This window comes from Mytilus galloprovincialis, chromosome 4, assembly GCF_965363235.1.
Source record: "Mytilus galloprovincialis chromosome 4, xbMytGall1.hap1.1, whole genome shotgun sequence".
Classification (NCBI taxonomy): Eukaryota; Metazoa; Mollusca; class Bivalvia; order Mytilida; family Mytilidae; genus Mytilus; species Mytilus galloprovincialis.
This window is the reverse complement of record NC_134841.1, coordinates 11,217,262-11,351,790: the sequence shown is the minus strand read 5'-3', so window position 1 is coordinate 11,351,790 and position 134,529 is coordinate 11,217,262. Positions and strand designations below refer to the sequence as shown.

The following is a 134,529-nucleotide window of genomic DNA, read 5'->3' as shown; positions in this document are numbered from 1 at the left end:
TCAGAGAGTAGAAAAATTATAACTGCCAATAGAATTACAAAGACCACCAAAAGCATGTATTTTATCTAAACCCTCTAAGGAATTTTTAACACTCATAAATAATAAATACCATCATTATTTTTATAATCTTTATTACAAAAGTAAATAACAAATTCTTTGAAAGTAGTTAGAAATACTGATACATTAGTAGTAGAACAATTCCTGGATACTGAGATAAAACGGAATATATATATGTGTTTATATTACACTGAAAAACGCGAAATCAAAAGAAGAAAGAAATAGCAATTTTTTAAAAGAAGAAATGAAGGCTAAAAAACAAATTGTCCTGTCCTCAAGTACCTTTGATTTGCGACATGATATCATAACGTTTGTCATGCTTGGTAGTCTAAGCCATGATTAATTCTCGTCTCAATTAATTCATATTCTTTTTATCTTTAACAAAGAAATTGTAAAACTGGCAGATATATAAAATTTAAACAAGCACGATAATTTTGCTGGTCCAGTTTATATGCAAGATCTATGCAGATTGAAGGGGAAAATGGTTAAACATCGATCAAGGGCAGGCATAGAGTGATATAAGCTTTTATGCATATGTTGTTAATGTGCACATTCCATTTAAGGTTTTGCATATTATGTACAGGAAAAGACTTGGTCCAAGAACTGGCCCCTTTTGTGCCTTAACTTACTCAACTGTTTCATATTCAGATTTTTTCTACTCTAAAACCATTGCCCTGATTGCTATTAATTTTTGCAATTTTGTAACCAGAACTCCCCCTGTATTCAGTTATAATGAATTTTTTTAATGAGCTGCGAATGTGATACTTTAATTAATTTTTAGAAAATATCGGCTTGTCTCCCTTCTTCCATGTTGAGTGAAATATCATCAAATTCATTAATTTATTATAAGAACGTGATTGTGAAACTCTTTCTATCGCATATCAATGAATTGATAGAAAGTTTTGAACCTAATAATTTTTAAATCAGCCGATTAACAAATGAAAACCACCACAAACCAAATAGCTCCAAATAAGACGGATTTGAATCGGTAAACTGAGAGCGGACTTGTAGAGTCTGTAGGATCGGAAAACCAAAAAAATCTAGTTACATCACGGTCTTTCTCTTCTAATCCAACATTCAAAAACGCCTTTTCAATATCTGTTGAAACTGCCCATTGATTTAATCGAAATCTAAGTAAAATACCTGTTAACTCGTTTAGATCAGGTGGTGTATCCATTAAACAGTCGTTTAAGCTAGGAGTTTCTTGTCTTGCTCTACAGCTACAGTCAAACACTATCCTAATAGGTGTAGTCGACGATTCTTTTTTGACGGCATGATGCGGTATGTAGTGCACTGTGTTTCTAGTCACTGTGTCTTCGCCTATCTTCTCTATAAATCCTCTTCTTTCTTGTTCACCTATTATTTCTCCTTATTTCTGTAATAAATGCGGTTCCTTCTTCAGTCGTTTAATTACGTTTTCTGTTCTGCGATGGACTATCTCTTTGTTTATTGGTAATGGTGGATGCTCTCTTTCCAAGGTAATGTAGCAAAATATCTGTTGTCATGGAAACTGATACATGTCTTCTCATATACTTCTCTTAATTCCTTGTTCCCTGTTTCCTTCTCATCTATTTGCTCAATTGCAAGTGTTTCTAACTTCCAAAACTTCTCCAAGTCGCATTCTTCTGTCTTTCTTGATATCATTACATTCATTATAGATGTTGGCTGGTCATTGTAACTTGGTGTACCGTGAAGTGGTCCTGACAGTAAATAACCTATTTTTGATTTCACGGCAGTAGGTCCCTCACCCCATATGATATGGTTTTCTATAATTGACCAATAGTAGTCGGCTCCTACGAGTACTAAGACTTGAAAATTGTCGTTCGTGGTAACTGGATGTGCGAGTTTTATCTCGGATAAATATGACAATTTAGCAGCTTTGCGGATGTTTTGGAGTGGTGCGGCGATTTCCGGTACGATCAATACTCTGATCGGCAATTTTCCTTTGTCTGTGAGCAAATAAATAGTTGCAGTTTTTAAGTTTCTAATTTTCGTACTTTCTGCACTGTCCCCGAACCCCGATAAATTTAAACTTTCTGTGCCAGTTTTTGATAACTGCAATTTAGCGGCTAAGTCATCCGTGATGAACGACCTCTGTGCACCTTCATCAAAAAGAATGTTGGCTTCTAAAGATTGTAGTCCTGAACTTACAGGATTTATTGCGGTTTTGAGCATGACATTCGTGGTTGCCTGTGAATGTAAAATTGTGTCCGTTTCCTTCGCGTTGTGTTGAATGGTACTCACGTTCACACTATCTTCTTTATCTATTTGTGCATTATCCTTACATAAACTCGTGTGATGACGCTTATGACATTTTCTGCATGTTTTATTTGACTTACAATCAATCAAGTTATGATGTCCTAAACAGTTGAAGCATAGGCGGTTTCTTTTTATTATTGACATGAGGTCTTTATATTCAGTTTCTTTGGTACAATTTACCGTGGCGTGTGATTCGTGACAATAATCGCACTGTTTAGATTTGAAGTTAGTGTTTTGGTGATTCTTATTTTGGTGGCTGTGACTTGATTGTCGATTTCGCGGTTTTGTGTTCGTCAAAAATGCTGCAGTAGCGGTAGGATTTTCATGACTGTCTGTTGAGTTACCGGCTTCCATGATATTTATTTCATTAAATATGCCTTTTCGTAAGTCTGCTAAGCGTATGTTTGTGGACCCAAATTTTCTTGCTAGGTTTTTTCGAATTTCCCCTGGTAGTTTGTTCAATATTATTGGCTCTAACAGCGCTCCGTATGAATCATCAGTTTGTCCTAGTGATTCTAAACCTCTTATGTAAATTTCAATGTTGTCATAAAAATGTCGGCAGTTGAAAAGTGTGTACGTACCTAGGCGACGTAATATCAATAAGTTCCTGCATATACCTCTGTGTAATTTTATGTTGCTGACCATATCTTTCTTGTAATAGGGAAATTGCCTTTTCATAGTTTGCATTAGTGAGCGCAAAACCTGTCACTGATTTTAGAGCTTCATCGTGAAGTAACGTTTTCAAATAATTGAATTTTTGGACGTTGCTTAAGGTTGGGTTCGTATGCACGGCTGTCTCAAATGAGTCCCAAAATGACTGACATTGAAGTATATCTCCATCGAAAGTGGGGAGATTCAACTTGGGTTGTTTGTTGTAGTCACTAGTTGAGCTAAAGGATGGGCAAAAATCTGACAAACGGTAATTTGAGTTGTTCTGGTGTTCTGTATATGAAGAGTTTATAGTATGAACGGGTTGAGAAGTTTCTATGCGTGGAGTAAAACTTTCTGCGTATGTATTCAACGATGTAGTTTTGACTAAGATAAATTTGTTGACTTGACGAATTTTACCTTCTAAGTTAAATGCATACTCATCTGCTTCAACGATTTCTGTTTCAATGTCTCCGTCGTCCAGTTCCTGTACTATGTCCTCATCTAACTTGCGTAATATTTCTTGCTTCCGTTTCAGACTATCCAATATGTTTGACAAATCCTCCGTGTCCACTGTTCCATCTTCTTCCTGTTGAACGTCTTCAAATTTCTTTATCAGTCTGGAAACTGCACTTCTATGTCCTGCTCGTATTGAACGTAGCTTCAGATTCATCCTGGTCTCGGTACCAATATCGTAGAGTGGTTGTATCGGACATAAATTAAGGCTTAGTAAATAAGAACGTCTGATTGCAATGATACATGTATTGAACTCTGAAAAGCTAACGTCACAACCACGGTGACGTCGTGTACATGGAGAGCAGTAGCGGGAATACCTCATGTGCAATTCTTAACAGTTATGAATCACAGTTAATGGCCAAACTCAGTAAGACCTATCTAAATTTCATTTAATTGAGAATTTCAACGACACTTACCTTTATTCTGACGATATTTTGTACTTAAATAATTAAGTTTTGTGATATCATACTGCCAACATTAACCCAAAGAAACTTACTTTAAATAAATCAAATGTTAACGCTAATAACTCTCCTTTCCTAGATTTATATTTTTTTTGTTTTTAGAATGTACAAATACCAGTTATTTTTTGTTAGTTGTATTTCTATTTGTATCACTTTGATCAGTAAAACCTTTTTCAACTGATTTTTATAGTTCGTTCTTATGTTGTTCTGTCCCACCCCTGTCCCCGCTATCATGCTTAAACCCGACACACTCTGACGTTACGCACGGTATTCGGTCTATGTTTCATTTGACCATTTCTTGATGCATAAGTAGGACAGAAACAAATCAATTATGCGTATTATCAAATAATTACTTGTCTTGGTTCATCAGTTTAATCGATATTAAATAAAACCTAATTTTAAAATATTTAATTTTATGTATTATTACATAATTAAGCAATAAGTCCCGTGTTCATAATGCCATTTTTGCCGTGTAAGACGTAACAACAATAACTTACCATACAAATATAAACGGAAAAAAATCAAAAACTACTGAATGGATTACGATGAAAATCAAACAGGTCGGATATAATATGATCATATGCATGGTGTGAAACGGTTACGATAAAGCTGTAAGATTTGAAAATTCGAGTATACAAAAATGAAAGCAAGCACTTCGATATTACAATATTTTCACATAAGTCATAGAAAAGGTTCGACACCTCTACACGCAAATGTAATTTTATTGAATTTTACGAACACATATTTATTTCTAACATAGCTTCTCTCATTTTATTTTTTTTCAGTTTTTTCCGTGTCTCCCTTAAATGTTACCATAGAGCCATTGTTTAAGATTTTTCAGTACCATGCTAATTTAGGGTATTTTAAATTTGTGACAGACAAATGAACTATGAAAACAAATGTTACTACTGAAATGTAATTTTTGTAAAGATTTGTTTAAGCCTTCAATGTTAAGCAAACGCTAAATTTTTCATCAATTTCCATCAAGTTGTCCGTGTCTCCCCAAAATGTTACCACGTCCAAATTGAACGTTTTTTGCAAGGAACGTCAATGTAACGTATATATATTTAATTTTCCATAGACTAAAAGTTAAGCATTTTTGTGTCTTAAGTTCTGTTGAATGATATATTGTTTGGAGAGAGTTTTCAAATATTTATTCTAAAATGTAATAAACCAACAAGAAATTTGACTTCCATCAAAGTTTTGTAAACCATGTGCTGATCTTAAAGGCGTCGAAGTTTTTGATAAATGATAAGTTTTCTATAATACCGAACCTTTCGACTTTGGGACCTTTAGTAAAAGATATGTTTCTGCTAGTACGAATGTTTGTTGCATACACTAACAGTTATTTCCACGCATCCGACAAACTGACGCATGTGAAAAATACTGATCCTAATTCAAGGACTGTAGATCACTTTTTAATCTTAATAAAATGAGCAATTTCAAACTGCCGTTTTCTTTCCAAAAGCTGAGAATGAAATTGAAATTATAGATCAAGCAAACAGAGGATACATATAGTAGCTGTTGCTGCCATTGACCCGAACGAGAATTATTTTTCATTATAATCTTCTCCAAAGACTCATATTTGTAATGTAACTGTTGGTAGTACGGATAGAAAGACCCTAAAATTATTTCAATAAGTTAAGATTACGAGGAAATAAATAAAATCGAGAATGGAAAGATTATTCATCAAAAATGTATAATCAGTCATGTTCACAGTCTATAATTTTTTTAAATAAGTAGTCAAACATCAAAAAGCCATATGTATTAAAAATAGTGCAAAGCTTGAACGTTTTGTACAAAAGTCGGTTGAAATAAATGAAAATTACGTCGACTAACGTTACCATTATTGAACCGAACACTGTGCGTAACGTCTCTGTATATATGTAGCTGTCCCAAGTCAGAAGCCTATAATTGATTGCTTGTCAAATGTTGCTTTGTTACATATTTGTTTTCGTTGAATTTTTCGTTGGTATATAAATGAACCCATATTTTTCTCCTTTGAATTGTTTTACTTTTGACATTTCTGGGCCATTTACAGCTGACATTGCGGTATCGGCTTTGCTCATTATTGAATGTCGTACGGTGACCGATAGTTGTTAATTTTTGTGTCATTTTGTCTCTTGTTAATTGTTGTCTCATTGAAAATCACACCACATCTTCTATTTTATATAGTATGAAATGTTTTTCTTGACAGATTAAGTCTTGGGGAAAGTGGACCATGGCTAGCAAGATTATACTAAAAAGAAAAACATTTGCCCTAAATGTTTTAGGATTATGCATTGGAATATTTTTATCATCTGTTTATAGACATAAGATATTATCTTGTTTGCCATTGGCAGGTAAATGTTGTCGTACACTCCATGTAAACTATCAAGTCAATATTGGCGTTGATCATCTCAAATTTAACAATAACAATGCTGTACCAAAAGTTGCAGTTGAAGGCTTAGATTTGAACAGTTATATCAACAAAAATGACAAAAAATTCCTTCTTATTGGTGTGATGACAGCAAAGACATATCTTGATAACCGAGCTGTTGCTGTTTTTGATACTTGGGCCAATTCTTGTAGCAGATTCTGCAAAGTTATTTTTTTCTCCAGTGAAGGATCAACAACGGAAAAAAACAAATTCCACTGGTTAGTTTAGACGGTACTGATGATTCATATCCACCCCAGAGAAAGTCTCTTTTGATGTTGAAATACATGCATGATAACTATATCAACAACTTTGAGTGGTTCATGCGTGCTGATGACGATATTTTTGTAAGAGGAGACAAACTTGAAAAGTTTCTACGCTCTGTAAACAGCTCTGTTCCTCATTTCATTGGTCATGCTGGTATAGGAAAAAAAGGAAGACATAGGGGAACTTTTTTTGAACAGACATGAAAACTATTGCATGGGAGGGCCTGGAATTCTGCTCAGCCACACTACCTTGAGGCATGTTGGTCCACATGTACATAGTTGTATGGACAACTTGCTGACAACTCATGAAGATGTTGAAGTTGGAAGATGTGTACGCAGATATACTGGTTTATCCTGCACCTGGGCATTTGAGGTTCGTATATTTATTGTAAGCAAGGCCTATAATTTCGTTTAACCTGGTGTTAAGTATTTCCTACTTTAATATTTAATAACTTCATAGTAAAAGTGGTAAAGTTTTAGCCGTAAAAGGAGTTCCTATGGGAAATTGCATTGTCAATATTTACAGAAATGCAACCGATGAGTTAAGTCTTTTTCAACTGATTTTTATAGTTCGTTCTTATGTTGTACTGTTTTGGATTTTTTTTTTTTTTGTTTTTTTTTTTTACATCAATAAGGCCGTTAGTTTTCTCGTTTGAATTGTTTTACATTGTCTTATCGGGGCCTTTTATAGCTGACTATGCGGTATGGGCCTTGCTCATTGTTTAAGGCCGTACGGTGACCTATAGTTGTTAATTCTGTGTCATTTTGGTCTTTTGTGGATAGTTGTCTCATTGGCAATCATACCACATCTTCTTTTTTATACTATATAGGGTGAAAAAGGGGAACATTCAGAATTAACCAAATTTGCTTTATTTCACAGATTTTAAAGAAATTAACTCAAATATGAAGTTTTATAAATATTTAATGAAGATTGATAGAATCCTGGGCCTCAAATATGATGACTCAGCATAAATTCACAGTTTACAGTATGCATAGTTTACTTAAAGTCCTGGATACAAAATTAATTCATAATATTTGCATATTTGTAAGTTAAATTGTTAAGAAGTACTTATATTTACTCTTCGCAGTCATTGAAACTCATAGATCCTTCCTGAATATTATTTGAGGGGTGTTTTTGTCCTTTCGATAACCCAAAAGTAAGCCACAACACCTAAATCTGCTTTTTTGTCACCACGGCATAATAAATACAAGCTAGAAAAACAAAAATATCTCAAGAAAATTTACAATAGTGTCTTCTATCCTTGATATGTACTAAATATTCCAAATTGCTAGAAACAGCAGAATAATTCAGGAAATTTGAAGCCCCAGGTGCAAAAAACATAGAAAATTGCCTACCCCCTGGGTCATAAAACAAATAATTTGACTTGTAAATGCTATTACTTTATGATTTTAAAGCTCTTGATATAGAAAACAATAACTATGCTGGGAAGTTATGCAAAAATCAGATGTTAGCAGTCATCTCTATAACATTTTAAGTGAATTTATATCTCAGACTGGTATCTGCATACATACAACTATTGCAAATATGGCTTTGTTGGAACGTTTCTAGTACATATATTAGATAAATTGTGTCAGATATAGGATTACAGATGAAGATGATACTGTTATGACAAGAATTCTGAATTGACCATTTGAGGCAGAAAATGTGTACTTCAATTGACAAAAAGGCATACAGTAAGATGTGGACTGGATACAGAGGCTGGATTGGATCCTTTATATAATCTTGAATGTTGTAATTATTGACTGCCAAACATTACATTTATAGTATTCTGATATGCTTTCAATATGTTATCAAAACAGTTTTAAACAAGTTCTAGGCATTTTTAATCAGAAAATATGCAAATAGGGTAAGCTGGCAATAATTAAAGTCTTGTTTTCAAATTCTTTAAAAAAAATTAAACAGGGGAGGGGGTACAAAATGTACAGTAAAGAGAAACTTAGAGTATACGCAGTGATTTCTTTAAGGCTATAATTCTGATAAAAGAGTATTAATGTTAGAAAAAGTGATTTTAGAGAGTTTTCTATTTGAATAAATGTTTGTATAGATTGCACTTTGTAAATACAGCTGTTTCTCAAAACACGCCTCTTTTTAGGAGATCTTGAATATTCATAGAAAATTAATGTTGTTTACATACTGGTTCCAAGTTATGCTCTTTGTGTTCCATCTCACAGAGACATAACTTGGGAATGTAACCAGTAAATATACATGTGCATATTGTTTACATTGAAATCTGTGGTAACCTTTCATTCGAGGTAGGGGTAGCTAAGAAAATTAGTGTTAGTTTAAACTATGAGAAGTTCGGGGCATATAAACGTTGAAAATAAGCTGCACAGCCCTATATTTGGACCTTTGAAAAAAATTGAGGTGCATATAAACTTTCAATTCTAGGATAAGATTTTTTTCAAAACTTCACAGTAAAAGTGGTACAGTTTGAGCCGTAAAAGGAGTTCCTTTGGGAAATTGCATTGTCAATATTTACAGAAATGCAACCTTTAAACAATTGCCAACTTGCTGACAACTCATGAAGATGTTGAAGTTGGAAGATGCGTACGCAAATATACTAGTTTATCATGCACCTTGGCAGGTGAGGTTGGTACATATGCATTTTAACCACGGACTTTCGTTTCAATTTACACTGTGTTATTTATTCTGTTCTTTTATATCATTCACACAGGGTCACTATTTGGAATATTTTAGAGAAACTGAATTTCTCAAAGGCGTTATACTTTTTTTTTAAAGTTTTTAAATAACGGTACGTCTCAGTTGGTATACCATAAGTTAAGAACGTACTATACATTAAAGTTAAACCAAGAGTTCCAAATGGATAAGTTGAAATCATCCCTTCGTAAATTTTATGGACGCCATCACGAGTTTGTTGACCGTTATTGAATAACCGTTTCAATAATGATATCGGATATCAAATTAGACTATTTACTGGATTTGTTATCACATAAGCAACACGACGGGTGCCACATGTGGAGCAGGATCTGCTTACCCTTTCGGAGCACCTGAGATCACTACTGGTTTTTGGTGGGGTTCGTGTTGTTTATTCTTTAGTTTTCTGTGTTGTGTCATGTGTACTATTGTTTGTCTGTTTGTCTTTTTCATTTTTAGCCATGGCGTTGTCAGTTTATTTTCGATTTATGAGTTTAACTGTCCCTTTGGTATCTTTCGTCCCTTTTCTATACATAATACATACTATTTTAGGTTGATATAATTTGTTTTTATAAATGTCTACTACACGTTATTTATTTAATCCAACAAATAGCTTTCATGTTAAAAAAAGATTTAATGCAATATTTGATGTTTTTTTTTAACATTCAACCCTTTATATGAACTATCAATCTAGTATTTAATATAACAAATAAAATTAAGAATGAAAATGGGGAATGTGTCAAAGAGACAACAACCCGACCATAGAAAAAACAACAGCAGTAGGTCACCAACAGGTCTTCAATGTAGCGATAAATTCCAGCACCCGGAGGTATCCTTCATCTGGCCCCTAAACAAATATATACTAGTTCAGTAATAATGAACGCCATACTAATTTCCAAATTGTACACAAGAAGCTAAATTTAAAATAATACAAGACTAACAAAGGCAAGTGGCTCCTGACTTGGGACAGGCGCAAAAATGCGGCGGGGTTAAACATGCTTATGAGATCTCAACCCTCCCCCTATACCTCTAGCCAATGTAGAATAGTAAACGAAGACATCAAAAGAAACTGCAAATTATAGATTAACCCACCTCAGCACGATGAACAGCCGCAGGCAGCAACTTGTATTCAGAAAGGAACATCCAATATAAACACGTTGAAAATTTAATATTGGTATGAAATGACAATGTAAATATGATACATGTAACTTATTAATGTACTATGATTAGCCTAAACGTTACATATGTTAAGCAGGCATTGGGCGATTTACATTGCAATGTAATGCATTATATTACAATTACTTTGACAAATTCATGTATTAAATTACATTTACAAGTACATGCATTAATCAAAGTAATGCATTATATAACAATTATTTTTGCAAAGTAATGCATTGAACTACACAATGCATTTGTAAATGTTATTATTAGGTGAAAAAAATAAGTCAAACATTTTAAAACAACAACATGAAGTCACAAAATATCAAGCAAATGCAATAACTGTTCTGTATACATATTGAAATTTAGTATCAAGTAAAAAGTATATTCAATACAACATTTAACATCATAAGGGTTCTAGGGTATACATCTCTGTGTTTTCTCTAAAAAGAAATTACAAAGATCAAGATTGATAACTTTTTCAACTAATGTTAACTTCACTTTTATAAATATACGTTTGTTTTTTCTTACGTTTTAATTAAATTTATTTATTATCCTAGAATTTCTATCCTAATTAAATAACAAACATAGAGCTTAACTTATGACCAAGAGTAAACTAAACTTATTAGTGCTTCATGGCAATAGTAAATGTTCTATTATTTAATCATGACAAGGTATTCATTGATATTTTGAAAACATAAAATTACACAACTTTTTTCTCAAGTAATGCAAAAAATTACAATAACATGTCATGCAAAATTTGCTGTATGACACATTACATGCAATAACTTGAAAAATTGTAATGCATAACCATGCATTACAATTCCAAATTTGCATTACCCCATTAAGCCAAAATGTTACACTATTAGCACAATCGTGCATCTCCCTACTCGTTTTAGCATAGCAAGTCATATCATCACCCTGATCCTCGTCCTAATCCTGGTATTTTGTCTTCGTGGATATTTGTCTCCGTGGCAATCATACCACTTCTATATACTACTTATAGACTACTTTATTCTATATACAGATTCATTGATATTTTTTTTTCTAATTTAGATGCAGACTTTGTTTTACCAAAATTATGGAGTACAGAAAGGATCATTTAAAGCAATACTTATAAAGAAAAATCTATCTCGAAGGCAATAACTTTACACCCCATAAAGGATTCACAACAGCAGTACAGAATACAGAATTATCTTCTTTCCTCTCATATACAAGATCTGCATCAAAAACAGTTATATTTACAAAGGGAGATAACTCAAACGGAAAAAAATGCAGGCACTTTGAAACCAACAGATAGTATCACAAGACAAGGGATGATACCTTCATTGACTAAATATAAACCAAAAGTAAGAGATGAAGTGTTGGCATGGGACTACCTGTCGACATCTACTATGTCTCATCGGAATCTAAATCCTAAACGTGCTATAAATACACCATTAAAACATGCTTTGGAAGACAATATCAATCAGGCTTTACAAATCATGAACAGAAATGCACGACAGAAAGGGAGGACAATTTATTATAAAGACTTACGGTATGGATATCATAGAGTAAGTCCTCTTTATGGTGCTGACTATAAATTAAATCTGTTGATTACTTACGTGAGAGCCCCAATAAGAAGACATGTATATCTTCATCAGACATTTGGGGAAGTAAAATTTATTGAAGATCCTTTTACAGCTTCCCCAAACATTGAATACAAAGCTTCAAATTCACCATTTACATTTAGCAGTTTTGGTCAAGGTGAGTCATTGGAAATCATTCATTTTATTGTTCCACTTGCAGGCAAAGTTCCTGTATTTAAAAGATTTATGCAAAACTATGAGGAAGTATGTCTAAAAAACAAGGAAATGACACAGCTTCACATTGCTGTGTTCAATAGTGAGTCAGATTCATCTTCGATTAAATCACTAATGAATATTGTTGGTCAGTACCAAAAAAGGTACGGTGGTGCCGACATTGAAGTCATTTATGCAGATGGTACATTTAACAGGGCGAAGGCATTGGACATTGGAATGTCTGGGTTGAGTGAGGATTCTCTACTTTTCTTTGTAGTTGTAGACATTTTATTTGATAAATTTGCGTTGTTTAGAATACGTTATAATACAATCAAAAATATACAAGTGTATTATCCTATATTCTTTAGTCAGTATAACCCATTATTAGTTTGTACCATTTCTGACTCATGTGATATTAATTGGACTAATTTCACATCTGATCATGGATATTGGAGGAGCACCAGTACTGGTATGGTAAGTACCTACAAACGAGATCTTAAATCTGTCGGTGGGTTAAACACTTCTTTCAAGGGATGGGGGAAAGAAGACGGTGCCCTCTATAAAAAGTTTGTTGAAAGTAATTTAACAATATGTCGTAGCATAGATCCCGGGATGGTCCATGTTTTCCATCAAGTCATCTGTGATATTAATCTGAAGAAAGACCAGTATAATATGTGTAAAGGAACAGAAAAAAATACATTTGGATCGCAACAGCAGATTTCCAATATTGTATTTAGTATACCAGATATCTTTTACAGGATAGAAAAGGAGATAAGGTTAAATCCGTTTATTAGATTTTTTTCATTTAAAAAATAATTCATACAAGCTATAAATTAGTTGGAAATTCCACATGATCTGGGTTGTTTAATAGCACGCGCTAAGCGAGGGATCAAATAATGAGTATAACGACCAGACAAATACAGTAATTGGAAAACTTAAGCGAAGTCGAGATTGCCTACCTAATAGGTCTTTATGGCAGATCTATTTTCCCCCTGTAAGATAAAAGTACAAGTTCAGATAAATCCTCCCTTGCATGAATTGTTTCTTAAATAACCACTTGGAAAAATGAGTTCAATCCTGATAATTCTTCATCCAAATATTTGTTTTGTTTGACTGTTATTAAAATGTCTGTACCAAGTCAGGAACATGACAGTGCTTGTCCATTCGTTTTTGATGTGTTTTGTCATTTGATTTCGCCATGTGATTATGGACTTTCTGATTAGATTTTCCTCGGAGTTCAGTATTTTGTGATTTTTCTTTTTACTGTCTCATCCAAAGTTGACAAGTCGTAACTAACAATTGAGCCTGCAAAAGAATAGAAATGAAACAACACCAACCTCAAAACTACATTTTAAAACGATATTATTCGAATTTAGAGCGGAATATTTTTCAGCTTCATCGTTTTTCATTCGTTAATGTGAATAAATTATTTATGAAATTTTGCGGCATTATTTTTATTTTAATCTTTTTTTAAGATCTTATGCAAATAATTCATTACGGTTTGCCTTAAAAAACCAATAAAGTTTTCTTTACTTTTTCAATTTCAATTTAAGCACAACGAAATTCACGTAGTTTTTGCAGGTAGACTACGATAGAGGTAGATTTACGTGGAATGTTAATAGTAAAAGCAATTAATGTATACATATCCGAGTCTGCGCTAAGTATGGATATATCAAGAACTTATTACAAAATGTGTATAAAATGTGTGAAGTCAATACTTTTGTAAATCTATTTTTTTTTTTGCCGTGGTTGATATTTTTTGTATCATAGCCAAATTTTATAATATATTTGATGTACACAAAGCGGCCTATCACTTGTATAGCATTTTTTACATTGTTTTAGTCTCTTTTATAGTTTATCAATGGGAGTATGTGAGTTATGGCATTAAAATTCATTTATGATTCTGACACTGATGTTTTAAAGAAACTCTGTAATTTACGTTTAAAATTTACCACATCTGGGAAATTTATTCATGAATTAGTAAAGTGTTGTTGGTTCTTTTAATCTTTTTGGAATTCCAATCTTCATCTTCATGGATTAAAGACAAAGTCTATGGTCCTACTTGATTTTCTTACTTTACATGTTTTATAACTGTCTGTTTTACCTAAAATATACAAATAATAAGGAATACATAGGGTTTTAGAACAGTTTCCTTATTGTATGCTTGTCTTGCGTAATGTTTGTGCTTTCATTTGCGCATTCCATTCAAGTGTTAACTTTAGTAGGTGACAATTTTAATCATTTATCCTTTAGGAAAAGGGACATAGACATAAAGATGATTGACTTGTTTACCTTATTTAAGATGAAAACTCTAGAACAATATTCTTAATATGAAGTTTGTTACATAATAATCCCTTCTTTCGTGTTTGTTTTGTATTTTTCGGTCAGACATTAGAAAGAAATTTATAACACATAATTTATTTTTTATGAAAATTTCTATCAAGAAATGATGAAACATAACTTAGCAAATGTATAATGCCTTTCACTGTTTACCACAAAATGCCTTGTTGATTTACTGTGCATAATGTTTACTATTTTTCAGCCGTGTGAATCCTATGTTTGTCATATTCTGCTGAATAAAGGATTTATTTTAGCAATTCATGTTAGTTTTATTTTTAATATAAAAATAAAATATGGTACGATTTCCAATGAGACAACTTTCCACATGAGATGTAATGACATAGAAGTTTGTCTGCTCTATGGTCGGGTTGTTGTCGCTTTGACACATTCCCCATTTCCTTTTTCAATTTTATTTCCAAAGGTAGTAGCTATTGATCACATTACTGCCTTCATGCCAAGATGCCATATATTAAACAATTCAAAAGTGAAAACTAAAGGCCTGATGTATGTAAAACAAAGATAAACGAATATCATATATGATAAACAGCACTACTGATTTACAGGCTCCTTACTCTGGACAGGTACACACTGAACGTTGCGGGCTAAACATGCTAGGCCGCCAACCCTCTCCTAGAACTTAACATTCCCATTGGTATTATTGTCCTGCATTTACAGAGTGACAATATGAGACACAGAAATGCTGTTTCAGGTGGTCTCAATCTTCTATCAGATTGTGACTAGATCGTACTATGGGGAACAACTAGTGATTGGTCAAAAATACTTGGTATGTATAGATTATTAAGTTTCTACACATTGATATCGTAAAATATAAGCCGCGAGCCAAATTATGATTTTATTTTGGCAGGTGAGCGCAGCTAACGCGATAAAAAGCTCAACATTGTGTCGAGCGGCTGATATTTCACAATATATATGCGAAGAAAACTGGATAATCTGTTAATCGTTTATCTGTTCTTTTCTACTTTTCTTATACAGTTTTTCGCTTGACGAAAGTAAGCTTGAGTTATGTCCAACATAATTATGTTTAAATTTAGAGAGACATGACTTAGCAACGTTAAGTTTCATGAAATTTGATAAGCAGTTCTCAAGTTACGTTGCGACATGTGGACACCGGACAGACGGACATTTGTATACCATAATACGTCCCGTCAAAATTTTTGTCAGACAGGCGTATAAAAAATCTTTGAAACTACATGTACAGAGTCTGATAAGAAAAAAATATTCAAAGTTTTCATTTCATTACATACCTCTCATCACAAAATTATTCATTGACTGCTGCTCCGCATATGCACATAAATCAATATGACGATCTATGACTCCACTATCTATTCAATCTAGAAAGCAATGCCTAAAATGAATTCTTTTCTGTTGCTTAGCCATGTTAGCTTCTCCTACTTATTGAATGACTTGTACTTTCATTGAAACTGCTGAAAGAAATAATGTTTAATAAAATGAAGTAAAAATTTCTGCCAAAATTGCCTTAAAATATTTTGATATGGCAAGCAAATAATTCATAGATTGTTGGAAATTTACACATTGCCTGGGCCGTGATTTTCGAATTTTATTCTGTGTGCGGCTGCTCTGTTTTACTACCTGTTAGATAAAGCCCAAATATCTTAAAGGGATAGTAGCTACGATTTTGACAAAGTTATGAACAAGTTTTAAAGCTGCTAAAATCAAAGATATGTACTAAATATAAGCAATAAGATCGCTAAAATGTTTTCATAAACTACAGAAGTGTTAATAATTGATAATTCATATCGTGTTGTGTGCCTATTCATCTCATTAATTATGCATCGGGTTTACTTCCCGAACTTTGCCGACATAGCGAGTGAGCTAACCAAGATATATATAGATACGAACACGTGCTTTTTGTTTTCTTACATATTTGATAATTACTCTTTATTAAACGTACATATTTGACGCCATTTATCAAATTATGTAAATAAAAAATAAAACAAATACCGGCATATTATTCCAACCCAAGATTCTCCAACAATGGCGATATTATACACTTGTTATTACATTTGTATGACCAAACATTGCCGATAATGTATACACGTGTTTGTGTGTTAAATCGGGGCCTCCATGAAGGATACACTTGAAGAATAATACTTAAGTTTAGGAAGTTGATTTCTTATTTCTTCTAAGGTGGGAGATTACTGCCCGTAAATTTATAAACATATTTTTGACAATTATGAACACGTTGAGATTTTTTTTCATGTGATCTGGAAAATTTAAGAACTGTAAACATTACGCAAACCGTCGGCTACTTTTCTTTGACTTTGCCTGCGTCGCAGGTGTTTCGAGTGAATTAATGACCGATCTCATCGACGTTTTTGTATTTTCAATTTAAAATAATTAGTCTGCACCTCTTTTTTGTTTCTTTTCTCGCTGAAACTGCAAATTCGTGTACCATTTCCGCGATAACATTCCCCTGTTTGACCATTTTCCCTTCGAGGCACAATATGCGATTGCGCATTGGGAACTGACGAGTAAAGGTCATATGAATAAGGGTTGGGCTTAACATCGAATTATTATCTATAGATAATAAATAAATGTAGGTGTTAAACGTTAAAAAACTTCTAAATGCTTAATGGAACGTAACCAGTAATTGTTTTAATCATAATTATTTTACTTTTTGTACAAAATCCGGCATATAGATTAAAAAAGTAATTTTAACGAAAATCGTAGCTACTATCCGTTTAATAAATCCGTAGCTTGCATGGGTTATTTCGTGACTAACCGATAGAAACACTGTTTAATTCTTCTAATTCTCAAACCAAACATTTGCCATTTTCAATCGACATGATTTTCTTGTAAGCTTCCATCAAATCCAAAGTTGACATTTCGTAACTAAGGAGCCGCCATGTTGACTTGAAGAAATTAGTAAATATGCAAATAATGCAATAGAATAGAAAACAAAACAAAACCTACCTCAAAAATCAGTTTTAATACAATATCATACGAATTTCGATGGTTCACGTGACAGAAAACTTTCAACTTTACCGGTTTCATTTGTATGACGTCATGTTTAAAAATTACCTAAATGCGACAAAAAAAAATAATAGACTTTCGCGGAATTTTATTTTATTTTATTTGGTAATTTCTCCGAGCTCTTGTGCATTACTTATTTTTTATCATGCATCCGAATAAGAATAACAGTAATTTTGTCTTTTTTTAATTGCACTTTTTAAAACAATAAAATCGGCAAAGGGCCTGCAAATAGATCCAAAACATGTAGATTTACGTGGGGAGTATATTGTAACAGCCATTATTATGTATATCTCTGAGTCTGCGCTAAGTACAGATATATCGAGAATTGTATCACAGTGTTGTTTATAAAGCGGAAGAAGCACCTCATATTAGAATTGTACTTTTATGTAACATATTAAACAACTGAAATGCAACTAAACCAAAAATGTCAGATTTATCCTCCTCATCATGATGAACAGGAGATGACAGCAACTAGCAAACTGCAAGGTACATCCATAATAAACATGTTAAAAAAATGTCATTTATTATGAATTGAATATTGATATAAAACGAAAATATAGATGTGATACTGATAATTTATCTGTATATAGGATTAGGAATGTAGATTAGCTCAAATGCGTCTTTTTGTGTCGGGATGTATAAGTACCCGGCCACGTCCACATGTATTTTTGTCCATCTGATGAGTTAAGCCTTTTTCAACTGATTTTTATAGTTCGTTCTTATGTTGTACTGTTATACCACTGTCCCAGGTTAGGGGGAGGGTTGGGATCCCGCTAACATGTTTAACCCCGCCACATTATTTATGTATGTGCCTGTCCCAAGTCAGGAGCCTGTAATTCAGTGGTTGTCGTTTGTTTATGTGTTACATATTTGTTTTTCGTTCATTTTTTACATAAATAAGGCCGTTAGTTTTCTCGTTTGAATTGTTTTACATTGTCTTATCGGGGCCTATTATAGCTGACTATGCGGTGTGGGCTTTGCTCATTGTTGAAGGCCGTACGGTGACCTATAGTTGTTAATGTCTGTGTCATTTTGGTCTTTTGTTGATAGTTGTCTCATTGGCAATCATACCATATCTTCTTTTTTATATTGAAATTGAACCAAACTTAACTGATTTTTAGCCAAAATGTTACGTACATCAGTCAAAACGTGCATTTCCAAACCCAATTTATCATAGTTAGTAATGTTTATAAACGCTCAACGGTAATAGGTAGAGGTTAGAAATGTATCACGTCATATAATTGACCTCATCCTTATTCTCATGTCTCTTGTTAATATTCGTCGCCTAGGTAATCCTGTCACTTTTTCTTTATTTTATATACATATTACCTTGTTAACATTATGTTCTATTTTTGATGCAGAATTTGTTTTACCATAATTATAAAGAAGAGAAAGGATCAATTAAACCAACACTCAATGTAAAATCTGTCATGGTGGTACTAACTATACACCCCGTAAAGGATTCACAACATTAGTACAATTTATTGAAGATCCTTCGACAGTTTCCTCAAACATTGAGTACAAAGCATCAGATTCTCCGTTTACATTTATCAGTTTAGGTAAAGGTGGACAATCATTGGAAATCATTCATTTTATTGTTCCACTGGCTGGCAAAATTCCCGTATTTAAAAGATTTATGCAAAACTATGAGGAAGTATGTCTTAAAAACAAGGAAACGACACAGCTTCACATTGCTGTGTTCAATAGTGAGTCGGATTCATCTTCGATTAAATCACTAATGAATATTGTTGGTCAGTACCAAAAAAGATACGGTGGTGCCGACATTGAAGTCATTTATGCAGATGGTACATTTAACAGGGCGAAGGCATTGGATATTGGAATGTCTCGGTTGAGTGAGGATTCTCTACTTTTCTTTATAGATGTAGACATCTTTTTTGATAAATTTGCGTTGTTTAGAATACGTTATAATACAATCAAAAATATACAAGTGTATTATCCTATATTCTTTAGTCAGTATAACCCATTATTAGTTTGTACCATTTCTGACTCATGTGAGATTAATTGGACCAATTTCACATCTGATCATGGATATTGGAGGAACACCAGTACTGGTATGGTAAGTACCTACAAACGAGATCTTAAATCTGTTGGTGGGTTAAACACTTCTTTCAAGGGATGGGGGAAAGAAGACGGTGCCCTCTATAAAAAGTTTGTTGAAAGTAATTTAACAATATGTCGTAGCATAGATCCCGGGATGGTCCATGTTTTCCATCAAGTCATCTGTGATACTAATCTGGAGAAAGACCAGTACAATATGTGTAAAGGAACAGAAAAAAATACATTTGGATCGCAACGGCAGATTTCTAATATTGTATTCAGTATACCAGATATTTCAAACAAGAATGATAAGGAGATAATGTTACGTCAGTTTATTAGATATTTATTTTCTAAGAAATAGATCATGCAAGCTATAGATTTGTTTAAACTGTTCACTTGACATTTATTTGTGAAAATGTGGTGATGCATGCAGGCTGAATTTTTTTTTAATTAGGTTTAGTCAAATGATTATGATTTTGTACACAACTATCCAGTCTTATCAGTATTATTTCAATCAAAATGTGTATGAAATGTCTGAAGTCATTGGTTGATATTTTAGATCATAGCCGAAGTTTTAAAGTGTTGAGGATATATTTAATATGCACAAAGCTGCCAATCATTTTAGTGTATTAATTTAATTGTTGAAGTATTTTATAGTTAGTACATAAAAGAATACGAGTGAGGATTTCAAAATTACAGTTTACGACTTCTGGGGAGAATTATTTATGACTCAGTAAATTGTAGGCAAATATTGTGGATTCTTTTATTTTTTTTGTGGATTCCAATCTTCCTTGATTAAAGAGTTATTCCCCCAAAAGCAGTTCGATTTTCTTGATTTTAATGATGTACAAGCTAAGATCCTTGGAATAATTGGTAGATGTGTTACCCTGATTTCACAAAGGCAATAAAAGAAAGCCAGACTATGACTGTGATCATAGTTGTTCTAAACAAAATCAAAGATTGCATGTAACTCTGCTAATAGTTCAATAAATATAAGAAACCGTATTTTGTTACTGATAAGTCTTTTAAGACAGGTGTCTTTGACAATAAAGGAAAAAAAGACAAAGATGCCAATACATCAAACAGTAGTACAGGTTCTTTGGGGTTCTTATAGTATCCGGTCCAACCGACTCAGAGATACAAGAAATTCTATTTCCAAATCAAGACAAGATACCAGTGGGGGGTCGTCTCAATTTGTTTTTAGTTGCAAAAAAAAAAACAAAACCGGTCAATGGTTTTTGTTTGCAATAGATAAGGGTTACAAATTTAATTTCATAAAAGCACTAATTTAGAGGGGGTATAAAACAAACAATAGTATCTAAAAAAAAATTAGAAATTTTATCGGATATCTTAAACAAAACATTCTAAAGTGAATGCACTGAGCAACGTAAGGAATATAGTAGAAAAAAACAAAGAGTTGGGGAATAACGCTCCACATAAGAAAAGCGTATTCACATGTCGACGTTTCTAAGTCATTTCCAGCATCAAAGATTTAACCTTCATAATCAAGCATTTGAACTCAAAGCTCTGTGTTTCGGTTCACATCTGCCCTAAGAGTCTTTACAAAAATAGTGTCTTTCGTTGAACCCTACATGAAAATGAAAAATTTAAGATTAATAGTAAATCTAGACGATTGGCTCATAATAAAACAACAAACGGACAGCTATGTCTAGATCGAGCAGAATGTCTCGATCTCTTTTTTATCACTAGGGTTTGTAGTTTTGTAGTTAACAAAATAACTGGAACTAGTTCTGCATAAGGAATTATTAAGGAACGGTATTCAACCTGGAACAGGATAAATATCCCCAACAAAGGAACGAATAAACAATTTTAATCTAGCCATTCAAACTATAGTGAAAGAAACTCAAGCGACATCGTTAATTTTTTTTCATCTTCTGACTATAATGAACTAATGCCAAATGTTCATTTGCAAATGAGAAATATTGACCTCCATCACGTCAAGTGTTCAAAACACAAATCCCAGTTAATCAGCACCTCAAATATCATCCGATGTTCGGCTTAATTGAGCGAACACTCTGAAAGGCCGCTCTTTGCATCCTCAACAGACTCGTTTAACCTGAACTACAGATACTTCAAAAACCGAGGGAACATATCAATTATAACAGGAAACAGCATAAAACAGAAAATTTGAAGTGCAACAAAAAACAGTTCAGTAGGTCGTAATTCATATATTGACTTTGGTTTTTTTTTAATTTTAGACCGGCAACCACAAAAGTAATACCTGAATGTGATTTGCAGTTGCTTATTGGCCGTTTCAAAATCTAATGCATTCTGGGTAATATTTTCAAAAGCGTACACCAAAACGTTGTGATTGGTTTAAAACGTCCTAAACAATGATAATCCATCCAATGACGCGACGTTATTTTCGTTTTGGTGTACGAACAAATCAATATTCATGCAAAAACTGTTGTTCCTGCATTCACTACAATAATGAATAAGATCATGTTGCATGTTTGTTTTCAAAATTTGGAGAGAGCCAAGGCACTTAGAAGTAGTTTAGATAAAAAAAAAGAAGGGAAAACTAATTCTTTCTTTACTAGTATGTGAAGACATTAAACCTCTTTCTTCATAAATTATATATAATTGATTTTTTAAACTGATAAATGAGATTATATTTTTTCTTCTTTGCAAAATATCAAGACATATTCAACGAGAACAATTGAACCCTCATGGGAAGAACACAAAGGTGCGTCTATACATTCTTTTCTAGAAGACGCTGATCAGAGATCACAGTCAACATTTGGAAAAACCTTACTTTGTAAAGAATCACTCGGATTCAAACAAAAAATACTCTGAAACTGACATTATCAAGATGCTTGATTTCTTGATTGACATCATATTTGTTTCGTTTGAAGGACGTTTTTTTCAACAGACTGTCGGGATACAAATGGGAATCAAATGTGCCACTCTTCTTGCCGACTTGTTTCTTTATTATTATGAGACTGACTTCATAGAGGACCTTCTTAGGAAGAAAGATAACAAGTTAGCAATATCCTTTAGCTTTACCTTCCACTATATAGATGATGTTCTTCCAGTAAATTATACAAAATGTGTGACTATGTTGAACGAATTTATTAACTATCCCATCGAACTAGAGATAAAGGATACTACATATATAGTTAGGTCTGCCTCATGTCTTGACTTACATCTAGAAATTGACAATGAGGGTCGGTTGAAAACAAAACTTTACGACAAAAGAGATGATTTCAGCTTCCCAATTGTGAACATTTCTATTTCAGCAGCGCCTGCATACGGAGTATATATCTCCCAATTGATACGGTATTCCCTGACTCGTATTTCATATCATGATTTCCATGATATATGATTGCTACTCACAAGGAAGCTATTAAACCAAGAGTTCCAAGTAACGAAGTTGAAATCATCGCTTCGTAAATTTTACGGACGCCCTCATGAGTTTGTTGACCTTTATGAAATAACCGTTTTACAGATGATATCGAATATGTGCATGAGGTCGTAACTACAATATCCTTCTGTTTTCACGAATGTGACCTACCAAATTAGACTATTTATCGGATTTGTAATAACATAAGCTACACGACGGGTGCCACATGTGGAGCAGGATCTGCTTACCCTTCCGGAGCACCTGAGACCACCCTTAGTTTTTGGTGGGGTTCGTGTTGCTTAGTTGTGTTTTCTGTACTATAAATTGTCTGTTTGTCTTTTTATTTTTAGCCATGGCGCTGTCAGTTTATTTTCAATCTATGGGTTTGGCTCTCCCTCTGGTATCTTTCGTCCCTCTTTTGGAAAATTCTTTCTTCCATGTTTATCAGTCGACTCATTAGTCAATTAGTAAATGGATCAGATTTTTACGACGAGATGCATTCCAGAATTTGTTAAAGGTGGAAGTATCTTAAATATGATGATTATATTGTAAACATTATTATAGTGTTGAATTATTGATGTGTTATACATAGATATTTGTTCATATAGTTGAATAGACCATGTTCATATTCGATATTTGACACCGGAATTTTAATTTTTTTCGACAGGTTACCTTTTATTATTCAGATCGATTATCTTTTTTGAAAACATATATTGCACTTGTCCTTTCCCACTTGTATAGAAATAAAACCTGGTATCCCCCTCTCCTTCAAAATATATAATAAATTCAAAAGGTACAGACAGGGGCAATCAAGCTTTTCACTATAACCAGACTTCTGAATTTTGAATTTTGCTAATAGATTCAAAGCTTTAAAGTTACCTTCATTAGCACATAGGAGAAGTCGTGTCGACATGATACAAACATTCAAGAATTTGATAGTATTTGATGATTCACCATATGGAAGATGTTTTCCTGTTGTGACTTCCATTACTCGTGGACAAAGTCTTCTACTTATTAAGCCTCGATGTAAATCATCATTTCTTTTAAGGATTTTTTCTTATCGAATTATAAACTATTTTAACGGTTTACCTGAAAAAAGTAAAATCACAAAAATAGTGAACTCCGAAGAAAATTCAAAATGGAAAGTCCCTAATCAAATGATAAAGTCATAAGATAAAACACATCAAACGAATGGACAACAAATCCTGACTTGATACAGGCATTTTGAAAATGTGTCTGCAAAAAAGGCGACAGTAGTATACCGGTATTCAAAGGTCGTAAATCGATTGAGAGAAAATAAATCCGTGTTACAAACTAAACATGAGAGAACACATCAAGTATATTAAGATATAAAAACAAACGAACAACGGGAACACTGAGTGCAAAAAAACAAAGCCGCAAGCATATATAGAAATGAACTATTTGGTAACTACTGCTACATTCCTTACTTGGTACAGGACATTTGAAGAAAAAAAGTGAGTTGAATCTGGTTTGATGGCTATCAAAATTTTTCGATTAATGACAATATTAAAAAACAAACATGCTGGAATGACAACATTTCGTGACAGGAATACAGCACAAACACACGAAGTACATTCATCACAGAGATACGTACAGAAATAATATTATAGTCGACACAACATGCAAACTGCACAGAAACATCGAACATATTCCATGAATGACAAACACCACAGGATATAAAACACAGTGACGTGTTTGCGTTACTAACATGCAAACTCCAACTTTTTACAATTGATTTCACAATACTCGTCCACAGAATTTTGATCACAATAATGATATGGAAGCATTATTCGATATACAACTTGGTCATCATTGCAAAGATGGTATGTACCAGTTCTAGTGATAAATCATCTACATTTATACTGGTTTTTGAAGAGTGTTAATTTTTATGAATTACTGAGGGGGATACTGGAAGATAATCTATAAGGGAAAATTACAGCAGGTGAAAACAGTTTTGTATGTCCCTCATTTGAAGTATTGAAATATTGAAAACCTCAACTATCCATTCCCAAAACTTTTCGAGGCTCTCTTTTCAGGTTGCAAATGACAAGTCCCATTGGATAGACAGATTAATCCGGGTGTTCTACTTTTATTTGGTAAATCTGAATTCCGAAATAAACAAAACTTGATGGATCATCACCTGAATAGTATTCTATCAATAAAGGCAATAGTAGTACACCGCTGTTCAATAGTCATTAATTGATTTTACTGGCCACAAACAAAACTGACACATCAAATATAAGAGGAAAAATAAACAACAAAATAAACGAAACAACAGAAACACGTAACTGATTAAAAAACAAACACCAACATAGATAAAAATTGAATGTTTATAACAACTGCCATATTCCTGACTTGAAACAGAAAATGTTTAGAAAAATAAATAAACAAATAATATAACAGTACATTTCAACATGTAAACCACATAATAACAACGAACACATAAAATCAATTTACTACAGTACACAAATAGAGCACTTTAGAATTATGAACTGTACGTTACACGAATGTATCAACGCCACAAAAAGTGACGTCACAGGTAAATAAATAGAAAAAAATAGAATATAAAATTGGGAGAAAGTTTGTTAAGGTGTAATTTGGTGCATTTTCTAACAATTTCAAGAATATCAATGTTGAATTGTGTAAGTAATGGTGTTACTATTTTTATTTTCTAACAATGTCGTTTTTTTCTTCTAAATCAAACTGTGTAAACACAAATAAATCCTGTGCATATAGTTGCTTTAAACTAAAAAACATATAAATGAACTAGGTGATTAATTATTTTTACTTTAACATACATATAAAAAAATAAAATTCGAACTAAAATCATAAACGATATGACATAAAACAATATCAACCAGAATTTTAAATAAACATTATAACTAAATACACGAATGTTGAATGTATTAATACCGAGACACATCTGATAGCAATGCGAATTCACGTTCATCAATACAGTCATATTCGGAAATATGTCATATTCGGAAGACGTGGTAAAATTCCGTTAGTTACTAGTAGTTCAGACACAGACACATCGGATAGATCAACCAATTCGTGATAGCGTCCATAAAATTTCGGAACTTTATCTTTAATCTTTCTTCCTCATAAATCATATTAATTCCTTGATGATCGATTTGTGAAATCAATAATATTTTAGAAAAAAATAAAGGGTTGTAATAGAGTTTGTAAATTAACTCGAAACAAGTAGTCTTTGGTCATTTTGTACATGCATCCTTTCTTATTATTAGTTGTAAGGCTATAATGTCGTCTTTGATGTCTTTGTCTGCGGTTTTTGCCATCGACAGATGTTGACAGGTATTATAACAAATTCAATGCAATATAAATCCTTTTTTCCCTTAAATTTGTAAAGAAATCTATAGATTTCCCCTTTTTATTATAAGTTGATAGATTTGTTCGTCAGAAATTGAATATCCATTTATATTCTTAGATAGATATATGTAGGAAGATGTGGTATCAGTGCAAATGAGACAACTATCCATCCAAGTCATAATTTATAAAAGTAAATATATAGGTGTATAGGTGAAGGGACGGTCTTCAGTCCACATACGATCCGACAACAATAATTTTACAAATTATTTAAACAAATCAAGATTCTGCATTCATGTCTTTGAAATTGCAAAAGCCATCGGACCACTCGGGTAAACCGATGTATAATTTTAAAAAACCAGCCACATGTGTGTCTTAGATATGTAACATTTTCGGAAAGTTTTACACGTCTTTCATTTATTTTTGAAAACATTTTTAATATCGGTATATTTTACGTATTTCTATTTATAAAGTATAAGTTGATTGCGTCCAATTACAATTTTAAAGTAACAACATCCAGAAGTTTTAAAAACGTTTGTAAACATACAACTACCGCACCTAATATTCGTTCGTCGAAAATGTTTTTGTTATATTATTACAAATTTATTTCACTTATTTTGTACGTTGAATATACGTTTTAGAAAGTAATAAATTATATATGAGAATTTGAGTCATATCGTTGGACATGATTTTGACAGCTTACTGACGTGTTATTTGATTCACAGGGTCGTTAATATATGTACTTTCCGAAATTGTTACATGTTTTAAGATACAACATTGGACGAACAACTTGTATGTATGTGTTTTGACATCTTAACCAATAGTTAGAAGTTCCATGTTTTACCAAACTGTAAAATAACTTTCTCGATTCCATTGAAATGTAGGTGTTATACTGAAGAGATATTCATAAATCAGAGTTTTCAGTAGGTAAATTATAATAACTTTAATTACGTTTATCTAAAATCTTAAAATTTAAATACATGATTGTTTTTCTACTGCTCAAATTTCCAATATAATATTTTGTCGTTTTCAGTTGCAGAAACATTTTTAATCCTATGCACCTCTCTATCAATTTTAAAAATTTTGACGTTTTACATTTTTTGCATTTTAAATAACGGCAACAGAAAAAAATGGTGGATTGAACCTGGTTTTGTGGCATACCCAACCTTTAGCTTTTATGGCAATGTTATATATAACATAAAGATGACAACATTACATGACAGAACTACAATACAAATAAATCGGAGAACATACTGGACATAGAAATACACGAATAATAGCTAACAAAAGGTACCAGGTTTAAAATTTGATACGTCAGACGTGCGTTTAGTCCATACAAGACTAACCAGTGACGCTCAGATGAAAAAAGTTGGAAAGCCAAATCAAGAACAAAGTTGAAGAGCACTGAGGACCAAACGTTCCCAAAAGTTGTGCCAAATACGGCTAGGGTTTTCTGCTTGAGATAAGAACATCCTTATTATTAAGAATAATTCATACTTTTGCAAACAGTAAATTTTATAAAATGACTATATAATAGATATACATGATAAAACCGAAGTAATGACTAACTACAGAATAAAAACGGATACATTACATAAAACAAACTAATCCAGCATATAAAAATACATAGCCGAGTTAGCCAAAGCCTCAACGCACAAAGTGACGTCACATTTGAAATTCATAATTTACGTGTTGAGCTTGAAGCGATCGTTGACATGCATGTTTACACTCAGAAATCCTCAAAAAAATATTTGGGGGTAATTTGTATTAGTCCTGTTTAATTATTTACTTTACTCGTTGTTATCTTAGGTCATTAATATGAAATAAATAAAATTTCATTCTAACAAAAGCGTAACAAAATTATGGATCGACCTCCAGCTAAGTATCTTATTTCAATAGAATTAGCGATAATATTACACAGAAATCGCAAACATTATAGAAATAAAAAGAAAACAAGATAAAAACGAATTCGGTGAAAAATAGGCGTAGAACTAAAACAAATTATGTACATAATGTATTGAAGTGCAATAGTCTCAAGTACAATTAATGCTAGTTTCAGTTCAATCATATATAGGCGAGTGACTTTAACCATAAATTTAAATTTTAAATGCACCTACCTAACACACGGCTATATCATATATCATTTGAAAGCTACCCATCTGTACTATCTGTTTTGCCCGGTCGTAAAAAAATCGTACGGTGCAATTTCCGTCAAATCAAGATCAAAGGCCAAGGACGAATAAGTGCATATTTTCTAAGATTTCAGCCTGATTGCAGAATATGACTTTTATATACTAAATTCACATATGCAAACAATTTAAACTTTTAGCAGAGAGATTAATAGTCATTATTCAAATGCATTTTTTAATATTTAAAGCGTGTTTTTGACAGAGAGCACATGTTTCCCGAAATTCGAGTAAAGGTTAACAAAATGTGTGAAAACCCAAATTTTTCTTTCTGGTGCAAATGCTAATCAATTAAAACTAAGTAAAACCCTGCAATGACTATCAAAGAAGTTTTTGACATCATAAATTCCATAAAATTATGCTTACTTCTAATCAAACAGCAAATCATAACAATGCATACAGTTGCCCAAAATACCGCCATCTGCGAAAAAACAGCTTTTAAGCATTTCTTCCTATTTAAACATTGTATGTGGTCAATATAAGATTTAAGTAACAAATTCTTAAGAATCTGAAAAATTTAGAGTAAAAAAATATGTGCGCGAATCATCTTATTGCTTGAAATAAAGGGGGTGAAACTAAGAGATTGCAATCTGCATTGCAACTACCGGACTGAAATAAACATATTTCGACTTTTCTAATTGTTTGATTTGAAGCTTCATTATAAATATTGATGTAGTGAAAAGACATTTTATTTATTTAATGTGAATTGAAACTTTAGACCAAAATAAATAGAAAATAAATTGATGAAAATTGAAATTTCAAAGAATTTCAAAAACTAGTAAACACATTATAAAACTTGACTACTGGATTGCTTAAATTGCGTCGTTCATTGTTTACATGCATTAATTCATCAAATAAGAATAATTTTGAAGAAAAAATATCCATTAATACGCAACGATTCTAGTTACAACTAGACTTCCTGAATAGCTTGAATGACTAGTTCATTTTTCATACGAGAATGACTTCATGCAAGAGTTTCTGATGACGACTGAAAAGAACCTAGTATCATTATCTTGAAACTTCACTTTCCATTATATAGATGATGTCATCTCACTGAAAAGTGCAAAATTTGTGACAATGTTGGACTCGTATTTTCCATTGAAATTGAAAATAAAAGACTCAACAGATATAGTTTACTCTATCACGTATCTTGAAATCGATGATGAGGGTTAGTTGAGAACAAGTTTTACGACAAAAGAGATGAGCATAAAACAACCCATAAAAACACCCCTTACTACCAAATTATAAACTTTTCATTTCTATGTAACAACATTATATCAACGCCTGCATATCTATATATCTATACTACTAAAGGAGGAGACCGATTTCATTGAGCCTCAACTCCTCTGAAATAAAGGCAACTATAGTATACCGCTATTCAATAGTCATCAATCGATTTACTAGTAACTGAAATAAATCCGGGTCACAAAGCAAAAACTAGGAAAACGCATCAACTATAAGAGGAACACAACGATATAACAGAAACACAGAACTGCTACAAAAACAAACGCCAACATACAAAGAAACAGACTATTCGATACCAACTGCCATATGCCTGATTTGGTACAGGACATTTGAAGAAAAATGGTGGTTTAAACATGTTTTAAACCAGAGTTCAAATGCAAAGTTGAAATCATCCCTTTGAAAATTTCATGGACGCCACTACGAGTTGGTTGACAATTATGAGATATCTGTTTCGCCAGATGACGACTGATAAGTTCCATCGACGTAACCAAATTGTCGTCATTTCTGCCGTGAATGTCACCAACCGAATAAGGCTTGGCACCGAGTTTGGCAATACATGAGCCACAAGACGGGTAATTGAGGTGATTTTTTGGCCGATTTTCATTACTGCAAGTTAATGTCTTTAAAGTAAAATAATACCAAAGGGACAATCAACATCTCAAACCATGAATCAAATAAAGTTAATTAAAACCATGAACAAAATAAAATTAAAGTCCAAGAGACGAACAACAGTCCAAAAAACACAGCATACCATGAAAACGAACACTCCTAAAACAGCGAATGATCTTATGAGATCAGGAAGGGTATTTACCTTATTATTTTGTTATTTCACAACTGCTTATAGTATTTTACATACACAATGACATGCATTTGTATTTTTAAAGCTTATGTAGAAAATGCTCAAAGCATCTTTTATTCAAATAATTAAAGCGATTAAACTTCTAAACACATTTAATATGACTTACTATAACACGATTTTAAACTAAACAAAAAGCAGCCGCATTTTATTTAGTTCGTTTACATCCCGCTTTAGACAACCAAGTGTTTCTAAACAAGGTTACTTATTTCAATGTTGCCTACGATTTTGTCGCAAAGTAATGTTTGCATTCAAACATGATTACAAAAAGTAAAAAGTTTGACTTCGTAAAAAACATATTTTAACCTCAATTACCTCACATATATTCTTTTCTTACTTTAAATACCCCTTCTTTTATTATGGAAAATCATTCTTCTCCCTGATATTCACAATTAGCGATGTGCTATTTTAACATAGATTAACAAAATGATCGCTATTTGCAGATGGTTTTGGGCAACTGCAAACACTTCAATAGAAGGCTGTTCCATGAACATTAATTAATAATTGCATCTTAAAATTACAAAACAAATATTCCTTGACCTAAAACATATACCTTTATCTATTTTTTTAGCATACAAATATCGATTCCCCAAAATATATTTTGCTTTTTGGATAATTTTTCATTTTTTTAGGATTTGTGATAAATTTCAATTTTTGGGAAATTTTGCGCATCGAATCTCTTATTTTTTGTTTGATTTGGAAATTATGTATCATGTTCCATAAAGTTCATATGATCTTTTGGGAAATTTTATGGTACAAGAATAAGAAAATGGCGTTTTATTTAGTAATCGCAAAAATTAGAATGTTTTTTCATGACCTTTGACCTTGATTTTACAAAAATTGCACCGTACGATTTTTTTACGACCGGGCAAAACAGAAAGTACAGATTAACAGCTTTCGAATGATATATAATACAGCCGTGTGTTAGGTGGGTGCATTAAAGTCGTTAACTAAGCGTCTTTTTGAAATAAGTCACTCGCCTAATATATGGTGATGCTTTCCAATATTTTGTCATCGTTAGCATAGTAATTTTTTCATCTGAAAAATAAATAATGTTTTAAACAATCACAACTTTTTTGACTTGTCCATCTTATATGGAAGATCTGTCAAGATCTGTTTGTAATGTTTCCTTGAATAGTGAAACATCATCAAATTCATTAATTAACATGACTGTGCAAAGTTTTGCTATCTGCCGTCTGTGAACCTCTCATCATTTCAACCAGGCGATTAACATATGATAGCCTCAACACAAAAATAGGTTTTAGCTTTTTTATTTTTGTCTCATGGTTCATAAATATTTGTTGATTGACTGATAATATGAAGGTTAATAGTATAACAAAAAGATGATTCATTTTTTGATATTATCATACGATATAGGCCTAAACGGAAAATTTTTCTTGACAGACTTTGTCTTAGGAAAAGTGGATCATGACTAGAAAGATAAGACTTAAAAGAAAACCATTTGCCAAAATTGTGTTAGGTGTATGCATTGGAATACTTTTATCATCTTTGTATAGACATAAGATATTATCTTGTGTGCTATTGGCAGAGAAATGTTGTCGTACAGTCCATATAAACTATAAAGTCAATATGGCATTGATCATCTCAAATTTAATAATAACCATACTGTACCAAAAGTAGTTCAGACATCAAATGAAGGTTTAGATTTAAACAGTTACATCCACAAAAATGACAAAAGATTCCTTCTTATTGGTGTGATGACAACAAAGAAATATCTTGATACCCGGGCTGTTGCTGCTTTTAATACTTTGACCAATTCTTGCAGTGGAACCTGCAAAGTAATCTTTTTCTCCAGTGAAGGATCAACAACTGAAAAACAAATTCCACTGGTTAGTTTAGACGGTACAGATGATTCCTATCCACCCCAGAGAAAGTCTCTTTTGATGTTGAAATACATGCATGATAACTATATCAACAACTTTGAGTGGTTCATGCGTGTTGATGGCGATATTTTTTTTTAAGGGGAGACAAAATTGAAAAGTTTCTACGCTCTGTAAACAGCTCTGTTCCCCTTTTCATTGGTCAAGATGGTTTTGGAAAAAAGAAGAAAAAGGGAAACTGTTTTTGAACAGAAATGAAAACTATTGCATGGGAGGCCCTGAAGTTCTGTTCAGCTACAATACATTGAGGCATGTTGGTCCACATGTACACTGTTGTATTGACAACTTGATAACAACTCATGAAGACGTTGAAGTTGGAAGATGTGTACGCAGATATACTGGTTTATCATGCACCTGGGCATTCGAGGTTGGTATATATACATTGTAAGCAAGGCATGTGATTTCCTTTGACCTGGTGTAATGTTTTCCTTACTTTAATATCAATTACTTTTGGTCTCTATCTGAAATATATAAGAGAAACTGCATTCCCAAGCATGTTTAAAATGTTTTTAAAATTGTTTACAATTACTATACGTATCAGTTGGTCTACTCCTTGATATTGAAGTGCTATAAAAAAAATAAGCAAACTTTTAGTTATAAATATATACGACGTCTAGATAATAGTCGCCGATCTTTTTTACGAGGGCACTTGATCGTTATGAGTAACGATATATGTTCACAATACAAAAAAGTGTGCAAAGCAACACCAAAATAAAAAAAAAGAAAACATTAAATGTAATTATCTATAAATATTTCCGATGACAGATATCCTTCATCAGTATGATTATTATGTAAAATGAAACATATCAATCTTTTCTGATTTAGCTATAACAGACTTGAAATTTAAACAATTAAACAAATAAAAACCAAACAAAAAGACGCTTGTACAATTCGAAAATTCGAAATAAACGTAGGTTACATAGCTGTTTCCACAAAGACTGCATATATATGTTAAAAACAAAGTAGTTATATGCGATATGAACTGGTACACTTTTAAAGGTGTTTGCATGTCAGACATCGTTTGTTTCTACATCACTTTTAAAAATCCACTGACGAAGAGCCTGTTTTAGAGGATAAATCAGCTTTCGCAGACACGTTCAATTACTTAACCTTTCCTAAAATTTATTAGTATTATTTTTATCATTTTAAAACTTCTATTTATTTGGGAACACTTTACTGTTGTCAAATTGGCCTGATGTTCATATGATGAAATCATAATCTTTCAGTCAGTTTAATTGAAGTCTGGAGCTGGCATGTCAGTTAACTGCTAGTAGTCTGTTGTTATTTATGTATTATTGTCATTTTGTTTATTTTCTTTGGTTACATCTTCTGACATCAGACTCGGATTTCTCTTGAACTGAATTTTAATGTGCGTTTTGTTATGCGTTTACTTTACTACATTGGTTAGAGGTATAGGGGGAGGGTTGAGATCTCACAAACATGTTTAACCCCGCCGCATTTATGCGCCTGTCCCAAGTCAGGAGCCTCTGGCCTTTGTTAGTCTTGTATTATTTTAATTTTAGTTTCTTGTGTACAATTTGGAAATTAGTATGGCGTTCATTATCACTGGACTAGTATATATTTGTTTATGGGCCAGCTGAGGGACGCCTCCGGGTTCGGGAATTTCTCGCTACATTGAAGACCTGTTGGTGACCCTCTGCTGTTGTTTTTTATTTGGTCGAGTTGTTGTCTCTTTGACACATTCCCCATTTCCATTCTCAATTTTAATATTATACCAGCTTAGACCGGTCAGTGCTGTTCATTTTGATTTTTTTCCACGCAGTCTTTGTTTTAACATCTTAACTGTCACCCTTGAAATTGTACCAGTTTAGATTGCACATTATTGCGTTTGTTCTTGTATTTGATGCGGTCCTGTCATTCTTTGATGTGGTTATCACATTACTTAATAAGGTAAAGCCACATGGCCATTTAACAAATAAATAGTTCCATTTTCTGACTGATTTCCATATGGATGTTGTTGATGTGATTCGAATGAGCTTCGCTATCTATTGGGTACAAATTAAAGTTCGAGTTATTATTTAGAGTTATTTGGTTTGGAAAAGGGATTGACAGACAAAATATCTGAAACAAGTACACAAAAGATACAAAATATTTCAGACATACGGGGAATATATCACTTAGTACTGTCGTTTTCCCCCTTAGTTCTAAAATGGAAGTCGTTTTATAGTTATTCGCGAAGAATTCGACAGCCCTGTGTCTCGCCTGAGATTGCTGCTGTAACTCTAAAAGAGTAATGTTGACAGTAAAACGTCTATTAATTGGTATAACAACTAAATTGTTTTTCTCTCGATATAGAAGATTAACTCCAATACATTTGTTTTTAACAATTCATGGAGGTTCACAAATTTATCATGACAAAACAAATTGATTTGGTAATTATAAATAAGAAGATGTGGTATGATTGCCAACAAGACAACCCTTAATTACATACTAAATGGCGTAGCAGCTAACAAATATATGTCACTGTATGGTCTTCAACCATGAGCAAAGCCCAAACCGTATAGTAAGCTCTAACAGGTCCATGCAGATATGGCAATTGTCAAACAATGCAAACGAGCAACATAACGAACTTAATGATGAAGTCGCCGATGACGGAATATAACTTTGGTGTGTCTCACTTCCGAGACATTAATATCAAAGGCTTGACACACATCCCATTACTTATTCTCTATTGTCAACAAATGAGAGGGATCGGACTAAGCGACAAAGCCTCCGTTCTTTGAAAAAAGATATATGTTTTTTGGAATATCTGTTTCACAGTTGACGACAGATATGTTCCAGTGGTCGAAAACACGATTTCGTCCTATTTCCGCGTAGGTGAATTACCGAATTAAACCAATATCACTGGGTTTGTACTTTTACGAATACAAAGACGAGTGTCACACGTTGAGCAGGATCTGCCTACTCTTCCGGAGCACCTGAGATCACCCCCGAATTTTGATGGATTTATATAGCCTAGTGATACTGATCTATAGAGTTAAACCAATTACATCTGTTTTTTACTGTTTATTCTTGTGTTGCGTTGTTTAACTATTCACCCATGGTAAGGTTAGGTTTAGCTCAGGCAGACATGATTTTCTCTGCCAAGTGTACATTCTTTATGTGAATGTCCCAAGTAAGGAGCCTGTCATTCAACGGTTGTCGTTGTTTCATGTGTGTCATATTTGCTTTTCATAAGTTGTTTAGTTACTAGTAAAATTGTTTACATCTACTGCATTTAAACCTTGGTGGATAGTTGTCTCATTAGCAATAACAACACTTAATTTCGATTTCTATGTGGTGTCTTTTAAACTGTAACATTGTTTATCTTTTGAACGCATACACCTTAACCCTTTTTCGGATGCCCGAGCAAATGCCCTCAAATCGCGAAAGAATATTCAAGTACAAACTCATTTTAGATAACTACTCCAAATTCATCAATTTCGAAATCTTAATCTGAATACCACTCAAATCGTACTCGAACTCTACCTCAAACGGTAACTCAAAATCGAAGTTCAACGCAATGCTTACTCGAAGTTTAATTCTAATTATGAACTGAATCTAACTCGAAAAATTACTCTGAGTTCAATTCGAACAGTAACACGAACTTAAATTTGAACTCTTAATCGATGGATTGCCTTAAAGGGAAACTTCGCAAAAAAATCAAAAATTGATATTATGTTCATTCTGTATAAAAATGCTCAAATTCATAGATATTAAAGTTTTATTCCGATAGATAAGCGATCACCATCGATTTTAAATTTAGAGTATCAATTCTCTGCGTTCGACCATTTTGTCTTCTTTCCCGATTAATAACAACGATATGTCTATAAACCACAAAGTAACAAAACTACAGTAACCGATGTAGTCGTAATTGCGTGTCGATATCTTGTCAATCGTACGGTTGTTTTATCCGACTAACTAACTTGATACGGAAAATATTCTTATTTTTTCAAATTACCATGGTCTGTTGTTTTTAAATTGTTGATATTGGAATTAGGTAAAAAGTCAAAGTTGAAATCATAAATAAGTGTTCCGTCAAAATTGTTTTCGAAAATCTAATTTGTTCATAATTCTTTAAAGTAAAAACTTTTTTCAAATAAATTCTGATCTTCCCTCATCTGATCACCAGCATGGCTAAAGGTATTACTTCCAAAGGTATTGTGAGGGGTGTGAGGTGACACGTTCAGGTATTCAAGCAATTTCTTGTTGGGCTTGCAAGTTCATGCATCGTTTCACTTCTGCAGGTATTGATCAGTACATACTATAATATATAGTATAATATACAACTCTGTCTTACTTGTCATTACTAAACTCATACGCTTGTTTATAAATAACATTTCTGGTGTAAAGAATATTATTCATAAAAATATAAATAATACCCAAAAAATAAGATTTGATGAAATTAAACTCTATTTAAATATTTTTTCCAAGGGTGAATTTGGGAAAATGTAATATACTCATTGTCAATAGTGAAGGACAGATTGGAACATACCAGAAATATTGATTTAAAAAAATGTACGCACTTGTCGACGATTCGTTTATACGACTGGGTAGAAAGTTACGGAACTATAGCGCAATTTAAAATATATACATGTATACATTGAACATAAGAAAAAAACATATATTTTGAATAAATTGGGGTAAAAGATTTGTAAATAGACTAGTCCACGTATGCCAACAGTATGTAATCATCGAATGTCGATAGACTATTGTATACCAGAAGAAGAAGAAGAAGAAGAAGAAGAAGAAGAAGAAGAAGAAGAAGAAGAAGAAGAAGAAGAAGAGAACCAATTTGATTTAAATACAGGTCGATGTATAATTTGCTTTGGTTCATCGAAGTTGTGGACATAGTAAAATCACAGATTTATATTTCAATAAGATTGTTCACGAACAAAGGAAGGAATTCGTCATCACAATTGTTATATATGCCACTGGACGAACACTGATTATCCCCAAGGGATGTGAATATTTTGCTGGGAAACTATTGAGTATCAAAGTTTCAAATTAATTTCGGGATTTATTTTCTTTCTTGGTATTCAATAACAGAAAAAAGAATAAATTACTTGTCCGCTAAATAGGGGTATCCTTGTCAGATAAAAGACTTTTAGTTATATTTAAAAAATAGGGAAATATGACATTAAATTGGTTCTGTCTTTTTTTTAAAACATCGTTAAAAAGATGTGTGTCTAAGGTGAACGCCACAAGAACCCTGTAATACTAGTACGAGAGTATAGCATGTAAACATTCCTTCTCAATAATATGGTTGTATTGGAAAGCTTTTCATACAGATTGACAACTCATGGTCCGATATGCATGTAATATTTGCCACATGACGCCCATAGTTCTTTCTACCATCATCATCTTATTCTTTGATATTGCTGTAAACATCGATGGTTCACACCCAAACAAAATGGGAGTAATGTACCTTCAGAGCTTCTCCGTGTTATACACTTGTGAAACTAATATATAGACGAAATTTCTGTATTGAAATGAATCTACATCTCACAAACAGGATTTTCAAATAACGACTTTGAGTAATCACCTTACAAACCAATATAAACGTATGGCAAGATATAACCATGAAGGAATTTAGTTTTTGTCAGACGCAAGAACTCATCACTATCCTAAACGTATACGTATATATGCATGCAGTTTCAAATATCAAGAACAAGCGGTCGATGTCGAAAGTCCGTTTCTAACTGTTCAGAGTTATACATGTCACTTGTTCATTCTTGGAAGCCTTCATATTCCCCGTCCAACGATGGGAACTCTTTCTGGTTGTGTTGACTATAAATGCTTGTATGGTAATTCTGTCGTTTATCTGTACAAGTGGTTGCATTTCCTCTCCTTTCCCAACAAACAAACTAACGAAACGCTACTAGTCTGCTCTCTGGAGCTCATCCTCAATGGCGCTTATACGTCAGGAAACTTACATGTATACTAATAATGATTGTTTCAAGAACAACGATGTATGGACGAACTATTCTAAATTCGTCAATATCAGTTATGCCTGACTAAAATATAAGTTTTATTACAACTGATTTGGATTAATGACGGCTATCATGTTCAACATTGCACAAATATTATCATAGAATTTTTTTTTAAAATGTACAAAAATCCTCAAAAAAAATAATGCCTTAGCTTAGACAGAGACATATATGTGTATATATATATGTCTCTGGCTTAGATAACAATTATTGGTATTCTTTTCACAAAACGTTCGTGTAAATGATTGTCAAATAAATTTAATTATGTAAGAATGAAATGTGTTAAAAAGAAACTAAAAAAAAATCATGCATGTTGTATGTTGTATTTTTTTCAATTAAAAACTTTAAAATTGCGATAGTTTTATGAGCATTTAAACACAGCCAGATTTGAATACAAGTTAAGAAATTCCGGTAAAGTCAATGATATCAAACAGATGTGCAATGGTATATCAAATTGGGTAATATTGCATTTAGTTTTTATTAAAGATTAAAATTACTATTCTTTACTTCATATTTGAATCTTTACGCCAATTGCCGCTAAGAAAGTAATAAAAAATTGTTTCCTTTTATTTTTATACACTTTCGGAATTACGAATCTGAATTTTATTTTCAATTAATTTACACAATTTAATTATTGTATCTTTATTCTCATCGTGTATTAAATCTTAGTGTATTAAATACAGCATACTCTTTCTAATCCTTTCTGTCAAGTTATCCTTTCCAAATAACAACATTCATACCTGTGTACGCTTGAACTCACACCTGCGGCTAAATAGCTACAAGGTAAACGAATTGACCTCAAGCCGAGAAATATACAGTGACCTTTACAAAAAAATATACACACTCTGCTCACACATTAGTTACATTGAAATGATTATCAAAACAATAACGGTAAATAGAACTGAATTATTTTCAGTTCAATATCAGTAAAAATGTTCAATGAATATTTTATGAAAAAAATCTCAACAATAATTAATGAAATTTATTCGAAAACATTTACTAGAGATAATTTTATAGGAGTTTAATTCAATCAATACAAAACGGTATATGCATATTCATTTTCGTTCATTCTTATATTGTGGTTAATAACTACGACCATTCGTCAGCTGTGCGCTTTTAATTACGTATATTGTCGATAAGCTATAAGAGTTAAACAGATTTTATTTTTTCCCAGAATTCAACACATCGGGCTAAAACGTCACGACCCACTCGAGAATTCAACCAAAAAAGTTACAAATACTTGATTTTCTCCGTTATTAGAAGGAATATAAATTTAAAACTTTGCAAATGTGTTTTTTATGTTGAGATGAACATAATTAGATGATAAGTAAAAAATCGCGGAATTTCCCTTTAACTATTCTTTGCAAAAACTAGTTTTTCCCAAATCGTGGTTTCATCTCATCAAGTAATGTGATAACCACATAAAGAAGTGATAGGACCACACCACATACTGGAACGAACACATCATGTCGTGTAACAATTTGAAACATCATTATGTAGTTTTAAAGCCGTATTAGAAATTGGCAAATCATCATTACGAAATAACAAAATCACATCATGTAATGGACCAACTACCTAACGTTAAGCCACATACACATCAAGTAATGTTAAAACCACTTTAACTAATAAGACAGTCATATTCAATAATGATAAAAATCTATCGAAATCTCATTGAGTAATGACCATACCATATTGATTAATACCACAGCATCATTACGTAATGTCAAAACCATTAAAGTAACGACTCGAATAAAGACAATTTCACTTGTATATCAGGTAGAGGGAAATCCGTGGTGGATAATATGTGTGTTCCTCATGACGTTCTCGAACTGTGTTCCTCATTCCAGGTTATTACTACCAGATCTGTAATCGAGCATAACAATCTTTTCCAATTTTTAGTTGAAAGGAGTAAAATCCTAGATCATTCAATTCTATTGGCAGAATTTAAAACATTAACTAACATATCCGAATACAGTAGTTCGAAAATAGATAAGTTCAAACGCTTCAGGCTTAAATCGATTCCTAATGACCTTTTTGGATGTGATCTACGGAAAGCAGCTCTTCAAACTTTAATTCAACGTAATGAGACCACAAGAGAGACTGAAAGTCGCGTGGATAATATCTATTCGGATCTTTGTACTTTGATAGTCGATGAAATGAACTGCAAAATTCCAGTATATGATGCAAGTAGAAAGACAAGAAAACGACACAAAAGTTCTAACCCTTTCTGGAATGAAGAACTCGGACAACTATACAACGCAATGCGTCTTAAGGAAAACAGTTTCTCAGTTTTAAAGGAAGATCAACTACCAGAAGGAGATTTCGGGAGGAATTTCAACATGCGCAAAAATCATTTAATAGAACAGTAAAAAGTCTACTACACATATCTGATGTAATCAAACAAAGATTTAATGCAATTTTTTTTTATTTTTATATTCAGCCCTTTCTTTGAATTATTGATTTACAAATTGATGAACTTGTACTCTTTTATAACAAATGAAACAACTGAAATCCAAAACAACCAAAAATTTTAGATTAATCTACCTGAGCATGATGAACAGAAGCTGACACAAACTAGCAATCTGAAAGGTGCATCCATAATAAACATTTTAAAAAATGTCATTTATTACAAGTTGAATATTGATATGCAACGAAAATTTAGATGTGATACCTATTATGCATATGTATATATGACTAGAATTGAGAACCAGCCTAAATGTCGACTTGAAATTGAACCAAAGATATCATATTGTTAGCCAAATTGTTTCACAAATTAGCCCAAACGTGCATTTCCAAACCCATTTTTGCATAATTAGTTTATTAACTGTAATCGGTAGTCGGTAGAGGTAAGAAATGTATCACGTCATATAATTGTCCTCATGTTTATTCTTTTGTCTCTTGTGAATATTTGTCTCCTACCTCATGCCACGTCTTCTTAATTTTATAAAAAGATTACATAGCTAATGTTATGTTGTTCTATTTTAGATGCAGAGTTTGTTTTACCATAATTATAAAGAAGAGAAAGGATCATTTAAAACACTTACGGACAAAATTGTCAGGAAGGCATTAACTCTACACCCAATAAAGGATCAACGACATCTGTATAGCATACAGAATTATCTTCTTTCCTCTCATATACAAAATCTACACCAGAAAAAGCGTAATTTACAAAGGGAGATAACTCAAATTGAACATAATTTAGGCATTTTGAAACAAGCAGATAGTATCACAAGACAAATTATAATACCTTCATTGACTTTATTTAAACCAAGAGTAAGAGATGAAGTCTTTGCATGGAATTTCCTGTCTAAATCTTTTATTTCTGATCATGATTTATATTCTAAAAGTAATATAAATACACCATTAAAACATGCTTTAGCAGATAGTATCAATCACGTTTTACAAATCATGAACAAAAATGCGCGTCAGAAAGGGAAAACAATAGGTTTTAAAGATTTATCGTATGAATATCGTAGAGTCAGTCCTCTTCATGGTGCTGATTATAAATTAGATCTGTTATTCACGTTCAGCAAGGATAACGGGGAAGAAATGACAGCCCCAGTTAGAAGACATGTATATCTTCATCAGACATTTGGGGATGTAGAATTCTTTGAGGATCCTTCGACAGCTTCCGCAAACATTGAATACAAAGCATCAAATGCTCCGTTAACATTTAGCAGTTTAGGTCAAGGTCGACAATCATTGGAAAGCATTCATTTTATTGTTCCACTTGCTGGCAAAGTTCCTGTATTTAAAAAATTTATGCAAAACTATGAGGAAATATGTCTAAAAAACAAGGAAATGACACAGCTTCACATTGTTGTGTTCAATAGTGATTCAAACTCATCATCAGTCAAATCCCTAATCGGTATTGTTCGTCAATATCAAAAAAGGTACGCTGGTGTCGACATTGAAGTCATTTATGCTGATGGTCCATTTAACAGGGCGAGGGCTTTGGATCTTGGAATGTTTCAGTTAAGTGAGGACTCTCTACTTTTCTTTATAGATGTAGACATTGTATTTGATAGAGATGTGTTGTACCCACCATTTTTTCTTAAAATGTCCTGAACCAAGTCAGGAAAATGTCAATTGTTATCTTATAGTTCGTATATATGTGTGTTGCATTGTTGTTTGGGTTTTTGTTGGACTTATTGTTTCTGTTGTTTCTTTGTTTTCCTCTTATATTTATGTGTTTCCCTCAGATTTAGTTTGTTACCCGGAATTATTTGTCTCAATCGTTTTATGACTTTCGAACAGCGGTATACTACTGTTGCCTTTATTTACTTACAAAATGTCTTTTTTATTTACTGTGCATAATGTTAACAATGTTTCAGCAGTGAAAAAAAGAATTTATTTTTATCAATCCATGTTAGTTCAAGGAACTAAGAATTTGTTCCCTTAAAACTCTACTATTCTTCGTATTTTCTGAAAGATACCACCCTTTACAGCTCCAACTTGCAATTTCTAAATTCGACTTTGATGACTGTCAATTTTCCTATTTTTTAATGACCCTACCACAACGAATTTCTAGACTAGGAATAGTCTTTATAATTTTGCGAATGTTAGCTTCTTGCTTACGTTCATGTCTCGTTGTCAGGTTCGACGTAGACGGGACTGTACATAGGATTGTCTTTAAGTTTTCTTTTTTTCTTTAGAACGTTTACACGTTGAGTTTCATTATCAAAGTTAACAAGTACCGTTTTGTTCTGTTGATTGGTGTTAGATCCTACGCATTGTACGGTTGTCACATTAAAATCAAGTTCGAGATAGGTAATAATACCGTTAATATATGCCTTGAGGGAATCTTCACTATCACCCGTGTCGGTATTTGATACATTTTTAAACACTAGTTTAGAGTGAGTAATGTTTTGTGACCCTTGCGTATTGGTTGAGCGTTCACCTTTCTCTAGAGTATCTATTTTGTGTTTAAGATTTTGTATTTCGTTATCAAACTTAGCAAACTCTATGTTAATTTCGTCTTTCAACAATTTCATTTTACTTGAAATTTTTGTTTTAAAACTAACTTCTAAATTCGTGATTCGCTGCTCCGTGGATTGTCTAAGGGATTCTTGGTTATTACTAACTTTCGTCAATAAATCATAAATGTCATTTACTGACCTTGTACTAGCGGAATTGTCTTGTCCGGGTTCCTTTGCATTAGACAGGTGGGCTAACAGTTCTGAGTTAGCCATTTTGTTGGATCTTTTTGCTATTGGTAAAGTCTGTTCCACTTCTGTATCTGACGAAGTACGACGAGCTTTTCGTCATGGTTCTCTAGTATTCAACATCTAGATTGGACACTTGAACATTTTGCAATAGTTTTTGACACTTTTATAATCCAATGATCAATATAATCCTATTATGTCACACGATTTGGTAAGAACAATTTTTCATACGTCCATTCCATGTAACCTCGTTATGAAAGGACAGAACTCAATAACAGTAAAGGTGACGTTACCCTGTGTACTTGATTTGAGTTTTGTAGTAATAAGCACTGTGAATAAGTTTTATAACATTTGATTTTCATTTTGGCACAATGAAGTTTGAAACGGACACGAAAAATGCAACCGGTTTTCATTTGTAGGAGAGCCTAACTCTAGAACGGTAAAGGTGACGGCACCAAAATTCAAAATTGATCTGTGTTTTGTTTTAATAAGCATTCTGCAAACGGTGGAAACGGTTGAGGCAAACTTACGTTAGAGATTGGAAATTTGTTTTGGGACAAACCTACTTACATACTGACGAACAAGGGTAAAACTTAAAGCCCCTCCACTATGGCGGTGACACAAAAATGGATTACTGATACAATACCAGATGATTGACAACTGTCGTCATCAACAAGCTAAAACACACCAAGATGAAGTTTTAGTAAGAATAATGATTATGGTCTATCCTCTCTAATGTCAATCTTGATTTTATTAACTGTTTTGGCTTACCTTATTGAACAGTTTTACTATAAAACTCAATTTACAATTATTGACTTCATGAGCACATTAATATAGCGCATGTTGTTTGAAAGATAATGAAAATTAATGATTGGTTGTAATGCAAATGCTCACTGTTTTCTATTAAAATCCGTGGCACAAATGACACGTTCATCTTTACAATGACAATAAAGGTGCCTAAAAAATAATTATGATCGAACCCAAAATGGAACTTGAACTTTGGCATTATATGGGGAAGATTCTAAGAAAATTTCTTTATCAAAACTCTTATAAGAAGTTTTTAAGAGGGAAAGTGGATATAAATGCGTTCCGTAGAGTACTTGTGATTTACTGAAGGAAACTGCATATATGATTCTGATTTAAATACATGGAGAATGTATCCATGGGACACATAATGCCCCTGATGGTTTTTTCACAACTATAATGGAATATAACTCTAATACGATGAAAAAATTATGCCACAAAAATTCAAACTTGATATGTGTTTTGTGGTAATAAGCATTGTGCATAAGATTTATAATATTTGGTTGAAGCAAACTTGGAGAACAGAAACTAATTTCTGAATGTAAGGATGGATGGAAGTACAGACAGACAAGGGTAAAACTTAATGCCACCAGCTTCGGTAGGGAAATCAAAAACAAAACAAAAGGCAAACAACAGCATTACAGGGTAAGATCAGTGATGTAGCACTAGAGTAGCATTGTAATCATGCTATCTATGTACTTACAAATAATTGTATAAAACATTTTTTTTCATTAAGAATTTTACTTTTATCGTTCAGTTTAGAGGGATGCTGCCTCCCAAAGACCCACTAAATTTATCATCACTGATGATTGTGAGAAAGTGTCAATAAATTGTAATAAAGGGTTAAAGAGGAGTTACAGATTAAAACCAGGTGCTCCGCAGGGCGCAGCTTTATACGACCGCAGAGGTCGATCCCTGAACAGTTGGGGCAGGTATTGACAAAACATTTAAGCGTGATACAGCTCTGAATTTGGATTGTGATCAAATTTTTGACATTATATGGGTTTTTTACACAAAACAAATGTCAAGATTTTACAAATCAATTAAAGATTTCTTCTTCAAACTTATTTAAATCTAAAATTAAATAGTTGACCCAGCATAGGTTTCTGACACAGAATGAATGTGGTCTAATGAACTTAAATTTGTTTTTGCCTTTGAGCAATTCATTATGCTGTTGAATATTAATCCTGTCAAAAAAATGTTTGAAGAAATTTTCTTTTTATTTATAAAATCTGAAATGAGAACAAGTATGGACACAACTTTTAAGTTTGATACAGCTATAAATGTGGATTGTGATTAAATAGTTGACACAACATAGGTTTATGTCACATTATGAATTTGGTTTAAGAAATGAAAATTAGAATTTAAAGTTTTTAAATTTAATATTAAACTATTATGGTTCAATATCCAAAATGTAAATAGTCATGTCTGGCAAATGTCCAACATACATTATCTAAAAACATTTTAGATAAGATAAGGAAAAAAAGCTTCATCAGCAACATTTTATATTGGCAAATTTCCAATGAAGTTATTTACATAAAGTTATTGGCAAATAAAAATAGAAAATGACATCATAGTCATGTCTGGCAAATTTCCAACATATATAATCAACTACTATTCTATACAAAGAAAGATAACTCCAATTGAAAATTAATTGCTATTGCACAATATTGTGCAATTAGATATTTCTTGCTATTGTGCAATACTGTGCAATTGAAAATTTCTTGCTATTGCACAATGCTTGATATGGAATCCTGATTTGGACCAACTTGAAAACTGGGCCCATAATCAAAAATCAAAGTACATGTTTAGATAAAGCATATCAAATAAGCCCAAGAATTTAATTTTTGTTAAAATCAAACTTAGTTTAATTTTGGACCCTTTGGACCTTAATGTAGACCAATTTGAAAACTGGACCAAAAATTAAGAATCTACATACACAGTTAGATTTGGCATATCAAAGAACCCATTTATTCAATTTTTGATGAAATCAAACAAAGTTTAATTTTGGACCCCCATTTGGACCAACTTGAAAATTAGGCCAATAATTAAAAATCTAAGATTTGGCATATCAAAGAACCCATTTATTCAATTTTTGATGAAATCACACAAAGTTCAATTTTGGACCCTTTGGACCCCTTATTCCTAAACTGTTGGGACCAAAACTCCCAAAATCAAACCCAACCTTCCTTTTATGGTCATAAACCTTGTGTTTAAATTTCATAGATTTCTATTTACTTATACTAAAGTTATGATGCAAAAACCAAAAATAATGCTTATTTGGGCCCCTTTTTGGCCCCTAATTCATAAACTGTTGTTACCTCAACTCCAAAAATCAATCCCAACCTTCCTTTTGTGGTCATAAACCTTGTGTTTAAATTTCATTGATTTCTATTTACTTATACTAAAGTTATTGTGCGAAAACCAAGAATAATGCTTATTTGGGCCCTTTTTTGGCCCTTAATTCCTAAACTGTTGGAACCAAAACTCCCAAAATCAATCCCAACCGTCCTTTTGTGGTCATAAACCTTGTGTCAAAATTTCATAGATTTCTATTCACTTAAACTAAAGTTATAGTGCGAAAACCAAGAAAATGCTTATTTGGGCCCTTTTTGGCCCCTAATTCCTAAAATGTTGGGACCAAAACTCCCAAAATCAATCCCAACCTTCCTTTTGTGATCATAAACCTTGTGTTAAAATTTCATTGATTTCTATTCACTTTTACTAAAGTTAGAGTGCGAAAACTAAAAGTTTTTCGGACGACGACGACGACGCCAACGTGATAGCAATATACGACCAAAAAATTAAAATTTTTGCGGTCGTATAAAAACATGAGAACCCCCAAATGTGTATTTAGTGGTCAATTATGTCAAACGAAAGTGAACACCAAAAATCAACAAGAGTCCTCACACTGAAATGTCTCACCTGTTTTACTTCTGATTGAATTCATGTTGAAAGTATGTAATACAAGGTTTTACTACAAGTAATACATTAACTAAACATTATCAATGATTCGTGAAAATATGCAGTCACGGTCATTTAAAATTGGAAGAACCCTGCCTCACAGACATGAACACCTTACAATCAATCATTACACCAAATATAGTGCATTATTCGTTAATAGTACCTGAAAAACTGATCAAACCACTAAATCTCAACATTGACCAATGAACCAAAAATATGAGGTCAAGGTCATATGAACCATGCAAGACAAAGATGTACACCTAACAATCATTCTATACACCAAATATAGTCGACCTACTGTTTTTTAGTAACTAATAAACTGAAAAAGCCAAAAAAAACTATCATTGACCAATGAACCATGAAAATGAGGTCAAGGTCATATTAATCCTCTCAGAGACACATTAAAAACAATTATTCCATATACCAAATATACATGACCTATAACTTTAGTGTATCAGATATATAGATCAAACCATAAAAATAAACTCAATGTCATGGAAACTCAATTTTTTTCCAGCTTTTATTTTCAACAATTTTGGTGTTAAACTCATATCTATATTCAGTAGGTCTATAACTATATTTTGCAATTGGAATGATTGTAAGGTTTTTGTGTCTGTGCGGCAGGGTCCATCCAACCTTAATCTTATTTTCAAGCTTTATGGGTCAATGTTGGGTTTTCATGAATATGTTTTCTAAAAAAATTCAAAGCAAACGGTCAAATATAATCGGTGATTGAAATAACTGTTAGCTGTAAATGTCCTTCTGATAGGTTTCCACCGAGAAACCACCGGCTGATTGTTTAATGCAATCCCTAAAACCTGGCAAATCAAAGCGCTGTAAGCGCTAAAGGCAGTTAACCAAAAACCAAGGCAACCGTTATTATGAAAACTGTTGCAATGTTGCCTCAACATTAAACATTCATATATGAGTACATTCATGTTTATCTAATGATTTATTTATTAAGGCAAATAATTTATATGTTATCAAGGTTTCAAAAGCAATGCATATATCAATGTATATTTTTTATGGTGAGTCTGCAGTGGTACAAGTTCCCAATGATTGCAGTTGTTCTACTTGGTAGTTAACCTTGGTTTTATTTGACTGCTAGAAGTTCAATTTGACTTAGTATGAACATGTAATAGTATGAATGGACTGGTTTCCCTGGAAAGAAAACTGAGTTTGTGTTCTATAGTACAAAAGTTATGAGACACGAATCAGACAAATGTTCACTACAACAGGGATCAAAGGTGAGGTCTGACTGACCTGCCCATAGTAAATGTAAATGATTTGTTATTTTGTCCCATACATATGAGTATATATAATTTAGGGGCGGGGATCTCAACGGTTTTCAAGTTCTCAAACAGGTAAGGGTAGGCAGAGGATTTAGGGGGGCAGGGGGCCCGGCCCCCCTTTTTTGGGAAAAAAATTGGTTGCTTATATAGGGAATCACTGAAGCGTGACTGGAGCGGGCCCCTCTTAGGTCAGTCAGTGGGCCCCACTTATGAAAATTTCTGGATCCGCCACTGGGGGTAGAGTGACCCTAGGGACTACCCCTACATTTCATTTTATTTGTTATATTGTCCCATACATGAATATATATGGTTTAGGGGTGGGGATCTCATTGGTTTTCAAGTTCTCAAACAGGAGGGGTAGGGTAACCCCAGGGACTCCCCCTATATTTCATTTAATTAGTTATATTGTCCCATACATGAATATATATTGTTTTGGTTTGGGGATCTCGACCGTTTCCAAGTTTTCAAACAGGAGGGTTGGGATGACCACAGGGACTTCCCCTATATTTCATTTGATTTGTTATATTGTCCCATACATGAGTATATATGGTTTAGGGGTAAGGATCTTGACCATTTCCAAGTTCTCAAACAGGAGGGTGAACAGTGACCTCAGGGACTCCCCCTATCTTTCATTTGAATTGTTATATTGTCCCGTACATGAATATATATGGTTAAGGGGTGGCGATCTCAATGGGTTTCAAATTCTCAAACAGGAGGGGGTGGGGTGACCCAAGGGACTCCCCTATATATCATCTGATTTGTTATATTGTCATACATGAATATATATGGTTTAGGGATGGGGATCTCGACCATTTTTAAATTCTAAAACAGGAGGGGTGGGGTGACCCCTAGCGACTCTTCCTATATTTCATTTGATTTTTTATATTGTCAAAAACATGAATATATATGGTTAAGGGGTGTGGATCTCGACCGTTTCCAAGTTCTCAAACAGGAGGGGTGGGGTAACTCCAGGGACTCCCCCTATATTTCATTTTTTATTTATTATATTGTCCTATACTTGAATATATGCAGGGGCAGATTCAGACGGGGGAGGGTTGCAGGCTTGCACCCCCTTAAATTTGCAAAGCATGGGTTGTTCTCAGCTTGATAAAGAATATTCCGATAATTTTACCTAAATTTTTTTTAGCCTCGCTCTGCTCGTCGAAAATTTAAGTTTGCGCCCCTCTTAACCTAAAATCCTAGATCTGCCCCTCATATGGTTTAGGGGTGGGGAGCTGGACCGTTTCCAAGTTATCAAACAGGAGGGGGTAGAGTGGCCCAAAGAATGCCACCTATATATCATATGATTTACTTACATTAAGGTATATATAATATAGTTGCATTATTTGTGAAAATAAAGAAAGAAACTTTCAGCTACTTTAATTGACCCTTCAAAATTGAGAAAAAACAAATAACCCCTCAAAATTGCAGTAATATGTTTACACTTTAAAAGCATCTCACATGCATTATCATCATTTATCATTTATAAAGAAAATTTAGACTGTGACCATGACCATGTATATTGTTAGATATACTGTTCCATGCTGTCACGTTGTATTGGATTTTTAAATCAAAATTTGTCAAAAAGTAATTTTGAGTTTCTGAATAAAATATTTTTCTGCTTTTTCTTTCTTTTACATATATCTTTTGGTTTACAATACTAGTGTTTATATTCATTTACCATGCATAGATGTATTTTTTACACCTGCTTGGATTTATTTTGAAAATGATCGCCAAACCCGGAATTACCCTTATCCGCTTCCGGAATCAGATCCGATTTTGTAAAATTTTGTCTTCTCGGCCGCCATTGTTATGTGTTTACAATGTTGTTTACGATTTTACTCGAATTTATACAATATTTGTCGGCGATTTTCTATATAAAGCTAGCGGTTGAACAAAATGAACATCGCCGTCATGAATAATAATGATAAAAATAAGTTTTAGCTCGTTTAATTGGAGACTTTGGTGAACATGGTGAAAAGGTTTGCAAAGTAATTTCTTATTTTCTTTCAAATGGAAGGTGACTACGTACGTCGGTCGTAGCTAAATGTAGAAACCAACTATCCTAGTCGAAATTCCGCTTGCAAAAGTGGAAGGTCGCGGACCTCGGACCACCGCTAATTTGAACACCTGCCTCCAAATTGAAAAGCTACGAAAATGTCTTTTTCTAATTTGAAATTGCCGCCAACAGCATGAACAGTTGAACTTATTATATAATAGACTACTGACGTAGTTGTACTACGTATTGATGACAAACAATATTCCTACGACTTTTGTCATTTGGGAAATCTAAACTACTTGTCTTAAGAGATTTTCAGCGATTAAATATTTCATACAATTGTTCTTTGACATCTTAGCTAAAAGCACAAGTCCTAATGAACTACACAAGGATTCTTAAAAAACACTACTTCCTATGTGTAACTTTAAAACTTTTGGATAAATCGACGATCATTTAAGGTTTTTCTGGTAATTTTTTTTGTAATCCAGAATAAAAAGTATTAAAAAAGTGTTCAATTAGTTATATATAATATAGTAGCAAGCTAGATAATAACAATGGCAAATATTTCAGGATTTATTGGGTAGAACACAAATCTAGGGTGCTCGCATAATGCAGCTTAACTGCATTAAAATATTTGTCTCTAGCAATTTTATTTAAGACAACCATTGAAACCTCTGATTGCATTCAAATATATAACAAGGATATGTCAGTAAAAAATTAGAAATCTGCAAGATAATAAACTGTCAACATAAAACCTCTATAATCAGAAGTTTTTCCAACAATATAATAACCTAAATTTTAAAAGAATAGTTGTTAATAAAATTTTAATAAGTTACAAAATAAAAATTTAGTACATGAATTTCAAGATCTAAATATTAAATTGTTTGTAATAAGTGAGATCATTTTACAAGTGAGTCCTCTATTTTCTGTATATGTAAAGTCTTTTATTTAGCGTAGAGTATTTCAATCCTGTGTCATAGCCTGAAGTGTGAGAATGTTCACTTATTCTTAGTTAATGTCCGCTGTTTCTCAGCATGTTCCACAATTTTCTTGTCCAGCTTTAGTCCTTTCCTTTTACGTACAGTATTCATGTAGTGATGGGCTCTGTTTTCTGAGTCTGCTTTCTCTCCGTAATGAAGATATTCCTCCTCAGTTGTAGGTATCCAGAATGGATCAATATCTACCACCTGGAATAGATTGATAGATTAATTGATAGCTGTTTGACAACAAGCAGTGAATAACCTGTTAGTTAGATATTAATGTACATTGGTTTGTACTAGATTCATAACTTTGTAAACAAATTAAATAGAGAATAGAACATGTAGAAATGGGGAATGTGTCAAAGAGACAACAACCCGACCATAGAACAAACAACAGCAGGAGGTCACCAATAAGGCTTCAATGCAGTATGAATCAGTGCTTGTAAGCACTGAAAGGTAAAGATTGCTTTAATTTGTCAGTGGGAAGTCAAATCAAATATTGCATTATATAAAGCATTGGTTGTAGTTGATTCAACTACAATTCTGGACAAAGGAAGATAACTTCAATTCTTAAAGATGACTTTAAAAACGACATCATTGATACTTTTCAAACAGATATTAGATACCCGCACATTGCAAAAGCTATGTAATTTTCTTGACGAGTACAACAATAACACTTTGCTACTTGAATATCTGAGCATATACTTTAATGATAAATTTCTGAAAATGTTCATGGATAGGATGTATAGAATGTTATGATTAATACACTATATTTTGAGTATCTCAAAAGTGGTAAACCTTGGAAGATTGGGATATCAATCAGGTTTGATTGCATTTCATGCAATTTTTATCCAAAAAATAATCATTAAATGTACATATAAAGGCTGTTACAATTTAGGCCACAATTTATCCCCATGTAAATCCACATGTATCATGACACATGTACAAACACTATGTCAATTTCACTAGTTTAAAATTGAAATTCAAAAAAAAACATCTAAAGAACAGTTATTTCTATTCTAATGCATAGCAAAAAGAATGAATGCCTTATAGCTTGGAAAATGTATAAAATTAAGATAAATTACAATTCATGATTTCATACAATGAAAACTGAAAGTTTAACAATCTTATGTTGGCTCCAAACTTGCCATGAGTTAATTCTGTTCACTTGTAGTGGCACAACTTTTTGGTTCATCAATGTATTGAAAAACAATTACAGAGAACTTACCTTCCCCTGGAAAACAATCATTGTCAATTAATTTGACAGTCAAACAATAATGTCTCATTCAGGATTCAAACTTACATCCTCAGTGTTAACAGCCTAGGAACACCAAGGATAAACTACTTAGACCACTCAGCCCCTGAGGCCACACCAGCTGTGGACCGTGAACCAACTTTTATTATGGATCCTAGCAATGACTAAATACAACCTAGCTAACTCACTTCCATCGTAGGCCATACGTACCTCCCAGTGACTAAATACCACCTATGGACTAGCTTAACTTACATCATAGGTCATACATACCTCCCAGTGACTAAATACCACCTGTTGACTAGCTTAACTTCCATCGTAGGTCAAACATACCTCCCAGTGACTAAATACCAACTGTGGACTAGCTTAACTTCCATCGTAGGTCATACATACCTCCCAGTGACTAAATACCACCTATGGACTAGCTTAACTTCCATCGTAGGTCATACATACCTCCCAGTAACTAAATACAAACTGTGGACTAGCTTAATTTCAATCGTAGGTCAAACATACCTCCCAGTGACTAAATACCAACTGTGGACTAGCTTAACTTCCATTGTAGGTCATACATACCTCCCAGTGACTAAATATCAACTGCGGGCTAGCTTAACTTCCATCGTAGGTCATACATACCTCTCAGTGACTAAATACCACCTATGGACTAGCTTAACTTCCATTGTAGGTCATACATACCTCCAAGTGACTAAATACCAACTGCGGGCTAGCTTAACTTCCATCGTAGGTCATACATACCTCCCAGTGACTAAATACCAACTGCAGGCTAGCTTAACTTCCATCGTAGGTCATACATACCTCCCAGTGACTAAATACCAACTGCAGGCTAGCTTAACTTCCATCGTAGGTCATACATACCTCCCAGTGACTAAATACAAACTGCAGGCTAGCTTAATTTCCATCGTAGGTCATACATACCTCCCAGTGACTAAATACCAACTGCAGGCTAGCTTAATTTTCATCGTAGGTCATACATACCTCCTAGTGACTAAATACCAACTGCAGGCTAGCTTAACTTCCATCGTAGGTCATACATACCTCCCAGTGACTAAATACCACCTATGGACTAGCTTAACTTCCATTGTAGGTCATACATACCTCCCAGTGACTAAATACCAACTGTGGACTAGCTAACCCACTTGTTTTCTTCCTAATATCATCAGCAAATCCAAAACTTTCTACTACAGGTAGTGCAGCAATGATGTTAAATATTTGTGACCCTTCCCTCATTTCATCTTCAATGACTCGTCCATTTCTTTTACCCAGAACAGCAAACAGTTTACCTGTAAATATATGTGCACATAATTATAGTCAGAAAAACAGATTAACAATTACAAATATTACATTTTGTAAGAATAACTAAAGAAGTGTTGACAATACTAAAGTAAGATTTAGTTTAACTTAAAAATACATGTGAATGTTTTGCTATGGTTTTATTTGAAGATCAGTTAAAACCTTTGACAAGTCACATACAAGACACTTTTGATTTAAAATTTGAAGAAAAGGATCCTGCATTTATTTAACTTTCATGTTTGATTCCCAAGATTTTGTGTCTAACATCACTCCTTCTCAATATTCATTATTTTATTTCATAAAAGAAAGTCGTAAAATGTTTTGCAAAATTTTGGTGTGTAAAAAATAAATGTACACTTTCTTTTAGACAATAAAAAAATTCAAAATAATTATTTCAGTCCTCTGGCGAATCACAATAAGCATGATAAGGATATTTTGACAATTACAGTAAATGGCTGAAAATAGCTGTTTGACAACTAACAGTAAAGGGCATTCTTACCCTCATAAAGGGTATTACACAGATTTGACAATTATCCCAACTTATTATAAGAATCAAAGAGCTCAAAGCTCTGAGGAAAAATGACGCCACTGCTTCTAATATTGGGATATTTTTTATGCAAGTCTTGATTTTCACATACCGTAATAAGTTGAACATTGCAACATGTCTTGTAAGCATATAATTGATATTCGTATATGAGTGTGTGAAGTGAAGATGACAACTGACTGGTTTTTTTTTTAAACAAAGGAATAGGTCAAGAGTCAAGACTACCTAAATGATCTACAGTATCCAATGACTAATGGCTGTTTTTTTTTTGTACAAATAAATAGGTCTTGACTACCTGAATGATCTACAGTATCCAATGACTACTGTCTGTTTTTTTTTTTGTACAGATAAATAGGTCAAGAATACTGGAATGATATACAATATCCAATGATTACTAGCTGTTCTTTTGTACTAATAAATAGGTCAAGACTATTTATATGATCTACAATATCCAATGACTACTGGCTGTTCTTTTGTACATACTAAATAAAGACTACCTGAATGATCTAAAGTATTCTAAGTAATGTGTATTTTTTTTTCTTGCAATTACATTTTTCTAAATCAAGAATACAGACTACTAGTATCCTTTCAAACCAAATGATTATGAAGAGCCTGTTGTAATAAGCTCTTATACCCCACTAGTCCTATAACATATGACTTCGCATTCTTATTCAATTTTTAACGTTTTTATACTGATATTTTCATTTTTTTTTAATTTTTGAATGCAAAGTGTGACACATTGATAGTAAAAAAAATTATCAGAACAGTAAATAAAAATAGTAAATAATGCTCCTGAGGTCATATGATATACGGCTTATAACCCACATACTTATTAAATAAGTTACTAGTGACATACACAAATGTAGTTATTTTTGTTACTTGAAGCAAATTCTATTTCTGTAGATTTTCACAATATTGTTATACTTGTTTTATTTCACATTGAAGATTAGACAAATAGGGATACTCCTTTGATTTTTTTTATTTCATGTCAGTCAGGTTTCTTTATATGAAACTTGAAACCACTTCTCTGCCATCATTGATATTTTATAACAACTCTGCCCATGACTCATATAATTTGATATTCATTCTTTTACCATATATCATAGTAAGCTAGTTTTTATGCCCCACCTACGATAGTAGAGGGGCATTATGTTTTCTGGTCTGTGCCTCCGTTCGTCCGTCCGTCCGTCCGTCTGTGCGTCTGCTTCAGGTTAAAGTTTTTGGTCAAGGTAGTTTTTGAAGAAGTTGAAGTCCAATCAACTTGAAACTTAGTACACTTGTTCCCCATGATATGATCTTTCTAATTTTAATGCCAAATTATAGTTTTGACCCCAATTTCATGGTCCACTGAACATAGACAATGATAGTGCGAAGTTCAGGTTAAAGGTTTTGGTCAAGGTAGTTTTTGATGAAGTTAAAGTTACATCAACTTGAAACTTAGTACACATGTTCCCTATGATATGATCTTTCTAATTTTAATTCCAAATTAAAGTTTTGACCCCAATTTCACGGTCCACTGAACATAGAAAATGATAGTGCGAGTGGGGCATTCGTGTACTATGGACACATTCTTGTTTTATTTTACACTAATCCACAAACTTTCATGTCAAATTTTGTCTCCATTTAAGTTTATGCCATTGAACCATCATGGTATTAAACACAATTCCAAGTAATTATGCTGTTATAGAGGGTCACCATATATTCATCTTGGGTGGCATTCCAGTTATTGAAATTTGTGTCAGATTGGATAATGGACTAGACCTTTAGGAATTGATCTCATAATTTAATATGGAGCTATCGTATGCGACTCCTACTCGGTAACAAAAATAAACATGTCAAGCAGCAAAATTTATCACCAGAGATTACAAGTCAAAAGAGGATGGATAAGCCTCCAAAATGCTTGCCAAACTGGAACTACAACAAGATCTCCAGACAAGGAGAAACAAGGCGTTGAAGCCAAAGTTAGTATTTATGTACAAAGAAGTTGAGGGGCTGATTCACGCTATTGAACCAGACGAAGAAGTACCATAGGTTAATATTTCTGGCCAACACCTTCCTTATCTAACTCTTCTTGGGTAAATACTGTAAAATTTCTGGACAACCCATTCCTTAATTCTACTGTTTTTGCTTAAAATACTGTTAAAATATATATTAAACAAATCTAACACAGGTGCCGAATTGACTATATCAAGTGCAGATTTAACCAGGTGCCAATTTGACTAGATGCCGATTTGACTATACCAGGTGCCAAATTGACCATGTGCCGATTTAACCAAGTGCCGATTTGACTAGACTTCCATAAGACAGTGATCGCGCTGAATCAGCTAGACGACACTGTTGTGCACACATCAAACGTAGAGAGCTTCAAATCTGTTCTCCCGCCCGCCAATAAAACCGTTGTATTAAAGCCAGCATCGATATCGACAATTTATTCACGTCATACAGATACAGTCTGTTACTGACTCTACTGTTGTAACTTTGTAAACAATGATTGAGTCGGATTTCCGGTACTTCGATCTGTCTTATAACCAGTAAAAAGTGGACCAACTTGGACACATTATATTTTCTTATAAAAAAGGCATTTGTTTGTAAAAAGAAAAGACTATCAAGTTTTCCCCGATTAATAATATATCTTTAATGTTTTAACAATGTTTTAGTTTTACTTCACATAATGAATAAGTTATAAAAATAGATTTATGAGTATCTTAACAACATTGGTTGGTACACTTCGATCTTTTTGGTTATAAGAAGGACCGGAGGTATGTAAACTGGTTCCCGGTTGATTACTACACAAAATGATAATACAAGCAAATTCCAGTTTATATGTGAAATAGTAAAATACGAAACAAAGCGCGGTAGACGGAGAAATGTAATGGAAAGTAAATACGAACCAAGCGCGGTAGGCAGAGAAATGTAATGGAAGTTCAGTTCACCAGTATCGGAAACATGCCGCTGAAAGCGTCAATTTTCCAAAAATAAATAACTTCATTTAACCGATAAACTAAAAGCCATAGTCAGTTCAAGTTTTAGTCCTTGAAACTGGATTAGAATTTAACTAGAGGCTCTAAAGAGCCTGTGTCGCTCACCTTGGTCTTGTGCATATTAAACAATGGACACGGATAAATTTATGACATCATTGTGTTTTGGTGATAGTGATGTGTTTGTAGATCTTACTTTACTGAGCATTCTTGTTGCTACAATTATCTCTATCTATAATGAACTTGGCCCAGTAATTACAGTGGAAAATATTTTCTAAAAATTTACAAAATTTATGAAAAATGTTAAAAATTAACTATAAAGGGCAATAACTCCTTAAGGGGTCAATTGACTATTTTGGTCATGCAAACTTATTTGTAGATCTTATTTTGCTGAACGTTATTGCTGTATACAGTTTATCTCTATCTATAATAATATTCAAGATAATAACAAAAAACTGCAAAATTTCCTTAAAATTACCAATTCAGGACAGTAACCTAACAACGGGTTGTCCGATCCATGTGAAAACATCAGGGCAGATAAATCTTGACCTAATAAACAATTAAACCCTGTCAGATTTTCTCTTAATGCTTCGGTTTTTGAGTTATAAGCCAAAAACTGCATTTTACCCCTATGTTCTATTATTAGCCGTGGCAGCCATTTTGGTCGATTGGCCAGGTCACGCCACACATGTTTTAAACAAGTTACCCCAATGATGATTGTGGCCAAGTTTAGTTTAATTTGGCCCAGTAGTTTCAGTGAAGAAGACTTTTGTAAAAGATTACTAAGATTTATGAAAAAATGGTTAAAAATTGACTATAAAGGGCAATAACTCCTTCAGGGGTCAACTGACCATTTTGGTCATGCTGACTTATTTGTAAATCTTACTTTGCTGAACATAATTGCTGTTTACAGTTTATCTCTATCTATAATAATATTCAAGATAATAACCAAAAACAGCAAAATTTCCTTAAAATTACCAATCCAGGGGCAGCAACCCAACAACAGGTTGTCCAATTCATCTGAAAATTTCAGGACAGATAGATCTTGACCTGATAAACACTTTAACCACATGTCAGATTTGCTCTAAATGCTTTGGTTTTTGAGTTATAAGCCAAAAACTGCATTTTACCCCTATGTTCTATTTTTAGCCATGGCGGCCATCTTGGTTGGTTGGCCGGGTCACGCCACACATTTTTTAAACTAAATATCCCAAAGATGATTGTGGCCAAGTTTGGATTAATTTGGCCCAGTAGTTTCAGAGGAGAAGATTTTTGTAAAAGATAACTAAGATTTACGAAAAATAGTTAAAAATTGACTATAAAGGTCAATAACTCCTAAAGGGGTCAACTGACCATTTTGGTCATGTTGACTTATTTGTAAATCTTACTTTGCTGAACATTATTGCTGTTTACAGTTTATCTCTATCTATAATAATATTCAAGATAATAGCCAAAAACAGCAAAAATTCCCTAAAATTACCAGTTCAGGGGCAGCAACCCAATAACGGGTTGTCGGATTCATCTGAAAATTTGAGGGCAGATAGATCTTGACCTGATAAACAATTTTACCCCATGTCAGATTTGCTCTAAATGCTTTGGTTTTTGAGTAATAAGCCAAAAACTGCATTTTACCCCTATGTTCTATTTTTAGCCATGGCGGCCATCTTGGTTGGTTGGCCGGGTCACGCCACACATTTTTTAAACTAGATACCCCAATGATGATTGTGGCCAAGTTTGGTTTAATTTGGCCCAGTAGTTTCAGAGGAGAAGATTTTTGTAAAAGTTAACGACGACGGACGACGACGGACGACGACAACGGACGACGGACGCCAAGTGATGGGAAAAGCTCACTTGGCCCTTCGGGCCAGGTGAGCTAAAAACCAAAGAAAATGCATCAGGGACAAGTTGTAAATAACTGATAATCAATCAACCTATATACCATTATAAGACTATAATCATTCTCCAATCTCATAAAACATTTCTTATTTGGTTGTCAAGTGAAAATCAGTTCAAATTGTTATAGATCTACTTTTTGTTAACTTATACACTTTCCATTCTTTTGAGAGAGAAAAAATACACAAAGGAACTCTGTCAAACAATGAACTGTTAATTTTGACCATAACCTACCTAAAACTTCTGCTGTAGCCTGTATATTACATTTATACATTGCCACCACTAATCGTTGAGACTGGGTTTGGAATGCTTTACGGCAGCCATCTTTGATACAAGATATTAACTGTCCAGAGAATTGACCATATGTCTCGGTTTTCTTTCTAGATACAGAATCTTCTATTTTATCACAAGATACTTCATTTTCACTATTACATTTACTTCCAAAATCCATCTTAGATGTTAACTTTTGTATATTATCTATATCACAATCATTCACAGAAGTTTTAGAACATTCAGATCTACTTTCGTTTTGTAAATGACTTTCTTTTTCAATGCTATCTTTAGATTTGTCTGTGTCATTCATCATTTCCCATTTTTCAATAACAAAACAAACTCCTCTCATTGGTTCCTCACAAAGAGGTCCAGACAATGTTGCTATTTGAAATCCACTAACAAAACTATTATCAAGGTCCCACAATTCACCACTCCCTTCAGACTCATTATCTAAACATGTCCACACAGTCTGTCTTTTGTATTCTGGAATTCTATTTAATAATAAATTTGGTCCAACCCTCCTTGGACCAAAAGCCCATATCTGGTCAACAGCACCTCTCCAAAATTTTCCAGATTCATCAAATATTTTGCTAAGTTTAGATTTGAAATCTTTAATCCCTTCCTGTATTGATAGATTTAAACTAACAATGTCTGATGTTTTGTTTAGATGATCTAACACTTTCAGTAAGTCCATGCTGTCTTCCAACAGTTTGGTAATATCATCAGGAAGAGGCTGAGCTCTGATTACAACACAACATTTCTTATTAGCTGTATAAGTCTGAATAAGGCCTGGCTTTAAAACCTAAAGATTAAAAGAAGATTTCTCATAAGGTATCTGTAATAATTAACTTATTTTCACCAAAAAGGTGTCGAAATACATTTTTCATGACACATAACCCTCTATCAACCATTGTCAATAAAATACAAATATAATTAGAGGAAAAAATAACAAATGCATGCAAGAAAATTGTGGATGATTTTACCCCATCTGCTAAAGCATGCACTCAATATGTGCTTTCCTTTTCTATGTAACTTCCATTAAATTAAAGATTTTTCATGTTTATTTTTATGCCAGCTATATTTTTTTAATTTATTTAATTGGTTTAAATAAACTCTTGAGCATGAATCAAAACTTTCATAAAATTCTAGTGTAAAATAATGTTGAGAATGGAAATGGGGAATATGTCAAATAGACAACAACCCGATCAAAGAGCAAATAAACAGCTGTGCCATGAGCCCATGATACGCCCGACAACTTGTGTGGAAGTTTTATGCAATAATCATAAATAGTTTCTGAGAAAGTTTAAAGCAATAACCATATATTATTTTTGAGACAAGGCGGGACATGTGAAACCCCCCACCCTGTTTTTTTTTTTAAACTAAATATCATTAAAATACAATTTTGAATCAAAACCAAAAAGTATACAGATCTTTAGATTAATATAACAAAGAAGTGTGTAAAGTTTTAAGCAATAATCATAAACTATTTTTGAGATACGGCTTGACATGTAAAAAAACCCTCCCCTGTTATACAAATACTCAAGAACTTAAAAATAAAAATTTCGAATCATCACCAAAAAGTAAACAGATCTTTAGATTAATATAACAAAGACATGTGTAAAGTTTTAAGCAATAATCATAAATGGTTTTTGAGATATGGCGCGACATGTAAAAACCCCTCCCCCTTTTTTACAAAATACTCAATAACTCAAAAATGAAATTTTGAATCATCACCAAAAAGTATATATTAAGATATAATATAATATAATATAAGATTAATACAACTAATAAATGTTTAACGTTTTAAGCCATAATTAAGAATCGTTTTTAAGATACGGTGCGACATGTGAAAAAAACACACCCCTGTTTTAGTTACAAAGTGCCGTAACTCAAAAAGTTTTAATCTTATTTTCACCAAAAAGTATACAGATCATTTGACCATCATAAGAAACAACTATACTAAGTTTCATGAAATTTGGATGAGTCATTCTTAAGTTACGGTGCAACATGTTTACGCCAGACAGACAGACGGACATTTGTATACCATAATACGTCCTGTCAAAATTTTGACGGGCATATAAAAACAGCTAAAGGCCACCATTGGTCTTCAACGAAGACAAAAGTCAAACCTCATCATCATCTTCAAATTCCTTCATCCTGCTAGTCTTAATAACAACATTGGTATCCTGTATAACTTCATTAACCATGTCAACCTTTGGTGGAATTATAATTGTCTCTCGAAATGGTACAATAGCTTCTGATACATTCAACTCTATCTTGGCATACCTTTAAAAAATAAATATTTCTTATATTTATATAACTATATAAGGCTATTCTTAATACTCAAAAAAAAATTGTAACATGACGTAGTTACATTACTTGCATTCTTGATTTCTGAATTTTGAACATAAAAAAACATAGAGATTTGTAAAAAAAATCTCTTTTAAATAAGCTTAGCACTTTTCTTGATTTACTGTCCAGTTTTAAATTATCACTGGCAGACTGTGGAAAATGAGGAAATGTGATATCAGGAGACAAAAGAACACGACTTAAATAACTATGTCACTGTTCAGCCTTCAACAAGGAGCAACATTTAAAATGTATAGTTAACATTAAAGTCCCTTACATAACAACAAAAAAAGCGAACTGATTTATGACAAAACAATAAAACAAATGTGACTTGTTGGTATACTGGTACAATTACCTCTCTTTCAGGTCATCTACACATCTTTGTAAATGGACCTCTCCAGCTGTGACAATCACATGTTCTCCAGTTTCTTGTACCATCACTTGGACACAAGGGTCAGCCTGGTTTAATAATTTTAATCCTTGTACAAGTTTCTTCATATCAACTGTAATTATATGAATATCTATGATATGGGGTTGCAAAGGCTTATTTGTTTGTATGTGTTTGCAATTTTTATTTTAAATAATAAATACATCAGGTTAATTTTGTCATTTTCTCTAAGCCTTTCCAAAAATAACAGTATTTCTAAAGATTTTTTTTGTCTCTTTAACTTTTCAAAAATTGTGTGAACTTATAGAGGCTGTATAATCTCCTTTCTTGTAATAACTAAGATAATTACCAGCATGTTTTGGCTCTAAAGCCACTCTTACAATGGGTGAGGCATCAAAGTACAAGTCTGTAAAGGCAGGACAGGCTACAGTACTGGATACTGTACCAGACTTCAGGATGTGGTCCTCTAATCCACCTATACCTATAACATTATTCCAGACATATATAAAGTTCATTTGAAAATTTGTCATCAATTTGGGTATGTATATATATGAAAATTTCAAAATCAGATTCACAATCACATCTGAATTTATATGGTTTATTTTCTAAATGCAATAATCATTTATAGTTTACTTTTACATTTGTGTCTGTAAATCTTTCTATACTAGTTTCTTTAATAAGCATAAGGGATAAACAACAGTTGATTAAAAAATATGCATATATACATGTACATGCATAACTGTTATTGAGAAACCTATCAACTATACTGAAGAAATTTTGATAAATATGAATTAAAAGAGATACATCAAATACTGTTTGTTTAGTTGATGTTTAACACTAATTTCAGTGCCTTTTGCTATATCATGGCATTGGTTTTTACTTGTGCATGTTGTGGAGAAGCCTAAGTACAATGCTAGTGATTACTACTGCCTTTAGTAGAAAAAGGACAATCTTTGTTAATTAAGATCAATGTCAAAACACACCTCATCAAGAGCATGATTCAAACTCACAAAATCTTTCCGATATTGAGAAAAACCCTGTTTAATTCATATAATAAATTTCAAAATGCTAGTTTAAATTATTGCGCTTATAACCTTGTCGCATTTTTCGCAATAATAAAGACATCACAATAATTTCTGAATCTACAGTATAGTAAATTAAGTTCAAAATTTAACTTATGCAAATAAAAACTTGATTTATACCAAGTACATTCCCTGCAGGAACACTATCCGTGAGTTCTAGTTCTCTTCCCATGAAGAGATAAACATCTGTAACTGTGGCTACTGTTATATGTATGTCACTACTCAGATCTTTTATTGACAGGCTATCATCTATCTGATGACCTGAAGTTTCCTGCCAAAAATAAAACAAATTATTATCAGATGCTTTCATCATAACAAAAGTTATAAATCCTATCATCATTTTGAGTATCATACAATAAATCAACACAATTAAACTTATTTACATATAAAACTCAATTGTTTTTGTTTTTTTTAAATTGTTAACATTTTTTGGAAAAATATTGTATTTAGAACACCATAATAAAATTAAAAGAAAGCATGAAAAGTTAACATCATAATTGAGTTGTTCATTGATGACGTATATGACACATGGTTCGTAATGAATAATATACTTCTTGGGGAAAGTATAAATCAATTTAAGAATTAGAGAAATAAAGACATCAGATAATACATGGGATATTGTAAGTAGTGATCTGTATTAGCTAAGTCAGCACATATTGACCTAAGCTAAAGTCAGCACATATTGACCTAAGCTAAAGTCAGTACATATTGACCTAAGCTAAAGTCAGCACATATTGACCGAAGCTAAAGTCAGTACATATTGACCTAAGCTAAAGTCAGCACATATTGACCTAAGCTAAAGTCAGCACATATTGACCTAAGCTAAAGTCAGCACATATTGACCTAAGCTAAAGTCAGCACATATTGACCTAAGCTAAAGTCAGCACATATTGACCTTAGCTAAAGTCAGCACATATTGACCAAAACAAATCATTATTTCTTTTCCATTTAAATTCGCTTGGTTTTAAATAATTAAGAAATCTCCAGTTTACCAGTACACCAATTTTCAAAAGAAAAACTTTTGGAGAAATTTTCTTTAACATATATTGATTTTCTTACAAAGCATATTTTCCTTTTCACATCTTCTTTTTGATAGAATAAAAATACTGCATGACTTTGTATTTATTTCTTTTGTCCTGAATGTGCATTATTACTTGCTATTTGATATTAAACATCAATCAAGCAATCGGCCAATCTATTTATCAATCTTTTGAATGAGTAAACACTAGTACCATCAATCCTCAATAAATACCATTTGTTTATAAACCATACCTCTTTCAAAGCTACTTCAGGATCATGTTTAGGTCCCAGGACATATAACTTCTGACCTTTCTTCACAACACCACTCATCACTCTGGCAAAAGCTATAAATGTTTGGTCTGCTTCAGGCTCAGTGTCTGAACCAACCAGAGATTCTTTATCTAAAACAAAAAAAATTATACAAATAACAACCAAATTTTCTATTTGTTCTTAATTTATCTAAACAAAGAGGTTAAATACACGTGTAAAGAGATGATCTTAAAAAAATATAGATATGTTATGAATGAATGAAATTTGTTAAAGCAAATATATGTATCCTGACTGATTTCAGATTTGACCTTCATCCCAATGTATTTCTAAAGTGCCTGTCAATTTTGCATCTTTTAAAGTGTCTGGAAAATGTGATTATGCACTATGTATTAGAGGAGTTTCATTAAGTTTTTCTACTGATTTTACTGAATAACAATTATCCAGTACTGATGGAAGCACATGTGATACCAGAAAACTTTAATACATGTGTATTCATACTTCTCTAATTCTATGGAAATTTATCCCTTTCCAAACCCATTGTATAAAAAAATTTAATCAACATGTGGTTGATGGTGATCTCAAAAGATTATTGGATGATTTTAAGGGTCATAACCTTTTTATCTAACTCGATGAATCAAAATATGCTAACAGGTGTTAATGAAATTGACAACTTCGTGGAATATCAAAGGCACTCGAAGGGGATTTTCGTTTAACAAAACAAGAAAATTTATTTTTTAATCATTAGAGAAACAAATATGAGAGGGGATTTTCATTTAACAAAAAAAGAAAATTTATTTTTTAATCATTAGAGAAACAGATTCTTACATAATTACTTGTGGATTTCAGGATTTATCCAATCTCGATAGTTAAATTATAAATTTTAAAGTCCTCGCCAAGGCTCGGACTTTAAAATTGACAATTTAACTATTTTGATTGGATAAATCCGATAATTCACTGGTATCAATGTAAGAATCTATATTTATTTTCTCAGCATATTAATATTCATTTTTTTTTAGGGTGAGATATACTGTTTGTAAAATTAACAGAAGAAAAAACTAGAGGATCTTAAGAGCCTATGTTGCTCACCTTCGTCTATGTGCATATTAAACAAAGGACACAGATGGATTCATGACAAAATTGTGTTCTGGTGATGGTGATGTGTTTGTAGATCTTACTTTACTGAATATTCTTGCTACTTACAATTTTCTCTATCTATAATGAACCTGGCCAGGAAGTGACAGTGGGAAATATTTTGTAAAAATTTACCAAATTAATGAAAATTGTTAAAAATTGACTACAAAGGGCAACCAGGTGCTCCGCAGGGCGCAGCTTTATACGACCGCAGAGGTCGAACCCTGCACAGTTGGGGCATGTATGGACAAAACATTCAAGCGTGATACAGCTCTGAATTTGGATTGTGATCAAATTTTTGACATTATATGGGTTTTTTACACAAAACAAATGTCAAGATTTTACAAATCAATTAAAGATTTCTTCTTCAAACTTATTTAAATCTAAAATTAAATAGTTGACACAGCATAGGTTTCTGACACAGAATGAATGTGGTCTAATGAACTTAATTTTTTTTTTTTTGCCTTTGAGCAATTCACTATGCTGTTGAATATTAATCCTCTCAAAAAAATGTTTGAAGAAATTTTCTTTTTATTTATGAAATCTGAAATGAGAAAAAATTAACCCCCCCCCCCCCCCATTTTTTTTTTCACATCCCCCTTTCCCTTTTTCCAAAACTGATATCAATTCAAATTTCTAATGCAGTTTGCAACAATAACTACTCTTTTAAATACATCATAAAATATTAAAATGTAAAATAAAGTGCTTGTTATCACTGAATGGTAAAGATTGGTTGGTAGTAAAAGTGAATATACATTGTATATTGTATAAAACAATGATTTAAGTTGATTCAACTACTATTCTGAACATAGAAAGATAACTCCAATTGAAAATTTCTTGCTATTGCACAATATTGTGCAATTAGATATTTCTTGCTATTGCGCAATACTGAGCAATTGAAAATATTTGCTATTGCACAATACTGTGCAATTGAAAATTTCTTGCTATTGCACAATACTGTGCAATTGAAGATTTCTTGCTATTGCTGAATACTGTGCAATTGAAAATTTCTTGCTATTGCACAATACTTAATATAATAATTTGGATCCTGATTTGAACCAACTTGAAAACTGGGTCCATAATCAAAAATCTAAGTACATGTTTAGATTCAGCATATCAAAAAAGCCCAAGAATTCATTTTTTGTTAAAATCAAACTTAGTTTAATTTTGGACCCTTTGGACTTTAATGTAGACCAATTTGAAAACGGGACCAACAATTAAGAATCTACATACACAGTTAGATTTGGCATATCAAAGAACCCCAATTATTCAATTTTTGATGAAATCAAACAAAGTTTAATTTTGGACCCCGATTTGGACCAACTTGAAAACTGGACCAATAATCAAAAATCTAAGTACATTTTTATATTCAGCATATCAAAGAACCCCAAGGATTCATTTTTTGTTAAAATCAAACTAAGTTTAATTTTGGACCCTTTGGACCTTAATGTAGACCAATTTGAAAACGTGACCAAAACTTCAGAATCTACATACACAGTTAGATTCGGCATATCAAAAAGTAAAAACACAAAAATACTGAACTCCGAGGAAAATTCAAAAAGGAAAATCAAAAATCAAAAGGCAAAATCAAAAGTCCAAACACATCAAACGAATGGATAACAACTGTCATATTCCTGACTTGGTACAGGCACCTTCCAATGTAGAAAATGGTGGATTGAACCTGGTTTTATAGCTAGCTAAACCTCTCACTTGTATGACAGTCGCATCAAATTCCATTACATTGTCAACGATGCATGAACAAAACAAACATACTCAAAGAGTAAAAATGTCAAAAATAGGGGTACAACCCCAATTATTCAATTTTTGATGAAATCAAACAAAGTTCAATTTTGGACCCTTTGGGCCCCTTATTCCTAAACTGTTGGGACCAAAACTCCCAAAATCAAACCCAACCTTCCTTTTATGGTCATAAACCTTGTGTTAAAATTTCATAGATTTCTATTTACTTTTACTAAAGTTATGGTGCGAAAACCAAGAATAATGCTTATTAGGGCCCCTTTTTGGCCCCTAATTCCTAAACTGTTGGGACCTCAACTCCCAAAATCAATCCCAACCTTCCTTTTGTGGTCATAAACCTTGTGTTTACATTTCATTGATTTCTATTTACTTATACTAAAGTTATTGTGCGAAAACCAAGAATAATGCTTATTTGGGTCCTTTTTTGGCCCCTAATTCCTAAACTGTTGAAACCAAACATCCCAAAATCAATCCCAACCTTCCTTTTGTGGTCATATACCTTGTGTCAAAATTTCATAGATTTCTATTTACTTAAACTAAAGTTATAGTGCGAAAACCAAGAAAATGCTTATTTGGGCCCTTTTTGGCCCCTTATTCCTAAAATATTACGACCAAAACTCCCAAAATCAATCCCCAACCTTCCTTTTGTGGTCATAAACCTTGTGTTAAAATTTCATAGATTTCTATTCACTTTTACTAAAGTTAGAGTGTGAAAACTAAAAGTATTCGGACGACGACGCCGACAACGACGACAACGACGCAGACAACGACGCAGACAACGACGCCAAGATCATACCAATATACGACCAAAAAATTTTCAATTTTTGCGGTCGTATAACTCCTTAAGAGATCAACTGACCATTTCGGTCATGTTGACTTATTTGTAGATCTTACTTTGCTGAACATTCTTGCTGTTTACAGTTTATCTCTATCTATAATAATATTCAAGATAATAACCAAAAACTGCAAAATTTCCTTAAAATTACTAATTCGGGGGCAGCAACCCAACAATGGGTTGTCTGATTTGTCTAAAAATTTGAGGGCAGATAGATCTTGACCTAAAAAACAATTTTACCCCATGTCAGATTTGCTCTAAATGCTTTGGTTTCAGAGATATAAGCCAAAATCTACATTTTACCCCTATGTTCTATTTTTAGCCATGGTGGCCATCTTGGTTGGTTGGCCGGGTCACTGGACACATTTTTTAAACTAGATACCCTAGTGATGATTGTGGTCAAGTTTGGTTAAATTTGGCACAGCAGTTTCAGAGGAGAAGATTTTTGTAAAAGTAAACAACGACGGACGACGACTGACGACAGACACCAAGTGATGAGAAAAGCTCACTTGGGCAGGTGAGCTAAAAAGTAAAACCAGATGCTCCGCAGGGCGCAGCTTTATATGACCGCAGAGGTCGAATCCTAAACGGTTGGGGCAAGTATGGACACATCATTCAAGCTGGATACAGCTCTGAATTTGGATTGTGATTAAATAGTTGACACAGCATAGGTTTCTGACACAGAATGAATGTGGTCTAATGAACTTAAAATTTTTGTTTTGCTTTTGAGCAATTCACTATGCTGTTGAATATTAATCCTCTCAAAAAAAAATATCTTGAAGAAATTTTCTTTTTAAATTCTGAAATCTGACATGTCTGAAATGAACAAAAAAATTGAACACAATTCTTTTTTCACCTCCCCCATTCCCTTATTCCAAAAATGATCTCAATTCAAATTTCTAATGGAGTTTGCAACAATAACTACATCATAAAATATTAAAATATAAAATGTCATACAGTCATGGTTAAAATTAATATTAATTAATAGTAACTTCTAAAAAAATAAATGGGAATGTGTCCAAAGGGACACAGATGATGCCCCCGCTAGCATATAACTTTATAAAAGGACATAACTCAAGAACAGTAAAAGTGAAGCTGCCAAAAATTGAACTAAAACTGAGTTTAGTGGTAATAAGTATTATATACACATTTCATTAAATTTAGTTGAAACAAACTTAAATTAAGAGAACAGAAACTAAAAAATTCTTCAATTTTTCCACTTGTAAAGGGGCATAACCCTAGAATGGTAATCAAAGTGCTTGTAATCACTGAATGGTAAAGATTGGTATAATTTATCAGTTGGTAGTAAAGTGAATATTGCATTGTATATTGTATATAGCATTGATTTAAGTTGATTCAACTACTATTCTGGACAAAGAAAGATAACTCCAATTTTCAAAGAAGATTTCATAAAGCATTGGTTTTAGGTGATTCAACAGCCATTCTAGACAAAGAAAGATAACTCCAATTTATTGACTTGAAACTACAAAAATGCGTTTTTAGTCCCTTTTTTGGCCTCTATTCCTAGACTGTTTGCCCCATAGCCCTTAAAATATATCCCAAGCTTCTACTTATGGTATTAAACATTGTGGTACAATTTCAGAACAATTAAAATACTTATACACAACTTATTGTCCTGACACTAGATAAATGCTTGTTTTGGGCCCTTTGAGCCCCTAATTCCTAAACCTTAGGAACCATCACCAGCAAAATCAATCCCAAGCTTTCTTTTGTGGTTATAAACATTGTGTTCAAATTTTATTGATTTCTGTTTACTTATACTAAAGTTATTATCCGGAAACCATCCGTCTTTGGACGACGCTGACGAAGACGACGACACCGATGACAATGTGATACCAATATACGACTTCAAAAATTTTTGCGGTTGTATAAAAAGGGTATATGTTGATATTTAAAACAAGCTTGTATTAAATTTTGGCAGCTTTGTGTTCTTCACAAGAGTTTGTTAGTATGATCTATAGCCGCAATTAACCAATGACTTATAAAAATTTGATTTAAGTAGTAAGAACAAAACCTATACAGCTCTGATTCAAAATAATGTGAGACAAGTTTTCTTGCTTATTGTTATCTTCAACCTTTCACTTTAATTTATTAAACATGGCTTCCAAATTGGTCATTTATTCCAGACATGACCAATATTAATATGATATTTATATGCACTCAGCCTCAAACAATCAAATAGCGTAGGATTGCCACTTTTTGCTATGCAAGGCAGTTTCACAAAAGTCTTTTCTATTTTTACCAACTATTGATTAAGCATTATACTTTATAATTATGGCAATTTATAATAATTACCCGATACATCCTCCTCTTCAATGATCTTTGACCCAGTAGGTTGTTCTAACTTCTCTCCACTATCTGACAAGGTTGTTTGTCCCGTGTCAGATGTTGTAGCCATTCTCTGTGCATGTCTTAGTCTTGCTTGCTCTCTCCTTTTTTGTATGTCTTCATCTGTAAGGGGTCTAACATAAAAAACAAGAATGTGTCCTCAGTACACGAATGCCCCACTCGCACTATCATTTTCTATGTTCAGTGGACCGTGAAATTGGGGTAAAATCTCTAATTTGGCATTAAAATTAGAAAGATCATATCATAGGGAACATGTGTACCAAGTTTGAAGTCAATTGGACTTCAACTTCATCAAAAACTACCTCGACCAAAAACTTTAACCTGAAGCGGGACAGACGGACGAACGAACGAACGGACGGACGAACGAACGGACGCACAGACCAGAAAACATAATGCCCCTCTACTATCGTAGGTGGGGCATAAAAATCAAATTCAATTAAACTCCCTTCCTGAAATTATTTTTTGCCACCAGTAAATTATTGTTTCAACATAGTAATAAATGGGGAATGTGTCCATGGGACACAGATGATGTCCTCGCTTGCATATCATGTAAAGTTATAAAGGGACATAACTATAGAACATGGTTATTAAGTGTATGCGTTTCATAACATTTGGTAAAGGCAAATTTAAGGTAAAATACAGAAATTTTCTGAAACGCTGATTTTTTTCCATTTGTAAGGGGCATAACTCTAGAACAGTAAAAGGGACACCACTAAAATTTAAACTAGATCTGTATTTTGTGGTAATAAGCATTGTGTATAAGTTTCATAATATTTGAGGCTAACTTAAGTTAGACAAGGGAAACTACAATTTAGCAATTTTTCCAATTGTAAAGGGGCATAACTGTAGAACTGTTAAAGTGACACCCCCAAAAATTCAAATTTGATCAGTATTTTGTTGTAATAAATATTGTGTATAAGTTTAATAATATTTGGTTGAAACAAACTAAAGTTAGAGAAAGGAGCAGAAACAAAAAATTCAGCACTTTTTCCATTTCTAAAGGAGCATAACTATAGAACATTTTAATTGACATTACCAAAATTCAAACTTGATACAAATTATAAGATATTTTACACTTATGTGATATTTTAATTCCAACGTACAATATGTGCAGCTTTTTAAGGTCAATTATTTTCACTTATGTTATTGATTTCATAAATTGAAAAAGACATAACAAATTTTAAAGGAAAAATTATCATCTTTGAATTAAATTTTTTCTTCATATTCTACAATTTTTTTTAACCTAGGTGTTTTACATTTCTACTTTTCCTATTAGTTTATTATGATAATATGTAGAATTAGATTTAGATCTCTTATTAACTTTTTATGTTCATATCATGAAAAAAAAAAAAAGGGAATTGTCAACTGAATTATAAAATATTTTTGTATGCTATATGTACGGTTTTGTTTATACTACAATATATATAACCTTATTTCTTCTATGATAGAGATTTGATGTACATGAAATATACAAAACAGTAAATAAAGGACCTTACATGTGTTAACCAATATTCTTACAAATATTCTTTTCTAATTTTTTTACAGCTTCATATAATTGCTATATGTTGAAATGAAAATTGCTCTTCACAAATCTTAATTCATCCACTTGAGCAATATTGGTTTCATATTTTCAAACAGCTCTTTAAAAACAGAACTAACACTTTAAAGAGTTTTTAGTCAGCATACATAATTTTGGCTTTAACAAATATTAAAGAAAACATTCTGTTACACGAAAGTTTGGGGTAGATATTAAAATGTTCACCTCTGTTTGTTTTGTGGCAAATCTGTTCTTTCTACTGGAACCATTTTAGATACAAATACTATCACTGGGGCCTCCTCTGTGGCTATGCACTTCATAAAATCTGAAAACATAACACCTATGTTTATTACAAGAGTGCACACGTTGAAATGTCTCGCCTTCTTTACTAATTATTGATATTATGTTGATAGTCCTAAGTATAAAGCTTTTTTAAAAACTGTCACATAAACTTAGCATTAACCAAGATAACTAAGCAAAGACCAATGAACCATGAAACTGAGGTCAAGGTCAGATGAACCATGCCAGGCAGACATGTACAGCTAACAATGCTTCCATACAACAAATATAGTTGACCTATTACTTATAGTTTAAGAAAAATAGACCAAAACACAAAAACTTAACACTGAGCAATGAACCATGAAAATGAGGTCGAGGTCAAATAAAACCTGCTGGACTGACATAAAGATCATAAAATATTTCCATACACCAAATATAGTTGACCTATGGCATATAGTATTAGATAAAAAGACCAAAACTCAAAAACTTAACTTTGACCACTCAACCATGAAAATGAGGTCAAGGTCAGATGACATCTGCCCGCTAGACATGTACATCTTACAATCATTCCATACAACAAATATAGTAGATCTATTGCATAAAGTATGAGAAAAACAGACCAAAACACAAAAACTTAACTATAACCACTGAACGATGAAAATGAGGTCAAGGTCAGATGACACCTGCCAGTTGGACATGTACACCTTACAGTCCTTCCATACACCGAATATACTAGCCCTATTGCTTATAGTATCTGAGATATAGACTTGACCACCAAAACTTAACCTTGTTCACTGATCCATGAAATGAGGTCGAGGTCAAGTGAAAACTGTCTGACGGGCATGAGGACCTTGCAAGGTACGCACATACCAAATATAATTATCCTATTACTTATAATAAGAGAGAATTCAACATTACAAAAAATCTGAACTTTTTTTTCAAGTGGTCACTGAACCATGAAAATGAGGTCAAGGACATTTGACATGTGACTGACGGAAACTTCGTAACATGAGGCATCTATATACAAAGTATGAAGCATCCAGGTCTTCCACCCTCTAAAATATAAAGCTTTTAAAAAGTTAGCTAACGCCGCCGCCGTAGCCGCCGCCGCCGCCGGATCACTATCCCTATGTCGAGCTTTCTGCAACAAAAGTTGCAGGCTCGACAAAAACCAGAAACATTTTATACACAAGGAGATCAATTCTGATTCCAACATTTCTTACACATTGATTTGGTAATGGATGAATCTTTTTCAGATGCTATTTCTTAACTGTTGAGTTTCCTAAGGGTGTTAATCAAATATTTACCTCTCAGTATATATAAATACTTGCCTTCCTTTAGCTGTTGAGTTTTCTGAGGAAGTTTATCAAATCTTTTGCCATGAGGACACATTAATTTTTCTATCCTGTCTCCTGTTATCTGAAGAGGAGATGGTAGTTTTTCTACAACAGCTCCTATAATGGAAAATGTTTCATTACAATGCTAGCTTCACAGTTACATGAGTTCTGCAATAACAACAGTACTCAAAAGTAGCAAATTGTCACAGAAATCATTGTTATAATACATGTAAATACAGGTAAACATTAAACCTGAACTATACAGCTAATCATATGGTTGCATGAGGATGACAACTATTGAGGGGTTTTTATTCAGAGGTTCTCATTTTGATATTACATCATCATTGAAAATTTACCTTGATCATTTGTTTTCTGATTCATTTTAACTTGTTGAAATCTCATACATATACTCGACCCCCAGTTTTTGGTGGGTTTGTGTTGCTTAGTTTTTAGTTTTCTATGTTGTGTCTTGTGCACTATTATTTGTCTGTTTGTCTTTTTCTTTTTTAACCATGGCGTTGTCAGTTTATTTTCTATCTAAGAGTTTGAATGTGCCTCTGGTATTTTTCACCCTTCTCTTATAGTTCTATGCAACATCAATTTCAAAAATATTGACCATCAATGAATAGGAAAGAATCAAAGTATATTCATGCTAGGGGACATCTTGACCATGTAAAAAGGTATCCCTTCAGCTCCTGTCTGAAGTCCCTCCAACACTGTCAAGAGAAAGAACAACAATAAAAGAAATATGACTTTAATTTATTGGTTTTTCATTTTCTTTTCTAATTTTCATTATTTAACTGCTGAAGGTCCTTGGCCTTGATTAATATACCAACCTAAGACAGCTTCTGATAGAGGGAGCCACTGTGTAGTGATTGCTTTAATCTGTACTTTAGGATCATTGTGTTTTATGTCTCGTGGCGACACCTTCAAATCAAGAGAGTTAACTATCTTCTCTATCATGTCTTTATCTCTGTAAAACATAATAAAAATTCAACAACAGAATATTAACTAAAATTATTAAATACAATTTATACCCCTACATAAAACAGTCTTTGATAAATTAATTAACTATACTAATGTATGCTATGTTTCATGTTATCATGTCTTACTGTAACATTCGGTAAATTTATGTAAATGTACGGGTATATTAATTTTTCTTCGTTTAATTAAAACACAGGCAAACATGAAGTAAAATAATAATAACATTGTTGTTTCCTTACAAAACAAAATTCAAGAACTCTTGAAACCAAGATGATTTATTTTGATTCTGGAATATATCACTGTTTTGAAGACCTTGATTCAGCTTATGATTACAAAAGAATTTTAAATCTATTTTATCATAAATATTTCTCAAATACTTGCAAATACTTTCCAATACCACAGAATTTAACTTTATAAAATAAACCTACTTTCTGACATAAACAGCTTCGTACACAGACCAGATATTCTCCAAAACTACCTGTACAAACAATGGTTTCTTTCCTTTGGTCTACAAAAATATAAAAAGTTCAATATTTTCATTTTAAACAAAGAAATTTGTATGTGCTACATATACATATTTTTTTTATCATTAATTAATCAAGAAATTCTTGTCAATACCTGTAAGATACCTGTAAGATCGTTGTGGGGCTCATATGGAAGGATCCTATCCTTTTTAGCCCACCATATTTTGGTACACTTTCAAAACTGATACAATCATCAATCCTGCATGATTTGGTGCAATATTTCACACAATTAAAAAGTTATATAGAAAACTATTTGTGTCCTCATCAATTTCTTAACTGATACATGACTGACTCCCAATGATGGTCTATACTAATTTTAAAGGCTTCCACAGTTTTTGATGAAATAACTTCAACTGGTAGGTTATTCCAATCATTAATAATTCGTTGTGAGAAATGTCTTAATCGAAAAGAAGTGTTACATCTAGGTTTTGCTAATTTCCAATTATGCCCACGGGTATTTGTACTGATGACAGTAAAAAATCTTTCATAAGATATATCTTCGAATCCTTTTAATATTTTGAAAGCTTGTATCATATCACCTCTTCGCCTTCTGTGAGTTAGGGAAGGTAGTTTAAGTACTTTTAATCTGTCTTCATAGCTTAAATGTCGTATATCAGGAATTAATTTAGTTGCTCTCATCTGCACTTTTTCTACAGCATTAATATCTTTCTTTAAATGCGGATACCATATTGTATTTCCATATTCCATGTGTGGTCGTACCAACGCAACGTATAGTCTTAAAAATGTATATTGATCTTTAAAGATAAAAGTTCGGTTAATCAGCCCAAGTATACTATTGGCTTTATTTATTTTACTTGATATATGTTGAGAAAATTTAAGATCATTTTGAAAAATAATTCCAAGATCCTTTTCTTGTTCATCTTTAATGATATCAATATTGTTCATGGTATAAACATTTTCAGGATTATTTCTTCCATAATGGATTTGTTTACATTTGTTCACATTAAATTTCATGTCCCATAACTTGGACCAATCGTAGAGGGCATCTAGATCATTCTGTAAGACATCAGATTTAGAAGTAGGTGCATAAATTTTAGTATCGTCTGCGAAAATTTTTACTATAGACTCCACAACATCTGGTAAATCATTTATGAATATAATGAAAAGAACAGGTCCAAGTACACTGCCTTGGGGCACTCCACTAATTACATTTTGCCATTCAGATTTTCCCCCTTTCACCGCAACTTGTTGTTGACGTCCAGTTAAAAAGTCAGTTATCCATTCTAATATAGATCCACGAATACCGTATGAATACAGTTTCTTTAATAATCTTTTATGTGGCACTTTATCGAAAGCTTTGGCAAAATCGAGATATAATGTGTCCCAGGATATATTATTATCCATATATAATGACCAGTCTTCCATGACATCAAGTAATTGTAATATACATGATCTTCCAGAGCGAAAACCAAACTGTGAGTCTGATAACAAATTATTGGTTATTAAATGATCAATCATTTCCTTCCGTATAACCTTTTCCAAAGTTTTACAAACAATTGAAGTTAGACTGACCGGTCTGTAATTTCCCGCATCCAGTTTACTACCTTTATTCTTAAAAAGTGGGGTAACTCTAGCATCTTTCCATTCTTTTGGAATTTTTCCAGTGTCAATGGACTTTTGAAATATCAAAGTCAAAGGTTTTGAAAATGTATTTGCCATACTCTTTACTATTAACGGATGAATATTATCTGGACCCATAGACTTGCTTCCATTTAATAAAAGCAGATATTTTTCAACTGTATCTTGATTGATCACAAAGTGGTCTAAAGATGATTCAAAATTTCTCTCTTCAATATTAGGTATATTATTTGGATTTTCAGCAGTAAATACACTGGTAAAAAAGTCATTTAATACAGTCGCTTTTTCCTTGTCTGAAGTAGTTAAGTTCCCATTTGGTTTCATGAGGTTTGATACTGCTGATTTTGATTTCACTTTACTTTTGACATATGTCCAAAAATGTTTTGGCTCAGTTTTAGCTTTTGATGCCACTAACTTCTCATATTCCTTTTTTGCTTTTCGAACGTTCTCATTTGCCGTGTTTCTAGCAACTTTATAAAAATCAAAATCTACTGCTCGTCTAGTAGCCAAGTATCTTGACCAGGCCTTTTGTTTGCGTTTTATATTGCTCAGACAATCAAATGTTAGCCATAATGGTTTAGGTTGACAACCCGGTTTAGGATTAGTTTTCGGTACATACGTTTCTACACATTTTTTATATTTTTCAGAAAATATTTTCCACATCTCGCTTATGTCTTTATCTTCATAAGAACTATCCCAATCAAAATTGCTAAAGTCTTCAGAAAATTTTTCGAAGTCACATTTTGAATATTTATATTTCGATTTACCAGTTTCATATTCATTGAAAGAGTACAAAAAGTCAAATGTAATGGTAGCATGATCACTAAGTCCCAGTGGAGCATCAATATTAATATTGTCAATATTGCTTTCATCTTTTGTAATAACTAAATCTAGAGTTCTACACATCTGATTTTCCCTAAATCTGTAGGTTTATCTATATGTTGATATAGAAAATTGTCGCGTAAAGCTTCAATAAAAGTATGTTCGTAATGGTCCTCAGAGTGAGGTGTAGTCCAAAAGTTCCAATCATATCACGCATATTAAAGTCTCCCGTTATTAAAATATTGTTATACAATCGAGCTGCTTCATTCAAAAGTCCAATAATATTTAAACATGAGTTTTGATTTGATGGGCTTCTGTATATTGAGCCAAACTGCATATTGGTATTACATTTGTGAATATGTATGTTAATACTCCTACAAGCACCTTTCCTGTGCAAATATATTGTGTTGTAGCATTTTGATTTTTTTTAATTGTCAGTAATTTGTCTTCAATTAAAGTAGGCATTATATACAAATAATAAAAGTAAAAGAGAAAATTGACAGGTCTCTAAACACAATAGGTCGAATTAATCTTTTGTAAAGGGATGACATATTTTAAATTATGTGTATCAGTGGGGAAAAAATTATGACAGATAAAAAGATAGAAGTTGCAAAAATAAATCATTAAGGTGGTATGGGAGTCTAAAATAAAAATGATAGAATTTGTTCATACTTTGCCAAAACGTTGTATCTATTGATACATGTTGAAAAATATAATAAAAATGATAGGTCACCACGCATTTTCTCCAGCTACAGGACGGGACAAAATGACACATTTTGTATGGATTATACAGGAAAAAACACAATTTTGTGATTAGAAACTAAACAAAATGATAGAATTGTTAAATACTTCAGGAAAAGATAGCTTTCAGACACTGCTTTGAGAATATCAAAAGAAAAGATAGGGTCACCGTACGTTTTTTCTGGCTAAAATACAAAATAGGAAAATTCCATACAGAATCCTTCAGAAAATGCACTTTTTTTAGAGTTACCTCCCCTTAAAATGCCAATTTTAAAAAAAAAATAAAAACAACCAAAAATAATTAACATTTGCAAAAATATCAATATTTAGAAGTTATATTCTTATAAATTGGTACTTTTAAATGAAAATGTACATTAAACATCTGCATTCCTGCATCAAATTTTGCTAACTTGATGGAAAATCTGGACCTTTGATTCTCTGTTTTTTACAATCCAAGATGGAGGAAGACACCCATACCACCTTAATATAGCCTGGTGATGATTCAGTTCTTCATGGACCTTTGCAGAGGCAAAATGATGGATTAATGTGAGCACACTATCTATAAAGTGTATGAAAGTTATCTGCTACCAGATGCAGGGTCAACATATTTGAAGTCACAAAGCTGTGATATGCAATTTTATTGTATAGCAATATAATATTTCCCACAGAAAGTAACCAAAAGTTAGAGTGCAATAAATTCCAATATTGCACTAGTGCAATAAATCTTCAAATTCATGACGTCATCAACGTCAAAATCTTAGTATAAAAACAATTTTTTACTTGCAAATATTATATTGCTATACAATAAAAGGGTTATTGCATGAATATTGGGGAATATTGTCCCTCGTAGAACATATATTGCACTCGCAAGCTCGTGCACTATAAAATTCTACTCGGGACAATATTCCCCAATATTCATGCAATAACCCTATATTATTAGGAGCTGAGCAGAATGATATAGATAGTGGGACCACCAATAATTATCTGTTACAGTAACACCACATCTTCGTAAGCCAATGATGACTAAACACGTTGAAAACAAACCTATGGTGTTTGAACAACACTTAAATGACAATTTTGTCTGCAGATAGATATGTACCTGTGCTCCTTTCATGATTCTTTTAGTTTTTGAATTCAGGAAGTAATCTCCCCAAAGCGTCTTTAACAGGACATCCTTATTGATACCAGTTTTCTTGGAAAATAACTTGGCAAACTGTCCACATCTGTCAATATAACAAGACAAAAATATGATATCAACCTCTTTATATATGTTCTCATGTTTCTGAAATATATGTTTATTTCAAATTTAAAGTGTTTTTTCATATACGGTTGAGGATTTAAGAGGTTTGATGCAAAACAAGGGAGTTCAATTTTGCTTTGTACAGGCTGCACGTTATCTCAATCGAAATTAACTTTCCTATAAAGGGATTTAAAGCTATCAAAAAATATTTAGCTCTAAATCTGAAATAACTGAAAAGTAAAAAAAGATAGCCTTTATATTATAATCAATAATAAAAGAGAGCTAACTATTTTTGTCCAATGTTTAGTATGTATGAAGGAAGCTTATTTGATCACTAGGTGTTGTATTTTGAACAATATACCATTGTTTGAATTGTATTTCTTGAAATCGGTCGTCTCAGAAAATTACATGATTTAGCATATTATATTAAATGGCAGTAACTTCCTAGGTTAAGAAGTAGTATGTCAGAGTATAACAGTCTTACGTGAATCCCCAACCATCTACTGCACTGGCAAAGATTACATTTCCTTGGTCTGGTGAGAAGAAAATGTTTCTTTCTTTCTCTGTGTCTTCAAATGTACTTGTAGTGTCATGTGACTAAAATAGTAAAACAGAACAGAATATCAAAACTTCATAAAAGTCAGTATGATGTGATATTGAGATCTGATTGGGCAAACTCTTTAATTTTCATTTTTTCTCTTGAGTATTAAAGAGGTACATTCATTCAAGTGTAAGAGTAAATGATTTTTATGTATTATTCATTCTAATCTTTTTATTTACTATACATATAAATTTATATCAATAAATATTCTAGATCATTTTGATTTTTAAGATTTTGAATTATATCATGTATATTTCATGTTATAAGGTTTTCTTTTTGTTTGGAATGCTAACCATTTATGATCATAAGGTTTTCTTTTTGTTTGGAATGCTAACCATTTATGATCATAAGGTTTTCTTTTTGTTTGGAATGCTAACCATTTATGATCATAAGCTTTTCTTTTTGTTTGGAATGCTAACCATTTATAATCATAAGGTTTTCTTTTTGTTTGGAATGCTAACCGTTTATGATCATAAGGTTTTCTTTTTGTTTGGAATGCTAACCATTTATGATCATAAGGTTTTCTTTTTGTTTGGAATGCTAACCATTTATGATCATAAGGTTTTCTTTTTGTTTGGAATGCTAACCATTTATAATCATAAGGTTTTCTTTTTGTTTGGAATGCTAACCGTTTATGATCATAAGGTTTTCTTTTTGTTTGGAATGCTAACCATTTATGATCATAAGGTTTTCTTTTTGTTTGGAATGCTAACCATTTATGATCATAAGGTTTTCTTTTTGTTTGGAATGCTAACCAATTTATGATCATAAGGTTTTCTTTTTGTTTGGAATGCTAACCAATTTATGATCATAAGGTTTTCTTTTTGTTTGGAATGCTAACCAATTTATGATCATAAGGTTTTCTTTTTGTTTGGAATGCTAACCATTTATATTCATAAGGTTTTCTTTTTGTTTGGAATGCTAACCATTTATGATTTTGTTTGGAATGCTAACCATTTATGATCATAAGGTTTTCTTTTTGTTTGGAATGCTAACCATTTATAATCATAAGGTTTTCTTTTTGTTTGGAATGATAACCGTTTATAATCATAAGGTTTTTTTTTTGTTTGGAATGCTAACCATTTATGATCATAAGGTTTTCTTTTTGTTTGGAATGCTAACCATTTATGATCATAAGGTTTTCTTTTTGTTTGGAATGCTAACCAATTTATGATCATAAGGTTTTCTTTTTGTTTGGAATGCTAACCATTTATGATCGTAAGGTTTTCTTTTTCTTTGGAATGCTAACCATTTATGATCGTAAGGTTTTCTTTTTGTTTGGAATGCTAACCATTTATGATCGTAAGGTTTTCTTTTTGTTTGGAATGCTAACCATTTATGATCGTAAGGTTTTCTTTTTGTTTGGAATGCTAACCGTTTATGATCGTAAGGTTTTCTTTTTGTTTGGAATGCTAACCGTTTATGATCGTAAGGTTTTCTTTTTGTTTGGAATGCTAACCGTTTATGATCGTAAGGTTTTCTTTTTGTTTGGAATGCTAACCGTTTATGATCGTAAGGTTTTCTTTTTGTTTGGAATGCTAACCGTTTATGATCGTAAGGTTTTCTTTTTGTTTGGAATGCTAACCGTTTATGATCGTAAGGTTTTCTTTTTGTTTGGAATGCTAACCATTTATGATCATCAGGTTTTCTTTTTGTTTGGAATGCTAACCGTTTATGATCTTAAGGTTTTCTTTTTGTTTGGAATGCTAACCATTTATGATCATAAGGTTTTCTTTTTGTTTGGAATGCTAACCATTTATGATCATAAGGTTTTCTTTTTGTTTGGAATGCTAACCATTTATGATCATAAGGTTTTCTTTTTGTTTGGAATGCTAACCATTTATATTCATAAGGTTTTCTTTTTGTTTGGAATGCTAACCATTTATGATCATAAGGTTTTCTTTTTGTTTGGAATGCTAACCGTTTATGATCATAAGGTTTTCTTTATGGACATAATCTTGAGCAGCAAAGTTTTTTTTATAAGGATGTACTTTCCTTAAGTTCTGTTTGAACTATCATTTGTCCTCAAAATTTAAGGATGTTCGCTACTCTGTTTCAAAGCAACAAGCTTGTTTAAAGACAGTTATAAAATGAAAGAATATGAATAATGGAACTAACAAAGCAGAAATAAATGATGGGTGCGTGCAAGGGCCGGAAACGGTCATATTTGCCAGTCTTGTCCTAAACTGAAAGTATTATGTCCTAAACATGTAATTGGGATTTAGGTCAAATTTTATATTTCAACAGAAATAATTTCCGTCATTTCGTTGAGATCGAGTTTCAAAAACGCCATTTTGCACATATTTTTGTTTTGTTATTGATTTTATGTATTTAAACTGCCACTCCAGTAAAGTGTTATAATCCTGAGGGCCCTCCTAATAACGGGCGCACTAAGTTTGCATGCATTTGGGGATTAAAATGTTTTACGTTTGCGTGCAGCTTTCAATTACATTTGCACACATTCATTTTACAGGTAAACTTAGGTAAAAATATAAATAAAAATTAACTCAAATTGTAATTGACTATATATTTTTTTTTTATTTTCATAATAATATCTGACTATCAATTATTAATTATGAAAATATTCCTTAATTCAGATTATATATTGTTCGCACAGAATTCCGAGTAAACCAATTATAAAGCGATCATTATAAAGTAGTATAGCTTAAGGCATACATGTAACTTCATTGTGAATATTTCAGGATGAAAAGTGTTTCAACTAATAGTGTTTGTTTTTAAAATTAGTAACTAATTTAAGTTAGTTTGTAAAGTTACACCAAGGCACAAACATGGAGTTTCGGCACGTACCGAAATGTAATATAAAGATTAAAGTAATGAATTTATCTATACTTTTACCTTTATTAAAGATTAGCTGTTTTAAGATTTTAACAGTTACATCTGTATATATATTTATTTCTAGGAATTAGTGCTTGTGCTTAATAAAATGGACTTATCTTGCTCGAAATCCAACTAACGGACTAACAGAATGAGTACTTATACTTGTAAATAATTGAACATAAATAAATAAGTATTATAACCTGTATTTTACCTGAGTTTACCTGTCAAAAAAATGTGCGCAATTGTAATCACAAGAGTGCACACGCTGAAATGTCTCGCCTTCTATATTAATCATTGATATTATGTTGATAGTCCTAAGTATAAAGCTTGATTACAACTGTCTCATTAACTTAACATTAACCAAAATAACTAAACAAAGACCAATGAACCATGAAAATGAGGTCAAGGTCAGATGAACCATGCCAGGCAGACATGTACAGCTAACAATGCTTCTATACAACATATATAGTTGACCTATTACTTATAGTTTAAGAAAAATTGACCAAAACACAAAAAATTAACACTGTGCAATGAACCGTGAAAATGAGGTCATGGTCAAAAGAAACCTGCCCTATTGACATAAAGATCATAAAATATTTCCATACACCAAATATAGTTGACCTATGGCATATAGTATTAGATAAATAGACCAAAACTCAAAAACTTAACTTTGACCACTGAACCATGAAAATGAGGTCAAGGTCACATGACATCTGCCCGCTAGACATGTACACCTTACAATAATTCCATACAACAAATATAGTAGACCTATTGCATATAGTATGAAAAAAACAGACCAAAACACAAAAATTTAACTATAACCACTGAACCATGAAAATGAGGTCAAGGTCACATGACATCTGCCCGCTAGACATGTACACCTTACAATCATTCCATACAACAAATACAGTAGACCTATTGCATATAGTATGAAAAAAACAGACCAAAACACAAAAATTTAACTATAACCACTGAACCATAAAAATGAGGTCAAGGTCAGATGACACCTGCCAGTTGGACATGTACACCTTACAGTCCTTCCATACACCAAATATACAAGCCCTATTGCTTATAGTATCTGAGATACGGACTTGACCACCAAAACTTAACCTTGTTCACTAATCCATGAAATTAGGTCGAGGTCAAGTGAAAACTGTCTGACAGACATGAGGACCTTGCAAGGTACGCACATATCAAATATAGTTATCCTATTACTTATAATAAGAGAGAATTCAACATTACAAAAAATCTGAACTTTTTTTCCAAGTGGTCACTGAACCATGAAAATGAGGTCAAGGACATTGGACATGTGACTGACGGAAACTTCGTAACATGAGGCATCTATATACAAAGTATGAAGCATCCAGGTCTTCCACCTTCTAAAATATAAAGCTTTTAAGAAGTTAGCTAACACCGCCGCCGTAGCCGCCGCCGCCGCCGCCGGATCACTATCCCTATGTCGAGCTTTCTGCAACAAAAGTTGCAGGCTCGACAAAAAACTGTGCGCAAATGTAATGGCAATGTGCGCAAACGTAATGGTAATGCGTGCAAACGTAATGGTAATGCGCGCAAACGTAATGCACCGCTAATAACTATATATTAATGCCTCAAGGAGCTATTGGCTAATGATCGCTTATCTCTTTACCTGTGTTTTTAATTCACACCTGGCTATTAATCACAAGCTGCGAACTAATATTATTAAGAAATTAAAATTCCATGCCAACTGTCTTATTATTTAATCACTTTTCAGCTAAGACAATTGCCAATTATGATTTAAAATTAAATTAAAACTTGATTTAATTTTCGTAGAAAAAAGTATTTTTTTCACTACTAACACATGTGCTAGCTTTGCTTACTATGTAATATGCATGCTTGAAATTCTCTTCCGCAGATTAGACACTAAATCGTAAATTTAAAATGATTTCATGCTAAATAAAGCAAGTGCAACTATTTTCATTAATATTCTTACACTATTAAAGGTAAAATATTAAAAACTCGATGATTTCCTTAGAAAATTTGACAAACAAAACTAATCCCGGAAATGAGTCAGGAATTGTTCGTTTTAGTATTTTCACATTACATCCGGTTTAATTTCGACTTCAGACTCGAAAGAAACATAAGCAATGACTGAGAAAATTATCGTTTTGAGTCATTAAAATAATTTTTTTTTAAACTGTTGCCTTCCCTTAATTGCTCTTGATCGATTTTAGGAAAATGGTAGGATAAATCATGAAGTAAATGCGATGCAACAGTGAAACAAGGTTGTTGATGCTACGAGTATGAGCATACTCATGCAGTAATGAGATTTTGACAATCTTTTTTTGAAAAGGGGGACCAACTTTCAAGTTATATGAAAATGACCGAAATTGGGTGAAAAAATGTCCGGATCCTTAGGTGCGTGTGTTTGTTTCAGAGATATAAGCCATTGAAAATTAGGTGGGAAATGATTGGCATCTTATAAAATCTTTGAAAAAATAGCAAGATTTTTTAAGGTTTTTAAATATGGCTTTTGAAACTATAGGTAATAAGATTATGAAAAGAAACGTAGGGAATAGTCAAGATAGTGGCAAAAACTGTTAAATGGCAATACATGGATAAAACCAGAGGATTCCAAATATCTGACAAAAAATCCAAAACAAGAGGATCAATCATCTGTTAGTACAAATTCTCTTTTTTTTAACTATAACAAAGAATCATTTTAGACTTACCTGAAATTCTTCAATGTTAACATTACCATTGCTTTGCTAAAATAGAAAAAAAATGCATGATTATTGCTGTTTGGTCCACAACAAACTATTTTGTAATGGAGACATACTTAGATTAAGATTTAAATGATGATGATATAAAATTGAATCATGCTTAATACTAGAACATGCTGAATCATAGTTAAACAAGCTAGTTCACCATCCAGGCCAAAGTTCAAAGTTCATTCATAGTTCTAAATGCCAAATGTTGTGTTCTTAGCAAAGAAACAACAAATTCCAAATTTTGAAGTCTTTTGCTTGACCAAGCCTGGGATGGAAACTCTGCACTTACTGTAAATCTAATCACTCTGATACATTTCCATTATAGGCTTTTTTATCTTTATATCATTGTAAATATGCTGCAATTATTCCATGAGGAATAGTTGAATTTACATTATTTGTAAATCCTTTACTACAGATAGAAAAGCTGTGATATGTCATGTAAATATATAATAAAGTTTCAATATATTTTTAAACAAATATTTGCTTTACTTACATTTGAAGATTTCTCCATTATTTCAGATGTAAACAACTCACTAGTCACTAGGTTAACCTGTTGAAAATAAAAATAACATACGTGTGAATAATATTTTACTATATATATATATATATATATATATATATATATATAAATGTCTAAGAATATAACTAAAACACACTAATTAATACATTAAAAAGTTCTATTAGATGTTAAATAGAAATACGCAATATTTCGCTAAACAAATTAGCTTCATCAGGCGTGTGCATCTCTCAAGGTGAAATCGGATGCATGACAAAAAAAATATTTTTGTAGCTTAATCTATACAAGAGTTGAGGGACAGTGTAACATATTGATTGGGGCATAAAATATGTTTGTAGCTACAACTACATATATATATATATATATATATATATATAAAATGCATCAGTCACATTTAAATAAACTTTCCTTGTGTTATTTATCTCAATATAAGAACCATTGATAAAGTTCTTTGTCTCTTCGTTTTTCATGTTGTTAAGTTGTTGTCTCATTTTCATATACCACACATCTCCTTTATTTATATTCAAATAAATAATTAAATTAAAATTCATTTTCAAAAATATTTTATCTTTCACAATGGAATCTGTTTCAACTGATCACTAAAATTTGGACAAATTGGCAATCATACCACATCTCATTCATGAAATGTTCGGATACTTTATGATCAAGAAATATCATCTGAAAAAGTTTCATACAATAGTCTCATCGACTATATATATATCCATTTTTTAGTTGTCTCCCTTAGGAGGGATATTTTTTTTTTTATTGACAATGAAGAGTTAGTAGAAAGAGCAAAATGAAAGAAACCTTTAAGCTTTTTAAATCTTTTAATTACATCTAATTTGTTGTTATGCTAAATGCTATAATACCATGAGTTATTTTTCACAAAAAAATGGTTAAAACACTGATAAATCACTCTCAACTCATCATGCTTTGCATGCCCAGAAGCCAATTTTGACTGGTGTAAATCCAGTCTATGATTTACAAAGGGAAGCTATTTGTTTAAAAGTGTGTAAAAAGACTATTATTTTCAGGTATTTTACGGATAAATAATTCAATTTTTTGGCATGACTGACTGAGGGACTGACTTATTGTAACTCTTTTTAGAATTTGTTTCTTCCATTATATCTATAGACTGGTATCAACAAACTTGTCAGGTTTTACCAAGTTTTAATTTATAGTGAATTTACCTGTTCTAATGTTTGTTGTAATTGATAAAACGCTTCAAGTGGGTCCATCTTTAATTCAGCTATTAATCTGTCTATCTTATTCAATACAAGAATAGGTTTGATGTTTTCCAACCAAGCCTGTCTTAGTACTGCATGTGTCTGAAAACCAAAAGATTTCTCAATAAAATTAGTAGATAGGGTATTAAAACTAGAGGCTCTAAAGAGCATGTGTCACTCACCTTGGTCTATGTGCATATTAAACAAAGGACACAGATGGATTCATGACAAAATTGTGTTTAGGTGATGGTGATGTGTTTGTAGATCTTGTTTTGCTGTACATTATTGCTGTTTACAGTTTATCTCTATCTATAATAATATTCAAGATAATAACCAAAAACGACAAAATTTCCTTAAAATTACCAATTCTGGGCCAGAAACCTAACAACAGGTTGTCTGATTCATCTGAAAATTTCATGCCAGATAAATCTTGACCTGATAACAATGCTACCCAATGTCAGATTTGCTCTAAATTCTTTGTTTCAGAGTTATAAGCCCAAATCTAAATTTTAACCCTATGTTCTATTTTTAGCCATGGCGGCCATCTCGGTTGGTTGGCCGGGTCACTGGACACATTTTTTAAACTACATACCCTTATAATGATTGTGGCTAAGTTTGGTCAAATTTGGCCCAGTAGTTTCAGAGGAGAAGATTTTTATAAAAGATTATGGACGACGGACAACTAGTGATGAGAAAAGCTCACTTGCTCCTTTGGGCCAGGTGAGCTAAAAATGCTTGTAACAGTCAGACATGCAAAAATATAAAGTATCCCTTAGAAATAAAATATATACATACATATATAAGAATTTCAAATCTGTGACTTCATTGATCATGCCTTTATTGAAAGCATTTTTCAAGGTTTCAGTTTTTCCTATTTTTTTTATACATCAAATTAAGTGAGGAAAAGTTAGTTAAATAGATAAAGACATGCTCTTAGCAATGATCTGATGAGGCTAGCCTTTCTCAACCAATATTTAAAGCATAATCTTATGTTGTGTGCGACACTGTCCAAGGTAAGGAGAGGTGGAGCACACCTAAAGATGTTAATTCCTGCCAGATTCTTGACAAGTCAGGAGCCTGTGATTCAGTGGTTGTCGTTTGTTCCTGTATATCATATTTTTTTTTTCTTTTTTAGTTTTGTACATACACATAAGTTTTATCATTTGAATTGTTCACAATTGTCTTTCCTGTGTTTTATAAGGTGCTATATTATATGAATTTTGCTCATAATTAAAGGCCTTACAGCGACCTTTAGTTTCTTACTTCTACTTCATTTGGTCATCATTCCACATTTTCTTATCTTCATTATAAAAAAATACTTACTTGAGGACACACCCCTTCCACAACATCAACTACAACAATAGCTCCATCACAGAGTCTGACAGCTGTGGAAACTTCACTGGAGAAATCTACATGTCCAGGTGAGTCAATTAGATTAATGAGATAATCATTTTCACCTGTAATCATAAATACCACAGGTTTCCATTTACATGTATGAAAATGAAAGTATTAAAAACAAATGTGATGCAATTGCTTAAAAAAGTCTCAACGGTTTAGTTATTCGATTAAGGATGACAGATACTTATCATTTCATGTACCAATTATGAAATTACCCATAGTCCTTTAGATTTAGAAACGGTTAATTGCCATATACTAATATCAATCCCCTAAGAATAATTGGTATTAAAGAAGGAACCTATATCATTATGCCTTCAAATCATTTCAAGTAATGTCTTCGTGTAGATATCTTATCAGTAACATATAATTAAAACAATATTGACCATTTTATTTTGACTCCACCAGTTCCAATGGTATATTTCATACTCACTGTGTTTATACATCAGAGATATTGCACTTGATTTCATTGTAATTCCTCGTATCTGTTCATCCTCTCTACTGTCCATGTATCGGAGCTGAAATCATCATAGTTAATATATAAAATTGTTAGATCATAGAAATCATTTCGTGATTAATGAACTCTAACATATCATTTTAAATATACAAAACTTAAAAGTTACCTCTTAATGATATAAATGAGAAAACAAGTGAAATTGCAAGCTACTGCTCACTGATGATACCCCCGCCACCAATGTTAGTTTTCAATAAGCAGGAAGTTGTTGAGTGATGAATCTGAAAACACATCACATAGTATAGATGACTTCTAAAAACCCTGAAACTAAATATTAGAAATCCTTATGATGTAGTTCATGAGAAAAATGTGACAAAAATATTCATGGGACAGAATGATGAATTACTTTTCTGGTTAATGCTTCAATATTACAGTAATTTTCCAAATGGTTCTGGATACTGACAAAATGAAGTTAAAACTAATCATTAAATGCAATACTAATCATTTTTTCCCCAATTCAACACATCAGTTGATATATTTCAATTTTTTCAATGATCAAAACAAGATTCCTATAGGTGTAATAGGCTGACGTGTTTTCTACAGGGAGATTTCAACTAAATAATGAGTTAAGTCTTGATACTAATGTTCATGAACCTATAACATGTATGTAAATATCACCAATATGCACCTTTCCAGCCATTCTTTGAGAGATAATTCCATTACTAGCAACCAAACTGTCTGCAAGTGTTGTTTTCCCTGAAATAAAATGTTGTTCATATGTATGTTTATTCTGGTATCAAGCATTGTGCAAAATAAAATATATGTATAGGTTCGTCTGTGTTAATTCTTACCCCAAAGCTACTTGAAATTTAAAAAAACCTTCTTTATCTGATGGTTAGTGAAAGTAATTAACATTTAAAACATAAGTATAAAATGATGTTTCATAACCAACATTTGTATTTATAGTTGATCTTAATATCTGTTATCAAATAATGAACAAAGGGACTTAATAAAAAAAAATATATTAAATAATTATCTCCCCTATCAATATTTTCCCTTCCATGTGCATGTACTGACTATTCATTATTCTATATTGTTGTAATTTTTTCTCTATTTATAATCATTGAAATATTGTATGAAATTTCAGGCATACATGCAAGTGTCCATGATTGGTAAAATAAATATTAAAAGAAATTTATGTTTCTATTAATCATACATGCACATGTATCTAAAATAAATTATATATATTACAACAGTGTTCTTTTGGTTTGGTAATATAGTAATTTCACTTTTATCTTACCATGATCAACATGTGCTAAAATGCAAATGTTTCTTATACAGGAAGGCTTCTTCTGTAAGGCAGACAGGGCTTTAGTATCCAAGGTCTTCATCTTTTATTCTGAGTAAGTAAACAACTAAAGATTAACATTTAAAATACATTTCATTGTGTAACAATAATTGTGGGTCACACTGACAATAGAATTAAAATCCAACTAGCAAGTCTTGCAAGATTGCTGTGGAAAAAAACCTTTAGAATGCTGCCAACTGACATTAACACTATCAAGTTCTCTCCCTTTACTACACTTATTATCCAATCAAAAATTTCAAAAACAAGTGTTCAATTTATTCTTTCAATTCACATATCAACATGATAATAGGTAAATTCTTTTTTATAAATCTAAAAATATAAAAGTAAGTTCAGTATTCCAGCTAGGATTTCAAAAGGGCAGGGTGCCAATCCTGAAAAAGGGCATTTAACGTGTGATATGATAATATGAAAGGGGCATGTTTTAATAAAGATATTATTCAAATATTGTGTTTATTCGTTGAAATCACTGGTTATACAAGAACTACATCCTTAGCCCATATAGAACTTTATCTTTCTCCTTTTTAGGCTAAAAAAACTTGTCAAGCAAATTGTCACACAAGTTTTTAAATCATTGCTTGGCACAGTTAAGCTTTATATAAATACAGTATGCAGCATGTTTTGAAAGGTGTCCTGCTTCATTCTGTTTCTATGGTCACACTTTACCAGTTTCACCTTTCTACCTCTGCTGTACTTAATGGCATTACAGCACAAAACAGCTGTGCTCAGTAAATGCACAATGTTAAGATATAGCAACAGTGAAAATTTGTATTAATCAAAGAGCTGAAAGATCTGAGGAAAAATGACGCCACTGCTTCTAATATTGGGATATTTTTTATGCAAGTCTTGATTTTCACATACCTTAATATTAAAGTTGAACATTGCAACATGTCTCGTAAGCATATAATTGATATTTGTATATGAGTGTGTGAAGTGAAGATGACAACTGACTGGTTTTTTTTAAACAAAGGAATAGGTCAAGAGTCAAGACTACCTAAATGATCTACAGTATCCAATGACTACTGGCTGTTTTTTTTTTTTGTACAAATAAATAGGTCTTGACTACCTGAATGATCTACAGTATCCAATGACTACTGTCTGTTTTTTTTTGTACAGATAAATAGGTCAAGAATACTGGAATGATATACAATATCCAATGATTACTAGCTGTTCTTTTGTACTAATAAATAGGTCAAGACTATTTATATGATCTACAATATCCAATGACTACTGGCTGTTCATTTGTACGTACTAAATAAAGACTACCTGAATGATCTAAAGTATTCTAAGTAATGTGTATTTTTTTTTCTTGCAATTACATTTTTCTAAATCAAGAATACAGACTACTAGTATCCTTTCAAACCAAATGATTATGAAGAGCCTGTTGTAATAAGCTCTTATACCCCACTAGTCCTATAACATATGACCGCATTCTTATTCAATTTTTAACGATTTTATACTGATATTTTCATTTTTTTTAAATTTTTGAATGCAAAGTATGACACATTGATAGTAAAAAAAATTATCAGAACAGTAAATAGAAATAGTAAATAATGCTTCTGCGGTCATGTTATACGGCTAATAACCCACATACTTATTAACTAAGTTACTAGTGACATACACAAATGTAGTTATTTTTGTTACTTGAAGCAAATTCTGTTTCTGTAGATTTTCACAATATTGTTATACTTGTTTTATTTCACATTGAAGATTAGACAAATAGGGATACTCCTTTGATTTTTTTATTTCATGTCAGTCAGGTTTCTTTATATGAAACTTGAAACCACTTCTCTGCCATCATTGATATTTTATAACAACTCTGCCTATGACCCATATAATTTGATATTCATTCTTTTACCATATATCATAGTAAGCTAGTTTTTTTATTTTACACTAATCCACAATCTTTCATGTTAAATTTTGTCTCCATTTAAGTTTATGCCATTGAACCATCATGGTATTAAACACAATTCCAAGTAATTATGCTGTTATAGAGGGTCACCATATATTCATCTTGGGTGGCATTCCAGTTATTGAAATTTGTGTCAGATTTGATAATGAACTAGACCTTTAGGAATTGATCTCATAATTTAATATGGAGCTATCGTATGCAACTCCTACTCGGTAACAAAAATAAACATTTCAAGCAGCAAAATTTATTACCAGAGATTACAAGTCAAAAGAGGATGGGTAAGCCTCCAAAATGCTCCCAAACTGGAACTACAACAAGATCTCCAGACAAGGAGAAACAAGGCGTTGAAGCCAAAGTTAGTATTTATGTACAAAGAAGTTGAGGGGCTGATTCACGCTATTGAACCAGACGAAGAAGTACCATAGGTTAATATTTCTGGCCAACACCTTCCTTATCTAACTCTTCTTGGGTAAATACTGTAAAATTTCTGGACAACCCATTCCTTAATTCTACTGTGTTTGCTTAAAATACTGTTAAAATATATATTAAACAAATCTAACATGGGTGCCGAATTGACTATATCAAGTGCCGATTTAACCAGGTGCCAATTTGACTAGATGCCGATGTGACTATACCGGGTGCCGAATTGACCATGATTTAACCAACTGCCGATTTGACTAGACTTCCGTAAGACAGTGATCGCGCCGAATCAGCTTGACGACACTGTTGTGCACACATCAAACGTAGAGAGCTTCAAATCTGTTCTCCCGCCCCGCCAATAAAACCGTTGTATTAAAGCCAGCATCGATATCGACAATTTATTCACATGTCATACAGACACAGTCTGTTACTGACTCTACTGTTGTAATTTTGTAAACAAAGATTGAGTCGGATTTCCGGATTTCCGGTACTTTGATCTGTCTTATAACCAGTAAAAAGTGGACCAACACGGACACATTATATTTTCTTATAAAAAAGGCATTTGTTTGTAAAAAGAAAAGACTATCAAGTTTTCCCGATTAATAATATATTTTTAATGTTTTAACAATGTTTTAGTTTTACTTCACATAATGAATAAAGTTATAAAAATAGATTTATGAGTATCTTAACAACATTGGTTGGTACACTTCGATCTTTTTGGTAATAAGAAGGACCAGAGGTATGTAAACTGGTTCATGGTTGATTACTACACAAAATAATACAAGCAAATTCCAGTTTATATGTGAAATAGTAAAATACGAAACCAAGCGCGGTAGACGGAGAAATGTAATGGAAAGTAAATATGAACCAAGCGCGGTAGGCAGAGAAATGTAATGGAAGTTCAGTTCACCAGTATCGGGAACATGCCGCTGAAAGCGTCAATTTTCCAAAAATAAAGAAAACAGAAAAAGATGACCAAGGCACCCTACCAACACTGCTACTAAGACCCTCCTTAACTTTTCCCATAACTCAAAATACCTTAACATATATATTCTTAAGCAAGAAGTATGTAGACATATTTTAGAATATGTTAAGTGCTAGGAAAAAATTGGATTGAGTTATCTTTCTTTATTCGTGTGTGCTTCTTCTTTGGAGGATTATAAACAGTACATAGAAGATGTAAATATGATCAACAAAATAGTGGACGATTTTGTTATTTTCGTATCAAAAATGAGGGTTAGTCAATGCAATGACAAATACGTCTGAATTTGATATTTGTTTCACAGAGAACAAGTAAAACGATATCTTCCACAAGTTGTTTGTGGTTTTCAACTTTCTGTCATTACGTTTTCTCTATGAAACTTTGGTTAACAAATGGTTAACATTGCAAATTGTGCACTAGTTGTGATATGTACATTTCCTTAAAGATAATTGCCGACTGACTCATTCTATTTGAATGAATTGATGTTGATGATCATTACTGGCCCATCCGATAAATGGATAACCTACATGTACAACAACAGATTATGACACCAGCTGTAACCATTGATTAGTTTGGGGTTGTAAACAAAGTCATAAGCTTTTCGCCAGGTAAAATTTAGTAATTAGCAGATCATATCAATACAAACAAAATAATAACATACAATCGATCTTCAAAAAAGGCAGGAAACTGTAAAAAGAGCACAGGGCGGTATTCAGGAAGGGGCGGGCACCACGCCCTCTGAAAACGACCTAGCTGGAACACTGAAGTTGAACATCAAATTACAAACACTGTAGCAGCTACAGCATGTAGTGTTTGTATACAGTTTAATTTGCTTAAAATTATAATGTAAACAAAATAATACATATGTGCATCACAGGTTGGAGTAATCATAAGAAAAAAACAACACTTTTCTAAGAGTACTGAAAAAATTCCTGAATTTGACTAAAAATAGATTGTGATACACTTAACTTACCGTATAAGATAGTTGCACTGATTTACTGTGATGTGGAGCTGTAATGAGATACAATGTATAAATAAATAATACCTTATTCGTTATTAAAACACTGATAAAAATCGACAATAAAAAATATTAGCAGATTAAGGTGATTAAAGCAAAGCTGTAAAGATGAAGTTCAATACAATGTATTGGACGGGGTTAAAATTATATCAGACTTATAAATATTAGTAGATATACTTCGACTAATATAATATGTTCAATGTCATATTCAATAGTTATTTTTCATTACTACAACATTATTTGAGTAATCATTAAGTAGTGCTAAAAAAATGCAAAATTTCTTAATAACTGAGTCTTTTTTCTTCAAAGGACACATATTCATGAAAATTTCAGCAAATTTTCTGAAAAGAAAAACAGCCTATCTAATTGACTGAGAAATTACAAGCCTATGAAAACTTTAAAATGATGTAGTTGGCAAAACAAATTAGGAATAGAGTTATTGTAAGGGTTTGCTAAGAAATTCTGTGGCGAGCCAAATCAGAATATCATATTGGACACAGAAACCATAGGGATTGATTCATATCATCTCATGATTTGTTGTGTTAATTTAGTATGGTTAGGTGCCATATGAAACTTTTTACCATCCTCGCTTACATAGAAATCAATTACAGTGTATCCCAAACTCTGTCTGTCCAAAGAAATGTCAGACAAAAAAATCATTCGGTCAGACAGAATTTTTTTGATTTTTCTGTTGAACATATAGTAGAAATTGTCAAAATTCTTTTTCGGTCAGACAAATCATAAACAGTTTGGCACAGACTGCAATTATCCCATTCTCCTGAAAAGAATGTGACCGGTACCTCAATAAACCAAGAGTCTAACTCAGACTGCCTAACTATCTAGTAGTCATAAATCTACAGATGTAATTGTGCAGAATTTATAAGATATGTTCGACTGTTGGTACTAGGATTTATATTATTTTAATGTATGTACTGAGATTCCGCCAATTAAGACGCACCCCTTGATTGACTGCAAGGGTACAGCGGATCCATGTACACTCCCTAAGGATTAATGGAGATGTGTCCTTTACAATATTATCCCACCACCAGAACAATCCCCACCCAACACCGCCCAAGGGAGCGTGTAGGACACCGGGAAGTCTGTTATTATGGTGGAGGAAGCCGAAGTACTCGGAGAGAACCACCGGGCCACTCGGTGGAAACAGACAAACCAGAGAGATATCAGAAGATTGATCTCCAGGTCAAAGTAGGGGACAACTTTGACCAACCGAGGCCCCCAAAGTACCCATCCTAGTTTAAACTCCGGTTTGGGTACCAGAGATGTGTGTGAGAGGGTGAAAATTACCCTTCTGATGTACTGATATTTTTAGCACCCCGAGTGAGAACCGAACTCGGGACCTTCAGCACTATAGCCATCGGTCTTAACCACTAGACCACGAACTCACACAAAGTTGAGTTTGTAAAATAAAATGAATAAACTGCTTTTTCTAGTCATCGCTTGTGTGTATGTTTGGGTATAAGTCGCAAAATTACACTTACAAAGATAATCTACATTTCAATATGTTAAAATGTTTACACAAAACGTGGAGAAAGCGGTTGCGAAATCCTAATTTTTTTAGATTCAATGTAAACCAGAAGCATTAAAATGAGAACGATGTTACCTCCGTATAAACGCATTAATGATTTAATAACAGGTAAAACAAAGTACCAAATAAGAAATTTCTACAGCAACACACAACAATTTATGCGATTACAAGATAAGACTGATGGCACTGATACTGAAGAGGGATAGAAACAAATTAATATATACAGAGACAAATCAATTCATTAATCTAAATCTAACATACACATGTAAAGACCGCTTTCAAAAAAATAAAAATTATCACTATGTCACAGAAAGATAACTAACAACAGACCGTGTGTATGATAGACTAGAGGCCACCGGAATGAAAAAAAAAATTGTGTTGTTCCAGTCTGAGACTACTGTGTTATAGTAGTCTCAGTTCCAGTTAACCTACCTACCCTTCTTTTGAGTCTCATAATAACCTACCAAAAATATTTTATTGTCATTTTTCATTAAGCACTGTTAAAGTCAGAATGTTGCTCCATGGACTCAATGTAAAAAAAAACTGAAACATAAACTAAAAAATCCATACCGAACTATCCTAACTTTTTTTTTTAAATATACTGGAACCACACATACTATCTTATTTTGGCCAGATTAATTTTATACAAAAGTTAAAAGAAAACAGATAAAAAATAATATAAAAGATAGTGTACATGATAGGTTTAATGTGACTAGCTGAATTTAATATTGACACGGTCTGATTTTGTGATGAATGATTTGAAAGGTTCAATTTAAGATTTTGTGATGTCAGATATTTTGTTCCTGTCAGTAATATGGTAGTTTAGTTTAAACATATTTTATTGTCCAAAAAACATTGACAATAGGATTAGACACAAGTTTTGCAACTTAGAACGTCTTCTCTATTACATACAAATAATAAATAACCCAACAAAATAAAATACATAATAATAACATCATAAACAATATCAATATGGAGACATGAAATTCATTTTTTTTTTCAATTGTATCGGGAAACAAATAGATTCTTTTCTGTACTGTGTTTTGCATTTACTATGGAAACTTTGTTTTTTTCGTGTGTGGTGGTCCGTTGATGAGATTAAATTTTATTTCTACATGCATATGGTTAGATGTGAAAATTCGACTTCAATTTTCGAACGTTTATCAGTCATAAATTCATATATTTGTTTCAATAAAAATCAATGAACTGACAAATTGCGCACTATTTAAAATTGATTTATTATTACATATATATATATATATATATATATAGCAACTTAGTAAAAACTGTCGAGGTAACAAACATGAAACAAATAAAATTAGTGTCTATGATTTAAAATAATTTGTGTCCATAAACTGATACCAAGTGCTTGAGTATGCATACTCCCCTTTTTCCCAAGTGGAAATCTAAGAGAAGAGTGACAGTAAAAATAGACAATTGTTAATAAAGCAAAAGAGCATTTCTCGGTTTTTTTTTTGTTTTTTTTTAAATAGATTACAACGTTGGTTTTCCTGGTTGAATTGTTTTACTCTTCTATAGCTTTCTTTTTTTTAGTTCTTTTCAGCTTGCTGTTCGGTGTGAGGTAAATAGTTATCAAAGGTACCAGGATTATAATTGAGTACGCCAGACGCGCGTTTCGTCTACAGAAGACTCATCAGTGACACTCATATCAAAATCTTTATAAAGCCAAACAAGTACAAAGTTGAAGAGCACTGAGGATCCAAAATTCCAAAAAGTTATACCAAATACGGCTAAGGTAATCTATGCAAAAGGGATAAGAAAATCCTTAGTTTTTCGAAAAAATCAAAGTTTTGTAAACAGGAAATTTATAAACATGACCACATTATTGAAATTCATGTCAACACCGAAGTGTTGACTACTGGGCTGGTGATACCCTCGGGGACGAAACGTCCACCAGCAGTGGCATCGACCCAGTGGTGTAAATAGTTAACAAAGGTACCAGGATTATAATTTAGTACGCCAGACGCGCGTTTCGTCTACATAAGACTCATCAGTGACGCTCATATCAAAATATTTATAAAGCCAAACAAGTACAAAGTTGAAGAGCACTGAATTCCAAAATTCCAAAAAGTTATGCCATATACGGCTAAGGTAAAGCTCCGTGCGAATACTGTTCTTGACCAATACTTGATGACGTTTTACACATGGAAAGATGTCTCATTGGCATGTGTGGTATAAATCTTATTTCTAAATAAAATAAGGGTAAAAAAGGTGGAAAAATTTGGTATAACATCTTTAAAAACCCCAAAAGGGGTTATGTTCCAAGCGTCTGTGTATAAAATAATGTAATTGTGCATGGGCTTGGATTCAAGTAAGACTAGGAAACTTGTCAAACTGTTCATTTCATGTTGCTCAAACTTTTAATTTAAAAATAATACTTTATATGACGACCAAAAATTAATTTTGAAATCTTTACTCTTAGATGATAAAGATAAAGAGAGTGCCACATACTCAATATAGATTAACCGACCAATCTATAACTGGACGTTAAGCAACCAATAATCAATCAATCAATATAAATCAAATCATGAATATGCCACGCTCTTTGAACATTAAGAACCCTTGCAACAACTCTTTGAGAGGTCCGTATATATAACTTTTTATGTAGTATTGTTTTACAATTTATAAATATCGATTTTTTTTGGTTTAGAGATGAGATTTTCACAAAACATCGAATTGAATTGAATTAAATTTGATTGAATTGTAATAGTAATTAACCACGAAGGTAATCGAGATAGGATTTTAAAAGCGAAATAGTTGCCAAGGGCACTATTCTATTCAGTCAACTTACCATGGGAAATGACTGAATCAAGGAATTATATCATTTTTATTTTCTTTTATTAAATAGTATTAAATAATGGATGTTGAACATCATCTAGGGGGATACTCTTTCAAGTATCTTCGGGAAGAGAATATCTCGAAAGGTCAAGGAACCATACATAGGATATCTTTGTTAGATTTGGCATTGATTCGAGTCGATCTTGTTAGTATCTAATGCCTCACTTACATTTAATGCAGCGGAATCGAATTTGCTATTCGCGTTCACACACTCTTCTTTTTTGATTGGATTTCGCTAAATCGCATTATCCAACTCGCATTAGAAACGAGTTTTTTTTTTAATACGAATTAAAAGTTAACGTCGTTCGGGAAGTAAAGCTACTTTGACACGCAGTGCAATTCGAATTAGAATTTTACATTTAGACGTAAAACGTTTCAAATGTGAATTAAACTTATTCGAACTAGTTAATGCGAATCGAATTCGAATTACGCGTGAACGCAGCATCACCAAAAATCCTGTTTATTTGCTTATTCAAAATTTAAGAATTCCTTAGACAAATTCGCGTAAATTTTGGAAATTTCTGTTTTTACTTCATGCTCTTCAACCTCGATCTCGTATTTGATTTTGCCTTCAACTCAGTCTTATATACAGTCAGTGTGTCAATATCAAAAAGCATTTAATGAATGGCTATTATCTATTTTGAATTTATTGAACCATAAAACTAATCAGTTTAGTTCTATGGTTCAATAAAATCAAAATAAATCATTGCCATTCATTATAAATAAATTTCGATCAAGAATAAGGCTCAAAAGAACTTTTTTAATTTTTTAAATTACCAATAACAACGTACACACATGTTTGCGTATAATACACAACGTCAGAGTGGGCGTGTCGCCATCAAAACTGACAACATTGAAAATAAAACTAATAATTTTAACCAATCAGAAGTCAGTAAAAACACCAAATTTTATTTATTTCTAAGTAAAGTAAAGCAGGATTAACTGCCTAATCTGTCATCCTTATAAATATACCCACTCAATTCTCCAAGGCATTGCAATTCGCGTCTGAAATAGAATTATAAGCCTTTAACCAGGATCAGGATTGTACTTACTTAGTTTTAAGTGACTAATTTCTGTGCCTATTCGTCCTGTTTAAAAATAATAAACTAGGGATACAAACTAAACAGATATAATAATATAGTGAGTATACATGTGTTGAGCATTTGGACGGAGAGCATGCATTAGGGAGCTACCATTTGATTTTTATGGGGGGGGTGGGGGGGGCTAGGATGAAAAATTTTGTCCTGCATTTTTTTAGCTGTAATCTCTGTCCTGCCTTTTTATTTTTCACTCTGTTTGGTCCTGCTTTTTTTTTTAGTTTATCCTCACTTTTTTTTACCTAAATTGTCGTCCTGGCTTTTTTTTTTTGGCATTTGTCTCATCCTGCCTTTTTTTTTACTCAAAACCCCTGTCCTGCCTATTTTTTTCAAATTTCATCCTAGCCCCCCCATAAAAATCAAATGGTAGCTCCCTTAGTCACTATGGTGTAACGTCACTGTAGTTGAACTAGAAACGTCGTCGTTACATGAAGATGGCTGGACGCTTTAGGTAAGAACGAAGCTGAACATTTATTCTTTCTCCACTTTTAATGTACGCAGTTGCTGCCTCACGCCCGATAAATTTGACTCAACTCCAAATACTCGCCTGATCCCGTCTTTCCAGTTGTTTTCTCTCACTCCTTAATCTCTTTAACAAATCTCTTTTTCGTCTTATCAATTTCTCTAGGATGTCAGATTGTCTATAAGTGTCTTATTCTATTAATGCAATTCATTTGATTCATTTGCATTGTCCACATGCTTTCAATCTGTTGGTGTATGAAGTACATTTCTTTTTGCCGAAAAAATATAAACCTTTATTTTATATATATCCTCATTCCATAATGATTATTAACGATCCAATTGCATTAGTTTACTTAGTGTCAAGATGATAGTTGTGCTTTGCTATGGCCCTTTTAAATCGTTTAAGTTCCCATGGTGCAGGTTCTGAAAAGTTCGTCGACCGAAATAACATGCAGGTTGAATATATAGAAGGATTCTCAATACGTACAGCAATCAAGGCACCCGAGTTTGAGTTTCGATGGATATTAAGGGTCATTATTAGTCCATTGATTCTACAATGCACCTATTCTAAAGATATGTTAAAAAAACAACTATATAGGGAAAATCTGTATTGATCTGTATCAATTGTAGAATATTATTAGTATAAAAAATAACCGAGCTGGCAAAGCAATACGACAAATGCATGCAAAATAACCATCCTAGAAACACCAGTCTATTCCCTCTACCACTGGAACTGTCATCAAAAACAAAAATCACCAGAACAATATTTGGACAAGGACAAAGTACTAGCAGACCAAATCATCAAACTTAACTTAAAAGTCAAAGAATTCATTGACAGCATAATCTTAAATTCTAAAATGACCTTCACATAAAATCAAAATATAAAAAAGGAGACAACCGAACATCAGGTACAAAAAACACTACAACTAGACAAAATATACGCAGTCGCCATCCGCCCAAATAATTTGTTGGCTAAAACCTGGTTAATGAAAATCACTGTAGCCAACAAATTATCTGGGCGGATGGCGACTGCGTATATTTTGTATAGTTGTAGTGTTTTTTTGTATCTGATGTTCGGTTGTCTCCTTTTTTATATTTTGATTTCATGTCGTACAGACGATGATTCATGTAAAGCTACAATAGATGAAAACTTAAAGAAAGCAAGAAGGACACTATATAGTTTAATGGGGGTTGGACTTTATGGCGAAAATGGACTAGATCCACAAACCTCAATGTCAATTATGAATACTTATATTATACCAATAATGTTATATGGATTGGAAATAGTAATCCCTAGAGGAAGATGTTTAGAAACTTTAAATATCTAATTTTAAAAATTCTTGAAACAATTGTTATCTTTACCAGAGAGTAAAGATAGTTTACAAAAAGCTCTTGATGTATTTCAGTCTTATTGTCCATTGTGGAAACTACAAGTAAATGTAAATAAAACCAAGGTTATCATCTTTTCTAAAAGAAAAGTAAACCACAATTTCAGTTTTACATTACAAGGTCAAATTCTTGATATTGTAAATACATATCCTTACCTGGGTGTTATATTTAAATATAATGGTACATTTATTGAGACTAAAAAAAAAACTTGTAGAACAAGCAGAAAAGGCAATGTTTTGTGTTTATAAACTTATCAGAAATGAGTCTATACCTGTTGATATCCAATTAAAACTATTTGACTCGATGATAGAACCAATATTTTATTGTATGGTTCCGAAATCTGGGGATACGAAAACCTCAAAACTATTGAGCAAATCCATTTGAAGTTTTGTAAAAGAGTACTTAAAGTAAGGAACACTACGCCAAATTTTATGGTTTTAGGTGATCTTGGGAGATTTCCACTCGAAATTAAAGTTAAACTTAGAATGGTGGCATTCTGGACAAGACTTGTACAAAATGGTACTAAACTAAGTAGTATTCTATATCAACTGATCATTTCTGATGTTATCCTTACAAAGTAAAACTAAATATACCTTCAAATGGATTAAATATATAGAAACTATTTTTGATGAAATTGGGATGAGTTACATTTTTAAAAACCAGTATGCATTTTGTGATAAAATTGTTGTGAAGCAAATTTTATGTGACCAGTTTATACAAAAGTGGTATAGTGATATACATAACTCCTCCCGTGGCCACTTTTATTCGATATTTAAAAAACAGTTTTGTTTGGAAAATTCCTTATTGAGACTTAGTGAGTTTAATCGAATGTGGTTAACCAAACTGCGTACATCTAATTTACATTTACCTATAGAAACTGGTCGTTGGTTCAATATCCCAAGGGAGGAAAGAACATGTAACTTATGTACAAATGGTATTGGAGATGAATTCCATATTTTGTTTATATGTAAAAATGGAAATATTGTTTTATTAAGAAACAAGTACATACCTATGTACTACACAGCTCACCCGAGCATTATCAAGTTTGAAGGTTTACTCTCTTATTGTAATACTGAACTATACAAAAAGCTATCATTGTTCATCAGAAAAGTTAATGTATTTCTTTGATTTATGTCATATCGATCCATATATGTTGTATATCTTTTTTTATAATCATTCACACTGTTTGGTTCTAATGAGCTGTATATATTGATTTAAATATGTTTAATCGTTCTTCTGTCATGTTGTTTGCATATATTGTATTATACATTTGACCTCATGTTACACGTTTATATGTGTCTGAGTGTTTTCTAATAAATCGTTAAACAAAAACAGTAGCCAATCCTGCTATATATATGATTTCTGGGATGTTACCTGTAGAAGCTCAAATAGATGTAAACATTTTTTAACTTTTTATGGAAATATTACTAGACAAGGAAAAAATTCTATTGAATGGCAACTAGCGGAAAGGCAATTAAATGTAAAATCTATTAATAGTAATAGTTGGTTTAGTTTACTGAGGAAAATATTTTTGAAATATGAACTTAATGATCCTGCACAATATTTTTCAACCCAATTTGTAAATACCAATGGAAAAGGGAAATAATTTCCAAAGTTCAAAAATTCTGGGCTCAGAAGATACTGAATCAAGCAAAATTTTAAGTTTAAAATATTTATCATTGATATATAAAACAGGTCAATGTCATCCTATTGCAAATACAAGTCATATACTATGAATTCAAAGGAAATTATTAGAATTCCTAAAAAATTGAAAATAGCTACTGGGAGTTACATTCTGCAAACAGCTAGAGCCAAGTTTATTAATAATACAGAACTGTCTATATGCAAACTGTGTAATAAAACAGAAGAAACTTTACCACATTTTTTATTAACGTGTAAAAGTCTAGAAGATATCAGAAAACCAATTTTGAAAGATTTAATGAATTCCTTTAGTGAAGAGTTAGCTGTTTTTAATATGAAAGATGAACATTTTGACATTTTTTACAAATGATTATAGATCCCTTTACTTACATGGCAATGTTAAGAAATGTAAAAGCTTTTAAAGTGATACAGAACATTATAGATCCAAAATGTAGACGATTATGTTACAATCTCCTTGTGAAAGGTATAGACTGTTGCAATTAGATGATAAACAGAAAAAGAAGAGAAAGTAGATAATGACATTATATGAATCTTCTAGTGACGATTGGTTGTCTACTCTTAAACAGTGATATCTTTAGATAAATATTTTAGATTTTAAAGTATTTGATGAGTTAATGCTGCCTATATTGACATTAAGCCCAATTTTATCGTCAAGAATATGATGTACAATGTAAATAGTGTATAGTGATATTGGTGGAGGATATTTTTATTCATGTTGTGAACTCCAATACTCGAAAGAGGTGTGCCTACATTGGCAGAATATATACTCAGTGGCGGATCCAAAAAGGGGGGGGGGGTCCGGGGGTTGGCCGATCAATGCATTTGAATGGGAGCTAATAGTTGGAACCCCCCTTTACTCTGGGTTGGGAACCCCCCTTTTTAAAATGACTGGATCCGCCACTGATACTACAGATTACAGATTACAGATTACTGACCAGACACAAACTTATTGAAAAATTATTGAAACAAAGATCAACAGTGAACTAATAACTGTCGTTGTTTTAAGTCAGCCCCAGCAGTCAGCACGGGCTCATCCGAGTGAGTTAAAACCAACAAATAAGCAGCTTGATATTTATATGATGAAGACATAACCTTTCAATCAGTATAACTGAGCTCTTGAACTGGCATGACAGTAACTGCTAGTAGTCTGTTAATTTATGAATCATGGTCATTTTGTTATTTTCTTTTGTTACCTATTCTGACATCAGAATCGGGCTTCCCTGAAACTGAGTTTTACTGTGCGTATTGCAGTGTGTTTGGTTTTTCTACATTGGCTAGAGGTAAAGTGGAAGGGTAGATATCTCGAGTTAACCCAGCATTTCAATAACGGCCGGGGCCCAGACTATCCGCGCTACCGCTCTCTTTGTATACGACGTCACTGACGTTACCTACTTTTCACTGAGTTCCAATACAAGTAACATATTGCAGTCAGACATCTTTCTTACTTCGTCTTGATATGTGTCAGATACTACCAATCTACGTTTATTGTGTTTAATAACGGGAACAGCAAATGTAACGGTAAAGTTTTCAAGATTTTTTTCAACAGATACAGTGTAAGAAGTGGCCATTAATTTACATCTTTAAAAGGGGAGGGTATGGTTATTTTCTAAAAGATAAGACTACTAGATGTGCGATACATGTATGTACATTTTGGGAGCCACTGTCGTGAATTGTCTGATCAAGATAATTGTTTCAAGGTTTTTAACAATGGCTGAGCCATAAGAGTAAATATGTTTGGGCTAATCATCATTGTCATATATATATTGTATAAACTCGAACAACTTCGTAGAAGTGGAATTTGAACAAGCGATCCTAACGAGTACAGTTTAATAATTTTATTAAGTTCAAAATATGTCACTTTTAATATTCTGCAGTGTATTTTTCAGACGGTCATATGTGACAAATTTATTAAATACAAGTGCGTATTAGTTTTACCTTTTCTAGGCAATCTATGTTTTAATTCTGCTATCATTGCTTTGCTTGGCATGTGTATATTTGTGAATGTTGAACCGTATGTGTTCTTGCATGTTTGTACGGTGTAAGTCAGGGTAAAGTAACAAATACCTGCCGCAGTAAGAGGGTTAACTACCTTTTGTTATATTTGTACTTTTATTGTGTCGGGATTTTTGTTAACTCGAAAGAGATTATCTTTAATTAAGTAAGGGTTTGACCGAGACCACAATAGAAAATGAAGGGCAAAACATATGAAAGAATAGGGGAAAAACGGAAGGAAAAACGGAAGGAAAAACAAAGAACAGAGGTGCTAATATATATAAACTGATAAAGAATAGAGAATAGTAGGTAAAACTGAGTATAAAAATTAGAGAACTTCTTTACTCTAATGGTCCCTATACTTTAGAGTTCATTCATGGTCCATTCGTGGTTATGGTTAGGTTAGGGGGTGTTTTATGTTAGGGTCATGTTTTAGGGTTAGGGCTAGTGTTAGGCATGGGTTAGAGTAAGATTTGGGGTTAAGAATAGTTTAGTGTAGCCCTTTATGGGTTGGGACCCCTAAAGTAAAAGAAGCCTTTTGGCATATAAAATAAATGAATAAAGAAATGAAAGAATCTCCATCCATGATCCAGACCCTTTTGTATCCTTTTTACAGATTTTTGAATAGACACTAATTTGAATTTAAATTTAATATTTGAATTTGAATTTGAATTCAATACTTCAATCTTTCCACTTTAAAATGTCTTGTTTTACAATCATTGTGTATTGTAATTAGTATTAATCATTTATTTATTGGTTTTCTAACAAAGACGTATTTTTTTGCCCTTTTCTACGGCCTGGTTTTCTCAAATAAAATGTTCATTATTGTATTTAGTTATCTTTTATTAGAAATCCTTGGTTGATCTTGGTTTATGCTATTCAGCAACTTTTTTTTGGGAACCTTGGTTGGATTGAAATTACTCAGTGTGGACAGAAAAAATCTTTTTCAAAAATGAGATTTTAAAAATTCCCGCCAGTCTGTCTTTATATTATATCCCTTTAATATTTTTCCCCTTCCCGACAGGTTTGTCAACAGTTGCCATCCACCATTTTGATAAACACCTGTCAGGTACGCTTAACGACGTTTGATTGAGGAGGAATACAACTGTGAGGAAGAGAGTCATTCGAGTGCAATTCACAAGAAAAAAGTGATAAAAATGACGTCAAAATGTAACGAATGCATATGTGGGTAAGTCATCTGTCAAAAATAATCACCTGTAAATAATATAAACCGTACAGATCCATACACGTTAAAATTTACAGTTTTTTTATATTAGAAAATCACCATGGTTTGTCAATTGTTTATAATACGATAGAGTCCTTATGGCCTGCATGAATTCGTGTTTTGAATTATGCTTATATACACAGGAACCAATGAGATATATAAATATCTATATATATATTATAATATATATCCAAACTAGAACATGTAATTTTAAGCCAAATATACATGTGTACATGGTGGGCTAAATAGAATCCGTCCCTGCCAACCCAAAAATGATCCTACTGCTACATGCATCAATAAAAAATCTGACTCAGTCTGCAGTGGCGAACCTAGGGAGATCTAGGTGGTGGGTCGGTTAAGACCCCCCCTTTTTTTTTTACATCAATGGTTTTGAAAGGACATATGGTTGGGACCCCCATTTTGAACTTGAACCATGGTATAACTTTTTGTTGTCATTATAGAATTATTGCTGCGATCAAGTTTTGAAACATTTTAAAAGGCCTACTTCGATACGTCCAACTCGGGTTAGTAGAGTCTATCGAGTTTACTCGACTGACAACCGAACACCCCGAGTTTGACCTTTTGAACCTACCCGAGTTAACTCGACATCAACCCTGGGTCGGGGCAGGTTAAGTTGAGTTTCAGGATGGCGTCAAGTTGTTGCAACGTATAAAAGTGATACAAATAAACGGGTATTTGACAAAATACAACCGAAGAATAAGGCTGACGTGGCGAATTTATTATTTCAGGTATTTTGGAATCAACAAATATTGTTACTTTTGTTTATCAACTGTGGGTAATGTAATACATAAAACAGAAATTTTTTTTTTTCTGAACCATTTTTTTCTCGACCTTTTTTAACTCACTAAAAACTATTTTTCAAAAGCACACAGGATCAGGACTTTTTTTCTGAAACATAACGTTTTTTTTTGTTATTTTGATACTCAATTAAAAATCATTTTTCACATCCTTTACTCGATGGAAGAGTTTTGACTTCGATTCGGAAAGGTTGCGCACATGCACATTAGCACTGATCTTTTAACTCGAGTCAACCCGAGTTGGACGAATCGAAGTAGGCCTTAATAGGCTATTTTTTTTGCCAATTCCCATAATTGACCCTGTAATTAGAGATCCCTCTTTCAGTTGTCTCCCTTATGAGGGACATTAATTTTCATTTATAATGGAGAGCTAGCAGAATGAGCAAATTTACCTGTGCGTAATGTAAGTAATCTTTAAGGTTTTCAAATCTTTTTATTACATTAATTTGTTGTTAATATGACTTTTGATATCAGAAATTATTTTTTATGAAAAATTATTTAAACCGCTGATACATGTACATCACTTTCAATTCATCATACTTTGCATTGGCAAAAACCAATTTTGTCCGGTATGGAACCAGTCTACCATTGACAAAGGGAAGTAATTTGTTTAAAAAGTATGTAATAACAGAATCAATTCGATAATTGGCAAATGGACTATTGTGGGGGGCAAGACCTTTTTCAACACTTCAGGATCAGGTGTTTTTGAGCTCTGAATTTCGGGATGTCAGGATTTAAATTTCTTTAAAATCAGGACCTCGGGATTTCATATTTTAAAGCCAGGAATTTTGGGATCCAGACCCCTCCGACCCCCCCCCCCCCCATTAATGTACATGTGTTGAAAGTGACAATGCCTACATTTTGGTCATGTGGAAATACCTGTGATGGAAGTCACATGCCAGATTCAACTAACTACTGTATCCTGTAACTCGCATATTAATAGATGTCAATTGTATGTGACTTAGGCCATGCAAAACATGTTGGGTTTCAGGTTTATATGCTGAATGAGAAAAAATACACTTTCTTAATTTTTTTTTTTACTATCCCCAGAGACTCTGCATGAACATAGCTTGGATAAATGTGTCTTCTTTTTTGGTCAAAATAACTGTTTCTGATACTGTCAGTTCTGTCACTGACCATCATAACATGTTAGGGCAACTTGTCAGTAGATTGACAGAAAATCCCTTTTAATTAGCTTTGAGCTGGAGAAGTTTTTTGCAACGTCATGGTCAAACTAAAAACAGTTTTCACATCATTTGACTAGAGTTCAATTAATGAAGGTCTGTATGTAAAATGCCCTTCACCATTAGGCATCAAAGGGTCGTTTTTGGCTTAAGTAAGCGTCAAATTATTTATACAAGGTATAGTTTTGTTCATGATTAGTTTAAATCGTATCAAAGTAATAAAGGCAATATAAATAAGCAAAACTTTTTGCCAATGTAAAATAAGGTGTCATTATTTAAGCTAGGATTCATAATAACTTACTATTGTCTTTGATTTGTGTTATCTGAAGCATTTTTTAGCCTTGTTTAGGCTTTAAAGAAAATCAGACTTCAAGTGTAAGTTGAAACCAGTTTTACTTTTTAAAAACTCAAACAAATGAAAATTACATATTGAATGCTGTTTCTACTTTTTGTTTCACAGGAAACTGCAGTGAATTCAAGATTCATTAATTTCTTTTGTGCCTTACTGGCCTAGAGTTAGTCATAATAGACATACAGTTATATTAACTTTAACATGTCCAAACTAATGCCAATAGCACTGCAAAAAGGTGGCCTTGTTACTGCATAGTTTACAGCAACTCTATATAATCAGTGGCGTAGCCAGGGTTAAAATGATGTGGATGCGAAATGTTTTTTAGGACCTTTTATGCACTTTTTTTCAGACGTTTTTCCTGTATACATGTGTACTCCCTCTACAATCCGACAATGGCTAGATTTTTGTTTAATTTCAAAATACCCATCAATATATAAGTTTCTAACAGAATTTTGTTGTTTTCTCGTAACTACCATCATTAGATACAGAAATATGTGATGTTATATGAAATCTCAAAATGGACCCATTACAAAGGCCCTTTTGTATATGGAACTTCGAAATATAGGCTCTGAAGTGATACCCCCTTTTCCCGTAATTTGAGCCTCCACATGGAATTTTTTTATTACTTGTCTTAACGCGTTGCAGGGGACAGAAATGCCGGGCGTCCGTCATGTGTTGCCAGATTTTTGTGAAATTTATATCATCAGCAATGTCTTTGAAACTCGCGAAAATAAGTCCTGATCAAATAATTTAACCAACTATGCCCCCTTTGAAATATAAATCATAATTGATAAACCATTGCATTTGGCCTGAAGCTTTTATTTCTCTTTAGATATTAAATTAAAAAAAAAGTAAGAAAATGCTTTTTTTTAGTAACTGCCCTTGTATATTAGAATAGATAAATATGTGCACTAAAGGGACTTTTGAACTCTTTTTTTGAAAATAAAATTAATATTGTACCAAGTTTGAAACGGGTATTTATTGGGCACAGGACGTTTGCACTTTTTTACCTGTAAATCGATAGGACATTTGCGCTTCAAACACTGTGGACATTTGCGCTTTAAACAGTGGCGGATCCAGAAATTTTCATAAGTGGGGGCCCACTGACTGACCTATGAGGGGGCCCGCTCCAGTCACGCTTCAGTGATTCCCTATATAAGCAAACAATTTTTTTCCAAAGAAGGGGGGCCCGGGCCCCCTAGGCCCCCCCCCCCCCTAAATCCGCCTCTGTTAAATTTTGATTCACCTGTATTAAATTGACCGGACATTTGCGCTTTTTACCTATAGTCGTATACCTGTAATTCACAAACGGACGGAACAATTAATTGTTGCCCAAATTTTTTATACCAGACTGAGTCATGGATTTAAAAATGGGAACTATATTCCCCCTTGTATTTATTGTGTTGACTGGGAAGTCTGAGGAAATTACAATTCTGCCGGACCTAACCCCGGAAAAGAGGAGGGAAGTCATAACAACCACATACTGCAAAAGCGCAAATGTCCTTTTAAAAAAAGCGCAAATGTCCTATGTTTTGAAGCGCAAGTGTCCAAATAAAAAAGCGCAAATGTCCTATGAAAAAGCGCAAACATCCCGTGCCGTATTTATTAGCCCAGAAATGATCACACTCCATATTAAATTTAAGTCGTATTTATTGTCACAGGAAACGATATCAGACAATGATGTGTTTGTTGTTTACTAGTAACGTTGCTATGTCATCGCTCCGTTTGGTTCAATCTCAGACCAAACATGTCTGCAGGTCTACGTATTATCATCCTCTGCGCTTGCCGTTGCCGACGACGCGCTAAGACGTAGACGTTTTATCCATCTTGTTAACATAAACTATAAATGATCTTAAAGGAAAGGCCACGTATACTGCTTTAGAAATGATTGCACGATGTTCACATATCCTCACCCTTACTTTCAGACACAACATATGCAATTATATATATATGTATATATTTTTTTTAATTTTTTTTTTTTTGTCAAAATGATGTGGATGCTTGAGCATCTGAGCATACATGCAAGCTACGCCACTGATAATCACATACTGGTCAAGTTTCCCTAAAAAAAAATTTGTTATATATTAAAATGCGTTTATTTCGAATTGTGAGTGCCGTATGGAATTCTTGCCTTGTCGAATGCAAAATATATCAACAACCAATGTTTGATATCCTGGACCACTGGCATAAATTTCATAAACATTTATATATATACAAACATAATGTTTGGCACAAACCTGTTGTTGTCCTGTTTGGTCTTTATGGTAACTTTTATCTTAATTATTGACATTAAACACTTGAAGTAATCTAGTGGATGTTTTGATCACCATTTATTACCCAGTAGAGTTATGAAGCATCATTTAGATTTTTTTCTCATCACTTTGCCAATTATTTGGGTATGATTTACATTGTACTTTCTTATGGCTAGTTTTACTAGCTTTTATTCATATGTTATATTCAGGAAGCTGCTAACCTAAATAAAAGGTTATATATATATATATATCTCAGTCTTTCCTATAGAGTAATATAGGACTGAAGTCCCTGTTTGAAGATATGACATCTGACTAGTGGGTTAGCTCCCATTTCACAATTCTTTTAAAAAAATAAAGCTGACCAATTTTCATTACTTTATTTAATTTTGACTTTGCCTTTTGATAGGTGGTTATGATTGCAGAGTCCTGCTTAAATTTGACATGTCCTATTTCATATCCACTTGTTTAATTTATTGTTAGTTAAGTGGTTGAGACCTTGACATTGCTTTATACTTTGGCATTTGGCGACTTTGTGGCATGATTTAGAGTTCTATTTTATTTTTTGGTAAGCAATATATTAATGTAGACAGAATACCAGGCATTGTATGAATAACAATAATTTTAGAATTGTTCTTAAACAGGATGTCTTAGATGCTGGATATATATATACAGATGTAGGTTAACTTTGGTATCTTGACCACAATGATAAAATTAAACCTGACATATAATTTGCATAGTCCCTTTGGCCATATTAAAATTGTCTATATTTTATTGACATATTGTCTATCTAGGTAGAATTTAGATTTCACAGGGCCAAATAAAAATTCTGTAAATCTGGAAATTGAAACTTATTGTTTTAGTGAGCACTGATCTTGGCTGTGTCACACATGAATATTATTTTATTCAAATTATAGGTATCATCATCAGATTGATTTTTTGAATGAGTAAGTAGTTGTGTCCCATGTTTGCTTTGACAGCAAATGATCAACACACCTCTAACGAATTATTTTAACGTTTAATGTCATGTCAATATATTTGTTTATCCAATATATGATTTGTATATTTTAAACATGGAGCTCATGTTAAGAATCATACCCGTAGCCAGAGGGGGTTTGGGGGGGGACGAACCCCCCTTGAAAACAAATAAGGACTGTTAAAGTCAACGTTCTTCGAATAGTGAGTGTTAAAGTCGAGTTTTTGAGGCCAAATAACCCCCCTTTGGAAAGTCCTGAGCAACGGGCCTTAGAATGCTTGTCAGACATGTTGATATACATGTACATGTCACTGGCATTTTTTTCATCTACTTGTAACGTACACATTTGTGGCTCATCTGTTTTATTTATTTATTCATTATATTGTATATTTTAAAAGAGTTTAAGTCAGCATTATTCAAACAAGTTAAACAAATATCTTTCATAAAAATTATGCAAATATTTATTCATGTTGTTTCAGTTTCATTTTCTTCATCAAAGTAATTATAATTCTACTTGACTACTACAATGTACAAATGTACCAATTAAATTTAGGTACATGTAACTGAAATAAAACCAAATTTATAATGTTCACAAATATTTCAGAAAAAAATAAGGACATTAATGATCAGAAATGGACTTTTTGGTCTCCCTGACATAATTTTACTAGCTGCACTCATTAGCAAGTTGCCAATTCAGCTAATTCGGTCATAGAAGGGTTATTCTTAACTTGGCAAAAACTCCTAATAAAAAAAAAAAAATAAACAGAATAATACACACTGGAGTAGGTCTTCTTGCTTCGTTAACTGTAAAAAGTTGTATTTATTTTACGATTTGATTTGAATGTTCTGAGTAAACACTTTGTTTTAAAGTGTGGTCTAAATGACTCTTTTACACCTGATCTTGTAAAACCAATGATCCAAAGCCATGATTAACATTTAAGGATTTAAATATGTTCCATATATTTAAATAGATATTAACTAGTAGATTAACCTGAATAGAATTTGTTTTGGTTGTATAACTGGAGTTGTTATTAATAAGAGCTGTATGTGCAGTATTTATATATATGCTGTTTGATAAAACATTTTCATTTTTCAAAACTATTGCTGTATTTTAAAATTTGAATTATCTCCCTTTAGTAGGAATGTGAGATTTTTGATAATTCACTTTATTTTAAATATTATCATTCATAATTCATCAGAAATATTTTTACAATTAAAATTATTTGGTTATCAATATTTTTTTCATTACAATGTATTCCTCATTATCATTACAGGAAAAACTGATCATCAAAATAAATCATTACACACATTTTTAGGGTTCTGATCTTATTCCAGTTAATTATACTGTTGTACTTTAATGCGATTCTGAATTGAGGATATTTTTTGTTTTTAAGGAAGCATACCAAGCCCCATGTACACACAGATGTTATTGGTCGAGGAGACCCCTCCCAGAAATCAACAGAATACAATCAGACATACAAACAGCACCCCCTTACAATGAGGGAAAGCTTCAAACCAAATGCAGAGGCTATGCAGGGTGGAAGTTTTGAGGATAGAACCACAAATAGGTATGTATACCACATCTGGAAGACTTTATTTATTTTATACAGTTATATGTACAAAAATGTACATGATGTAGATAGAGACACTATATCTACTCAGCAACTTTCAATTAACTATTGAATTTATATAGTGTGAAACTTATAGTGTGTAGTGATACAAATGTACATGTAGTACTTTATAAGCTGTTAATGGTGCAGCTTGTAGGGACTATAACACTGCTGTCAATGCACTATAGTTTTTTTACTCATATTTTCCTGTATTTTCCCAAAATTTTCTAAAATATAAAAGTTCATGTTCATTGAGCTTGCGTACATGTAGCTTGAACAAAGGAATAAGATTACAGAAGTTTCAAATTAATTTTTCATTACTACAAAATGTTATTGATTTTTGTTTAGATTTTCATTTTCATTTCAAATATCAAAAATATTTATTCCCCACCTCTGCAAGTTTTTACAGGTAAATTTAAAAACTTATTTGCCAAGCATATCATAGGTCAATATTTTTATTCACACTTAATGTATACATATATAGACAAAGGCCTGACGGTCATTAGTTTGGACATGGTAAGATAATTAAATGTTAAACAATAGAATGATTTGTTGTTGTCTTTTGGATGTTTATCTAATGTGACTTTAAAGTTAGAAATAAGTAAATAAAAAAAGTTTCCATTTTTATGGAGTCTAAATGGCCTCAAACAAAACTTAAGAATTTTAAGATTTTAGATTGAGTAGTAAAATTTTAACAACTTTGTGGCTAAAACTCTTCTTTAACATTTACAATTTTCAAATTATTTAGATTTTTTCTACTTTTTCTTAAATTTAGTTTAATTGATATATAAAATATCTGGCATAACAAATTATAAACGAAAAGCTATAATATTACCTTTTTGTGGATAGTTATCTTATTTAAAACTAAGTTTGATTTCTAAACAAAATAAACACAAGTTAGTTATCTCAAAATGATTAAATTTTCAGACAAGATTACATCAAGCATCCAATGGAGAAACCATTTGTAAGGGTACCAGATCAGTACCAAAGACCTGATGGTGCAATGGATGGAATGACATCTTATAATAAAGATTACACAAGTAAGTTTTGGTTAAAATAATCATATATACAATACTGATTTTAGCATAAAGTTATATCAATTTATATTATTTCCTGACTTTTGTTAATTACAAAATGTAGGTATTAGGAGAAAAGACAATTACCCACAACTCTAAATACCGGTAAAACTGCCTAAAATAGCATAACATTAGATTTATTGTTGTTCCTTCACTGAATATTGATACCCATATACTAGAACCACTTTCTTACCCAGGGGTGTTTGGATTAATCTCTGTAAGCAAACAATAATACTGTAGACTTATATTTATTTCTATTATATTTTTATTTTTATTATACATTAGTCAAGATGCAAATTGAGGCTTGACTATAAATGTCAGAGCTTCATGAGCCAAAATCTGTTACTAGACATTCTAACTACTGGCCTGACAACCTTAAAATACAAACCAGATCCTGACATCATTGCTAAATGTCCTTTTGTTTTATTAATGTATTGTTTTGTGGAAATATGACAAAAAGCAGAACAGTTTTAAATTTTACATCAAGTAATAATTCTTGGCAATTACAGTTCATTATATTATAGGCTGGGAGATACCCCCTTTTAATTGTTTTACCACTTACTGTTTAGTAAACAACAACATTACTGTAGGAAACAGTCAAGATCTTGTAGTATAATGTATTATTATGATTTGGTATTGGTGGAAACAAGTTCAGTTATTATACCATGAAGATGATCATCAAAGACGTTCCTTTTCTGTGCTAACTTTTCTTGTGCACCATTTGCTCTGATTCAGTACATGTGTCATATCTACTTTGCTTTTATTTTGAACTATAAATTTAATTTTTACCAAGAATGTTAAACACAACTTGAAAGTTTCAAATTCACATCTTTTGATATCTTTTCACAGAGAAAATGGCACCGCCTGCAACACAGATTCGACATGATGGTCAGAAGATGCAAGGTGGAAAATTTGAAGGAGAACCTACATATAAATGTAAGTGTGGGATTGATTTAAGAAAAATGATCTGAAATAGCTAATACCAATCAAACGCCCTTTCTCATTGATGAGAGGGGGCAGGACCTTTTTTTCGGAACGTCTGGATCGTATGTTTTTAAGCTCAGGATTTCGGGATTGATCCCTAGGGATCTGGGAATTTTTTTTTCGAATGTCAGGATGTCAGGATTTAAATTTCTTCTCTGGATTTCATGTTTTTAAGCCCGGGATTTCTGGATCAGGACCCCTCCTACCCCTCATTAATGGATTTAAGCCTAAAAAAAATTATACCGATTGAAACTGCAATTAAATATAAAAGTATGTATTACATGTACAGTGTTCTCTTCAGAAAATTATGAAATATATACTTTCTTGTTTCTAGAAAATATAACCTGAAACATTGATAACACAATCATAAAAAATACTAATTTTAAATAGCATCACATTACCATGAACCTTAAGGAGGCTCGCAGGTACAAAAATTTCAGCAAAAAAATCAAACATTTGTTTTTTCAATACAAATTTTTATTTATTACACAAGTAGTTATTACTTTATGAGATGGTACAAAAATCACCCCAAAAAACCGATTCAGTTTGGACCCAGATGACTTTTAAAATGGAGATATCATTGAAAAAGCTCAAAATTATCTCCCTTTGCTGCAAAAATGCCATGTTTTGGCATTAAAATTGAAATATCTTTTTTAACTCATCAGTGACCTATATTTTTAATTATTGTTTTCAAATAAGCTGTACATAAACTAAATAATTGTAAAATTTAAGCAATTTCTTTAATTTAGAGCTTTTTTTATTTCGATATTATCTCTATTTCTCCTACTAGTTCAATAGAAAAAAAGGACATTAACAAAAATGTATGCTTCTTTCGGAGGCAGATTGTGAGCTTAAATGAATGGTGACCCCATTTTTTTAGTTCATTTTTCTATTAAGTATATGATAAAGTTCATTTAAAAAAAAATATAGCGAAATCCTATATTAGAAAAAAAATTTGATTTATACACTCGAGCCCCTTTAAAGGCCATTGAGAGAAAACTGATGTAGCGTAACATATGTCAAAATATCTTTTTAACTTTCATGTATCATTAGTAAATTGCAAAATTGTCTCCAAACAGTTAAAGCCAATTTGGAACATTTGCATTATAATATACATTTGTACTCTGCTTCTGGTTTCTCATAGTAATAGCTATCAATTTCTGTGTCATTTGGTAACTGGTGAAGAGTTATCTCACTGGCAATCATACCACATCTTCTTCTTTATATTTACATTGTGTTTTACATTATGTATGTCTGTTTATCCAATAAATTAAAAGAAAAAAAAACACATGTATTTATCTAATTTACTTTTCTGATTTTAGCTGATTATAAGAAATGGGATATGTCTGGTCGTCCAGGACCTTATGTTAGTAAAGATGCATGGGTACAACCAACCGCCAGATTTGAAGGGCAGACTACTATGAATCATGATTATCGTAAATATGCCCAGCCTCCTCGCCAATCAATGAAACCCCAAGAGGCATCAAAATTATCTGATGCACCATTTGCTGACAATACTGATTACAGGCAATCCTATCAACCACATGCTCTAGGGCCAAAGTTTGTACGGGAAAGAGAGCAGTACAAAGCACCAGGTGTACCCTTTGATGGTGTCACCACATTTAAAAGAGACTACAGGGGACCAGTCGGTGAACTTACAAAAAGTTTCAAGCCAGATAATCAAGCATTCTCATCAGGTCAGCCATTAGAAGATTTAACAACTAACCGTAAAGATTATATCAAATATCCAGCATCCAAGCCATATGTTCACGTTCAAGACGGTTACAAGAAACCAGAAGGTGATATGTTCATGCAAACTACCCATAATACAACATATAGAGAATTGCCATTGGCTAGAAATGCCTTAATGAGACCAACAGATGCTGGAAAAGTCTCCAATGCACCTTTCGATGGTACAACAAATTATGCACAGAACTACAAACAGTGGCAGGTGAGGAGAGTGGAACAGCCTGCTAGAGATGGTTACCATCCCAACAATGCCCCATTTGAAGGCATGTCTACACAGAAAGCCCACTACATTCCACATGGAATGGTACCAAATCGATCCTTCAAACCAGATAACACAGCCCTCCAAAGTGATGCTCCGTTTCAAGATAGTACCATGTACCGTCAAGATTATGTTCCCAAACCACGTCCATTATGCCCATGTTACGACTCCAGTGCTCCTAATGTAACATGCGCTAGACATAATGTAATTCAAACAGTTACTAAATTACCTCAAGGAATGGCTGTCAGAGTAGCATAGAATAACTTTATTGTACAATGTCTTCATGTTAAAAATAATAGTTGGTTCAGTTCAAGTAAAAGATGCTTTCTGCTTATATTTGAGATGTTTTTGGGGTACAAGTAGGGTACAAGAATGGATAATATATATATGATATGTGAACCTAACTCATATTTCATAGCTTTGTATTTTCATTAGAAAAAGAAGAATAAATATTTTTGTAGATGAAAAAGGTTTTCTGGGAAAAAAGTGATAATTTTTTGATAATTACTAACATTAAAAACATACGCATATCTTGGGATAGTACTTCAGTCAAAATACTCTTCCTCAAAATGACTGTGTTTTACTCTTAAATTACTTTATCACCAGTTTGCAATAAATAGTGCTGCAGTGTATATTAATTGTCATACACCCAAATCATATATTCACTGTCCAATCACAGCTCATAACTTTTTTTTATCTCATCAATTAAAATAATGTTATGATGTGAAGTACACCCATTATGTTTTTTTCTGGGGAAAAAAGAATCATAGAAAAAAATTGTTTGTGTTGAAATCCTTTAGAGTAGGTGTTGTATATATAGAGTAGAAAAATAAAGCTCTACAATGCTGAGTCTGTGATATAAATCTGATGAAACATTTTGTATTAAGTTAATACAAAGAGAAATGAGACATCGATTTTTGACTTTTTTTGTAAATAATATTAATGATTCATATTAAGAATTTTGTTGTACTTTGCAATTGTTTGTTATACACATAAGATCTATTTTTATTCTTTTAAATCAGAATTCCTGCCAACATTTCAGATTTTCATTTTATACATGTAAATCCAATTTGTTACAGAGAGCTTTAAGTGTTTTGTATTTGTTTTGTTTTGTTTTTGTTGAAGCATTATAAACAGATATAGTTTAGTACACACATAATGTGCCAAACTTGTTGTTGTGTTTGTAGATATATATTCTGGATATATATGAAATTTTGTTGTGATTTCTTATAAAAACAAAGAAATTTCAACCTCTACAACATTGGCAATAATTTCTTTTTCATTTTATATATATATATATATATAGAGAGAGAGAGAGAATGTTTGTTATACAAATGAATTAATTAAACTGATTAAAATTCAAATTATCTCCCTTAAATGTTTTTTGTTTTTGTCAAACTCCTCAGTTACCAGACTAAATGTGTAAATTGATGGACATAAACGTCCTCTGTAATTATTTTTTATGTGCTTATTTAATTCAAAGGATTTAGTAGTTGTGATATAATACAACAGGAAACAATCTTCTGCCATATTTTCTTACATATGTGTTTCTCTTCTTGTGAAGCGAAAATGTAATAGTTTTAAATGTATAAGTTATTTGGCCTTATTGTAGATATAATGATAAATATATATATTCAGGTAGTATAATTTTTGTTGATTTTTTTTTTGTTATTTATTTTAACATTCCATGTGTCTTATTTTTATTCATTAAATCCTTACTGTTCTGTTAGGAACAGTATTATATTTATTTGGTTCACCAATTTTTAATAATTCTACAAAATAGTACAATCACAGTTCAAATCTGCTGACCATGCTGACAGTATTCAATGCACAATGACAGTATTGATAGATTGTTAAGATAAGCTAATCATGAGAAAAAGCAATGAAATTATCTCAGAAATTTATCACTGGGATAATCATTTAACTATTTTTTTTACAAATAATTGATGCTGATAACTTGAATTGAAAATTAAAGAATATAAAATTTTCTATGAGTATAAAATGTCAGAATTTTATCACCAATTTCATTTAACAAGATTGTAATTAAAACTCATAAGTATTTAAGTGCTATGATATCTTTTCATTATAAGTTTTTTTTTTAAGAAACAAAAAGAGTTTAATCAGTCATTTAACATGATGCATTTAATACCACATCTTCACCTGCTAAGTTCTGCTGTGAGATAGTTTATTTTCGTGGTTTGTTGATCTTATAAACATTCCTCATGTTCAAGTTGTTGCATTTAGCAAAAAAGATGACATCAATTCGAGATAGTGATATATTTTAAGATTATTACAAAAACATTCCTGAATTTCAAAATGATTATTGCTGCATTTTTTTTACATACAATCTGCTTTTTCTAAGTCATTCACTATATTATTTTTAGATAATATTTATATATTATTTTTGTGATAATTTTACAAGATAAAGCATTTGTATATTTTTTTTATTAACAATCTGTCTAGATTAATTTTAACACCTATGTATTTTTACAACCTATTGATTTTATGATCCTTTACAAATAAAATGTCAGTATATATATCATATGTAGATATTAAACTCTTAAAAAATGCACTGCTGTTTTTGTTCCTTTAAGACCAATGAACTTTCAAGTTTTTACATAGAACATCTGTATATTCTAGGAAACTCCCATTTTGAAATGATATAATCACCCTTTAAACAGCTGCTTGGACACATTTTATGCCACAAAACCAGGTTCAATCATTATGCATACTCACCATTTTTTTTCTTTAAAAATGTCCTGTACCAAGTCAGGAAAATGGCCATTGTTATATCATAGTTCGTTTCTGTGTGTGTAACATTTTTACGTTGTGTTTCCGTTGTGTCGTTTGTTTTCTCCTATTTTTGAGTGTGAATTCACATTACTATAAGACGTGTCACGGTACTTTTCTATCCCAAATTCATGTATTTGGTTTTGATGTTATATTGGTTATTCTCATCGGATGTTGTCTAATTCTTAGTCCGTTGCTGTGTGTGTTACATTTTCAACTTGTGTCGTTGTTCTCCTCTAATATTTAATGCGTTTCCCTCAGTTTTAGTTTGTTATGAGTTTTGAACAGCGGTATACTACTGTTGCCTTTATTTATGTGGAATAACAAATGCTGAAAGTCAGTGACATTTATATCTAGACCTTAGCACTGCCTAGTTGATCCTAGTTGCTAGTGATTTTTGTCTCATCTCCACCACAAGACAAGGATATCAATTCATGAGCAGTTTATTGGGCAGTGTTTACTTTCTATAGCTTGGTCCGTTTCTCATATACTATTAACAATACGATGACCAATGGACTATGAAACCATGGCCATAATCAGATGAACCTTGTCAAACAGACATGTACTCATTCAATTTGTTCAGGGTTTCAGAAAATCAAGGGCTGAAGAGAGATGTCAACAATTCAGAAGATATTGCAATACTTTATATAGCTAACCTTTTGCTTATATTATCTGAACTAAACCATACACAATTATAAAAAAAAAACGTTGATCAATGGAGGTCAAGCCGTCAAGGTCAAATGAACCATGTCAGAAACAGACATTTACACTTTACAATCATTCGTCTTGCCCTAGCTAGCCTACTAATAACAGTATCTTAGAAACGGACATTATGATGAAACCCTTCTTAGTACAAACCTACCATGCACATTAGGTCAATTTCAACGAATTGAGGCAAACCAACATGTACATGTTAAAATCATTATGCATACTCAATAAAGTTTACCTTTTGCCATTGCATTGAGCAATGAACTCAGAACAACCTTATAGATGGGTCTCAGTTTCAGCTGATATAATTCATGACAATGACTGCTTGGATTCTAGTTACTAGTTGTCCACTAAACACACAATAAAAAACCAAGCATATTAACTTATATGAAAAGGCCATACATGATAATTACAAATTGCACACAAGTAAAAAAAAGTTATTTTGTATCTATGTGCTGGATACCAAACTGTATATGTGAACTTTGCCATTTGAGAAGAGACTTTCCGTTTAGAATTTTCCTCAAGAGTTTTTATTTTTATTTTATTTTTTTCGAAAAATTTATGACTAAAATCCTCATATGGTGTGGTCCAGGAAGCTTAATCCATATTGGAGGTTAGAGAATTGAATGTACATTGGATAACATTCTACAAAGATTGTACCGATTTCTTAACTGATGATGATAAAGTTTCTTTATGGCAACTATCGGTGATCAGAAAAAATAAATTCAAGGTCAGATGAAACTTTCTTGCCAGCCATGAACAAATCATAATCATTTTATATATGTGGCAGACCCATTGATTATAGTATCTTAGAAATTGACACACTAGGAATGAATTACGAAAAAAAAAAAACAAAACCCGAGAGAAACACACCAACTATAAGAGGAAAACAAAGGAATAACAGGATCACCGAAGTGCAACAAAAACAAACGCCAACACACATAAAAACTTTGAGACGAACATAAGTGCATGCTATTAGTCTTACAGTGATTTGACTGTTAGTGTTGCTATTCAGCAATTGCAACTCATTCAAAATTTTGACCAAATTGCAATTTGTTTTATTAAACCAAATTGTTCAACTGGTCAAAATATTGAACAAATTGTTCAGCCAAAATGTGAAAGTGCACATGTAGAAAGAAAAACTATATGAAAGCTTAGTTTGGACAATTTAATAGCAATTCAAAATAAACAATTCCCCTTCAGCATGGAAATGAATATAATATAACTATACAAACTGATAAACTAATTTTGTCACATCATTAAAATGGAGTTAAAGTCTTATAGGATTGTAAGTATGTTTTATTTTATCACCTTGCACTTTCATGACTTGGCTGTGGTTTTCTACAGCAGTTGGTTCAAATTTCTGACCAGTTGAACAATTTGATTGTATAAAACAAATTGCAATTTGGTCAAAATTTTGAATGAGCTGCAATTGGTGGAGAGCAACACTAACAGTCAACTCACTGTAACAATCCTATAAGACTTTAATTCCACTTTAATGATGTTGTGAAAAATTGAGTCTATCGGTTTGTATAGGTTTATTATAGTCATTTCCATGGTGAAGGAACTGTCATTATTTTGAATTGCTATAAAAATGTCCAAACTAAGCTTTCATATAGTTTTTCTTTCTTAAAGTATTCTATATTCATAAGAATCAGATATCATTTTAAATAAAACATCATATATTCAGTAAAATATGTGTGAAATAACAATATGCTCTTGACAAGTTTCCATGGGGAGATAGCCTAAAATATTATTCTTTTGAATAAAGACTTTTTGAAAGAAAAAAAATATTATCTCCCCATGGACACTTCCTACAAACAAATTGCAATTTAACACATATTTTACTGAATATGAAATGTTTTAATTCACATATTGTCTGATTCTTATGAATATAAAATACTTTTAGAAAGAAAACCTATATGAAAACTTAGTTTGGACATTTTTATAGCAATTCAAAATAATAACAGTTCCTTCAGCATGGAAATGATTATAATATATCTATACAAACTGATAAACTGATTTTGTCTCAACATCATTAAAGTGGAGTTAAAGTCTGATAGGATTGTAAGTATGTTTTATTTTATCACCTTGCACTTTCACTACTTGACTGTGGTTTTCTACAGCAGTTAGTTCAAATTTCTGACCAGTTGAACAATTTGATTTTATAAAACAAATTGCAATTTGGTCAGAAATTTGAATAAGTTGCAATTGGTGGATAGCAACACTTACAGTCAAGTCACTGTAATACCAACTAAATACTTACCATAGCAGTTGAACGTCGCTGATTGTATCCGAAAACAACCGTTGAGATAACTAAATAATGAGATGAGTAATGTCCTAATATTACTTTCAGTTTCGTATGAGAAATAAGTATGTACTCGCTGACTTACACAGGGGAAACCTTACCAGATTTCTTAGACGGAAACAACTTATTTTAAGACATTTCCTTTGTTGTCTACTTGTAAATTGGCGTAAATGAAAACTACTGTATTTTTAAAAACAATTGTTGCAAATGCAATTGTTCAGTTCATTGTGCGACTTGCTGGTTGTCTATGCGAATCAAAAGTTGATTAAAACAATATGCTCACATGGTGAAAAAAAAAAAATGAAAGTCACCTAAAATTGCACACACTAGTTATTTTTTGTTATGTTCATCTTTTTCCGTTGGATAATGCGTTATTTCTTATCTTTTTCAGTCCAAATAACTACTAGTATATTAAATACAAATACCATCCCTGTGATGAAAATGGTTCGGATTGGCATTGTGAAAATAGTTGTATAAAGTTCGAGATTGCATGTTCCTTATTTTACTGTTTAGGACGTCATGTGGTGTCTGGGGTTGATGGAATATTTTGCATTGGTTGTTCTGCGGTTTGCATGTTGTGTCGACAATTATGTTATTTATAAAATTGAGAATATATGTGCATTTCTCTGTAATGAGTGTTCTAACGTGTGTTTGTGCTTCATGTCACGTAGTGTATTTTTTAACATTGCCATATGAGTGCGAGGTTTGGCTAGCCAGGTTCATCCAACCATTTTTCTTAAAATCTCCTTTACCAAGTAAGAATATAACTCGTTTCTGTATATGTTGGCGTTTGATTTGTTGCTTTTCAGTATTCCTGTTGTTCCTTTGGTTTTTATTTCTTATAGTTGATTCATTTTCCTCGGTTTTAGTTTGTAATGCGGATTTGTTTTTCCGCAATCAATTTATGAATTTTGAATACCGATATACTACTGTTGCCTTTATTGTACACCTTTAACTTTGCTGTTATAGATTCGAGAGAAACATTCACACAAAAATGCAAAAATAAAACACAGTAAAAATCGACATTTCATTGGTATTTAATATGTAAAGTTATGCTGAGAATGTTTGCAATTTATACCTTTAACCTTACTCCAATAATGTTCAAGATAATTACCGGTATATTTCAACGGATTATGGTGATCTTTTTCTTTCTGTGATTGTACCGGTAAAAAGAGCCTGTTCATTTTTGCAATTCACACTTTTAAACTATAGCTCCTATAATTTTCGAGATACCGGTGATAGCAATTAAAGAACTGCAAAAAAGTTCAGGAAACTAGATCAAGCAATTTCTCAAAATGGGTCTACACATCTTTTTTTTAAAAAATTCAAGGCAGATAATACTTATCTACACAGTTAGAGATTTTCTCTATGTTCTAAAATATACAAGACATAAAACCAAAACACTTAGATGTTTGCGTTTTCCAGAGTGGCCATCAGTTGTTCAATATAATTTGGATGCAAGTCAGACAGTTTATATCTGATATCATTAAGATGAAGAAGCTTAATCTTGGTTTCAATCCGCGTTGTGAAATTTTAGATGAAAATATTTTTGAAGAAGGGTTTACCGATGAAGGAGGTAAAGTAATGAGAAAAGTTCACATCGTCAGTCGGCCAAAAATGGACCTTTGTTTCACAATATATTTTATTCGGACGTTTTAATAAAGATGCAGTTATTTTGTTGAAAGAACTCTGTCCGAGAACTATTTGAAGATGAATTTATCTTTTTGTTTTATTTTTTAATGTATCATGCATACAATTTTTGTTCACAATTTTTTTATGCATACGGTTGTCATCTCCTAAGACAACTGCCTTCATCTTTGTATATGTATTTGCATTTACAAACAATATTTATAAAACAAAGTTTTCAAGAATCCTAAACAGATGATGAATTGTCTTCCAATGCCATAATAGAAAAGATGACAGACACAAATAGTGGCAATATGAACGAACTATTAAAACTGCTCTGAAGATTGTTTCTGGTTATTATTGAATACAGTAAACGTCGGCTTTATGGCGACGAGTTCTCATTAGTCCCTTTCAACATTTTAACGAAATGTGATGTAACATGATTCCTGATTTCAAAATTGTATTTACATTGTTCTCCTGCTTTCTGTTTTCTGATATTCAGTCGACAGTCTGTGATTCATTTGTTCTTAGAACATGCAGTCTTTCCATCTAATTATAATGAACACCGATAAACTAATGGTAATTTGACTATCTTGTTATTAGTGAAAACAAAAGACACAACAGCTGGTTCGAACTAGTTGTACTGTGGTTAAATATCTGTTTCTGTTGATAACTTATCCTCCTGATTGCTGCTTCTTTACATTTACACTTCTTGTAACCGTATCAACAGAATTTACAGATGGGTCCTCGTCAAATAGATTAAATGGTATCAGGCTGAAATGCTGGTTATTATCTGTTGTTGATGTTAGAGGGTAGTTTTCTCGGTGCGGTATATGTGTTGCACTAAGGGTTACCCAAGTAACCAGATCCTGAAATAAAAACATTGGTAGAACTGAAGCATTTTATTTCAAAAGTTTATGAAAGTCATTTCACCCTATTTATCGGTTATCGATACTACAAATACAAAATGATCTGTATTCCCGAATGCAAACAAAAAAGATAAAAAAAAATAACCAATTGTGTTACTATATTGTTGAATTTGTTCAACTGAGTTTTTCTGTGTTTCAAAATGCTATTGCAATACAATGGATTCTGTAATCGGTGTACAGCATATTTCGAACTGTGTGTTACGTATTGCATTTGTCGCACCAATAACCGGTAATAGGTTGTGAGTCATAGTCTAACATAGTTAACATTATTAGTGGTGATCGCGTCAAGAATGTTAAGTTTCATGTAGTTTGAGTAATATTTTTCATATTGCCCTTATAAGATCAATTCTAAATTAAGACTAAATCTACGAATATGCTTTCACATTTAAAACCAACCAACACAAAACATAGAAATACATTTTTTTCAGACACAAATTTAATAGATATGTTATGTCAGTTGTTATCTTATAGTTCTCTGTGTGTTACATTGTTGTTTGTTTTTTGTTGCACTTCAGTGTTCATGTTGTTAGTTTTTCTCTTATAGTTGATGTGTTTCCTTCGGTTTTAGTTTGTTACCCGGATTTGCTTTCTCTCAATCGATTAATGACTTTCAAACAGCGGTACACTACTGTTGCCTTAATATATGTTATATTTTCATTGCAACTTTATACCATCAGAAGGTTTTAACGTGTAAAACGAACACAGTCCCTTTATCTTATTGACTGGGAAGCAGTTCTAATATTAAAAAAAAGATATGGTTTGGTTGCCAATAGGACAGCAATCAACTAGAGACCAAATGAGGTAGAATTTATAAACTATAGGTAACCGTACGGCCTTTAACAATGAGCAAAACCTACAACTCATACGTAATATACTGAGGGCTCTGAAAATATGTTCATAGATTAAATGCGTTATGTCGAATAAGCAACGTTGAAGTAATGGCCTTTGTTAAAAGATACTTGCCAAATGACGGTATACCTAAATGCGAAACGTGTCAATTCATTTGGATTTTTTGTTTGTTAAAATGAAAGCAACTCTAAAAGGGGGCTCTTATGGAATAAATATTCCTTCCACAACAATTACAAATGCATTTTACGTATGTCAAGTTAGAGTGCGAGTTAAATCACCTGAAGATGAATATCTAATAAAGTGCCTACCTGGTCAATAATGCTTTCATTGTCGTCAATGTAATTTTGGAAATTAACAATGGTTTCCTTAGCATCCCACGTGGAGTAAATAGAACTACTGCTACCCTCATCTTCGTGTCTTTTTGAAACTACTAACATATACCGTTTCCAAGAAACAGAAGCTTCGTTTCCAATATTCTCTGATACAAAATTTGTTTCTTGGCTCTTAACTTGCAATCTAATCGCTTTTGGATCCTTATACAAGGTTAAATGTTCTCTATTATAAAATATGAAAAAGCTGTCCGATTTAGAACAACTTTTAAAAAGTGCTTGGTTTTCAGTCATTTTTAAGGTTCTTGTAAATTTAATCTGTTCATATTTTTCAAATGCTTTTATAACCCAATCACTGTTTTGAATTTTTGGTCCTATATCAAAGGTTTCAAAACGGTTTGTTTGACCAAATACGTCTATGTCCACTTTGAAATGGTAAGAGTGCTGGTGAATATTTGCCACTAAGTGTTCATTCAATCTGAATCCATATCGGGTTTCCTCGGGACTATATATTGTCGGAAGAGGATAGCCCGAATACGAAGTTCTAACGTCCATTATACCATTTTTATGGAACACAAAGTCGATAACGTGGTCATAGTTAAATATCGCCAGGATTGTTCGTACAACCAAAACAGTATCCTCTGATCCAGAATACGCAGTGGACGAGTAATGCCTCCTCAAAACCATGCCTGTTGGCTGCTCGAAAACACAGAACGAATTAGGAAAAACTTTTAAGTCCAATCTCCCTGCGAACACATGTGCACTGTCTACAAAGGTAGACATTTCGGGACAGTCAGCTCCCGGGACTAGTTCTCGAGCTTTTGTCCCTAGGAGAAATCCACTATATGTCATGTCAGAATATCTCATCCAACGCTTATAGCCATTATGAAATATTGAAATTTCTTGAAGACTTACTTCGTAAGCATACGTTACATCACGAAACTTTATATTATACAACGATGGTCCTCTACTTGTTGACATGTGTATGTCAAAATTCCAACTATCATATTCGATATGATTTTTTCTAACGTAAAATGTTAATAATGGTTGCAATACGTTTGTTTTGTAAATATCATGTCTATGAGCATGCAAATTATTTTTGTTCTTTGTCCTTTTTGTGTACGGAATGTAAGATTTTTGGGTTTTTCCTGCTAAATACTCGGCGGCTAGCTGCTCTGGAGAATCATACAGTTTACCTCCATACCAAATATTTTCTAATTTATAAGCGGAACTGTCACTTCCAGTCATATTGACCAACAAAAATAAATCAACTGGATACAATAGATAATCTTCAACATCATGATGAGTCCAGTACCAAACAAATCTGACATCTTTACCGGAAACAGATGGCGCCATCGGAGAAAAATATTCTGCTTTGAGACAATGGTTTTGGCAATCGTAAAAACTGGCTTCGTAGCTGTTCTGTAGTATAAATCTGATATTGTATTCAACTATTTTCAGAATGTTGTTCATTATGGAATAGTCAAGCTCAGAGAATGGTCTGAATAGAAATGGAACACTTTTTTGGTAATGTTTCGAAACTGGAATTCGATGGAATGTAATATTTCTGAGAGGACCAATAATGTACTCCTCTACACGCGGAGGTTGAAGATCACCTCGGAACAGCACAGTTCTAGCATACCTGCATGGAGGAGGGTTTTGGTTTGTCTCTATGAACGTTAAAATATCCGATTTATTTGGAAGATAAACTTCGGTAAGGAAAACATAGCTCTTGCCTAAAGAAAAGTTTGTATCATTAGTTATATTAAATGCAGGTTGGTTTAGTATGTAGTTTCTAATTGCAGTAACTTCATCAGTATTGAGATCACGAAAAAGGGAATGTTGTCCAGATTGTAAATGAAGCAAATCAGGAGAGTTTTGTTCGTCCCTGGATTGATGTTGAATAATCTCATAATAAATGACAACAGTAGCCATTCCAGCAATCACAAAGAAAGTAAACAACAACAGAAACAAAGCAAAACATCGCCATTTTCTTGTTGGGTCTTCCTTCCTTTTCTGTGGAACTTTGTCCATCCTAAAAAGGATAAAAATGAAATAATAAACTTCAAGCATAGTTTGACGTAACTTGGTATAAGGGATGTTATTAGTTTAATGTAACACAAGAAATACATATAAGGACGAAATTTCAAAACAATTAAGCATGATAACCATGCAACTATATAAAAACTGTCTACATACTGATATCACTGTGTGCTTATTTATTCTGATTTACAGTACAGTAACATTTTTGGTAGTCGATGTATAATAATAACATTAAAAGTGGCTATCAATGAAATAATTGTTTCTCTGATACAATATACGTGCACTGCTGCAGAACAAAGCATACATGCATATTTTGGCATTTTACTGGAAATACGTCCTCTTGTATAAAGAAAATGAAAATATTCCTTAAAACCCAACGAATAAGTAAACAGAGTGCGAATCACTTGCAAATTAAATGAATAGAAATGAGTGCTTACCTTCAAATTGTCTTCAAGATTCACCTCGTTACAAAAAGATAATAAGATGTTATGTAGTGAGACGCATTTGTAACATAATAACATTATTTCATCAAAAGATACAATATTATCTGTTCACGGTTGTAATGTGTCTAAATCAACTGCCACCTGTTTAGTTTCACGATTTATTATTTATATCTGGAATATAAAGATAGTTTTGAAAATTAAATTACTGATTTCACAAAAGATTAACTGTTTTTACTTTTGCTTAGGTTCTATATCATCTCCTCGAAAAGGTTAATAATCTTCATGCAAAAGAACATAAGTTATTTCTGTTTGCACAGTTTGTGGTTTAAAGGTTACACCCTTGATTTAGAGCTTATTTTGTTAAAACAGAATGCAACATAAACCATCGTAAATGTCCGTATTGTTCTACTGATATCCAAACAACAGTTGTCGTAATATTTCAAGTTTATACAAGAAAGCTTTATTATTTTTCACGAAAATGCCATTGCAAAACATGTAAAATGCTGATTTTTTAAAGACTGTAACAGTTGTGTTAAGGAATCTGTTAGGTCAAGTCAAATATAAGCTTGACAACGATCGTACCGTGGTCTAAAGTGTTAAAAACGTATAACATGTAAATATATATAATGATCACCTCAGTCTGACTTTACTGTCTGTGTTTAATACTTTAAGTATAGAAATTCGTATCTACTAAAAATCAACTTGAACTGCCAATTATTGAAAATTACACGATTCACATGATTCATAACTTACCTTTCTTAATTGTTGATTAATTAAGAAATTATCAAGAAACTATAATAAGATTCCGCCGTTCACGCAGGCAAATTGAAATTGCCTTTCTAGGTAGCGTTGTTTTTTCCTTCTAGGTCCCTTTTTGGGAAAAATAGCTGCTCAATTTTCCTTGGCTTCACATTTTTGGTTTTAGCGTTAATTCCTGTGCTGACGATATATTCAGAAAAGCACATTAGACGCATCAAGTTAATAAAGTGCTATTTCCACTGATCTTCCGTATTTTACTTTTCCCATAATTTAGACATTGAATCAATAATAAACTAAAAATATAACTATAAAAGCTTTGATGACATAATCATGATAATTTCAACATCTAAATATTTGCATTAATTATCATAATTAAGAACACTAGTTGTATTTAATTTGATTTATACATAGGTTTCCTATCACCCTCTAACTAAAAATAAACGAGACAGTCTCTGTATCTGTCTAGAGGACACGAGTACAAAACAAATGCCAGCTGTTGTAGAAGACCTAACAAAACATAATGTAACTTTTCTTCTAGCATAAGCTACTTAATGTTTGTACACAGAAGTAAAACATAAAAACGGTGGTACATTTTGTATACTTCGGTATTGTTGCTACAAGCAATGAAGCGACTTTTTCGAAAACATTTAGAATTTGCGCTATTTATAATTCCAATGTGCAATTACTTTTTGTACTAATAACTAATGTATGTTCTTTTCCTGGTTTTTGATGTTACAGTTTTACATGGGGAATCAACATACCAAATTACGACCAAATATAGGAGATTATGTTCCTAGGCTATTGTTAATTCTCTCTTATTGCACGGGGACATTATCTTGGTCCCGTTTTAATATTCTTGTTTCAGACTCGTTCACAATGCTCGTGTATTAGTGGTGTCAGTTTATATTCCAATAAACGTAAATATGTATGTTACTGTATAACTGCATGGTAATTTCATTTACCGCCAATTACTCAATACTTACATTTTTACTAAATTATTTCAAAAACACAAAGATGTGTTTGAGAAGTTTGACTAGAAACCTTATTGCAAACGGATTATCAAATCCAAATATTTAAAATGGATATTATAGAACCCGTCATATGTATAATCCATGTAAACTTATGGCTCCTTTAAATAATGATTCACAAGGGTAAGTAAGATCTTTGAATATGGCTTAGATGGTCCTAATCTCGAACACATTGGATTTTACCTAGCTTTCAGTAAGAGTGATCACTCTTAAGATTTAGTACTTGGTATTTTCCCACCTTTTTGCAGTTTACATGGGGAATCACCATACCAAATTCTTTCAAAGACATAGAAAGCTGTCTATACGAGAGTACAACCCTGCTGGTTGATTTTAGTTGTGCTTCGTGCCAATCTGATTGGTATAGCCTTTTCAGATGTTTCTTACAGTTTGCCTTTGTGTTGAAATGTTAAACCAATACACCAGTTTAGAGCTGAAATTTCTATAACGCATGTGTTATATAGTTCTTAGTTTATGAAAAGGGTTAAGCAATTAATCGCAAACACGTTAAATCTTCGCCACATTCTTTATTTGCTTGTCAGAAGTTAGGAGCCTGCAAACTGGGACAGTATATACTAACTACTATTGAATGTCCCTGCTATAAACCAGTAGTTGTTATTGGTTCCAGTCTGTTATATTCGGTTTCATTTATAGTGTAAGCATGAGTCAGGTCGTCAGTTTGATTTTTCGTTTAAATCAATTCACATTTTGTCACGCCAGATGCCTTTTATACCTTTCTTTATCGTATTAGCCTGTACAACTATTGAATGCCGTACGATGACCAGAGTTCTGGGATGTCCTTTATAAAGTTGTATCATTTGGAATCAACCCCAGCGCCTTGTCCTTTTATGTTACAGCAAAAGCAGCTACATATATATGTACAGAAACTTTTAAAAGATCAAGAATATTTTAGTTAGTCAAAAACCAACTGTGTATGTGTTACAGTATTGGTATTGGTGTTACTTACAAAAAGGAGATTGATCTTATCTTTCAACCTACATGTCTAAGCGAATACTCAGAAATGAATCAATTGCTTTGCTGTATATATATATCCAATTAAAGAGATCTATGATATTCTAGACAAGGGAGGTGTTAGGGGCCTTCTTAAACTTGCAGTGAGGTGAGAGTATTTTATCTGTCCTGGACTTTGTGATGAAGAACAGCAATCAAAGTGCTGTTCCTTTGCTTGATGTGTTTTTCTGCTGTGCATGTAGTGATTTTTTGTCATGGATCATTTGTTTTTCTCCATTTTCTTATGTAATGCATTATTCTTTCTACAGATACGATTCAAACCCCATTGTGCAAATTAACATCATTGATTGATTGCACACTTTCAACATACTTAGTTTTATCATAGCAGCAAGTTTTTAAATACATTGATTAGTGCAGGAAGCTGCAATACCAGGAGAAAATTACCAACCTTCAGTTTGGGAAATCAGGCATTCCACCTCAAGACAGATATAGGTAAGACAATTTTTGCTACTAGCAGTATTGA

At 32.5% G+C, this 134,529-nt stretch overlaps 4 protein-coding genes, 1 long non-coding RNA gene and 1 pseudogene across 9 annotated transcripts; 4 read left to right on the top strand and 2 right to left on the bottom strand.

Moving 5' to 3' along the window:
• Positions 1 to 6,908: 6,908 nt before the first annotated feature.
• Positions 6,909 to 14,827, top strand: LOC143071347 (chondroitin sulfate synthase 1-like). The gene is made up of 2 exons (XM_076245596.1): positions 6,909 to 6,996; positions 11,515 to 14,827. Exon 2 carries the CDS (start codon positions 11,775 to 11,777, stop codon positions 13,053 to 13,055), a length of 1,281 nt encoding a protein of 426 aa, XP_076101711.1. The 5' UTR covers positions 6,909 to 6,996; positions 11,515 to 11,774; the 3' UTR covers positions 13,056 to 14,827.
• Positions 14,828 to 18,855: 4,028 nt separating this feature from the next.
• Positions 18,856 to 20,013, top strand: LOC143070967 (chondroitin sulfate synthase 1-like). Its single transcript, XM_076245065.1, has 2 exons — positions 18,856 to 18,883; positions 19,097 to 20,013. Exons 1-2 carry the CDS (start codon positions 18,856 to 18,858, stop codon positions 20,011 to 20,013), a joined length of 945 nt encoding a protein of 314 aa, XP_076101180.1.
• A 12,221-nt stretch (positions 20,014 to 32,234) lies between these two features.
• On the top strand, positions 32,235 to 42,610 carry LOC143070966 (chondroitin sulfate synthase 1-like; annotated as a pseudogene).
• An 8,965-nt stretch (positions 42,611 to 51,575) lies between these two features.
• LOC143071342 (elongation factor-like GTPase 1) lies at positions 51,576 to 97,350 on the bottom strand. 4 transcript variants are annotated; one of them, XM_076245588.1, is made up of 24 exons: positions 97,236 to 97,350; positions 95,692 to 95,729; positions 91,339 to 91,453; positions 90,727 to 90,794; positions 90,018 to 90,102; positions 89,513 to 89,646; positions 88,154 to 88,291; positions 86,940 to 86,996; positions 86,408 to 86,443; positions 80,745 to 80,857; positions 80,120 to 80,243; positions 75,763 to 75,842; positions 75,187 to 75,323; positions 74,345 to 74,467; positions 72,960 to 73,059; positions 71,144 to 71,310; positions 65,086 to 65,234; positions 63,934 to 64,084; positions 63,081 to 63,212; positions 62,699 to 62,846; positions 62,124 to 62,280; positions 59,956 to 60,796; positions 54,112 to 54,296; positions 51,576 to 51,953 (listed from the first exon to the last, which is right to left on the bottom strand). In XM_076245588.1, the coding sequence occupies exons 3-24, from the start codon at positions 91,427 to 91,429 to the stop codon at positions 51,765 to 51,767; spliced, it is 3,405 nt and encodes a 1,134-aa protein (XP_076101703.1). In that variant the 5' UTR covers positions 91,430 to 91,453; positions 95,692 to 95,729; positions 97,236 to 97,350; the 3' UTR covers positions 51,576 to 51,764. The 4 variants fall into 4 exon arrangements, with proteins under 4 accessions (XP_076101703.1, XP_076101702.1, XP_076101704.1 ...); XM_076245587.1 differs by having other exon boundaries at positions 91,339 to 91,437; XM_076245589.1 differs by having other exon boundaries at positions 91,339 to 91,429.
• A 4,307-nt stretch (positions 97,351 to 101,657) lies between these two features.
• LOC143071341 (stabilizer of axonemal microtubules 1-like) lies at positions 101,658 to 121,797 on the top strand. Of its 2 annotated transcripts, XM_076245585.1 has the most exons (6): positions 106,161 to 106,269; positions 107,768 to 107,932; positions 114,942 to 115,115; positions 116,085 to 116,197; positions 117,083 to 117,169; positions 118,540 to 121,797. In XM_076245585.1, exons 2-6 carry the CDS (start codon positions 107,901 to 107,903, stop codon positions 119,481 to 119,483), a joined length of 1,350 nt encoding a protein of 449 aa, XP_076101700.1. In that variant the 5' UTR covers positions 106,161 to 106,269; positions 107,768 to 107,900; the 3' UTR covers positions 119,484 to 121,797. The 2 variants fall into 2 exon arrangements, with proteins under 2 accessions (XP_076101701.1, XP_076101700.1); XM_076245586.1 differs by lacking the exons at positions 106,161 to 106,269; positions 107,768 to 107,932 and adding an exon at positions 101,658 to 101,689.
• A 4,555-nt stretch (positions 121,798 to 126,352) lies between these two features.
• On the bottom strand, positions 126,353 to 132,297 carry LOC143071340 (uncharacterized). The gene is made up of 4 exons (XR_012976879.1): positions 132,004 to 132,297; positions 131,245 to 131,421; positions 128,744 to 130,799; positions 126,353 to 127,526 (listed from the first exon to the last, which is right to left on the bottom strand). It is a non-coding gene; the product is annotated as an uncharacterized LOC143071340 (long non-coding RNA).
• Between the last annotated feature and the right edge of the window lie 2,232 nt (positions 132,298 to 134,529).

Coding starts and splice junctions, on each gene's coding strand:
- LOC143071347 (XM_076245596.1), top strand. CDS start 11,775: ATGATACCTTCATTGACTAAATATAAACCAAAAGTAAGAGATGAAGTG.
- LOC143071342 (XM_076245588.1), bottom strand. CDS start 91,429: ATGAAGACCTTGGATACTAAAGCCCTGTCTGCCTTACAGAAGAAGCCT. Junction 90,795..91,338: donor TTTAGCACATGTTGATCATG/GTAAGATAAAAG, acceptor ATTTTATTTCAG/GGAAAACAACACTTGCAGAC. Junction 74,468..75,186: donor TCTATCAGAAGCTGTCTTAG/GTTGGTATATTA, acceptor TTTCCATTATAG/GAGCTGTTGTAGAAAAACTA.
- LOC143070967 (XM_076245065.1), top strand. CDS start 18,856: ATGTCTCTTGTTAATATTCGTCGCCTAG. Junction 18,884..19,096: donor TGTTAATATTCGTCGCCTAG/GTAATCCTGTCA, acceptor ATCCTTCGACAG/TTTCCTCAAACATTGAGTAC.
- LOC143071341 (XM_076245585.1), top strand. CDS start 107,901: ATGACGTCAAAATGTAACGAATGCATATGTGG. Junction 107,933..114,941: donor TGTAACGAATGCATATGTGG/GTAAGTCATCTG, acceptor TTTGTTTTTAAG/GAAGCATACCAAGCCCCATG. Junction 116,198..117,082: donor TTATAATAAAGATTACACAA/GTAAGTTTTGGT, acceptor ATCTTTTCACAG/AGAAAATGGCACCGCCTGCA.